The 144,179-nt window shown below is 34.3% G+C and overlaps 6 protein-coding genes and 3 pseudogenes across 6 annotated transcripts in view; 2 read left to right on the top strand and 7 right to left on the bottom strand.

The window, feature by feature from the left end:
* Window positions 1-12,133: 12,133 nt before the first annotated feature.
* Window positions 12,134-13,112, bottom strand: LOC144376752 (olfactory receptor 4C45-like). Its single transcript, XM_078045032.1, has one exon. The coding sequence runs from the start codon at window positions 13,110-13,112 to the stop codon at window positions 12,192-12,194; it is 921 nt and encodes a 306-aa protein (XP_077901158.1). The 3' UTR covers window positions 12,134-12,191.
* Window positions 13,113-27,981: 14,869 nt separating this feature from the next.
* On the bottom strand, window positions 27,982-28,907 carry LOC101954928 (olfactory receptor 4C45). Its single transcript, XM_005330070.4, has one exon. The coding sequence runs from the start codon at window positions 28,900-28,902 to the stop codon at window positions 27,982-27,984; it is 921 nt and encodes a 306-aa protein (XP_005330127.2). The 5' UTR covers window positions 28,903-28,907.
* Window positions 28,908-59,322: 30,415 nt separating this feature from the next.
* Window positions 59,323-60,184, bottom strand: LOC101959689 (olfactory receptor 4P4-like; annotated as a pseudogene).
* Window positions 60,185-74,060: 13,876 nt separating this feature from the next.
* On the top strand, window positions 74,061-74,927 carry LOC101959984 (olfactory receptor 4P4-like; annotated as a pseudogene).
* Window positions 74,928-87,316: 12,389 nt separating this feature from the next.
* On the bottom strand, window positions 87,317-88,246 carry LOC101960266 (olfactory receptor 4P4). The gene has a single exon (XM_005341536.2). The coding sequence runs from the start codon at window positions 88,244-88,246 to the stop codon at window positions 87,317-87,319; it is 930 nt and encodes a 309-aa protein (XP_005341593.1).
* A 35-nt stretch (window positions 88,247-88,281) lies between these two features.
* Window positions 88,282-105,550, bottom strand: LOC101960552 (olfactory receptor 4P4). The gene is made up of 4 exons (XM_005341537.2): window positions 104,652-105,550; window positions 99,767-99,837; window positions 89,918-89,942; window positions 88,282-88,288 (listed from the first exon to the last, which is right to left on the bottom strand). The coding sequence occupies exons 1-4, from the start codon at window positions 105,548-105,550 to the stop codon at window positions 88,282-88,284; spliced, it is 1,002 nt and encodes a 333-aa protein (XP_005341594.2).
* A 9,805-nt stretch (window positions 105,551-115,355) lies between these two features.
* LOC101960848 (olfactory receptor 4P4) lies at window positions 115,356-116,294 on the bottom strand. The gene has a single exon (XM_005341538.1). The coding sequence runs from the start codon at window positions 116,292-116,294 to the stop codon at window positions 115,356-115,358; it is 939 nt and encodes a 312-aa protein (XP_005341595.1).
* A 10,757-nt stretch (window positions 116,295-127,051) lies between these two features.
* Window positions 127,052-127,984, bottom strand: LOC101961126 (olfactory receptor 4P4-like; annotated as a pseudogene).
* A 15,476-nt stretch (window positions 127,985-143,460) lies between these two features.
* Window positions 143,461-144,179, top strand: part of LOC101961418 (olfactory receptor 4C15) — a 936-nt gene continuing 217 nt past the window's right edge. Inside the window, exon 1 of the mRNA XM_005341539.2 lies at window positions 143,461-144,179. This exon is cut by the window's right edge and continues 217 nt beyond it. Coding sequence (XP_005341596.2) covers window positions 143,461-144,179 — 719 coding nt within the window.

Below are 144,179 nucleotides of genomic sequence, written 5' to 3'. Positions count from 1 at the left end.
AATTTAAGGAATGCTTAAAGCTACAGTAAGATACATCTGCCAGTTTTATGTTTTATTTGTGGCTTCATGCTACAATTCAATGACTACGAATACATATCATGAAAACTAAAACATTCTGGAAAAAGCATGTCTTCAGCAAAAAAAAAAAAAAAAAAAAAAAAAAAAAAAAAAAAAAAAAAACCAGTTGATATAATCCGGAATGTCCAAATTAACTTAAAAATTCAGAATTCACTCTCTGTTGATCATCTGTCATGTTTGGATCACAGGACATTTTGCAAACGAAAATCAAGGTTAGGATAAACCATGAAAAATTCTCTCTGGATTTGTTTACAGAACAGACACTTTTAAGCTGAGAAAGCAGAACCACCATAATTTGATGAACAGAGTGTTATTTGGAGTCAGATAAACTATTTTTTTAATTACACTGATTATTAGTAAAAAAATGTGGTGACCAGATCCTGGTCTCAATGCTACTGAAGTTTTTCATATATAAAATGGGAAAATTATCAAGTTATGTAAAGAAATTAAAGAATAACATTACACATTTCAAACTTTAAATCATAAAGTTAAAAATATAGCTTTCCTTATACTTGTTATACTTGATTGGAAAATACTTTTAACCATATTATAAGTATGATTCAAGATAAAAAGTAAATAAAAATTAAAGAATGCATAGCATGATAGCATGATTGTTATTCTCTAAAAATTTGTCCCAAGTTTGAGAGAACATAAGTACTCAAGAGATGAAAATTGACCAACTATATTTAGAAAAAAAGTTTCACTACAGAAATACATACGTTAAACAAAACAAAAAAATTAGACTTGATACAGCTAAAAGTGTTTTACTATTTTAAAAATACAAAGTAATTGACATACATGAACTCAATAAAAAGAAAATAGAGTCATATTACAAAAAAGTCTTATCTTTCAAGAATATTTAAAAGATGACAATGCATAGTTCATAAAAGGTTTTCAATAACTATATAGGCATTTTATGAAACTTAATTTTCCTTAATGCTGTCACAAAAAAGTGAAAAGGTATCATGTAATAAAATGTCAGGTAACCCAAAGATCTGTAAAGAACAGAAAACGGAAGATATCAACATATATCTAATGTGTAGCTAGAAAGAGTATTTAAGCGAAAATGATGGAATAAGTCACAGGAAAAAATAATGCAGTTTGCCACAGAAACATATGGAACATATTGGAAATTGCTTGTAACAATGTGGCAATGGTGATTACTGAAATAGTTTTTTAAAAAATTAAAATAATCTTTCACCATTATAAATAATGTAAAATTAATAAAAATAATTTTAATCAAGGACATCACACAGGTAAATAAATCTTCTACTTCATAAGTCATCAGAGAAATGCAATTTAAAAACAAAGCTATGTTTTTCATTGGCAAACTTATAAATATTGATGAGAGTTATAGCAACTTATGCTGGTGGATGTGTGTTGGTATAAAATATTCTGAAATTTAACTCTAAACAAGAGCTTTAGAACTGCTCATGTCCTTTTATTCAGTACCCCTTATCCTTAGAAATCTACTCTCCATAAATATATGAAAAATTATGCATATAGATTTATTTCACAATATATTTTATGGTAATTAAAAACTAAAAACAAATGTTCTTTCAAATGTTCTCCAAATGTCTACATAAAGAGGAAAATTTAAATGAATTAGAATTTTACAACATCAAGAGGACATTACAGTTATCTGCACAAACTAGTAATGTGGAAACATTCACTTTAATAAGAGTGAAAAACAGAATATACAATAGCTCATATATTATGATCTAAATTGTCAAAAATAATACATATCCACAGAAAAGTATTTCAAAAAAGCATACTATACACAAATAATGCTTATCCTAATTATATGGTAATGGACAATTATGTGTCATTTAAAATATTTTCTCATCTGTGTTTTCTATAAATGGTGTATATTACCATCAGTAAGTGAACTTTCACTTCATTATCAGAGCTAGATCCATGATATTCTGAGTGACTTTTTTTTTTTTGAGTTGACTTGGGTTATTGGTCATTACTCATAAAAATCTGTGACAACAGATACATATATTTAAATCTAACTTACCTGTAACCCCAAGACTCTAGTGTCACCTTGACAAAAAAAAACAAAAAAACATAAGAATAAGAAAGTCACATATTGTATCTAGGTAGGTCTCTGTGTGGGTTTGTGGGTGTTGACTTTGTCACAGGTCATCTGGATTTGCAAAGAACCCTCTGCATGGAGCTAGCATGCACACTGAGCCACACTGGATTCTGCTTTGCAGGTACATCAATTTGTTTCTTAAACCTAGAATTTCTTTTCCTCAGTTATTTGGAAAAATGGCAGAAAACAGAAGCTTCCTAAATAAAGCTGAATGTATGGACTGGGTTTATTTGGTTTCATAGGATTGCAAGATCCTATGAGTATGAGGCAGAAGCTGCCAACATAGAAAATGAATTTTTAAAGTCAGCTTCAAAGCATTAGGCTTCTATGGAAATTGATGTTTTAGAAAACAAACAAAAAAGCAAAAAAAAACAAAAACAAACAAACAAAAAAAACCTTTAACCTTGCTCCAAGCCCTCTCAGCATGCCTTGCCCAGCTGAAGTGACCAGATGAAGTGAAGCATACAAACCAGTTATGGGAGACCTAATATGAGACATTTACAAATCAGTAACACAGGAAAGTTGTCTTGGAGTAGCTGGTCCCTGAAGTCAGGGATTCCAAGCAAGCCTACGCTTATCTTAAAGATAACTGATAATTCCCTTAGATCATGAAACCTTGGATCCAACTGGGTTGGACACTCAGAACTAAATAACATTGGCAATCTGTGGCTGATGTGATCTTCCTGAGTCAGGAATCCTCTGAGTCTGTCCTTATCAACAATTCATGTGTGGATTCTGGGAAATAGTTACTGCTCTTATGCACATGCAGGGCTTAGGGGTGTTCTGACCCTTTAGCTCCTAGAGGATTAGGATGAGCAGCTTCAAGCAGGTTGGCAGTCAAATCAATCTTTCCTGTTTTCTCTCTTGTGGCCATGAGCTCTGTGCCCAAAGTGTGGTGTGGGGAAGAGAGCCAGCTCTGCTGGTTTAGTAGCATCTCTATGACTCTGGTCAGAAAATATTCAAGGAGCCTGAAACCAAAAAGGCACAGACCATTCTGTGACAATGTGGGTGCATCATCCATCCAAGTCTGTGAAACAGCCCTAACAATCCTTGTTTCAGAGTTGTAATGGAGATTAACTAGATAACAAGTGAATACATAGAAGTCAGTGCAAAGCTACCATTCTGTTATTAATATCCTGAGAAGAGACACGTGTAGGCTAGAGCAACTGTTCTTCATTGTCAAAAGTCAGAATTATGCTGAAGATTATGAGCTTTTGTGGCCATTTTATTTTCTAAGTAGTGGACTTGTTTCTTTGGCTGCTTTTAAAAACATTAATGAGTGCCTCTGAATGTTACTGAGAAGGGGTTATTTGTAACATTTTCCTGCATGCATGAAACCTTTTTATTGAATGTCACTTTCCCCATAACCCTCTCTAAATTTCCCCCACACCTGCATACTTCCCTTCCCTAATAGTCTTCGTTCTACTCCTTATTGTCCTGCATAACCGGATTCCACTTATGAAAAGGCTTGTGAAACTTGTCTTCCTAGGTCTGGCTTGATTTGCTTAACATGGTGATGTTCACTTCCATCTTTTTTCCTGCAACTGACATAATTTCATTCACCTTACTGATTCATTAATACTCTATTGTGTATGCCACTTTTTAAATCCATTCATCTGCTGATGGTTACCTAGGCTGATTCCCTACCTTGGCCACTGTGGATAGTGCTGTGATGCACATGGGTGTGCAGCTGTCTCTCTGCTGTCTTGACTTTGACACTCTTAGATAAATACCAGGGAGTGCTATAGCTGGATTTGTATGAAAGATCTATTTTAGTTTTTTTTTTTTGAGAAATCTGCACACAATTTTCCATAAAATGGCTGTGTAAATTTACAATCTCACCAACATGGCATACAATTCTCCTTTCACCCACATTATTGTCAGCATTTTTTTTTCCTTTCTTCCTAAGCCATTGTATTTAGAGTGAGTTGGAATGTCAGTATAGTTTTGATTAGCATCTCCATGAATGCTAAGGATGCTGAACATTTTTTCATGTATTTGTTGGCTCTTTTTGTTTCTTCTTTTGACAAATGTATCTTTAAATCTTTTGCCCATTTATTATTATTTTTTCTTTTGGGGATTGAGTTTTTACTCTTTGTTTTTTATATATTCTGATATTCATCTGTTTTTAAAAGGGTAGCTGGAAAAGATTTTCTCCCATTCTGTAGGCTATCTTCATGCTCATAATGGTTTCCTTTGTTCTGCAGAAACCTTATAAATTGAATGTCATGCCACATATTTATTCTTTGTCTTGTTAAGGAAATTAGTTCCTGAGACATGCTGTTGGAGATTTTACCTTTGTTTGCTTATAGAAGTTTCACTGTTTCCCATCTGATTCATTAGTCTTTGATACACTTGGAGCATAATTTTGTGCACTCAGGAGGTAGGGACCTAGTTTCTTTCTTCTACATGTGGGAAGCATTTTTTTTTTCCAATGCTACTTGTTAAAATGGCCATGTTTTTCATGACATGTGATTTTGTCATTTTTTTTCAAGGTTCACATGGATTTATCTTTGGTCCTCTAGCTTATTAAATTGGTCTTTATATCACGTTTTAAGCCATTACTTTGCTCTTTTTGTTACTATAAATCTGTGATGTAATTAAATATCAGATACTGCTTTTCAAGTTCTATGAAGAATGCTATTGGTATTTTAATGGGGATTGCATTGAACCTATAGATTGTGTTTGGCAATACACTCATTTTGGTGATATTAAGTCTACCTATTCATCTTCTAAGGACTTTATTAGTGTTTTATAATTTTCCTTGTAGAGGTCTTTCACCTCTTTAGATTTATTCCTATGCACTTTTTGGTCTTGAAATTATTTTGAATGGAGTAGTTTTCTCGATTTCTTTCTTGGTAAATTTATTACTGGAGTATAGAAAAGCTATTGATTTATGAATATTCATCTTGTATTCTACTATTTTGCTGAATTCATTTATCAGGTCTTCTGCTGAAGTTTTTAGGTTAGACTTTTAGACACAGTATCATGTCATTAGTGGAGAGAGATGATTTGATTTCTTCTTTTCCTATTTGTATCCTTTTAATTCCCTTCCCTGGCCTGATTGCTCTGTCTGGATTGTCAAGAACTATATTGAATAGGAGTGGTTTGAGTGGGCATCTGTGTTTTGTTTCCGTTTTTAGAACTAATTCTTTCAGTTTTTCTCAGTTCACGATGATGTTGGCTTTGTTTTTTCATATGTGGCCTTCACATTGTTGAGGAAAGCATGTACTCTACTTCTTTTTCAGTGCTCTGAAATGATACCTGCTGAATTTGGGCATTTTTTTTTCAGCATCTATTGAGGTGATCAAGTGATTTTTGTCCTTGATTCTATTAATGAATTATACTTCCTGAATTAAGTATATTCAGCCAAATTTACAACCCTGGGATGAGTCCAACTTGATTGTGGTGTAAAGGATATATAGATGGGTCTTGCTTTTAAATCCAGCCTATGTCTTTTAATTGGAGAGTTGAGACCATTTGTCTTCAGAGTTATTATGGAAAGATGCTTGCTATTTCTAGTCCTTTGGTTGTTTGCCACATATTTAATTTCTTCTTAATTTTCATTTACTTAATTACTCTTCTATAGATTTTCATTCATTTAAGATTTCTGGGGTGTGTTTTTTTGAGTTTTTCTTGGTGTAGGATTTAAGTATTCTCTGAAGTACAGGTATAATGAACATGACATATTTTAATTTGTCATTACCTTGGAAAGGTTTTATGTCTTCTTTGATTCTGAATGATAGCTTTCCTGGAAATAGCAACCTTGGTCGTTAATTATTTTCCTTCAGATGTTGGATTATCTCTTCGGAGTCCTGAGTCCTTCTACCTTTTAGAGTCTCAGTTGAGAAATCTGAAGTAGGTCTTTTTGGTCTGCCTATAAATGATGTGATCTACAATTTTCCTCTTGCAGCTTGTAATATTCTATTCTTATTCTCACTGTCAGGCATTTTGATAATGATTCCAATGTCTTGGGAAGGTTCTTTTTTGATCTTACCTATTCAGGATTCTATATGACTTCTACATATAGATGCCTCTTTGGACCTAATGTTTGAATTTTTCTGCTATTATTTCACTGCATAATTTGTTTCTTAATTCCTTTATCCTGCGTTTCTCGCCCTAATTTATTCTGATGAATTTTAACTTTGTTCTCTTAATGTCCCACATTTCTTGTATGTTCTGTTGAAGCTCTTTTATTCTTTCCCTTACTGCCTGAATATTCCAGCTCAAATAACTGATCTAGAAGTTCTGAGTTTCTCTTTGTACATAATCTAGCTTGTTGGTGACACTCAAGTAAAATTTTTATTTTATAACTTTTGGTTAACATGTCCAAAAGTTCTGATAGTTTTCTTCTCAGAAACTACATCTCTTTAGTAAAATTTTCTTTTACCTCCTATAGTTGTAGTCTTAATTAATTTCATAGTTCACTTCTTAGATCATCTCTCATACCACTAACAATTTCCATAATTGATTTTTAAAAGTCTTTCTTTGAAATTTCATCCTCCTTCATATATATGTGTTCATTTTTTGGATAATTATAACTTTTGGTCACAGACTTGTTTGTCTGTTTTTTTTTTTTTTCGTGTTTTTGGAGGTCTTGGGCTTGTGCATCTGTTGAGATGAATTCCTCTTTGTTGAGGATGTCCATTGGTATGTAGTTATCTCTTTTGTCATAAGTCATGTTGGTATTTCTTAGCTTCAACATGTAGTCTCAGTGTCATCCGAGTGTTAGTTTTAACTGCCAGTGACTCTCACTTTGCCTTTGAAGAACTATTGATTTAATTCACTCCTGTAGGGTCACTGAAACCCATGAGATTTTCTAGATCATTATTTTAGAATATTTCTCTGATTTTTCTGTAAGATTAAATGTCCATGACTACCAGATGTTCTCCGGTAGTCATGGCTACTTGACGCGTCATCATTGTTTTTTTTTTTTTTTTTTTCTCTTCCTTATTATATGTATTAAAGTATTGTTGAAGCTTGAGCAGGGTCAATTTGTGTGTGAAAACAGGTATGCTAGCACTTTGCTGAGATGCAATAGTAATCAATATTCAACATTAGAATAAATGTGTGGTGCTTCTTTTGACATATGTTAGACAGATCAAGGTCCCCAAGAAATCTAACATGTGCTCAAAAGTGGATGGGCAAGGCAAAATTACACTCTTGCTGGACAGGTGTGCCACCAGAACTTGGCTAGCCAGTGTGTGTGAAGTAGGCCTGGTTATATCCCTAATGCAGTGTGGCCCATCAATCTGAGTAGAGGAGCTTGGGATTATAATCTGTGACCATCTAATTTCAACATTGGGGTGGGGAAAAGGAAGGGCTTTAATTTAAATAGTTGCAATTAGATGCTATTAGGCTATATTCTGAAAATGGATTCCTGGACTTTCTGTTTCTCACACATACACACCAGTAACCACTTCAACAAGTGGAATGTTGGGATCATCCTTTTACAACAGCAACTACAATAAAGAGTCACAAACTAGATCACGTATTTGATACATAGTAGATGTTAATTATGCCCTCTGCAGTATCAAGAACCACAACAGCAGCAAGGGAAAGAGCTGTAGTAATATAAACTAAAATACTCTTAAAGACAGTAGAATTTCAGTTCATTAATAGAAAAGAAAAAGGTTGGATGGCAAAAGTTTTCAATATTTAAAAGGTGAACAGATATAAAGCAAAAGAGAGGTGGCTACAAAGATTGAGCAGTAAAACATTACAAAAAGAAAGAACATAACTAAAGAGAGTCAGACCAAAGGAACTTGTCTCCTGAAGGGAGAAGGGAAGAATGAAAGAATAATAGAAAAATAAGAGGTAAAACAAAAGTTCCACCAAACAAAAGACAAGAAAGGCTACCCCTAGAAAATCAAAGCCGGGCAAAGTAATACATGGTTGAGAAAAGAAAAAGAAGGGGAGAAGAGACAATGAGAAAAAGAAAAAAGAATTTGTTTATATTCATGAATCAATCAGGAGAGCTAGAACATGGACAGACAGACAGACAGACAGACAGACAGACAGACACACACACACACACACACACACACACACACACACCCCAGATAGAAAAAGAAGAAAAATACTCTAATTGTAAAAGGGAGGAAATGTCTCCACAGAGGTGATCCCAACTATTGGCAGAAATGCCTGCTCACTGCCTGTGCCCTACTGTCTTCCTTTACCTTTCTTCTGGAGCAGTGTGCTCCTTTGGAAGAGCAAGGGCTGGAGGTTTTTAAGCCTGTCTTCTTTGAGATGCTCACTCAGCTGCAGCTAGAGTGGCCTTCAACTGAAACTATATGTGACAGCCCTCAGATCCCCTTGTCACCAAAGTTAATAACAAAGTTAATACATTAATTAAGTTACTACAGAATGGGATGTAGTGAAAATTATACTTTATCTGTGCAAACTAGGAAGTTTCACTCCAAGGACAGGGCTGATGTTGAAGATCAGACAGCTGGGGATTACTTTTGACCAGTGTTTTGCATTTGTCATGAGGTATTTCTCTAGAGTGAATTCTTGCTCTCACCTTGGTTCCCTGGAACATGAAATCTCTATTGGGTCTCTGCATGGTGGGAGGATTCCTGTGGACTCTGTGTTGAGGGTAACGTGAATAACTGTCCACTGATATTACACACCCCACTGTCCACAACAATGAACTTCCCCTGATCAAATTCTAAGAACAAATGTGCCTGCTTTTCCAGTTTTAAGGTTCTCTGTGGCTAATCCCAAGAGATTAGCCACAAGACATCAAACCCAAAGGGAAAGAGAGCTTCACTTCACTCTCTACCTCTGGCCTGAGTCCAACCTGTGCACAATGCTTTCTGTGCCCACCTCAGAAGAGCACTGAGAGGAGCACTCTAGAAATCTAAGTGCAACAGTTCATCAAAGCTTGTTAAGGACCCCCAGGCTCCCAAAGCAGAAACCCACTGTGGAGCCTTTTCAAAATGGCATCCCACATCAGCTCTCTAGCTGAGAAGCATGGAATACCCGTCATGCACCAGCTGGCTGCAGTGCCTCTAGGTCAAACAATTTCAGAGCACCCCTGTGGCTGTGGGTTCCCCTTGCCAAATGTTCTTAGCAGAATCTGCCTCTTGTTCTGCCTGGGTGGCCCCTCTGCTTTGCAGTGAACTGGAACAGTGAAATTACAGGTTGCATTCTTGGGGTATCCTTTCCTCTCCTATGTTCAAAATGCTTGAATTTCTCTGTCTCTATGATTCTGATATTAAATTTTGGTGCATCTTTCTCTCACCCCGCCCCCCACTGGTAAGCAGTATTTCTGCTACTTGAATACTGAGCTAGTAACAAACAAAAATTGCATACTTCCTTTACACCCCCATCTTCATCTCCACCCTTACTTTTTATTTTTATGTACTATTTTTAAAACCCAACATATTTATACATGGATGTATAACAAAAATAGAAAAATAAACATGAAAATAGATATACTATGCTTTTTATGTGTTCTTTTTAGGTATAAATGACAGTAGGATGCATTTTGACACATACATAAATGAAGTATAACTTCTCATTCTTATGGTTGTACATGATTTAGATTTACATCAGTCATATAATCATATATGCACATAGAGTTATAGTGTCTGATTTATTCTAATATTCTTCCTCCCCCAAAATGAGACTCAGCATTTTCAGCCATTTCTGTGTGAAAGCAATCTACCCATACGTGAGTCAGAACAAGTGAAGGTTAAAGGATTTCAAGAAGACAATTTCAAAGAAAATGGAAGAAGTTTTAAACAAACATAGGAGATTGACCTGTTTATTTTTATCCAGGGAAATCTCTATGAGGTTGAATGAAGTACAAAAGCTTTGAGTCAAACTGATTGAGACTGAAATTCTACCTAAGACAGATTTTAGCTACATAAAATCTAAGCTAATCTAGCTAATTAGATTTTAAGAGTTCTTACCTCAAAAAGGATACTGATGTGAGGTAATGCATGTGTTAATTATCTCAATTAAGCCTTTGCACAATGTATCCATATTTTGAAGACATCATGCTGTACACAATAAATCAACATGATTTAGTTTTCAATTCAGTAAAATAAAATGCTTTAAAAAGAAATTAATTTACTACCTTCAAAACATAATTGAGTTCTTAGATCAGTATTGATACAAATATCTCAAAATGACTCCCACAAGTTCCTTCTTTTGTAACTCAGCAGATATGTCTGGGTGTTTTAATCCCAAAATAGGAAACTGAGGATGGACTCTTCCTTCCTTTCAGGAAAATTGGACACAGCTCCATTAAGCACAAATGTTAGCATGACTGTCTGCTTTTGTGATGTCCATACTCATTACTGAGAGACCTTCAGATACATGTTTAGGTGTTGAGGTTAAGTGAGGCTGGGACAAGAGTCTAGTCCTCCTTGAACCATACCTAGTCATCCATGCTAGTGGAGCCCTTTGACTCCTATCATGAACTTTGACCCCCAGCATCCCTTGTCCCCTGGTGACATCGCTGAAGCTTATTTAGTATTTGAGTGAGTTTTAGTATTTTTCAATGGAGATATAGTTTCAGTGTAAGTAATGTGATTCTCACTATTTAAGAAAAGACATAATTTCCCTTTTACTGATGCAGAATGAGGGAGAAAGTTGAAGCAACTGGCTTACAGTTATAATGGCAATTAACGCTGGTAACACCATGAAAAGAAGCTTCTTTCTCTAAAGCTCTAACTTTAGAACATTTGAAGCATCTGATGGTTTGTGAAGCCTTTAGTATAACATTCCATTCATGATTAGCATTCTTTTCTGCAATCCAGATTTGAGAACATTACCATTCAGTTCCCCCATGACACAAGTCGTTCTTGACAACACTTGTGATTTCCTGTAACAACTGTTTTCAGAGATTTCTTTTTTTATTTTGTCATGTCTAAAACTCAAATTCAGTGTTCAGATATTTTCAGTTTTATCCCTCTAAGATTTATCAGTTTTATTTCTTTGCTCCAACCAATTCTCTCCCCACATTCTTTTATAGATCATTGTATAATAGAAGGAATGGTAGAGATGAAATTGTCAAAATATGTTCTTTTTGAACATGCTCATTTTATGGTTGTGTTAAGCACAAAGTTTTCTATCGCTGTAATAGAACCTCTCAGATTTATGAAGATTAAAACAGTTTTTGATGAGTATACTTTTGAAGATATTTCCTACTGTTCAACAGATTTTTCATGTACTTTTTCTGTTTCTCTTTTTTAAAAAAATTCATTATGTCTGTAGTGAAGAGCATGAAGTTTGTCACAAATATTGCTGTTGGTATATGTCACCCACAATGAGGCTGACAATTTAACTCTGCAAACACTTGCCCATATCTGTTCTTTAATTGCAAAGTTATTGAAAACCACATTTTATGAATGCACAGGTACAAAGATCAATATAACTTAAGTTGGATTCATGAATACCAAATTAAATTATGTATATGTAAGTTTATAACATGTGCATATAAAATGAAACAATATTCAGTCATAAACAATATTATCCTGCAATGCTGGCAACATGGGTGTAACTGAATAGATAATTTAAAGAAAAAAGACAGACAAATACCATGCATATGTGTCACTCATGTGGAATCTAAAACATAAGTTCTCAGAGAAGTTGAGAGCAGAATAATGGTTACTAGAGGTGAGGAAAAATGTGGAGAGAATAATAGAGGAAGGTTGGATAATGAGTAACAAGTTACATAAGAAGAATCAGTTCTGAAGTTCTAGAGCACAAGAGGGGTGAATGTAGTTCACAATTTATTACATATTTTCTGATGAATTAGAAAAGAAGAGTTTAAAGATTCCCACAAGAAAAAAATAATGTTTAAAATGATGGAAATTCTAAGTACCTTGATTTGCTACATGTATTGAACTATCACACTGTACTCCATGAAAATATACAATTACTTGCCAATTAAAATTTTGATGCACACAGGATAATTGACCATCACAATTCTGATGAGTCAGGAGAATAGAGCTTTATAAAATATCACTCAATATTCTTGCCTAGGGCACTGCCCACAGGGTTATTTGTCATCAGCTTTCATCATTCGATCCCAGAGCTTCTTCAGAACCTTTTTCACTTCCTCATTTCTGAAGGTGTAGATCAAAGGGTTTAACATAGGTGTCACTAGGGTACAAAACACAGTCACAGCTTTGTCAGCAGGGAAGGAGGCCACGGGTCTGAGGTACAGGTATGAACAAGGTACAAAGAATAAGATGACAACTGTGACATGAGAGGCACAGGTAGACAGGGCTTTGCGGCGCCCTTCGGAGCTGTGAGACCTCAGGGAGTGCAGGATGACAACATAGGAAGCCACCAGCATGGAGAAGGTGATCAAACACAGTGACCCACTGTTGGCGGCAATCAGAGGCCCCAAAGTGCGGGTGTCTGTGCAGGCCAGCTCCAGGAGAGGGATTAAATCACACATAAAGTGGTCCATGACATTGGGTCCACAGAATGGTAACTGGGCCATAAACAAAATCTGTATCCCTCCATGAATAAACCCCAAGACCCCAGCAGCCCCCACCAGGAAAGCACACACCTGCCGGTTCATGATGGTCATGTAGTGCAAGGGCTTACAGATGGCCACATAGCGGTCATAGGCCATGGCTATTAACAGGATGATCTCAGCTGCAGCAAAAAAGTGTTCAGTAAAGAGCTGAGTCATGCAGCCACTGAAGGATATGGTGTTCTTTTCAGAGATCAAGTCAAAGATCATTTTGGGTGCTATGGAAGAAGAGTAGAAACCATCTATAATGGACAAACAAGACAGGAAGAAGTACATGGGAGAGCCCAGGGCTGGGCTGATGAAGATGGTGACAGAAATGAGCATATTACCTGCCAGTGTGATCAAATAGGCCAGTAGAAGCACAGTAAATAAGAGTTTCTGCAGTTGTGGATTTTGGGTCAGGCCCAGCAAGATGAATTCTGTTACATTGCTCATCTTTCCTGTCAATTTAGCTTGTGTTTGGGCATGTGGTTTGTCTGGGGAAAAAAAAAAAAAAGAAACATGTTGTGTCTGAGGGATGAAAGCTCAAATTCCATGTTAAAGTACTTCATTGCTTTATTGGACCAGTCCTCTGCAATGGATGCAGTTAGTCTTTATTTATCTCACCTCTTTTACAGGCAGTTGTACAGAACAGAAGGAGGTTAGATTTCAAATAGTACAATACATTATAGTTACCACAAGAAAGCAAGGCATTATTATGAATGTTGACTTGTGTTTAATTTCTGAACATTCTTTCTCTAAAAAAAATCTCAAAGATGGCTTTCTTTCATTGCTGGAAGGATTCAAATATCATCAGTAATGATTATTTTGAAGTTACATTTCTTTATCTTCATGGACATCTGTGGATACATGAACATAATATTCTATTAAAATCAACTGTATCCTATACTAAGGTGCAAAAGGTCTCTGAATCTAAACCAGCTGTGTTTTCTGACCTGTTTTGTCTCTGTCATATGAATGCACTTGGAAATAAAATTGTTCTAGATATGAAATTGTTTTTTTTCCTTCTCCTAAATGCCAAGGAATTTTCTTTATTACAGCTCAACAAGAATGATCCATTGTTGTGGCTGTCTCTATGCCACCATTTCATGCTCTGCTTCCCACATCTTTGGATATGAATATAAATGGTACAATGTTTCCCTGAAAGTTCACAGTATTTTACAAATAAATTGTCCTTGCATTGGTATTTTAACAGATACAGTGTTACACTCCAGGTTAGATATATTTCCTCACTCACTTTTTTACAAATGGAATAAAATGACATGAATTTGCTATTGACAAGATATAAATATTAGGATCAGATAAGAAAATACAATTATCATAGCATAAATTCAGTCAGATAAGATGAATTTGTAATTTTCATGGCTAATTGGTAGAAATACTGAATATATACAAATCTTTAAAATAATCCTTATTTTGAATGAACTAGATGTAGGTTTTCAAAATTAAGTCCATGTTGTTACAAAAGAACATAAGATATTTAATTTTTCTTAGCCCTTTTCTACTGCTTTTTCCAATCTCTGCCCCAAACTATTCTAATCACATAATTTTCCAAAAAAAAAAAAAAAGATTTTAGTTTTTCTGGACACAGAAGTCAACCTCAAGACCTCTCAGACTCCATGAAGGTGTGAACAAATGTTTTTGGTTTTCAGCAAAACTGTATCCCTGAGTTGGCTCTTGTGGATGCTAAATACAATTATTATTAATTTTTCTTCATAGATTTAATTCACAAAGTCTAACTTCAAATAGGCAACGTAAAATTTATGAATAGGGGAAAATTTAAGCCCATACAAACAGAGCTCCACAGACTTATTGTAATTGTTTAGACATAAATATCAATCACACTGTCTTAAAAGTGACTCTAGTCATTTTTACCAGAGGCTTTAGCAAAATTACAGATCATGTCTTCAACTTGTGTTTTCAGTGAAAATTTGTGGCCAGCTTCATTTTCAGAGCCAAATAGCAAACTTGTAATTAAATATGTATTCACAAAAACAAATTCAGAGAAAATGAATTGGCTCAATAAAGCTACCTGCTTAAAAATTTGGAGAAAAATGTGTAGCTTCCACTGACCTGGGTCTGGTGATAGTGAAATTCTCTGTCAATGTTTTCTTCTCCTCTGGGAGTTTGCAACGCAGCCTTCCATGGACTCCATTAGCTGAGACTGGAATTATTGTTGCCCTAGAACATTTGTCAATGTCGACATTTTCGTTCATATGGTACCATTGTCAGTCTGGATTTTGTCAGAAAAACAAACCATTTCAGTTAGGAAGCTTTGATAGCTCTAGAACTTAATTCATGCTCATTTTCTTAGTTTCCTATGAAAGTATACATAAATCTTCTATATATAGTTTTTCAGAAAAAAATAATTTCAGGTATTTTGAACTATATTCAATCCAAAGTAAAAAAAAAAAAAAAAGAATACAGCCTAATCATCCAAATCAGGAAAAGTCATTATATTCAACAATAAAACATAAGTGAATCCTTCGATTAGACACTGTTTTCTCAAGTTGACCAAACATTTGCTTCCTAAGAGCCTAGGAGCAATGTGGAGAGGGGATTCCTTGCATCTTAAATCAAGTTCTCCTTTCCTTTCTATTGCCCTAGAAACCCACTCAGCTCAGGAGTGGGATCTCACAAGCAAGTAATTCTCCATCTCATTGGTCATGGCTCTGCTGCTGTCATTGAGTCACAGACCCATCATTATAAGTCTCTCCTCCTGGACTCCAGAGAGATGTTTAAATTGACTTTCACAGATTGCAGGGTTTAGTAAAGCTTTGGCCTCTCAATTACCCAGAGGATCCATAATTGGCTCTGCCAAAATATTTTCCAAGGCAACAACAAAAGTCCTCTGCTTACTCCCACTTGGTGCCCACAAACATAATTAGTGGTTAGTTTTAGAAAGTCACTTAAGGTGGGGGTAAAAGTTTGTCCAGGCTACAGTTTAGGATGAAAATTGAGTAATAAAATTTGGCAAACATCTTTATAGGTTTTTTGGTTTGTTTGTTTTTGTTCTTATAATTGTTACCTTGAAAGCAAGGCCTAGGATATGGGTTGGTTGTACGCTTAGATCAGAGTCCAGAGAATGTATTTTTCTCTGAAACATGAATGATGTCAAATATATGGTTGCTCTGAAGGTTGTATCTGCCAGTGATCAAGACTGTGTCTGAGTGTGCTGGAGACTGTTCATTTTTATTAGTGATTGACTGATGAAATTTAGATGGCAGCATTCCCAGCTACCAAAGATTCATAATTTAATAGTTATGGGGATATCAACTTATTTCAAGGAAATCTCATGGATGACACATTTTTATGGTTACTGGAGTTAGAGAATACTGAATCTTAGACTTAGAGGCTCTGTGTTTCCAACAGTAGCTATTGAGAATGTCACAGTCCCCTGAACACTGTGGATAAAGACACACAGAGCATTCTGGAAATGAAACCACACCACTATCCTATGTCTTGCAGCTTCTGAGGTGATGAAGAATGGCTGTGACCTCACCTGGAAACACCTTCCTTTCCTATTAACCTTTAAACCAAGCTGAGGTATTCCTGAATTCCAAGACAGAAAAGGAAATAAAGGTTGCCAGCACTACTCTCAGTACTCATCAGTTCCTTTCTGTGGGTGCCCCCAATATCACCTACAGACCTTCTCTCACTATTTTTGACTCTAGTATATTTGACTTTAATGGTAAAAGGGATAATAAAGCTATGTGTGGCTGAATGTATAACAAATGTCCATAACCAAGCTACATGGACACACATATGTTGAAAAAATATTAATAATGCAACAAAAGTCCAAGAAAACATATTACAAATTTTAATATACTATCAATTTTAAAGAAACAAAACAATTTTCCTAATGAAAACTTGGTATCTATTGAGAAAACACTCTGAACTGTTCTTTTCAGAAGTTTTAGTTTAAGTTAACCAGGGCTTTACTCTCTATTTTTATGAATATTTGAGATAATTCATATGAATGGAATAATGGGGTATTTGATCCCTTGTATTTTTTTTTTTCATCTTGTATGGTAGATTCAAGATTCATCTATCCAGTTTCATATGACAGGGTGTCATTGTTTTATACGACTTAATAGCATTCCATTGAATGTATATCCCACAATTTATTTATCCATTTATCCATCCATCTATACAAGAATATTAAAAAAATCACCTCTTTAATCATGCTACCATAAGGAACACACTGACAACAAATATTCTTTTTATGTTTTTTATGTCGATTATTTTGTTCTATGGAGGTTTTCTGCCTTGTGCCCTTTTAGAGCACTGCAGAAGGAACTGTGGGATATTTAACTAATGAGCAACAGTCAAAGCCCCTTTTTATTTTTCATTTTGAGTCAGGGTCTCACTAAGTTGTTTGGGGCCAGGCTAAGTTGCTGAGGCTGGCCTTAAACATGTGATCTTCTGCCTCAGCCTCCCCAGTTGCTGGGATCACAGGTGTGCACCACCATGTCTTGCTTGTCTTTAATTTTGAAATAATTTTAGACTTTAAGAAAGTTGCAATCTAATTTCAATTATTTTGAATAAATACTCAGAATTGTGGTTTGTGCATCACATAGTAGTTTAATTTTTAAGCAATTAAAGGATATTTTATTCTGTTTTACATAGCAGCTAACCCATTTCTACCAGTATTGTAGGGACTAATGAGGCAGGTATTGAAGATAGTAGGAAATAGTTTTATTTGGCTGTAGCCAGGTTCAAAGGTACAGCTTTTGCTGTGATCAGTTAATCTCTTGAACCCCAATTTCAGGTAGATTCAGAAATTTATACCCAGCAAGTATGGGAGGGGCTTAGAAGTTCACAGTCTGCAGATGTTCACATAAAAGCGGCTATTTTTTATTATTCTGGGTAAGTTAACCTTTTATGGACAGCATCTGAGAAGGGGGGGAGCTTCTTCTCCCCTTTCTTTCCTCCTCCTGCCAGCTGTTATCAGGGAGCCAATGATAACTCCTCTTGTTTAGAAATGTAGGCATCTCTGTAAGATTCAGCTCAAAGCCAGAGGTCTTGCTGAAGGATTTTTTAAATCACATTTTGCATTTGCAAATACTCTTTTACAAACCACTATACTGGATAAATGTTTGTGGAAAACTAGTAGAGGGGCATTCAACACTTGGAGTGCTGATTTCTTCCAGGCCAGTGGCCAAGTTAAATACAGCAACAGGAAGATACAAAATTTACCTACATTGAACTCTTTCGTAGATGCTCTTTTGCTGACAGTCCTAAAGTCAATTATGGTGAAGGTTTCTGGAGAAGCTTAGTTAAGATTTTCTGTGGAGGAGGAGGTGCCACTATACCAACAGTTTCCACAACTGCTGGGAACAGGCCTGAGGCTGAATCTATGTGGACTGGTCTGGAAGTGGAACAAGCTGAAGGTCTGAAGCTGCTGGGGTCAGCCTGCTGGTGCTGTGGGTTTGGAGAGCAGGCCAGCTGTGCAGTCATTGCTGGGTTTGATTGATGCAGGTATCCATGGCAAAGCCCAGGACTCACTTTCCCCTGTTTCCCCCAGGAAAAGCAGATCTCTTTCCCTGCTGTGCTGCCTAGTATTGGGGGAGAGGGTGATGCAGGTATTGCAAAAGTTTATTAATCATTTCTTCCACATGCCTTTTCTTGTTTCTGTGCTAAGCCAGGAGCTATAAGCTCTCACCTAGTTTCATTAGCTCTTTGAAGAGCTCCTGTATGTTGGATGGTTTTTCAAGTAACATTTATGAGATGAAAAAGGAACTAGAAAGTCTTATTCTTCCATCTTCTGGTTAGAAACTGGATACAATTGTTCATGAAGAAACTTAAGATTAAAATAATGATGTTGTTCTGTTCTCTATTTTCCTGAAAAGTAACAAGCATAATCTTTTGAGATTCAAGGAAAACTTATAGGATATAGATAATAGGAAATTGGTGGAAATTGGAGTATAGGTTGAGGAGAACGTGTAGGAAAAAAGACCTATCTGAGAAAATATACTTTGGAGGCTTTACAGTCCTAGCTCACATTGGAAGTTATAATTTTTCTTGGCACTGCTGTAGTATAAAGTTGTAGAATTTTCTTCAGTATTTCCTTATATTGTAGGTAATGGAAATAGGAAGAAGTTATATAAATTTGTGTTTTAAATGTGTAATTTAGTTACAGTGAACCCAAAAAGTCCCTCTGTGGATTTGGTTTTATAAGGATTGCTATTTACACAGCCTACACTATAGGAAATTGAGATAACTGCAAATATTATGTTAACCTATTCTTTTCTTAATACTGATGAGTCTTTAAAGGATGAAGTTATTTTATGCCTTACTTGGGATTAAATGCAATTTTTTTGTGAAAAGAAAACCAAATCCTAGTGCTTTAACACATACAATGTTATTTCTTCTTCACCCTCTAAAGATTGTAAATTTCTCTAAGGAAGCTGTCCTCCATGATTACTCAGTATAACCCTTTCATCTCAATGTTCATCTTTCAGCCTTGCTGCAGGAGGGGAAAAGAAAGCTGTGGATTAAGAATTGGGTGCTAATTAGTTCTGTCTGTATGGGACATGTGTCAGTCACTTCTGCAAACAACCCTGGGATGACTCCAACTTGATTGTGGTGTAAAGAATGTATAGATGGGTCTTATTTTTTAATCCAGCCCAAGTATTTTAATTGGAGAGTTGAGATCATTTGTATTGAGAGTTATTATGAAGAGATGCTTTCTATTTCTAGTAATTTGATTGTTTTTCATAGATTTAATTTCTTCTTAATTTTCATTTGCTTAATTACTCTTCTATAGGTTTTCATTCATTTAAGATTTCTGGGGTGTGTTTTGAGTTCTTCTTGGTATAGGATTGAAGTATTCTGTGAAGTGCAGGTATAATGAACATGACATATTTTAATTTGTCAATACCGTGGTAAGGTTTTATGTCTTCTTTGATTCTGAATGATAGCGTTCCTGGAAATAGCAACCTTGGCTGGTAATTATTTTTCTTCAGATCTTGGATTATCTCTTCTGAGTCCTTCTAGCTTGTAGAGTCTCAGTTGAGAAGTCTGAAGTGAATTTTTTGGTCTGCCTATAAATGATGTGATCTACAATTTTCCTCTTGCAGCTTGTAATATTCTATTCTTATTCTCACTGACAAGCATTTTGATAATGATTTCAATGTCTTGGGAAGGTTCTGTATAATCTATATATAGAAGTTATATAGAATCCTATTAAGGATTCTGTATAACTTCTATATATGGATGCCTCTTTGAACCAAGTTTGGATTTTTCTGCTATTATTTCACTGAAAAGTTTCTTTATTAATTCCCTTATCTTGCATTTCTGGGCCCTATTTTGTTCTGATGAATTTTAACTTTGATCTCTTAATGTTCCATATTTCTTGTGTGCTCTGTTGAAGCTTTTTTTTTTCTATCCCTTACTGCCTGTGTGTTCCAGCTCAAATACCTGATCTAGAAGTTCTGAGTTTCTCTTTCTACATAATCTAGCTTGTTAGTGACACTTTCAAGTGTTTTTTTTTTATTTTATAACTTTTGTTTAACATGGCCAAGTGTTTTGATGGGTTTTTTTCAGAAACTACATCTCTTTATTAAAATTTTCTTTTACCTCCTATAGTTGCAATCGCAATTAATTTCATACTTCACTTCTTAGATCATCTCTCATAACACTAACAATTTCCATAATTGATTTTTAAAAGTCTTTCTTTGAAATTTCATCCTCCTTCATATCTATGTGTCTTTTTTTGAAAGATTATAACTTTTGGTCACAGACTTGTTTGTCCTTTTTTTTTCATGTTTTCAGAGGTCTTGGGCTTGTGCATCTGTTGAGATGAATTCTTCTCCCTCTTTGATGAGGATGTCCATTGGTTTGTAGTTATTTCTTTTTTGTAATAAGTGATGTTGGTATTTCTTAGCTTCAACATGTAGGCTCAGTGTCATCTGAGTGTTAGTTTCAACTGCCAGTGACTCTCACTTTGTCTTTGAAGAACTACTGATTTAATTCACTCCTGTAGGGTCACTGAAACCCATGAGATTTTCTGGATCATTATTTTAGAATATTTCTCTGATTTTTCTGTAAGATTAGATGTCCATGACTACTAGATGTTCTCCTGTAGTCATGGCTACTTGAGGCTATGTCATTGGATTTTTTTTCTTTTTCTTTTCCTTATTATATGTGTTAATGTATTGTTGAGGCTTGAGCAGGGTTATTTGTATGTGAAGACAGGTGTGCTAGAATTGTGCTGAGATGCAGTAGTAATCAATATTTAACGTTAGAATAAATGTGTGGTGCTTCTTTTGACATATGTTAGACAGATCAAGGTCCCCAAGAAATCTAACATGTGCTCAAAAGTGTGTGGGCAAGGCAAACTTATACTCCTGTTGGACAGGTGTGACACCAGAACTTGGCTAGACAATGTGTGTGAAATCAGCCTGGTTTTATCCCTAATGCAGTGTGGCCCATCAATCTGAGTGGAGGAGGTTGGAATTATAATCTGTGATCAGCTAATTTCAACATTGGGGAAGGGAAAAGGAAGGGCTTAATTTAAATAGCTGCAATTGGAAGCTATTAGGCTATATTCTGAAAATGGACCACTGGAGTTTCTATTCTCACACATACACACCATTAACTACTTCAACAAGTAAATTGCTTGGATCATCATTTAACAACAGCAACTACAATACAAAGCCAAGAAGTAGATCAGGCATTTAATACATAGCAGATGTTAATTATGCTCTCTGCAGTATCAAGAACCACAACAGTATTAAGGGCAAGAGCAGTAATAATATAAACTAAAATGTTATTCAAGAAAGTAGAATTACAGTTCAATAAGAGAAAAGGGAAAGGGGTGGAGGGTAAAAGTTTTAAATATTCAAAAGGTGAACAGATATAAAGCAAGAGAGAGGTAGCTACAAAGAAGGAGCAGTACAACATTGCAAAAAGGAAGAACATAACTAAAGAGAGTCAGACCAAATGAACTTAGCTCCTGAAGGGAGAAGGGAAGAGTGAAAAATAATAGAAAAATAAGAGCTAACACAAAAAGTTCCACCAAACAAATGACCAAGAAATGCTATCCCTAGAACATCAAAGCCAAGCAAAGTAACACATGGTTGAAAAAAGAAAAAGAAGGGGAGAAGTGACAAGAGAAAAAGAAAAAAGAATATGAATCAATCAGGAGAGCTAGAAAACACACAGACACACACACACAGACACACACACACACAGACACACACACACAGACACACACACACAGAGACACACACACACACACACACACACACACACACACACACACACACACCAGAAAGGAAAAGAAGAAAAATAATTGAAAAAGGGAGGAAATGTCTCCACAGAGGTGGTCCCAACTATTGGCAGACATGCCTGCTCACTGCCTGTGCCCTACTGTCTTCCTTTCCCTTTCTTCTGCAGCCCTGTGCTCCTGTGGGAGAGCAAGGGCTGGGGGTTTAACCCTTTCTTCTTTGAGATGCTCACTCAGGTGCAGATGGAGTGGCCTTCAACTGAAACTATATGTGACAGCCCTCAGATCCCCTTGTTACCAAAGTTAATAACAAAGTTAATACGTTAATTAAGTTACTACAGAATGGGATGTAGTGAAAATTATACTTTATCTGTGCAGGCTAGGAAGTTTCACACCAAGGACAGGGCTGATGCTGAAGATCAGACAGCTGGGGATTACTTTTGACCAATGTTTTGCATTTGTCATGAGGTATTTCTCTAGAGTGAATGCTTGCTCTCACCTTGGTTCCCTGGAACATGAAATCTCTATTGGGTCTCTGGATGGTGGGAGGATTCCTGTGGACTCTGTGTTGAGGGCAAAGTGCTTAACTGTCCACTGATATTACACACCCCACTGTCCACAACTATGAACTTCCCCAGATAAAATTCTAAGTGCAAATGTGCCTTATTTCCCAGTTTTAAGATTCTTTGTGGCTAACTCCATGAGATTAGCCACAAGACATCAAACCCAAAGGGAAAGAGAGCTTCACTTCACTCTCTACCTCTGGCCTGAGTCCAACCTATGCACGATGCCTTCTGTGCCCACCTCAGAAGAGCACTGAGAGGAGCACTCTAGATATCTTAGTGCAACACTTCATCAAAGCTTGTTAAGGACCCCCAGGCTCCCAAAGCAAAAACCCACTGTGGAGCCTTTTCAAAATGGCAACCCACATCAGCTCTCTAGCTGAGAAGCGTGGAACACCCATCATGTACCAGCTGGCTGCAGTGCCTCTGGGTCACTCAATTTCAGAACACCCCTGTGGCTATGGGTTCCCAAGGTCAAGTGTTCTCAGCAGAATCTGCCTCTTGTTCTGCCTGGGTGGCCCCTCTGCTTTGCAGTGAACTGGAACAGTGACATTACAGGTTGGATTCTTGGGGAATCCTTTCCTCTCCTATGTTCAAAATGCTTCAATTTCTGTGTCTCTATGATTCTGATATTAAATTTTGGTGCATTTCTCTCTCACCCCCCACACTGGTAAGCAGTATTTCTGATGCTTGAATCCTGAGCTAGGAACAAACAAAAATTGCACACTTCCTCCATATCACCATCTTCTTCTCCACCCTTACTTTTTATTTTTATGTACTATTTTTAAAACACAACATATTTTTTATGGATGTATAATAAAAAGAGAAAATTAAACATAAAAATAGATATGCTATGCTTTTTATGTGTTCTTTTTAGGTATAAATGACAGTAGAATGCATTTTGACACATACATAAATAAAGTATAACCTCTCATTCTTTTGGTTGTACATGATTAGAGTTACAACAGTCATGTAATCATATATAGGCATAGGGTTACAGTGTTTGATTTATTCTAATATCCTTCCTACCCCCAAACATCCTCCCCTCCTTTCAGTCCCCTTTGTCCAATCAAAGTTTCTCTAGTTTTCCCTAGCCCCACCCTTATTTTTAACTAGCATCTACTGAGGGCCATTGCCAAGTAGGAATGACGCATCAAAATTTCCTTGCCAGCGTACCCCATGTTAAATGGACTTGCCTTGGAAATTCGCTGTGACATTGCATGTGTGTTTGAGAAAGGTGACCCTGCTCAAGGACGAGGGTGGATCCAGGTTTAGGGTGTATCCTGTAGGTTTTAGGAAGTATCCCGGTTTAGGATAATTTGGGTTTAGAGCATTCCCGGTTTAGGACAATCTGGATCCTGCTTTAGGATAATTTGGGTTTAGGGTGTTCCTGGTTTAGGACAATCTGGATTTAAGGCAGTTCCAGGTTTAAGGTTATTGCTGCTGGGAATAGGGCATATCCTGCTGCCTGAGTTCCCATTGAGTTCTCATGGAATTGAGAAAGTATTTTGAGACGTGAATTGTGCGCCAGAACTTGGATTTCCCCAGAACGTGTGTAGAGGCTGGTGTGAGTTCGGGAATAAAGAATTGCTGTTTGAATCTACAAAGCTGTGAGTGTCTCGTGATTTTGTGCCCAGCCAAGACTGCGGCAAGCATCCACAAATCAGATAGAGCATTTGGCCTTTGTTTTTTGGGATTTGCTTTTTCACTTAACATGATATTCTCCAACTCCCTTCATGTACCTGCAAATGCCTTATTCTTCCCTAAGGCTGAGTAATATTTCATTATGTATATGTACCACATTTTCTTATTCATTCATCTGTTGAAGGGCATCTAGATTGTTTCCATAACTTGACTATTGTGAATTGAGCTGCTATAAACATTGACGTGGCTGTGTCACTATAGGAGGTTGATTTTAAGTTCTTTGAGTATAAAACTAGGAGTAGGATAGCTGGGTAAAATAGTGGTTCCCCATTCCATGTTTTCTGTGGAATCTCCATACTGCTTCACAGAGTACCAAATTGCCATGCCACCAGCAATTTTTCCCCATATACCTGGCAACATTTTTTGTTGCTTGTATTTCTAGTAATTGCCATTCTGACTGGAATGAGGTGAAATCTTAAGGTAGTTTTGTTTTGCATTACTCTAATTAATAGAAATGTTGAACATCATTTCACATATTTGTTGATTTGATATGCTACACTTCAGAATGATTGCTTATTATTGGTAAGAATATGGTGATTTTACCCCCTGCAAGACAAAGACATTCTGATGATATCCAGCTCCTCTTCCCAGGAATTCCTCATGTACCTACATACTTACGGACTCTGCACTTATTTTTATTTCCCTTCCTATTCCAGGCCAATCCTTCTATTGAAGATTTTGGAATCTTCTTCCCAACACATTGTCTGTAGGGCTACTTTCCTTCTTAATTATTGCTTTTTTTTTATAACTTTGACTTCACCTATAGACTTAACTAAACCTATGCTAGCCTGAGAGATGGAAACTATATTCTTGGATTTTTTTTTTTTTTTTTTTGCTTAGATTACAAACCAACAAAAACTAATATACCTCTCTGATGCTCAGTTTCTTTGTCCAAGTATATGTGTTTTATCTCCTACTTTAGAATACAGTAAAGGATGGTATATAAAAAAATGAATACTAGCTGATTGATTAGAGCCTGGCAAATATTATTTCCTGTCACATGTTGTTGAACAAAAGGGAAAACAGAATAGGCTAAAACTAGTGATAATACTCAGATCTTAAGAGTATGGAAAAAATACCAGTGAATACATCAGGAAAGTTATATTTGACGTTTTGCTCCTACAACACTTTCTTATGTGGCCACTGGCAAGGACCCTAAATATGCCTTTTTTGACCTCTCTGAATTCATGCCCATTAAGTGAAGTTTCTATCTTAATGGACTATATTAGGATGAATTCATACCTATGTCAAGTATGTTTAACAATTTTTCTTTTGCTTTTATTATCAGGGGAAAGTACCACTCTTCAAGCCAAAGGCTACTTCATATACAACTGGAAAGAGCAGAAAAAGTAATTAATTTTAAATGCATTACCTCTAACATGAGAATCAAAACATTCATGGTAAATCACTAGCTGAATCTTTGGAGACTCAGCATTTTCAGTCATTTCTGTGTGAAAGTAATCTACCCATAAGTGAGTCAAAACAAGTGAAGGGTAAAGGATTTCAATAAGACAATTCCAAAAAAAATGGAAGAAGTTTAAAACAAACATAGGAGATTGGCCTGTTTACTTTTATCCAGGGAATTCACCATGAGGTTGAATGAAGTACAAAAGCTTTTTGAGTCAAACTGATTGAGACTGAAATTCTACCTAAGACAGATTTTAGCTACATAAAATCTAAGCTAATCTAGCTAATTAGATTTTAAGTGTTCTTACCTCTAAAAGGATAATCATGTGAGGTAATGTCTGTGTTAATTATCTCAATTAAGCCTTTGCACAATGTATCCATATTTTGAAGGCATCATGCTGTACACAATAAATCAACATGATTTAGTTTTCAATTCAGTAAAATAAAATGCTTTAAAGAGAAATTAATTTACTACTTTCAAAACATAATTGAGTTCTTAGGTCAGTATTGATCCAAAGATCTCAAAATGACTCCCACAAGTTCCCTCTTCTGTAACTAGGTAGATATGTCTGGGTATTTTAATCCCACAATAGGAAGCTGGGGATGGACTCTTCCTGCCTTTCAGACCTGGACTCAGTTCCATTAAGCACAAATGTAAACATGACAATCAGCTTTTGTACTGTCCATACTCATTTCTGAGTGACATTCAGATACATGTTGAGGTGTTGACATGAAGTGAGGCTGAGACAATGTCTAGTCCTCCTTGAACCATACCTAGTCACAGATGCTAGTGGTGTCCTTTGACTTCTGTCAGGAACTTTGGCCCCCAGCATCCCTTGTGCCCTAGTGACATCCCTGAAGCTCATTCAGTGTGTGAGCAAGTTTTAGTATTTTTCAACTGAGACATGGTTCCAGTATAAGTAATGTGATTCTCACTATTTAAGAAAAAGACATAATGTCCCTTTTACTGATACAGAGTGAGAGAGAGGTGAAGGAACTGGTTTAGTTATAATGGCAATTAATTCAAGTAACACCATGAAAAGAAGCTTCTTTCTCTAAAGCTCTAACTTTAGAACTTTTGAAGCCTCTGATTGTTTGTGAATCTTTTAGTTTAACATTGCATTAATGATTAGCATTCTTTTCAGCAATCCAGATTTGAGAACATTACCATTCAGTTCCATGACACAAGTTGCTCTTAACAACACTTGTGATTTCCTGTAACAGCTGTTTTCAGAGATTTCTTATTTTTGTTCATGTCCAAAACTCAAATTCAGTCTTCAGATATTTTCAGTTTTAACCCTCTAAGATTTATCAGTTTTATTTCTTTTGCTCCAGCCAATTCTCTCCCCACATCCTTGTATAGATCATGTATACTAGAAGGAATGGTAGAGATGAAATTGTCAAAATAAGTTCTTTTTGAACGTGCTCCTTTTATGGTTGTGTTAAGCAAAAAGTTTTCTATCACAGTAATAGAATCTTTCAGATTTATGAAGATTAAAAGCAGTTTTTGATGAACATACTTTTGAAGATATTTCCTACTGTTCTACAGATTTTTTATGCACTTTTTCTGTTTCTGTTTTAAAATAAAAATCCATTCTTGCCATAGTAAAGAGCATGAAATTTGTCACAGTTATTGCTATTGGTATGTGTACCACCACAATGAGGCTGACAATTTAACTCTGTGAACACTTGCCCATATCTGTTCTGTAATATCAAAGCTTTTGAAAATCACATTTTATGAATGAATGCACTGGTACAAATATAAATATAACTTAAGTTGAATTAATGAATACCCAATTAAATTATGTATATTTAAGTTTATAACATGTGTATATCAAATGAAACAATGTTCAGGCATAAAAAAAAAATATTATCCTGCAATGGTGGCAACATGGGTGCAACTGAAGAGACAATTTAATGGAAAAACAGACAGACAAATACCATGCATATTTGTCACTCATGTGGAATCTAAAACATATGATCTCATAGAAGTTGAGAGTAGAGTACTGGTTACTAGAGGCGAGGAAGAATGTGGAAAGATAATAGAGGAAGGTTGGATAATGAGTAACAATTTACATAAGAAAAATCAGTTTTAATGTTCTACAGCACAAGAGGGTGGATGTAGTTCACAATTTATTCCATATTTTCTGAAGAATTAGAAGAGTTTAAAGATTCCCACTAGAAAAAAATAATGTTTAAAATGGTGGAAATTCTAAGTACCTTGATTTGCTACATGTATTGAACTATGACACTGTATCCCATGAATATGCACAATTACATGCCAATTAAAATTTTGATGCACACAGGACAATTGACCATCACAATTTTGATGAGTCAGGAGAATAGAGCTTTATAAAATATCACTCAATATTCTTGCCTAGTGCACTACCCACAGGGCTTATTTTTCATCAGCTTTCATCAATTGAAGCCAGAGCTTCTTCAGAACCTTTTTCACTTCCTCATTTCTGAAGGTGTAGATCAAAGGGTTTAACATAGGTGTCACTAGGGTACAAAACACAGTCACAGCTTTGTCAGCAGGGAAGGAGGCCACGGGTCTGAGGTACAGGTATGAACAAGGTACAAAGAATAAGATGACAACTGTGACATGAGAGGCACAGGTAGACAGGGCTTTGCGGCGCCCTTCGGAGCTGTGAGACCTCAGGGAGCGCAGGATGATGACATAGGAAGTCACCAGCATGGAGAAGATGATCAAACACAGTGACCCACTGTTGGCAGCAATCAGGGGCCCCAAAGTGCGGGTGTCTGTGCAGGCCAGCTCCAGGAGAGGAATTAAATCACACATAAAGTGGTCAATGACATTGGGTCCACAGAACGGTAACTGAGCCATAAACAAAATCTGTATCCCTCCATGAATAAACCCCAAGACTCCAGCCGCCCCCACCAGGAAACCACACACCTGCCGGTTCATGATGGTCATGTAGTGCAAGGGCTTACAGATGGCCACATAGCGGTCATAGGCCATGGCCATTAACAGGATGATCTCAGCTGCAGCAAAAAAGTGTTCAGTAAAGAGCTGAGTCATGCAGCCACTGAAGGATATGGTGTTCTTTTCAGAGATCAAGTCAAAGATCATTTTGGGTGCTATGGAAGAAGAGTAGAAACCATCTATAATGGACAAACAGGACAGAAAGAAGTACATGGGAGAGCCCAGGGCTGGGCTGATGAAGATGGTGACAGAAATGAGCATATTACCTGCCAGTGTGATCAAATAGGCCAGTAGAAGCACAGTAAATAAGAGTTTCTGCAGTTGTGGATTTTGGGTCAGGCCCAGCAAGATGAATTCTGTTACATTGCTCATCTTTCCTGTCAAGTTAGCTTGTGTTTGGGCATAGTTTATCTGAAAAACAAACAAACAAAGAAACATGGATGTGTCTGAGGGATGATTGCTCAAATTACATGTTAAAATACTTCATCGTTTTATTGGACCAGTCCTCTGCAATGGATGCAGTTTGTCTTTATTTATCTCACCTCTTTTACAGGCAGTTGTACAGAACAGAAGGAGGTTAGATTTCAAATAGTACAATACGTTATAGGTGCCACAAGAAAGCAAGGCATTATTATGAATGTTGACTTGTGTTTAATTTCTGAACATTTCTTTCTTTCTCTAAAAAATCTCAAAGATGGCTTTCTTTCATTGCTGGGAGGATTCAAATATCATCAATGACGATTATTTTATAATTACATTTCTTTATCTTCATGGACATCTGTGGATACATGAACATAATATTCTATTAAAATCAACTATATCCTATACTAAGGTGCCAAGGGTCTCTGAATCTAAACCAGCTGTGTTTTCTGACCTGTTTTTTCTCTGTCATTTGGACATAAAATTGAGCTAGATATGAAGTGGTTTTTTTCTTCTTCTTCTCCTAAATGCCAAGGAATTTTCTTTACTACAGCTCAACAAGAATGATCCATGGTTGTGACTGTCTCTATGCCACCATTTCATGCTCTGCTTGCCACATCTTTGGATATGAATATAAATGGTACAATGTTTCCCTGAAAGTTCACAGTATTTTACAAATAAATTGTCCTTGCATTGGTATTTTAATAGATACTGTGTTACACTCCAGATTAGATATATTTCCTCACTCACAGTTTACAAATGGAATAAAATGACATGAATTTACTATTGGCAAGATATAAATATCAGGATCAGATAAGAAGATACAATTATCATAGCATAAATTCAGTCAGATAAGATGAATTTGTAATTTTTATGGATAACTGGTAGAAATACTGCATATATACAAAAATTTAAAATAATCCTTATTTTGAATAATCTAGCTGTAGGTTTTCAAAATTAAGTCCATGTTGTTACAAAAGAACCTAAGATATTTAATTTTTTCTTAGCCTTTTTTTACTTCTTTTTCCAATCTCTGCCCTAAACTATTCATAATCACATAATTTTCCAAAAAAAAATTTAGTTTTTCTGGACACAGAATTCAACCTCAAGACCTCTCAGACTCCATGAAAGTGTGAACAAATGTTTTTGGTTTTCAGCAAAACTGTATCCCTGAGTTTTTTCCTTTCTATTCCTGGCTCTTGTGGATGCTAAATACAGTTATTATTAATTTTTCTTAATAGACTTAATTCACAAAATTTAACTTCAAATTGGCAACATGAAAGTTATGAGTAAGGGAAATTTTAAGCCTTTACAAACAGAACTCCACAGACTTATTGCAATTATTTAGACATAAATGTTTATCACACTGTCTTAAAAGTGACTCTAGTCATTTTAATCATCATGCTTTAGCAAATTACAGAACACGTTTTCACCTGATATTTTCAGTGAAAATTTGTGTCCAGTTTCATTTTCAGAGCCAAATAGCAAACTTCTAATCAAATATGTATTCACAAAAACAACTTCAGATAAAATAAGTTGGTTGGATGAAATTACTTGATTAAAAATTTGGAGAAAAACGTTTAGTTTTCACTGACCTGTGTCTGTTGATGGTGGAATTCTCTGTCAATGTTTTCTTCTCCTCTGGGAGTTTGCAATGCAGCCTTCCATGGACTCCATTAGCTGAGACTGGAATTATTGTTGCGCCAGACCATTTTTCAATGTCGACATTTTCATTCATATGGTACCATTGTCAGTCTGGATTTTGTCAGAAAAACAAACCATTTCAGTTAGGAAGTTTTGATAGCTCTAGAACTTAATTCATGCTCATTTTCTTAGTTTCCTATGAAAGTATACATGAATCTTCTATATATAGTTTTTCAGAAAAAAATAATTTCAGGCATTTTGAACTATATTCAACCCAAGGAAAAATAAAAGGAACAGAGCCTAATTATCCATCAGGAAAAGTCATTATATTCAACATTAAAACATAAGTGAATCCTGGGATTAGACACTGTTTTGTCAAGTTGACCAAACATTTGCTTCCTAAGAGCCTAGGAGCAATGTGGAGAGGGGATTCCTTGCATCTTAAATCAAGTTCTCCTTTCCTTTCTATTGCCCTAGAAACCCACTCAGCTCAGTGGTGGGATCTCACAAGCAAGTAATTCTCCATCTCATTGGTCATGGCTCTGCTGCTGTCATTGACTCACAGACCCATCATTATAAGTCTCTCCTCCTGGACTCCAGAGAGATGTTTAAATTGACTTTCACAGATTGCAGGGTTTAGTAAAGCTTTGGCCTCTCAAGTACCCAGAGGATCCATAATTGGCTCTGCCAATATATTTTCCAAGGCAAAAACAAAAGTCCTCTGCTTACTCCCACTTGGTGCCCACAAGCATAATTAGTGGCTAGCTTTAGAAAATCACTTAATGTGGGAGTAAAAGTATGTCCAGGCTACAGTTTAGGATGAAACTTGAGCAATACAATTTTGCAAACTTCTTTATAAGTTTTTTTGTTTGTTTGTTTGTTTTTGTTTTTATAATTATGACCTTGAGAGCATGGCCTAGGGTATGGGTTGGCTTAGATCAGAGACCAGAGAAAATATTTTTCTCTGATACATGAATGGTGTCAAATGTATGGTTGCTCTGAAGGTTGGATCTGCCAGTGATCAAGACTCTGTCTGAGTGTGCTGGAGATTGTGCATTTTTATCAGTGACTGATGAAATTTAGATGGCAGCATTTCCAGCTACCAAAGATTCATAATTTAATAGTTATGGGGATCTCAGTTTATTTCAAGGAAATCTCATTGAAGACACATTTTCATGGTTATTTGAAATAGAGAATACTGAATCTTAGACTTAGAGGCTCTGTGTTTCCAGTAGTAGCTATTGAGAATGTCACAGTCACTTGAACACTGTGGATACAGACACACAGAGAACTCTGGAAAGGAGACCACACCAGTATCTTATCCCTTACAGCTTCTGAGGTGATGAAGAATGATAAAAAAAATATTTAAAATGCAATGAAAATTTAAGAAAACTAAAATTATAGTACAAATTTTAATATATTATTAATTTTATAGAAATAAAACAGTTTCCATAATTAAAACTTGGTATCTGTTGAAGAAACCCTCTGAACTGTTCTTTTCAGAAGTTTTAATTTTGTTCTTTTCAGAAGTTTTAGTTTCAGAATTTTTTTTAGTTTTAGTTAAGTTAATCATGGCTCTATCTGTATTTCTATGAGTTTGAATATTTGAGATACTTTATATGAACGAAAAAATGAGGTATTTGATCCCCTGTAACTTTTTTTTCATCTTATATGTTATATTCAAGATTTACCTGTCCAGTTTCATATGACAGGGCTTCATTGTTTTATAAGACTTAATAACATTCCATTGAATGTATATCCCACAATTTATTTATCCACTCATCTATACAAGAATGTTAAAAATTCCCACCTCTTTAATCATGCTACAATCATAAACACACTGACCACAAATATTTCTTATGTTTTTTTAATGTCGATTCTTTTGTTTTATGGAGGTTTTCTGCCCTGTGCCCTTTTAGGGCACTGCAGAAGGAACTGTGGGATACTTAGCCAATGAGCAACAGTCCCAGCCCTTTTTCACTTTTCATTTTGAATCAGGGTCTCACTAAGTTGCTTGGGGCCAGGCTAAGTTGCTGAGGCTGGTCTTGAACCTCTGATCTTCTGCCTCAGCCTCCCCAGTTGCTGGGATCACAGATGTGCATCACTGTGTCTTGCTTGTCTTTAATTTGAAATCATTTTAGACTTTCAGAAAGTTGCAATCTGATTGTAATTTTTTGTATAAATGCTCAGAATTGAAGTTTGTGCATCAAATAGTAGTTTGATTTTTAAAGCAGTTAAAGGATCTTTTTTTCTGTTTTCCATGGCAGCTGACTCATTTCCACCAGTGTTTTAGGAACAGACGAGGCAAGGCACTGAAGAGAGCAGGAAACAGTTTTATTTGGCAGCAGCCAGGTTCAGAGAGAACAGCTTTTGCTGTAATCAACTAATCCCTTGAACCCCGAGTTCAGGTGGTTTCAGAACTTTATACCCAGCAAGTATGGGGAGGGGCTCAAAAGTTCACATTCTGCAGAAGTTCACACATAAAAGCAGCTTTTCTCTTTCACTGTTCTGGGCAAGTTAACCCTTCAAAGACAACACCTGAGAAGGGGAGAGCATCTTCTCCCATTTCTTTCCTTCCCCTACCAGCACTCTGTTATCAGAGAGCCCAATTGATAACCTTATCTTGGAAATGTAGACATCTCTATGAAGCTCTAACTCAAAGCCAGAGGCCTTGCTAAAGGATCTGTCTTTTTTGTTTTTTTAAATCACATTTTGCATTTGCAAACCCACTTTTACAAACTACCATACTGCATAAATGTTTATGGAAAACTAGTTCAGGGGCATTCAACGCCTGAGTACTGATGTCTTCCAGCCAGTGGCCAAGTAAAATAGAGCAACAGGAAGATATGAAGTTTACCTACATTGAACTCTTTTGTAGATACTCTTTTGATGATAGTCCTAAAGTCAATTATAGTGAAGACTTCTGGAGAAGCTTAGCTAAGATTTTCTGTAGAGGAGGGAGTGCCATTATACCAGCAGTGTCTACAGATGCTGGGAAGAGGCCTGAGGCTGAATCTAAGTTTTTAAAGTGATGTTTATGAGATGTCAAAGGGAGTAGAAAATCTTCTTCTGTCTTCTGGTTAGAAACTAGATACAATTGTTCATGAAGAAACTTATGATGTTGTTCTGTTTTCTACTTTCCTGACAAGTAGCAAGCATAATCTTCTGAGATTCAAGGAAAACTTATGGGATATATATGGAATATATATATATATATACATATATATATATATATATATATATATATATATAGAGAGAGAGAGAGAGAGAGAGAGAGAGAGAGAGAGAGAGGGAATAATATATATTTAACAAAAGATGTTGGATGGCCAAGGGTTTTTTAGGCTTTATTTTTTATAACAATAGAAGTGATGTTGAGAAGATTTTCAAGATTTGTGTCCTGAACTAGGCCTAAATATTTTTCTTCTTTCTTTATAAATCTGGCCTCCTTTTCTTAAAATTATATTTGTGGACAACTGAAATTACTTTCATACTGTTTGTCTGTAATTCTCTACTCAAATTTGAATGTGCTGAGTGTCTTCCTTGATTATTCAGATATCATCATTTTCTTGTGTGTCACCTGTCTTTGTCCTTCTTAGCTAAGGTACAAGTACAACCCAAAGAAGTTTTTAAGAGGTGACATGGTGTGTAGGAAAGCACCTCATGAAATATCTTTTATTTGAGAAATGATGTCCAAAATTTCTTTATGATTATAATTGGAAGAATTTTATACCCCTTCATGACTTTCAACAGAGACAATAGTTTATTCTGGAAAGATCAATATTTTAAGGTAAGTGAAACCACCTGGAATTGTGCAGCACAGCAGTCTTAATTCCTGGGTGAATCCTGCCTCAGTGACTCGTATTCCTCAAAAACAATTCATTTCTGTTTATCCTCCATCTTTCATAGTGATAACCTGGATTTCAGTAGTTATAATTAAAATTATACTTTTTCAACACAATTTTTAAAGTTAGGTCCATTTTTTAAAAAATATTGCAATTACTTTGCCTATTGGTTTATATAGGGTACCCAAATTTTGCTCAAAATTGTCATATTAGGTACATAAATTAATAGAATTTATGTGAAAACATTTTTTATGCTACTTAGCAATGCACTTTCCTTTGGTGACTAATTTGTAAATTTCAGGGTGTTTCTAATAGGAAACACCTTAGTGATCATTTAATCAAATACTCATCTTTCATGTTAAATGTGAGTAGATTTTGTTTTTATATTCCCCATTCATTTGAATCATTCTCCAAGATGATTCTTTGGCCTCAGAGCATCATCATGGAATTTTTCACCTCTGTGTTTCTGAGGGTATAGATTAAAGGTAAATGGAACCACCTAGAGTTTCAACATAGTATAAAACACAGCCACAGCTTTGTCAATGGGAAAGGTGACCATGAGCTGAAAGCACACAAATAGGATACAAAGAAGAGGATGACTACAGCAATGTGGGAGGCACAGGTGGAGAGAGCTTTCCTCTGTTCTTCCTGGCTGCAAGTCTTTAGGGAACAAAGGATGAGAATGTGGGAGATGATAGGAAGAGCAAAAATGAGGAGAGCAGCCCACTGTTGGCAGCCACCAAGAGCCATAGATGTGAGAGTCTTTGCAGGAGAGTTTCAGGAGGGGAAAAGGTCACAGTTGAAATGATCAATGACATTTGGGTCACAAAAGGGCAAACATACCATGAAAAGAGCTTTAATCAGACCATGAAGAAATCCTCCAGCCCAGGCCACAGACACCAGGAGGCCACAAACACGCCTGTTCATTGTGATCATATAATGCAGGGGCTTGCAGATGGCCATGTATCGGTCATAGGCCATCACTGTGAGCAGGATGATCTCATCTCCCCCAAAGAAATGTTCTGCAAAGAGCTGAGTCATGCACCCACTAAAGGAGATAATTTCCTTTGCAGCAAATAAGACAAGGATCATTTAGGTGGTAAATAAATAAATAAAATTAAAAAAAAATAAAAGAAGAAGAAGAAGAAAAGAGACATTTTAAAAATACTTGGTATAATATGACAAGTATGATTATTGATAGAAGAATGCAAATTTGAAAACACAGCATTTTTATTATTCTGGAAATATTTGTTACAAATTTGAGAGAACATAAATTAAATAACCAAAAAATGAAAAAACCACCAACTATATTCACACACACACACACACACACACACACACACACACACACACAAAGTGTTCACTATAGACATAAGTACACTAAGCAAAAAGAAGATTTGATGAATTTAAAAGTCTTTTGGTATTTTTAGAATATAAACTAAAGGTACGGACATACATAAACTCAATAAAAAGTAAGTAGGGGTTAAATTACAAAAGAATCTTACCTTTCAAGAGTATTTAGAAGATTATAATGCATAGTTGATAAAAGGTTTCAATAACTAGATAGGCATTTTCACAATCAGATTTTTCTCAATGCTGCCACCAAAAAGTGGAAAAAAATAGCATATAGTAAAATTTCAGGTAAACCAAAGATCTGTACAGAACAGAAAAAGAAAGAGATCAACATATATCTAATATCTGATTAGAAAGAACATTTAAGTGAAAACAATGGTATAAGTAAGTCACAGGGAAAAAAATGATGCATTTTGCCACAGAAAATTATGGAACACATTGAAAATGCTTATAATAATGAGGCAAGAGTTGTTATAGAAATTGTTTCTTAACAAATTCAAATATTCATTTATCATTGCACAAAGAGTAATCTTCCATTTCATAATTCACAAAACAAATGCAATTTAAAGACAATGAAGTGTTTTTTACAGGCAAATTGGCAAACATTGAAGACAGTTATAGCATTCTATGCTGATGAATGTGGGTTGATATAAAATGTTCTGAAATTTAATTATGTAAAATCAGGGCTTCAAAACTGATCATGTTCAGTGGTCCTTTACTCTTATTCATGCAAATATACTCTATAAAAACATAACAAAGAATATGAATATATATTTCACATCACAATCTATTTTTATGATAGTGAAAATGTAAGAAAACTCAAATGTCTACAGTAAAAAGAAAATTTAAATGGATTTAAATGGATGCTGTAAGATCTTGGAATAATACATATTTAGCTCTAAAAGAAAACGGATGCCAATCAAAAATATTATACCCAGAAAAATTAAGCTTAGAACTGATGATGAAATAAAACCTTCCATGATAAACAAAAGTTAAAAGAATTCACAATTAAGAAGAGTGTATGACAAAATATACTTAAGAAAATATTTCATGAAAAAGATATGAAGAATAAAATTGAAGGCCAGAAATGAGAGGATATACACAGGAAAATGCATCCACCAAAGGAAAAACTATTTCAAATTAAAAACAAGAAACAACTCAAAATGAAAAGGAATAAAAATCATATCTCCATCATAACATTAAATGTAAATGGCCTAAACTCATTCTTCAAAAAACACAGACAGGCAGATTGGATTGAAAAATAGGACCCAGTAATATGCTGTCTACAAGAGTCACCACATAATCAAATACCTTCACAGATATGAGGTAAAAGGATGGGGAAAAAAATCCCTTACATGGATCTCATAAACAAGAAGGTGTTCTAAAGTGGATTTCAAGCCAAAGTTAATCAGAAGGGTCATTTCATACTACTTAAGGGAATTTTATACCAACAAGATATAAAAATTATAAATATTTATGCCACAAACAATGAATAATCTTCATACATCAAACAAACCCTTCTTAATTTCAACAAATTGGTTACAACACAATAATACCTGGTAACTTTAAAACACCTCTCTCACCACAGGATAGATCCTCCAAACAAAAATAAATAAAGAAGTTATAGAACTAAAAAATATAACTAAAAATTGTTAAAAGAATTCACAATTAAGAAGAGTGTATGACAAATTTAGACTTAACAGACATTTTTAGAATATTTCACCCATCAATTACCAAACATTTTCTCCTCAGCAACACATGGGTCCTTTTCTAAAATAAACCATATCTTATTCCACAATGCAATTTTTAGCACATACAGAAAAATAGATATAATCTCTTACATCCCAACAGTTCATAGTGGGGTGGAATTACAAATCAATGATACAATAAAAAATAGAAGCTACTTTAACACCTGGGCTCTAAATAATGCACCACTGAATGACCAATATATAGCCAAGTGTGGTGTTGCACACTATAATCTTAGCAGCTTGGAAGGTTGAGGCAGGAGGATCATGAGTATAAAGCCAGCCTCAGCAACTTAGTGAGGTCCTAAACAACTTAGGGAGACCCTGTCTCCAAATAAAATATAAAAGGGGCTGGGGATATGGCTCAGTGGTTGAGTGCCTCTGGGTTCAATCCCAGTACCATGGGAATGAATAACTGATGGATAGCAAAAGATATCATGAATGAAATGAAAAAAAAATAGTTACAGGTAAATGAGAAAAGTAGCAAAACATATCAAATCTCTGGGACACTATGAAGGCAGTTCTAAGAGGAAAGTTCATTGTACCTAGCATATTCTTTAAAACAATAGAAAGACACCAAATAAATAACCTAAAATTATACCTCAAAGCCATACAAAAAGAATAACAAATCAACACCAAAAGCAGTAGAATATGGAAAATAATTAAAAGCAGAAGTGACATCAATAAAATTCAAACAACCAAATAATAAAACCATTCAAAAAATCAAGTTTGTTCTCTGAGAAAATAAACAAAATTCATAAACCCATAGCCAAGCTAACCAAGAGAAAACTCAAATTACTAAAATCCATGATGAAAAAGTAAATATCACTGCAAACACAAGTGAAATACATATGATAATCAGACACTATTTAGAAAATCTATAGTCCAATAAAATAGAAAATCTTGAAGACATCAACAAATTTCTAGAGACAAGTGACTTACCAAAATTGAATCAGAAGAACATAAAATTTTAAACATAACTATTTCAAGCAAGGGAAATGAAGAAGACATCAAAAGCCTACCAATCAAGCAAAGCCCAGGACCAGATGAATTCTCAGCCAAGTTCTACCATACCTTTAAAGAAGAAATTACACTACTATTCCTCAAATAATTCCATGAAATAGAAAAGAAGGGTATTATTCCAAATTCATTCTATGAAGCTAGTATCACCCTGATACCAAAATCAAAAACACATGAAAGAAAGAAAATTTCAAACCTATATCCCTTATGAACATAGGTGCAAACATTCTTAATAAAATATTGGCTAACTGCATACAAAAACATATTAAAAAGATAGTGTTCCATGATCAAGTTTGGGTCATTACAGGGATGCAAGGATGATTCAACATACAGAAATCAATAAATGTAACATGTTATATCAAGAGACTTAAAAACAAGAATCACATGATTATCTGAATAGATGCAGAAAAAGCACTTGACAAAATACAGTATGTATTCACATTAAAAACACTAGAAAAACTAGGGATAGTAGGAACATTCCTGAACATTGTAAAAGCTATACATATTAGACTGGAGTGGAAAAAAAAAAACTTACTTGAAAGTGTTACCTTAAAAACTGGAATAGGATATGGATTCCCTCTTTCACCACTTCTATTCAATGTATTCCTTGCAACTCTAGCCACAGTGATTAGGCAAAAGAAAGACATTATATGAATATAAATATGAAAAAACTCAAACTGTCCCTATCATTACTTTCTTACCATTTACTATTGTGTTATTGTCTGTTTCACAGTAAAATAAAATCCACAATAACAAAGTGGAAAGCTAGGACTTAGTAGATACTCCACAGCATTTATTGAATATGTAGTTACATGGATGTGTAAGTGAATAAACTCTACATTGTAGTACATACTATACATGTATTTGTGTAAAACCTTGTAATATTACTAACGAAGTTAAAATTGCCCATTAAATTACTACTACAGAGTAAACACACAGCATTCTGAGATGCATTTTGAGTCCTACAAAACAAGTAGGTATGGTAAAATACCATGGGATCTAAGCATGCTAAAAAAATATGAAGCAAGGACAGTTATGGAGATAAAGGATTATTATATTATTTTATATGTATTGTGATTCTTCAAATTGTTTCAACTATAGTTTTCTAGATTTTAATCCAATTATTCTCAGAACTATATTATATAAATCCTTTCTGAAACTTAAAATATAAATAATCATGAAGGGAAGAGTATTGCACATGGAACACTTTAAGTTGCATGCCTTATGAGCTGACATTATATGTGCTTTAGTTTTCTGCACGACTACCATCTTCTTATTCAAGACAACACACACAGCTTATGTTTCTTAATAAGAACATACTGCTGCATATTCTCACAGATTTCCTTCATCAACTGCTCTTTTAGATTGCCTTTGATCCAATATCCATAATCTGATCTCCTATTCCATTAATTATTTCCTGTTTTTAATCTAGCACAAAGCTCAATGAGTCTAAATTCCATAACTAAACACATGCTTAAACTTTTTCAAATGTTTTACAAAATCTGTATTCTTTCTTTAAATTTCTTTTCACATATTCTGAGTGGCCCAAGGTTGAAAGCAAAATCATTTCTGTCAAAGACAAATATATCCTGATATTTATATATTCAGCTGACTCCTATCCTCACATCTGTTCCATGTGCGCAGCTTTGACTCACCTCCTACATTCTGTATCAGTACTTATGGGCTCAAGGCTTCAGGCCAAGGTTCACAGTCTGCCATATAACCTAGAAACCATCACAATATTTAACAGACTGAGGCTCAAGGTGCAGACTAAAAATTCTTTTCTTTTTTTAAGACAGCTTATTTGTTATGTATTTGCCATGTACTCATTGCTGTATTAAGAATTTTAAACCACCAAATTATGATATATCAGCCTTGTCCTCTAAAATATTTCCTCTGAGATTCATCTGAAGAATAATGTATATAATTTCAAAAAATTCAATATATTTCTGAATTCATAGCACTTATTAAAACTTAACTTTTGTGCATTAAAGAAGTTGTTTGTGATAAAGAAAAATAAAATATTTTCTGGCAATGTAGGCCAGTCAATTAGAGTAAATAGAGTAAAAGAAAAGGAAACAAATATTTGTAGCCAGCAGGATTGTGTGGTTAAAATGGCAGCTAGATTTGCACCTGAGTTTGCCTCTTGCAAAAATTATAGGAACACAGTCTTTTCCTTCTAAAGTAAAATAAAGGAAGAATTGAATAAATCCACCTCAATGCAGAAGAATTTGACTGAATCATTTATTAAAACAACTTTTTTTATTGGTTTTATATTTTAATTACATGACTGCAGAATGCATCACAATTCTTGTTACACATATAGAAAAATTTTTTATATCTCTGTATATAAATTATGTTCACACCAATTCATGTCTTCATACATGTACTTTGGATAATGATGTTCATCACATTCCTCCATCATTGCTAACCCCCTGCCCCCTCCCTCCCTCTCCCACCCCTCTGCCCAATTTGAATTCTTCAATTTTTCCCATGCTCCCTCTCCCTACCCAAATAAGAGTCAGTTACCTTATATCAGGGAAAACATTCACCATTATTTTTGGGGGGAATTGTTTAACTTCACTTAGCATTATCTTCTCCAACTGCATCCATTTATCTGCAAATGCCGTGATTTTATTCTCTTTATTGCTGAGTAAATAATCCATTGTATATATATTCCATATTTTTTAATCTATTCATCTACTGAAGGGCATTTAGGTTAGTTCCACAGTTTAGCTATTGTGAATTGTGCTGCTATAAACATTGATGGGGCTGTGTCCCTGTATTATGCTATTATTAAGTCCTTTGGGTATAAATATAGGAGAGAGATATTTGGGTCAAATGGTGGTTCCATTTCAAGTTTTCCAAGGAATCTCCATACTGCTTTCCATATTGGCTGCACCAATTTGCACCAATATTCTTGTTTGTCTTCATAATAGCTGCCATTCTGACTGGTGTGAGATGGTATCTTAGAGTAGTTTTGATTTGCATTTCTCTAATTGCTAGACATGATAAACATTTTTTTCATATATTTGTTTGTTCTGAGAAGTGTCTGTTCATGTCCTTGGCCCATTTATTGATTGGGTTATTTGTTTTGATTTTTTTTTTTTTTTTAGTGTTGAGCTTTTTGAGTTCATTATATACCCTGGAGATTAGTGCTCTATCTGATATGTGAGGGGTAAAAATTTTCTCCCAAGATGTAGTCTCTCTATTCACCTCACAGATTGTTTCCTTTGCTGAGAAGAAACTTTTTAGTTTGAGTCCATCCCATTTATTGATTCTTGGTTTTAATTCTTGTGCTATAGGAGTCTTATTAAAGAAGTTGGGGCCTAATCCCACATGATGGAGATTAGGGCCTACTTTTTCTTCTCTTAGGTGCAGAGTCTCTGGATGTATTCCTAAGTCCTTGATCCATTTTGGGTTGAGTTTTATGCATGGTAAAAGATAGGGGTTGAATTTCATTTCATTGCATATGGATTTCCAGTTTTCCTAGCACCATTTAAGAGGCTATCTTTTCTCCAATGCATGTTTTTGGCACCTTTGTCTAATATAAGATAATTGTAATTTTATGGGTTAGTCTCTGTGTCCTCTATTCTGTACAATTGGTCTACCAGTCTGTTTTGATGTCAATGCCATGCTGTTTTTGTTACTATTGGTCTGTATTATATTTTAAGTTCTGGTATAGTGATGCCACCTGCTTCACTTTTCCTGCTAAGTATTATTTTAGCTACTCTGGGTCTCTTATTCTATACCTAGAAGATCCAAAAAGCCCCACCAGAAAACATCTATAACTAGTGAATGAATTCAGCAAAGTAGCAGGTTATAAAAAACACCCATAAATCAAAAGCATTTCTGTATATCAGTGACAAATCTCTGAGAGGGAAATGAGGAAAACTACCCCATTTACAATAGCCTCAAAAAAAAAAAATCCTTGGGAATCAACTTAAAAGATGTGAAAGATGTATACAGTGAAATCTACAGAACCCTGAAGAAATAAATTAAAGAAGACCTCAGAAGATGGAAAGATCTAACTTGCTCTTTAGGCAGAGTTAATATTATCCAAATGACCATACTTCCAAAAGCACTAAACAGATTTAATGCAATTTCAATCAAAATCCCAATGGCATTTCTCATAGAAATAGAAAAAGCAGTAATTAAAATTTCTTTATAAAGATTAATAGACTCCCTCAGGGGGGAAAAATTCTTTTTCTGCTTAATTTCTTCAAAATAAACTCAGTGATGACAGAATGAAAAAGAAGATGAAAAGCTGAATCCTAGCTCCAAAGGTGCCTTACATATATATTCCACCAACCTTAGGGATTTTGACCCTAGAGAATATAACTAAAGTGCTGCCTCAGAAGTCACAATTAGATGATAAAAAAAAGACCCATGTGATATTTTATTTGAATGTGATCTCTTCCAAAGATTGAGGGATATTTTCATAATGAATTTAATTTTCATGATCTTACTTTAAAACTGTTTAGCAGACGTAACACATTTTGATTTCAATACCTAGTATATTTTAAACTTACAAAAGAAAAAAAATAGATATTGAACAACAATCTAGAGCTAGTTACTCTTAATTTTTTTCCCTTGGACTCTAGCATGTGTTCCTGTATATCTGGATACAAATCTTGCACAAGGAGACGACTGGATAAAGAAATTGTGGTATGCATAAATGACAGAATATTACTCAGCCATAAAGAAAAATGGCTTTATGGCATTTGCTAGTAAATGTATGGATCTGGAGACAATCATGATAAATGAAATAAGCCAATCCCAGAAAACCAAAGGTTCAATGTTTTCTCTGATATGCAACCAACCAATCTTGAAAAACCAAAACAAATTTGTATTTTTGACACTTTCTCATTTCAAACTTACTAAAAAGTTATAATAATTCAAACAATGAGGTGTTCATATAAAAACAGAAACATGATACATAGACTAATGAAACTGAATAAATACCTGAGAAATAATCACACACATATAGTCAATATATAACAGGGAAGGACCATGATCATTTAATGGCAACAGGCTAGTCTTTTTAATGGATAGTGTTTAGGAAGCTGAATAGATTCTGCAAATATATTTTAGACTTGCAACATGTATAAAAATACTTAAAATTGATCAATGAATTAAAAAAGTATAAAATTTACAACTTAGAAAAATGTCCCATGGCATAAGCCTATAATCCCAAAGGCTTGGGAGCCTTAGGCAGGAGGATCAGGAGTTCAAAGCCAGCCTTAGCAAAAGTGAGGCACTAAGCAACTCAGTGAGATGCTATCTCTAAATAAAACAGAAAATAGGGCTGGGGTGGTGGCTCAGTTTTCGAGTGCCCCTGAGTTCAATCCCTAGTACACCCCCCCCCAAGAAAAAACAACTTTATGACTTAGTATGTATTAATGATTTTCTGGAAATGACATAAAAACAATAGAAAAAAAGAAAAAGAAAAATAGAAGGAAGGAAAGAAAAATGGAAGATAACAAATTTGGGGGAAGGATGTGAAGAAAATAGTCCCTGTAATTATTCATGGGAATGTATAATATTGAAGCCTCTAAGGAAATATGTGCGGTGGATTCCCAAATAACTAAATAAGAAACTACCATATGATGAAGTAATTCCACTTCCAATGAATGCCAAATTAATTAAAAACAGATTCTCTAAGAGATATTTGTAACCACTTTTCTTAGCAGCATTATTTACAATAGCCAAAGGTGGAAAAACCCCAAATGTCCATCAACAGATGCCGTATGTTAATATAGATGAACCATGAACATATCAGGCTAACTGAAATAAGACACAGAAGGTAAATATTGTGTGAAGAATAAAATTCATATAGACAAAAATCAGAAAAAAAAGAAATTGAAGAAATATAATACAGATAGAAGAAATAAAATATAAAAATAGAGGAAATTGAAGAAGACCTTAGAAGATGGAAAGACTGCCAATGTTCTTGGATAGGCAGAATTGATACTGTCAAAATGGTGATACTCTGGACATAACTTCCTATGTTCATATATGACTATACCACCAGTGTAACTCCACATCATGTTCAACCACAAGAATCAGATCATAAGAGTAAGTTATATTCCATGTATGTATAATATGTTAAGATACACTTTCCTGTCATGTATGTCTGAGAACAAAAACTGAGAAAAATGGTCACATTATAGAAAGCAATATATGGATTTAATAATGCATTTCCTATCAAAATACCAATGACATTCTTCAAAGAAAGAAAAAAAATTGTAAAATTTATTTGGAAGAAAAAGCAACTTAGATTAGTCAAAGCAATCTTAATTAAGAAGAGTGATACTGGAAACATCACACGACCAGACGTCAAATCACACTATAAAGCTACAGAAACAAAAACAGTACAGTATTGGCACCAAAGCAGACATAAAGACCAATGGAATCAAATAGAAGACAGAGAGACAAACCCACATCGACACAGTCATTTGATAGTCTACAAATGTGTCAGAAACATGTGTTGGAGAAAAGGTAGCCTTTTTAACAAATGATTGTGGGAAACTGGGTATATATAATAAAATTAGATTCCCATCTCTTACGGTGCACAAAAGCCAACACAAAGTGGATCACAGATTAAGAAATTAGACCAGAAACTTTGCAACTGCTGGAAGAAAATGAAGGCTCAACAATCCAACATATTGGCATAGGCAACAATTTCATTAACAAGATCAATTCAGTGTAAGAAATAAAACCAAGAATTAACAAGTAGGACAAAATCAGATTAAAAAGATCTGCACAGCAGAGGAAAGAATGGTGTGCTTGAATATAGAGCTCATAGATGGGAGGTCTTTTCTGCCTGGTCCTCAAGGCATTAATTTTCAGAATATATAAAAAACTCAAGAAAATGTAACATCAAATAAAAAAAAACCCAATTAATAAAAAAAGAGAAATCAAATGACTAACAAGTATTTGAAAAAATGTTCAACATCTCTAACAATTAGGGAAATGAAAATTTTAAAAAAGCTACAAATTTTAAGATGTATAAAATAATAGAAGAAAAATGAGTAGAGAAAAGGAAATTGGAATGAGAAGGAGGAGAAGAAAAAGAGAAGTAATGGGGAGTGAATTAGAGCAAATTATATTACATACATGTGTAAGTTGCATCAAAATAAGCTTTTATGTCACGTAAAACTAAAACAAACTAGTGAAAATGTAAAAAAGAAAGTCAAATTTATACAGACAAAAACTAGAATACGTTTACTGACAAACGAGGGGAGAGAATTGAAGAGTTATTTTTTTCATGGGTACAGATTTCCAGTTTTTGAGGTTGGAAGTGTTCTGGAGATAGGATTGTACAGAAATGTGAATACATTTATTGCTGCTAATTTGTACACTTAAAAGTCTTTAAAGTGGTGAATTTTCATGTTCTGGGATGTTTAAATGAAATAAAAATTAATACAAACAGCTTAGTAATGTGGAAAACACTTTAAATGGATGATTTTTAACAGAGCTCAACTATATGGATGGCTAATGATCACTGAAAAGATGCTCAGAATTAGTGCCCATCATAGAAATTCAAATTAAAATCCTACCAAGGTATCACTACTCGACTGGTAGGTGAGTGATGATACCCCATTAGGATTTTAAATGTGACAAGATATTTTTGAAATTTAAAAATACCAATTTATGATAAGGATAGAAAACAACTGTAGGTCATATGTACCTGATAGGAGGGTAAAGCATTTACACTGTCCTATAATTGTCACAACTCATGGAAGTGAATTCTTAAAAATCTGTACAAAATTTGTACACAAATTTTATTTCAAATTTAAAATATGGAATATGTGTAGTATCCCTCAATTTGAGAATTTTGTAGTGTCAGTGTGAAGGTCGTCCAGTTATTAAAGGCTCCCTGTTACCCAATGTCAATTGAGAACTGAAATCTGTAATAGTGGTACCAAACACCAGTTGTAAGACAATCCTCTGTATGCTCCACATTTGAAAGATAAAACTCACAAAGAAGCAATAGATAATTGATGGATGGATAGATAGGTAGATTATAGCTACAGACATACAGAAATAAAGGAAAGCCAGAAACAAGAATTATATACACAAAATGGTTCATACATACTTATGTAGATATAGCAATTATATATATATATATATTGCATTTTATAATGCAAAACTGCTCTTTATAAGGCAGTGACAGACTTTTAAGCTATGTAATTTAAGCTATGTAATTTTAAACTATGTAATTATATCTGAAGGTAATCGTTTTTCAAAATATTGCAAATTATGAAAACAAATTTAAACAATTGAATAGTTTTTTAGGGAAACATACATAATTATCTTAGAATAAAAACTAGATCGCCAAAGTCTCAGTCCACTATTCTTTCTTGTTTCACATGAAAAAATACGAAACTATTTTTCAATTTTATTGCAGTTGGATCAAATAGGAATCAAATAATATATATTGGTTTTAATTTCTACAAACATTATCAAGTTGACTCCTATTTTTTACCTTATACTCAGTGAACTTTTATGGCAGTTGAGAAAATTTGTTTTCATATATTCCAATGGTAGCACAAAATACATCTACAAAAGAGCAGCAAAGAAAAACTTTTTTTTTAACTTTCAAGTGGTAAAAATAGAATGACCACTAGGTGGCAGAGCAATACCATCATTTAAATCAATAATCAACTTTTTTTTTTTCAAAGTATTGATTTGAAAGGTTTGAAATATTCAGCTGAAACATTATAATACCCCATTTATAATATTTTAAGGACATAGAAAAAGTTCAGAACCAGGCTCATCAAGGCTAGCTTTAGCAACAGAAATAGAGACAACTATCAGAAAAAGTTGTTTTTGTTTTTGTTTGTTTTGTTTTCATTGTTTGATTTTTGTTTTTATATTCCTGGCTCACAAACATAAATCATTTCTTTGAAGTTTAAGGGCATACATACCCTATTTTGACATTATCAACACAGTAGCAAGTAGAAAAACAAACAGCTTTTAATTGTGCATAGACTCTGGCTTTAAAAGTTAGTATGAATATTTGAAATGAATAAGCAAAGTAAGTTTGTGGTAAGTTAAATTTTGAATTTTGTCCTATTTATACATAAACTTTGACTCTGTAAGAGGGAAGCAGTTTAAACTGCTCCTATGGTGAGCTGGGTATCTGCTCTGTCCATTGTACCATTTCTTTCCAGCTCCACTTTCTTATGGACCTGGTTTTCACCTGATAGAAATTGGTACACACCCTGAGGTTCTCTTCCATTTCCATGCAATTTCCCTTTTCTCTCCCTTTCCCTCCCACCTCTCAACGGGGGGGGGGGGGGGGGGGGAATTGGTACACACTACACACCAAGGCTTCCTCTGACCTGGAAAGCTGATTGTTAAACTCTTGCCACCACATCCTTGAATGTACCTATTTAACTTTTATTGTTATACTCAAATAATTCCTTTAGACTTCAATTCAATAGTAAACAGAAACAAATTTTTTAAAATGCCATTTGTTTGTCTGAAAATACTTTGAAGGCTATTAACTCCATCCCTATTTGTTTTACAGGTAAGGGGTCAAATGTCCAAAGATGGTAAAATGACATAATGATACACTTGACATATTTGTTAATTTTAATTTTTGTTTCTTCATTATTTATTTTGACTAGAAGTGACTCATTGGCTCCTGGTCACTTATAGCTTCACCAATTTAAAAAATAAAATTCAGAATTGCATATCAAATAACAACACAATACCTCTCAAGACTTAATTTGAATCTATAATATTTTTATTTAATATATTTAGATGTCTCCAAGGTTGGCTGAAGAAATCATTCATTCAGCAAGTACATTTTGCAAAATTGCAATGTTTCACATTGCCATTGTTAAGGGAAATAGTGAATTAAACCTAGAGTTTATTGACAGTGCATTTCAATTTATTTAATTGACAGGGGGAAAAAAGAAGCAAACTAAATGTGTTCTTTTGCTCTATTTTACTCAAAGAATATTTCCAAAGATCTGGGGCATGGAAACATTTCCCAAAACACTCATCTCTTACTCTGTTAATAACCAGCAGCATTCATGGGATTCTCATGTTCCCAAGACCAAAGCTGTTTCCAAAGACCCTCAAGAAAACCTCTTGTTTTGTTCTAAGGCACTTCCTCTCCTAACTCTCTTCATATGTAAGACAATAGCACATTTCTGTCTAATGTAGCACCATATAGTGTATTGGTTGAGGGCACAGGTTCTGGGTGCAGATTTGATTAGTAACCATGCAGATGATGGGCAATATGATCTTATATAACACAGAGGTGTAATAATGGCACACCATTTTATATTTTGTAGAGGTTTGCATGTGAAGGGTGAAACATTGCCTATAATGAAGCCAGATTTAAAGTTAGGTAGTCGGTGTAGTCAGGTAAATCGGGTCTAATATCAGTGAAATCTAAAATGGAGGCCATGCTGAGAATGATTCCAAGAAATGCAGGTCAACTCATGGAATGTCAATGAAGTCCCAGAAAGGCCCTAGGCCAAAGTCCACCCCAAAGAAATGTTAATGGAACCCAGGAAACAGCCCCCAACAGATTTGAAGATAGCCCACCCCAAGAAGTGATAATGAAGTCCTTCCTGCCCAGATTTCTTGTTTGGCCCACCTGTGTCCCACCCCTCGGGCCTTTCAACCCACATTCCATCACCAAAACTATAAAAAGGGGAGACAACCGCACTTCCATGGATTCCACCTCTTGGGTCCCCTTCTTCCTCCAGGAGAAGTCTTTTCTGCTGTCCTTTAATAAACTTCTAATTTCTACTCTAACCTTGCCTCGGCATGTGCTTTTCTGGTGTTATTCTTCAACATGGGGGAAGAAAGGACTCTGGCCAACAGTGGTAACAATAACATAGAACTTGCTAGATGCACATACTCTATTTTATTGCCTCATGCCTGGCTTTGACATGAAAGATTAGATAATGGTTTTCCTGAGCAAAAACAGGAGCATGCGCATGATGAAAAAATCAAGGAGCACTCTCGTGTTTTCACTAGTTTTCTATAAGAGGTGAAATGAGAATTTTTCTCTTGGAGTGTCAAGCAGGAAATATCATTTGAACTAGAAAGATGCAGCATTTTCTTTTGTTTTTTTCACATGGTGAAAGTGAAATATTTTGCTTGTTAAAAATTGACTGTCACCTGGAGCAAATTCATCTAATATAAGACCGTTTAGGATTGTGAAGGAAGTCAAAGATCTCATAAAACTCATGACATTTAATAAATTGCAAAGAATTTATGATCAGGTGAATACAGGAGGAACAGTCAATAAAATGGGAATTGTTGAGTTTCTAAGATCCATGAAGCATATAAAAAGAAAAACAGCCTACTGTCCTGAGACTCCTGGGTGGGCCCCAAGCAGCACACAATGCAAACAAAAGCATCACAGCCTAAATGGGAAGACGAGACTTCATTCTTGTGTACAATAAGCATTTTGCCTTTTAAGAAGTTTTAAACTTATTAAAAGTAAAATTTCAAAATTAAAACAAACATTTCTACTTTGTTATTATTATTAGAATAAACATTTTGAAGACGGATTATTAAAACAGATGGAGTAAAAGTGGGAAGCCCAATCAATAATAGCAATTTCTATCTTTAAGTTGTTGATTTGTGCACAGGAGCTCATCCCTTTCACCTCATAGGGACATCTTATCAGTTTCCCTGTCTCTGCTGGATCATTGATATCAGCCTAAAAACTGCAGGAATAATGGTTGGAGCCTTTGCAATTTGGGAAAGGTCCTGAGTAGCTCTTCTATTGAAGTTGATCATATCCTACTAACCTTGTGGGGAGTAATTTACAATTCTGTAGACACAGAGGTTGATTTATAGAAAAGAAAAGCAGTGACAGTAAAGTCTGTCCATGGACATGCAAATTATTTCCAGGAAATGCAATTGATCAATCCCCTGTGTGTTTACCAATTGGGTCTGCTGTAGCCATTCTCAAATTTATTTTGAATTTCTTATGAGGCTAAAAATGTGTAATACTTTGTGTTCTTTCTGAGCTAACCATAATATCTTATTGATTTCTACCTTAATTTTTGTCTTAAATAAAATCTTCCATATATTTTATTTGTATAATAGCCTTAATTATGTCTTCTTTTTTTAAAAAATTTACTCTTTTACAAAATAAACTCCTCTGAGACAAAATATCTTTTCCTTCCATATTTTCTCACTTCTGATTCTCCTGTCTGTACTTTTTGTATCTAATGTCTGTCGTTACAATTTTATTTTAAAGGAAAACTTTCTCCTCCATCATTATCTTTTCTAGGTGACTGAAGCTGCTCTCATGAAGATTAATAGTGATGTTCCTCTTGATATTTCCAGGCTTTCACAAAACATTATCCCTCCTTTTACCCTAACACATTTACATTTTCACTTTTCTTTGGGTTCACATCAAACTCTCCTAGATTTCCTGCAAAATATCCAAAAGCCCTCTCTTAATTTCTCTTTTGAGCTCTTGATCAAGTCGGGGCTCGGACCCCCTCCCCGAGCTCAGGGTAACTTTTAAAGTGGAGGGGACCCCAGTGAACTTTGAAGTAGATACAGGAGCAGTATATTCAGCCCTCAAGGCCCCACTGGGCCCTCTATCTAATAAAAGATCCTTAGTTCAAGGGGCTAATGGCAGTAAATATCGGGCTTGGACAACAAAGAGGACAATGGACCTAGGAAGGGGAAAAGTCCAGCCCTCTTTTCTAGTAATCCCAGAATGCCCGGCCCCATTAATGGGCAGGGACCGACTCACCAAGCTCCGGGCTAAAATAACCTTTAACCCTGATGGTCCTCAAGTGGAGTTCCTACACCCTTCAGTAAAGACCCCCATAGTCACTCTGACTATGTCAGTAGAAGATGAACATCAACTCTTCACGGCCCCTGGGACCGATCAAACAGCTAGACTACCCCAGAGGTGGATAAAAGATTATCCTGATGCCTGGGCAGAAACTGCTGGGTTAGGTCTGGCCATAAAACAACCTCCAATAGTAGTAGAATTAAAAGCCTCTGCCTCTCCAATCAGTGTCAAACAATATTCTCTAAGCAAAGAAGCTAGGGATAAGACCCCATATTCAGAAATACCTGGCTCTAGGGGTCCTAAGGCCCTGTCAATCGGCCTGGAATACCCCCCTGTTACCAGTAAGAAAGCCAGGAACTGGGGATTACCGTCCTGTTCAAGACCTGAGAGAGATCAACAACAGAGTGCAGGTCATTCACCCCACGGTGGTGCCTAACCCATATAATTTGCTTAGCACTCTGAATCCAGAGCGGATATGGTACACTGTGCTGGACTTAAAAGATGCTTTCTTCTGCTTGCCCCTGCATAAGGACAGTCAGTTGTTGTTTGCTTTCGAATGGATAGACCTAGAAATAGGAACATCTAGCCAACTAACCTGGACTCGACTCCCACAGGGGTTCAAAAACTCCCCCACTCTCTTTGATGAAGCTCTCCACAGGGACCTCAACGACTTCAGAACTGCACACCCAGAACTCACCTTACTCCAATATGTGGATGATCTGCTGCTGGCAGCCGACACCAAGGAGAACTGTGAGTCTGGGACCCAAGCACTGTTATCCGAGCTTGCTCAGTTCGGATATAGGGCTTCTGCCAAAAAGTCCCAAATTTGTCAACAAGAAGTAATCTTCCTGGGTTATTCTCTTAGGGGCGGCAAATGATGGCTTACTGAGCCCAGAAAATGAACTGTTGTGCAGATACCGCCCCCATCTAATAAGAGACAGCTCAGAGAGTTTCTTGGGACTGCCGGCTTTTGTAGGTTATGGATTCCTGGGTTTGCGTCTTTGGCTGCCCCTTTATACCCATTGATAAAGGGGGATGTCCAATTCCAATGGACCCCTGAACACCAACAGGCTTTTGATAATATCAAAAAGGCATTGCTATCTGCCCCGGCCTTGGCACTCCCAGATGTAGAAAAACCCTTCACTCTCTACATGGAAGAAAAGAAAGGAATAGCGCGGGGAGTGCTCACTCAGACTTTGGGACCTTGGAAAAGGCCGGTAGCATACTTATCAAAGAAACTGGACCCAGTGGCTAGTGGGTGGCCCCATTGCCTAAGGGCCATAGCAGCGGCAGCCCTTCTGATAAAGGATGCTGATGAATTAACGTTGGGACAGAAGCTGACTATTATAGCCCCCCATGCCCTGGAGAGCATCATCTGTCAGCCTCCAGACAGGTGGCTATCGAACTCCAGAATAACCCATTACCAGAGCCTCTTACTTGACAAGGACAGAATAACGCTGGGACCCCCTGTTCCACTCAACCCGGCTACACTACTGCCAGAAGAATCATCAGGACTTGTCGCTCATGATTGTCAACACATACTGGCAGAGGAGACCAGTGTACAACGAGACTTAAAGGATCAGCCACTGCCCCACCCTGAGGTCATATGGTTTACGGATGGGAGCAGCTTCCTCCAAGATGGTAAGCGGCGGGCTGGAGCAGCAGTAGTTAGCAAAACTAATGTTATCTGGTCCTCTGGCCTTCCAGAAGGAACATCAGCTCAAAAAGCAGAGCTAATTGCCCTTACAAAAGCACTGGAGCTAGCATCAGGCAAAAGAGCCACCATATACACTGATAGCCGCTATGCATTCGCCACTGCTCATGTGCACGGGGCTATTTACCAGCAAAGGGGGCTACTAACCTCCGCCGGGAAGGAAATAAAGAACAAAGATGAGATCCTCCACCTTCTCTCGGCAGTAAAAGGCCCTAAAGAACTGGCTATAGTGCACTGTCAGGGGCACCAGAAGGGAAATGACCCCGTGGCAGTTGGAAACAGGCGGGCAGATGAGGAAGCTAAGTTGGCAGCCCTAAACGGAGTGACCCTGTTAACTGTTTCTACACCAGGGGAACAACAACTGGGAAACTTGGCTGCACAGGAACATTCAGGCAACTTATGGCCTGGGGACACAGACACCGGACTCAGGGATCCCACAGAGCCAAGTTTACAATTCCAAAAAGCTCAACTCTACATCAAAGATGTACACCAGCTCACCCATTTAGGCTCGAAGAAGTTACAGGCACTCTTGAAGGACAAAAGAAAGGACTTATCGTTGACTGACTCGCAGAGGAAATAAATAGCTGAGCAGGTGACTAGAGCTTGTCAAGTCTGTCAATTAGTTAATGCATACCCATCCAAGCTTCCAGTAGGAAAGCGTTTGCGAGGGACCAGACCCGGACAGTTCTGGGAAGTGGACTTTACTGAAATCAAGCCAGCAAGGTATGGACTTAACTATCTCCTAGTCTTTGTAGATACGTTTTCAGGATGGGTAGAAGCCTTCCCCACGAAGAAAGAAACAGCTCAGATGGTGGTCAAAAAGATTCTGAAAGACATCTTTCCAAGATTTGGACTGCCTAAGGTAATAGGGTCCGATAACGGACCGGCGTTTGTGGCCCAGGTAAGTCAGGGATTGGCCAGGACCCTGGGGATTAATTGGAAGTTACATTGTGCCTATAGACCCCAGAGTTCAGGACAGGTAGAAAGGATGAATAGAACCATCAAAGAGACCTTAACAAAATTAAGCTTGGAGATCAGCATAAAAGATTGGACTATGCTCCTACCTTATGCACTGTTTCGTGCAAGAAATACCCCCTCTGTCTCTTTGTGCAACCTCACCCCCTATGAAATTCTCTATGGGGCCCCTCCTCCAATCAGGGATCTGACCCCAACCCTGACACTTAACAAGATTCCGATTCCTTTCACACCCCCTTGCTTAACAGACTTAAAGCCCTTGAACACACCCAGCGATACCTGTGGAAACAGTTGGCCACTGCTTATCAGCCCGGAGAAAAGGGAACCCCACACCGATATCAAGTGGGAGACTTCGTCTACGTGAGACGACATCAGGTGTCATCCTTGGAACCCCGCTGGAAAGGACCATACCAGGTGCTGCTTATAACACCTACAGCAGTGAAAGTAGATGGAATTGCTCCCTGGATCCATGCCTCCCATCTCAAGCCTGTGCCCTGTCCAGACTCCGGCTGGAAACTGGAACAGACTGACCACCTATCACTCGAATGGCCCTCCAGCCTATTACTTCTCAATTGGACTTTTAGCATGGACCACTCGATAGACCCGATATTTTTTAAGGAGGACTCCAAACTGCTTGCCCCACACTGTCCCTTTTCAGCCTGAAGAAGCCAGAGAGATCATCTTCGTCCCCCTTCCTCACAGCAGTAAGGAGTTCCCAAATTAGGGGGGGGAATGAAGCCAGATTTAAAGTTAGGTAGTCAGTGTAGTTAGATAAATCGGGGTCTAATGCCAAGTGAAATCTAAAACGGAGGCTATGCTAAAAATGATTCCAGGAGACACAGGACAACTCGTGGTAATCAGAAGGCAATATGCTCCACTGACAGAGATAAAAAAATGAGACTCCCCAACAATTATGATTCATTACTTTTAAGATTAAAAGTAGTCAGAAAAAGGAGTGGGGAATGAAAGGGTAAAGTTTCTAAGCTGGAAGGCTTGAATTAAAATGTAAAAGATTAGGTATTATTGAGTTCCTCTGTTACACCCAGATTCCTGAGATAGTTAAGACAACACCCTACTAGCCATTTAGCCTAGGGCCCTGTGCAGTTTGTCACAGGGCCCGAACCAATCAGTTTGAATGTGTACCCCGCTTAGGAATGACCAATCACCCCCGCCCAACCTGTTCCCGCCAATGAATGTGCCAATCACGTCTCAAAGTTATTGTTCAATTTTCCCGCGCCTCATGATGATTTGTTCTGATGTATGCAAAGCCTCCCACCCTCCCCAAAAAGTGTACTTAAGCTCTGCTTGAACCTCTGCTCGGGGCTCTGGGCTGCTCTCCCTCCTTGAGTGAGCACAGAGTCCCAACGCGCTGGAACGGATCCCTAATAAATTTCCCCCCTGCGATTGCATAAAGTGAGTCTCTTGTGTGGTCTTTCCCCTCCGACGCTTCGCTGCACCCCAACACAACAACAACAAAATCTCATGAAAAATTTAGTAGAGCAAGAATTTAGAAGAGATCTTGATCTTGGACCAATGATTCAAAAAGCTGTTTCAGTGACTGTCTCATTTAAGAAACTATATCATCATTTAAAATGGTCCCTTCATTGCCATCACTCACAGAAGCACAGCATCCTGTTTTTTTTTCTGCTTAATAGATGAGCCAGTCACAAAACCCCTAAAGGCTTCGGTTACCATCTGCACATGCATCACCATTGCTGTTTTAAATCTAATGTACCTAAAAGCCCTCAATGGTCTTTCAAACAAACAACAAAAAAAACCCAGTTATTATTTTATAGTAAATAAGTTACTATTTAAATTGATTTCATCAAGTCTTGCATGTCTTAAAGCAACTGATTTTAAAGTATGAATTTCTATTTAATAGAGGAGAATTGGTTAACTCATTGCTAATACACACATTTTTTACTAAACATATAATAAACAGACTGGAATAGATGTAGAAGAAAAACTGAGTGGTAAACAGAGTAAGCTTACTATTTTTACCTCACAATCTGATAATGTTACTGAAAAATGAGCCATAAACTGAACTGGGTCCACAGCATCAAAATTGAATATAAACACTCATTAACTCACTCACAGAAAGAGCAAGAACTCCATTATATGTCATATTCTGCATATTATGTGTATGCATGTGCAAATGTACACCTTATAAATGTACATATATGTACACTGTAGTGTGTTTGTATATACACTGTGTATTTGTATGAGTGTGAGATACAGGTTTTAAGACTGACTCCTTTTTTTCATCTACTCATTCATTAGAGCCATTGTGATTAGATTATGATCTCACTGCAAAATGGTTCAGAGTACATGTGATGAGTCAGGCACTTTGTCATTGTTAGAAAATGAACTTTTCAACTTAAGCTTAATTTAGGATAGTCCAGCTATGTGAGTTTGGACACAACACATATACCATTTTAAATATATATATTTAAATATATAAATATATATTTAATATTAATATATATTTAAATATAAATATATTTATCACCATAAATTTTGTTGTAATAGATTTCAAAGAACTTACATGTTTTGTCCACAGAAGTTAATCAGGTTGGCCAGTAAGAAATTGTATCTAGCCCTATGACTTTGACATTCAAATCTTTTCTACAATTAATTAGTTAATTAATTTTAATTAGGTTTATATGACAGCAGATTGCATTTTGATTCATTTACACAATTACAGCACAACTTTTCATTTCTCTGGTTGTACAATGTGTAGCATCACACCATATGGACAATCATACATGTACCTAGGGGTAATGATGTTCATCTCATTCCACCATTTTCCTGCCCCCATACTCCCTCCCCACCATTGCCTCCCCTTTTTCCCATCAAAGTTTCTCCATTTTTTCTGTGTCCCCCTCATTATGGATCAGTTTTCTCAGCAAAAGAAACAACCAATGAGGTGAAGACAGAGGCTACCTTTTGGGAGCAAATATTTGCCACACACATGTCAGATAGAACACTAATCTCCAGGGTATATAAAGAACTCAAAAAACTTAACACCAAATAAACAAACAATACAATTAACAAATGGGCTAATGAGCTGAACAGACACTTCTCAGAAGAAGGTACACATTTGATCAACAAGTATATGAAAAAATGTTCAACATCTCTAGCAATTAGAGAAATGCAAATCAAAACTAAGATTTCATCTCATGCAATTCAGAATGGCAGTTATCAAGAAAACAGACAACAAGAAATTTTGGCAAGGATGTGGGGGAAAGGACACGCTCATACCTTGCTGGTGGGACTGCAAATTGGTGCAACCACTCTGGAAAGCAGTATGGAGATTCCTTGGTAAACTTGGAAAGGAATCATCATTTGATCCAGCTATTCCACTCCTCAGTGTATACCCAAAGGACTTAAAATCAGCATACTACAGGGATGCAGACACATGAATGTTCATAGCATCTCAATTCACAATAGCTAAACTGTGGAAGCAACCTCCAATAGATGAATGGATAAATAAACTGTGGTGTATAGACATTCAAATCTTCAAAACGTTGCCACATTACCTGTCCACTGGCAACACAAGAAGAAGTTCTGTTTTAATAGTAACATAGTGAAAGAACTATAGGTATTTGCTTCCCTCCAAAAATCTGGGGCCACCTTTTTATGAGAAGAGAGTAGAAATTTTGGTGATTTTCTCTGCGGGTAACTATGAACTGAGGTAGAAATTTCTTTTCTGAGAGCAAAGCTTGTCTTTTCTATCATTTCCCTTTGGAAGGAAAAGAGGAAAATAGACAGCCTTTGATTGGTTCTGCCCATTTTCCTGGCTTCAATCTCTGCCGCAGTGTGGCTGGGCACAAATCAAGAGCCAATGAAGCAGGAACAAACTTTATTTCTGAACTCCACCAGCACGCCCCACACACGCTCCCCGGGAATTCTCCCAAAGGCCACCCAAGTGGCTCCTCCAGGAACCACCAACCGGAAATCCCTCCTCCGCCACTTCCCCAACCAATGGGAACTCTCCGGGAATACCCAGGAGAACTCCAAAGTAGCAGGCCAAGGCAGACAGCAGGGGTCCAATATACACAGCTTAACGTAACCATTATCATCTCAATGGCTTGCTGGTGTCACCTCTCAACCACTCCAATCTGGCAAAAATGACATGCATCATTCAGACTGGGCTATGACTCTCAGCAATTCTCTAAATATGAAAGTCTGACTGTGGAACCAAAACTTGGATTTCCAAGTACTATTAACAAAGTATAGCCCCAAATACTTTGTTTTAAATGTTTTTTGTTGTTGTTGTTCTTTTTGTTTTTCACAAGTAGTATTTCTTTTCATTGCTAAGCCATTGTGAATTCTATGATAAATGTGTACAAGAACATAGGTGTAATGATTTTGTGGATCCACTATTACACATAAGATGGATGGAATATAATATCTTTAATTTAGACATTATCTTTATAACTACAAAAGGCTTGTTGCTGTATTAGTAAAACTGTGCCAATCACAGGTAGTTTTCACTTCCAATGTTTCCACTGCACCCATTCAATACTTCTATCTCTTTCCAGTCTGACCATTTCATCAATTTGAAGTTTTTATATTTTGATTATACAATGTAAGTATTCATTAGCTGGAGAAAGTACTCCTTTAATGCAAGTTACTGATGGTAGATGCTTAAGCAGGTGATAATATAAAAAAATGGATATGATTTCTAAAATTACCATTTGAAACCATACATATTTCTTAAACCCCTTGTGTCTTTATGCATGTATTGAACAAAACATGGATCAAATTTATTTTTAATTTATTTGACAGATATATTAGAGCAGTTAGACATTATGTTAAAAAATGGAAAATAAATAGATACATAAAATATAAACAGACATAAAATTTCAAAATAACTAGCAATTAGATAATCTTAATTCAATAGTTTTGAGTGTACATGTAATATATAGTTTAATCATTGGCTGTTAATAAGATTGCATGGCTCCTTATGTTCAAAATTAAGTGATAATAAATTATATAAATTGTTGATTTTTGTGAAACCTGATATAAAAAGATTTTCCTTATGATATTTCAATCTCTCAAACACCCACACCATTTATACACAGATATTTTCACCACCCACATACACACACACACACACACACACACACACACATGCAAACATGCACACACTTACACATATTCACCATATTCTCATACACATTCACACACACACAATAAAGGAAGCCATACACATGAACATGTCTATGTATTCCTTGGACAAATACTACATTAAACGAAGTCAAAGAGAAGAACCAATGATTATGTTGCTAAAGCTACTTTGCTCTGGAATGAACAGATTGTGTAAAATAAGGCAATCACTTTATCCTCAGGGAAAGCAGTAGGAGTTCTAAGATAGAAAAAGATTGCAGGCATCAGAAACAAGACTACCACTGAGATATGAGATGCACAGGTAGAGAGGGCTTTGCTTCTTCCTTCAGCTGAGAGATTTCTTAAAGTAAATAATATAATGATGTAAGAGAGAAATAAAATAACAAACATAAGTAATATGATGACTCCTGAGCTGATAACCATGAGGACACCAATCATGTAGGTATCAGTACAGGCAGTTTTGAGCAAAGGAAAAAATATCACAAAAGTAGTGATCGATTTTATTTGGACCACAGAAGGGCAACTGCATTGTCAAGAATAATTGAGGAAAAGAATGGGCAATGCCAGCAGCCCAGGCAGCTAAAATTAGGAAGTTACATTTTGTCCTGTTCATGATAATCATATAGTGGAGAAGTTTGCCAGATGGCAACATAAGGATCAATGGCCATGGCTGTAATAATGAAGATCTCACTGCTGCCAAAGAAGTGCATGGTAAAGACCTGTACCATGCAATAACCATAGGAAATGGTTTGAGTCCCCTTTAGCAGGCCACCAATCAATTTTGATGTAACACTGGAAGTATAGCAGATATCTATAATTGATAACTGGCTAAGGAAATAGTACATGGGCTGGTGAAAATGAGGGATGCATAGAATGGAAATGAGAATCAGAAAGTTTTCTACCAGCAGAGCAACAAAACAGTAAAATAAGCAGGAAGCAAAAACATTTCCACTTTCTTGTCATCAGAAAGTCCCAGAAGAATGAATTCTGAGATGTTTCTCTGGATTTCCATATATTAAGTTGAATGTATGTTTTGCACAAATAAATTTAATATCTGAAAGAAAGAATGAAATCAGAAATTTAAGTGAAAATGAACAACCTGATAACCATACTGACTTAATGCACTAAAAAGTAAATTAAGATGAATAGTATTAAGTAGGCTTGATTTATTAAAAACATGCTCTTTCTTATTTACTATATCTTATTTTACAAACTGAATTTTGTAGGTGCTTATAATGGGTTTGCAGAAATAATGTGCATTTAACTAAAATTTACTTGAAATTATTTAAAAATACATCTTATTTGAAAGTTACAAATGTTAGTGCCATTTTACATAATTAGATGAAATAACAGCTGAATTGTTCTAAGGTAAGAACAATTTTTTAAATGATATGATTTTCCTGTTAACATAAATACAGAAGAGAAATAAAGAACTAAAGTGAGAAGAATTATTATAATTTAAAAAAAAGATTTTATTGCCATGGTGATGGTAAAGAAAACTCTTAAGAGAATAAAAATCATAAAATTTAGAAATAAATGATATTAAGCAATCACTGAACAAGAAGTAAGGACAGTGACAGCTCAGAGAGGTAAACAGGAGGAAGAAAGTAAAATGAACTGACCAACGTGAATCTTGAGCTAATTGTCAAGCTCTCCAAGTCTTGTGTTCCTTATCTGCACCAGGGAGGGAGCATTACATAATCAGAAATACAATGATGGGGCTGGGAATGTGGCTCAGGTGGTAGGTAGCGCGCTCGCCTGGCATGCGTGTGGCCCGGGTTCGATCCTCAGCACCACATACCAACAAAGATGTTGTGTCAGCCAAGAACTAAAAAGTAAATATTAAAAAAAAAAAAATTCTCTCTCTTTCTCTCTCTCCTCTCTCACTCTCTCTTTAAAAAAAAAAAAAAAAAAAAAGAAAGAAATACAATGATGAATCCATGAAGTGTTGTGAAATACTGAGTGTTCTGTGCCAAAGGCCAATGTCTTGGCTTGGCACCAGAATCACGAGGCACTCACAGCTTTGTAGGTTCAAACAGCAATTCTTTATTCCCACTCTCACACCGCCTCCACACAGGTCCAGGGGCAAACGTGTTCTGCCATCTGCCCGCACAATTCACCTACTCCACGAGGCTCTCTCCCAATCCCATTTTAATCTCACGAGAACTCAACGGGAACAAGCAGCAGGAACACCCTAATCCCAGCAATAATCTTCAACTTCCAACTTCCCTAAAACCCATTATCTTAAACTGGCAACGCCTTAAACTCAAGGAGCCGGTTACTTCCTCAAACCTGATCAGCTCTAAACCCGGATCCGCCTTGGTCCTTGAGCAAGGTCACTTTATTAAAGCATGCATGCAATGTCCCATCGAATGTCCTCTAAGCAGCATGGGGTACGCTTGGCAAGGAAATTTCGATGCGTCATTCCTACTTGGTAATGGCCCTCAGCAGTTCTGAAAGGTTGATGACCCATCAATCTTTTCTCCTATATTTTTTCTTCTTTGAGTAGTTCTGCAGCCAATAAGTTGGGATGCACACACAAAATCCAGTGAAGAAAGAAATTAAAAAAAAAAATAGCACAGTGATAGCACAATAAGAATTTAGTCAATGTGCCCAGCTATACTTCAATTTTGAAATTCTATTGTTAAATAATACTAAGTAGACTACCGAGAGTTAGCTTACTTTAGGGTATTTTTTAAAACTATTCATAATACTGTTTATTTCCTTAATTCATTCTCTCTCTCTCTCTCTCTCTCTCTCTCTCTCTCTCTCTCTCTCTCTCTTTTCCTTCTTTCTCTCTTTTTTAGTTGTTTATACCTTTAAATATGTAGCCAAATGATTCCTTTATTTGGGGGAGTATCAAATAAAAGTTCTGAAAGCATAGTTATTTGGCTATGACATTATAGGTACTCTTCTACTTAAAGTAAGTTTCTACCATATATTTAAATATTATTATCATATATGAACGTGACACTTTAAGATTTCCTCAATCAGTTCAGATGAAAGTAGTCTATTTTATGGTAGCACATATATTGAAAAATAGGAAAATTTCAATGTGTAAATGTTCAAGTAGCTCTTCCTTGATATGAATACGGAAGAAAACAGTTAAGCCTGAACATGAAATACCGCAAAATCCGTGGCTATCTTTGAAATGTCAACTCCACTGTTCCTACCTTAAAGTGTGCTTATAAAAGTGCACAATAAGAAAAAGAAGACCAAAACATAGTGTAGTACCAAAAATATCAAATGCTGTAAACACATTAATAATATTTAGAATTAAATCATATGGAAAATATTTTTAAAAATGTATATAATCAATCTAGTGCTTCATTGGTAGAACTCTCCACAAACTCAGCTGCCAAGGTAATTTACCAATCACCAGGTCTGAGTGAGTGCAGGTTAGAATCAGGCTTCATCAAGCACAGTTCCTCCCTTAGATACTCACCTGTCAATTCATCCTCTCTATGAAAATCTGAAATAAAAGGCAGAAAGTTGCAAGGCAGGCATTCAAACAAACTAAAATTGATTCTCTGAGAATAAATTGGAAATCTTAACCAATCAAACATTCTATAAGTTTGCAAGAAAAATATTGTTTACCTATTAGCTAAATCCATCTGCAATGTAACATGTAGAATTTTATCCACTATAATGGATGTGAATTATGAATACCTTGTTAACTTTTTTACACGAGCTCAGACATAAAAAAAAATAATAATATTTTTAAAGTTTTTTCAGCAATTAACACACATATTAAGCTCAAACATGTTCTATTTTATGCTTGTGGCTATGAGGGTTAGTTTAGAAAGAGCAGAATATAAACTTAAGCATCACTGCAAGAATTAATAGGTCTTTGAAGGCCTTAAGATCATTCCCAAAGGCATTTCTAAGCAGGCCTGGGCCAAATACTTCAAAGACTCTGCCCACAGTCATGTCCCCGATGTCTCTGAGTATTTACTTTCTACTCTTGGTTTTGTCTGGTTCACACACTATTTCCCCTAAGACCTTAAAATACTACAGACAGGGCAATTCTGCAGAGTGCTCTCTCCATATTCCTTCAGATTTATGAAGAATTGGAGAGAAATAACGTAGCCTGTAATGGTATGAGGCTAGCTTTAATGAAAACTGAAATGAAGAGAAACAAAGTCAGGCATTCACCTTTCTAATCTGGATAATTATTAAAATCCTAGTTGTGCAAATAGATCAATAAAATAAGTGATTCACAAGATCCTAACTTGTCATAAGACATTTTTCCCTCCTGGGAAATAGCATTGCTGGAATGGATGGCTGTGAAATGAACCACAAAGGAAATGAAAAATATAATGTTAAACATCGTTAATGTATACACTGTGCATAGAAGGAAATAATATATCAATTAAAAAAAGATTTCAAAACAATCAGAAGAGTGCTGCATAATATTTATTCTGTTGATCCTTCAGTTTTCTATATCTATGTAATATTCACAGTGCTTTAACCTCAGCTTTATCTGCACAGAATCCACAGATTTAAAGTTTCCTCATAAATTTAAGACTTGTAAAGTCAAATCATATAGTTTACAACCTGGTCATGATTAAAATACTTAGGAGGCTAGTGAAAAACAATTTATAAGAGGATATTGGGTGATTTGGATTCTATCTCTCATGTCTCAATTTTTCCTGTATGATGATAGAGACACAAAAGTGTGTAGAGTTTGAGTAAATAGCTGGAACATCTAGTACACAATAGAAGGAGGAAAATGGGTATTTCTAAATTTAATACCTGCTGCAAGGCTTTGAAAGTGATGTTATTCTGAGTATTTGAATAATCCTACAAACTCAGTAGACAGTACTAAAATCCAATGTTTTACTGGTGTTCACGTCAACATGTTTCCCAAAGTTTATAAAACTTCACTCAATCTAACTTATTATAAATCCACAGAAGAGATGGACAGTTAACCCATATTTGCACACATACAACAGGACTCACCTCAAGGATGTTTGAAGGTGTTGCATTTATGTCCTCAAAACTGAATGCACACTTAAGTGTATAACTTTTACTGCTGTGAAAAATTTTAGCTTTAATCCAGTGGCACTCGTCACTTTTGTGGTCATACTTTTGGTATGATATATAATATTATTTTCATAATCCAAGATTGCAATTTTCTTTTCTAATATACTATGCATATGTATGTAACTGCATTTTAAATAAAGTTTTACTAAATGTGACATATAACAGAAAATTTTTCTGTTTGTGTTTTTTTTTGTTGTTGTTATTGTTGTCTCTTTGCTTTTATGATTTTAATCTACCACCATTGTTTGAAAGACTTCCTTTTCTCTTCCTGAATTGCCTATAAATTTTTCATCACTAATTAGTTTGAGCTTATATCATCTTTCTAATTTGGTATAGTATGTAACATTATATATATATATATATACACATGTTATATATATATATGTACACATATACACATATATATATACACATATATATATACACATATATATATATGTATATAAAATATTTTCTGAAAGAATTTATCTTTATTTCACTTTCTTTTTAAGTTGTAGATGGATTCAACACCTTTATTTATTTATTTTTATGTGATACTGAGGACTGAACCCAGTACCTCAGTATCACATAAAAATAAATAAATAAACACACATATACACATATATATATATGTATATAAAATATTTTCTGAAAGAATTTATCTTTATTTCACTTTTTTTTTAAGTTGTAGATGGATACAACACCTTTATTTATTTATTTTTATGTGATACTGAGGACTGAACCCAGTACCTCGCCTATGTTAGGCAAGTACTCTACCACTGAGCTACAGCCCCAGCCCATTATTTATTTGTTTTTATGTGGGGTTAATGATTGAACTCTGGGCCTTACTCATGCTAGGAACATGCTTTACTATAAAGCTAAAAATACAGCCAATCTGTTTCATTTTTGTATTTGGATATTTTAAGAAAGCACTCCCATGCTTTGAACATCAAAGATTTACATTCTAACTTGAAATAAGGTAGTATAATTTTTCAAATTTGTTCATCTTTTAAATTCTAAAAGGTAACATAGGTCTTTTGTTTTTCCATATATATGTAAATATTTAAAAAATTACAAAAACTTGTCTCAGTAGAAAAATTTCCTCCATGATATGTAGATATAGAATCATTAATGATAGAATTACACTTTGAGCAGGAACAATGTAATAAATGAGAGAATATATATTACATAACTATCATGGCAGAGCTTACTTGTAGGAAATTTCAAACAGCAGTTAAGCAAATTAGTCTCAAGGTGGAAATGTAAATATTAGACATAATATTATATGTCTCCAAAAAATATCAGCAAGTGTGATTCACAACTAGTTTTAAACTCCATCTTTCCGTGGCCCATGAAAATCTCTAATATGCATGCATCCTCATTATAGTTGACAATCCTATGGCTTATTTCATGTGCTTGTGCAATCAATGGACATCAGCTGAGTTAACACATGCCTATAATACAATAAAATAATGATACTTTTTCAATCAACTCCTTTAAAAAGGAATAGCATTGCTAAAGTTACCCATTTATAACAAAACTTTTAAAATTTGTGTATAGAGTCACATGCTGAGAAATCAATTTTATCAATTAGTTTTATATATGTATTTTGTAGATATTTTTGTGGATATTGGACATTTTGCTACCAACTATAATGTGATGTAAAATGACTCCTAGAAAAATTACCTAGCCAGCTGGTATTGAAGATTATGGGCTAGAGCAGAGATGATTGCTATTTGCTCTGTGTCTCAGGATCAAGTAGCAGGAATACTGCTTTTTTGTGTGGTGGGTGAAAGCAGGATTTCACTAAAACCCATTTTTTGACAGTTGGTTTAATGTACACAAATTTTTGAGTACCTAAGACACACTGACTGTAGGAAAGACTATATTGGAGCCAAGCTGGTGGGGACACCAGAAGCATCAGTGGTGCTGGCACTTGCTAGGTACAGAAGGAGGGCTAACGCAGAGAAGCACAATGGACTGATTTTGTATGGAAAAACTTGAGATTAGAAAACCATTGCCCTTAGCTGATCCAGAGGTTGCACTGTGCACTGGTGCTTGAAAAGTTCCTGTGTTTTCCAAAGAACCATTCAGTGTTGAGGGAAAGCCACTTTGAGGTGGCCATGCTGCAATTGCTGCTTTAGGAGCCAGAAGATCTGAGCATACACAAGTACCTTCCATTCAACCAAGGATATACTTGGCAGAACAGGAGTGAAACAGGCACAGATAATATTTCACCCATGGGGATTGAAGTCAGAAGAGGAACTTTATTCCCTCATTTGAGTCTGTTGGCTCAAAAGACCAGCTGAAGAACATAGTGAATCTCAACAGGTGGGTGTGAATATACTCAGGGGCCAAGACAAGGAAGCCAAGAAAGGCTGTGTTCATGGGCTGCAAAGGGGGCGAAGGATTGGGTTCTCTACCTCATAAGTGGAACACTTGGGAGGCTCCTGAGATTCACATTCCCAGAAGAGATAAGCAAATGCCAGTCCCTTGGGGTATGTAAAGCTCAATGACCCAGAGCAGACACCACCCAACAAAGCCCCTCAGATGGGATTAGACTTAAGTCCCACCTAGAACTCTGCAGCAGACCCATTCTGAGAGTGCATCAATCTGATCTGTGTCAACAGAACTCCAACTGACAGTTCTTCAGATCCCATTCTGATGCTGAGAATTATTTGAACCAGCTTCATTTTTAGGCCACTCAAACTGACACTTTTGTGAGCAACACAGAAAGAGGGAGGGGTTAACAATTCTAGCCATTGTTCTTACTCTGAATACATACCCCAAGAAGAAATGGAATGAAAGACAGTTGGGCATAGATGGTGACCATCTATTCTTATTGACGATTTTGATGATCTCTGTGAAAATGATACCTTCATTTTTTATTACATTCTTCTTTGTTTTTCCTTTTGTTTTTATGTGTGTTTTTGCTGTATCAAATAATTCATGGACATATATACATATACATTTTTTTCTCATTTTTAGCATGTTTTTAATGTAGTATGTTTTCTTGTCTCCACCATTGATGCTGTTGCAATTATTATAGCTGTGGAAGACATAGTTTACACCTGTTGTTTTCTTTAATGCCAGATATAATTCATAGTTACTTACTATTTTTGTGCTTTAATGCCAGATATAGTTCATAATTACTTACTATTTTTGTTGTTGGAAATTGCTGACACTACCATTTCTGTTTTTGTGGATATTCACATTTTAGGTATTATAGTAGGAATCAAGTTTTAGTTTAATGTTATTTATTCTTTGCAATATTTGTTGCTATTGTTTGTTCCCCATATTATTTCATATGCTTAAAACCTGCAGGACACTACAAGTTCACAGGGTAGTGTAAGGAAAGCAAAAGGAGACAGAAACAAGGTACAGAGGCAAAGCAAAAACTGTTCCCCTGAGCTGCTAGCTTTATTTATATAAATAGTACTTTACATCATTGACATTATTAGTACATATTGCTCATTGTATTACTAGGCAGCTTATAGACTTAGCAACATTTTACAGCTTATTTCTCAGTTACATAGTAAATTGAATGTGCAATGTTAGGAGTTTTGTGCAACTCTCAGGAAAGTCCATTGTATAAAGTTACTGTTATATTGACAGGTTCAGGTTCAGTGAAACATTATTGTTTCTAACAAGAGAGTTTCTTTATTCCCAGGAGCTATGTGCCTGAGATCAAGCTGGAGGGTAACAAGACTTTAGCATAGAGCTTCCTCATGCAGGGCATTGCCATAACAGCTAGAAATTGTGCATGCATTAGTTATCTTACTATATCCTAGAAGAAACAGCAGAGCTTCCTAAGCATGGGAAATAGGGTGCCTGTTACCCCCTCTCACACCTCTAGGAGTTTGCTCATCAGAGGAATGCTTCCCTGTATATTTCCAGAGTTGGAAATAGGTAGAAAATGCTGCTGAACTAAATTTGATCAAAAATCATTGCACCTTGAGCCACACACAAAGAAATGAATCTCAGCTATACTTTACTATAAAGAATACAATAGCAAAAGTCCAACTACTGACCAGGCTCCTAGTAGAAGCAATAGGAGTGGAACAATAGGATCCACATATGGACCTCTATTCCTATAGAAAAGAGAGAGAAATTCCACAAATGCTGTGGACACCATGCTTACAAGGGGTCTCAATAAAGTTCATTATAGGACACTTAGCAAGTAAAGGTTGGGTTTTACAAAGGTCTACACACAGGAGTGGAAGATAAATATCTCCTAACAGATGCATAAAACCTAACACATGAATATTGTAAATATGAAAAAAAACAAGCTAAAACAATACATCCTCAAATTCATAATTCATCAGCAAATGACCCCAAAAATACTGAAAGGGATAAAATACCAGACCAGGAATTCAAAAACTTCTAAAAATGATAAAAAATTCCAAGAGAACATAGAGAAGAAACAGAATGAACAAATAATTCAGTAAAGAATATAAATGAGAAATTCAATAAGGAGAGAGAAAAGTTGAAAAAGATTTAAACAGAAATCTTAGCAATAAAAGACTCAATAAATCAAAGAAAATTTTCAGTTGACAGTTTCACTAATTGAATAGATTGTACTAAAGACTAGAATCTCAGGCTAAAATAAAAAGTGACCAGTCTTGAATATTCAGAGAGTGTTTAAACAGAAAACACTTGTAAGCAACCATGATTAAAATATGTAAGAACCTTGGAACAATATGAAGAAACCAAATTTAATAATCCTTGAAATTGGGGAGGACTATGAAATGTGATCTAATGGAATGGATAATATCTTTGGAAAAATAAAAACAGAACATTTCCCAGACCTTTAGAATGAGATGGAATCAAGATAGAGGGGGAACTGAAAACCCCAAATAGACAAGATCAAAAAAGAACCTCTTCATGACACATTATACTTAAAAATGCCTAACAAACAGAGTAAAGGTAGACTTTGAAAATATTCAAAAGGAAAACATAAAGTTTTAGAGGCAAGAAAATTAGAATCACTTTTGATTACTCAGCACAAACTCTGTAAGTCTGGTGGGCTGGAAAAGATGTGTTCCTAGCTATAAAAGAAAATAAGTAAGACTAGTATAAGAAGCAAAGCTATCATTAAAAATGAAAAATAAAATTTAAGCCTTCCAAGATAAGCAGAAAGTATGAAAAAAATTATGATTACTCAATTGGCACCATAGAACTTACTTAAGAAAATATTACACAAATAAGAAATAAAGAACAATTCTCAGAGCTCACAAAAGAACAAATCTCATTTGAAGAGTAGCTAAGCAAATTATAACCCCAACGAAATTAAACACAATAAATACAACAAAATGCCAGGAATAAATAAACATCTCTCTATAATTTAACATTGACTATAAATGACTTCAACTCTCCAATTAAAATACATTGGCTGACAGAAAGGATTAAAAAACAAGACCCGCCTATATGTTGTCTGCCAAAGACTCACCATAAAGGCAAAGATAGCCATAGGCTAAAAGTGAAAAAATGGAACTCGTTATACCATGAAAGTGGAGGCTGAAAAGAAGCAGGAGTATCTACTCTCATATTGACAAAGCAGATTTCACACAAAAATTAGTCGGTATACAAAGAAGATCACTTCATAATGGTAAAGTGAACTATCTAATAATAAGATAAAACAATAATATACCCTAATACAATAATGCTAGGTGGTTTCAACACAATTATCTCACCATTAGATAGGACATTCAGAAATATACTTGGTAGAGACTCCTTGGACCTAAAAATTACTACAAATCAAATGACCTAACGAACATCCATGGACTATTTCATCCAATAACAGCAAAATACACTTTCTTCTCAGTGGCTCATGAAATCTTCTCCAAAATAGACCATATTTTAGGCCACAAAACAACTCTCAGCAAGTATAAAATATTGATATTATATCTTGCGTCTTATTGGATAATATTAGGAAGAAATTAGAAATCAACATGACCAAACCCTAGAGAAACTTCATGAACAGATGGAGACTGAACGATCTCTTTTAAATAATGAATGGGTGGTAGAAGAAATCAAGAAAAAAAATTAAAAAATACTTAGACTCAAATGAGAATAGTGATACAACATAACAGAAATTCTGCTATGAAGGCAGAAGAAAGTTTGTAGCTGACTACCTACATAAGACACTTAGAAATATCCAAAATAAGCAACCTAATGATGAATCTCAAGGCCCTTGATAAAGAACAAAACAATTGCAAAACCAGTAAAAGGAAGAAAATAATTAAGATAAGATCCAAATCAATGAACATGAGAATTAAAAAATAAATACAAAGTCCCTGGAGTTGTGGCTCCATGGTAGAGCACTTGCCTAGTATGTGTGAGACATTAGGTTCGATTCTCAGTGCCACATGTGAATAAATAAATAAAATCACGGTCCATAAATAACTAATAAGAATATTTTTAAAAAGATATACAAATTATCAATGAAATAAAGAGTTGATTCTTTGAAAAGATAAACAAAATTGAAAAGCCCTTAGCCAAACTATCCAAATACATGAATGAATGAATGAATGAATGAATGAATAAATAAATAAATAAATAAATAAATAAATAAATAAATATAAAATTAGAAATGAAAAAGGAGTGATCACGACAGACATCCCATGAATCAGGTAAATAATTAGAGAATATTTTGAAAACTCACACTCCACTAAATTAGAAAACCTCAAGGAATGGATGTATTTGTAGACAAATACAACCTGCCAAAAGTGAATCCAGAGGATGTAGAAAACCTCAATCCAGGACCAGAAGGATTCTCAACTGAATTCTACCTTCTTCTCTCCTTTCCTGGTCTTCCCTTCATTTATCTTTTCATTTTATAAATTGTTACTTAGGACTACATAGAGATAGGATTCTCACATGCACGGAGTATAATTTGGTCCACTTCTTTCCAATGTTTCACCTCTTTACAGTTCTTGCCCCTTCCCCTCAAATTTGATCTCCCTTCCATTTTCATGGTGTTTCCCATCTTTTCTCCCTCTTACTTTGCTCTAACTTCTGCATATGAGAGAGAATGGTCAACCCTGGACCTTTGAGTCTAACTTACATCACTTAGCATGATGCTCCCCAGTTTCACCTACTTAGTGGCAATGCCATGATTCCATTCTTTCTTATAACAGAGTAAAACTCCTTATGTATACATGCCACATTTTCTTATTAATGATCCACTTTAATACTTAACATTTATTTATTGTTTAATTGAAGCACATAAAATAGATAAAACATATTCAAAAATCACTGAAAAAAGAAGTAATACAGTCAGATGTAGAGAGTAAAATTGGTATGGTTACCCAAATGATCCAATATTTTGAAGAGTATCTCATGATGACAGTAGATGTTTTAAAATATGAAAATGAGAAACTATTCTTATAGAATATGACAGTTTTATATTTTTAGCTATCTGTAGAGTAACTGAAAATAGAGAATATAATACTTCCAAGTAATCCCATAGCACCAATTAAAGTTTTGGACTCATGAAACATATAGAGTTTGTGTAAGATTGATTTTAATTAGATGCTAGCACCTTTTAACATCCTCTGCTTTCTAATAAACTGGGGTGAATACATTTATGTGACTGTCACTTTTTACTAATTTTGTGTTTTGTCTTAAATATCAAAAACAATAATCTGCATTATAGAACATATTTACTTAGTTGTGGGGTTTTTTGTTGTTGTTGTTGTTCGATTTATTTTCCAGTTTTGGCCTGAAAACTCACGGTTAGCATAATGGCATTTGCCTGTGTTTTAAAGCACCCTGTTGTGTGCTACTTGACAAAGATTCTATGAGAGGTACAGAGAGTTAAGTCAGACAGAATATTAGCCTAAAGGTCAAGGCAAAGTCCTGAGAAAAAGTGAATTGGTCAAATTCATGCAGCAAAAGACATGTGAAAAACAGACTCTACTGAAATAAAAAAAAAAATTACAGTTAGTTTTTACTAAATGAGAAGATGTAACTTTGGGGAGAAGGTAGAGCAAGAGTAATTATTTTAAACTTTTTGTATTAATTTTAAAAACCTAAAGTGCATTACATAAACGATTCAAATATCTTATTTGAATACAATAAGAGCCCCATCTTGATTATTCAGTATAATAAATACTAAAAGGTAATTTTGTTATAATAAATATTGACAATCATACTCTGGAGGGATTGATTTTTTTCCTCTTTATGGACACAAATGGCAACTTTACTGAAAGGGAAAATTGTTATAGTACTGAAAGTAAAATGTAAATATATTAGTGCTAATAATTTCAGTGTTTTATATACCTGAAGCCCAAATTACTGGTGGGATTGAACAAATGATCAAAAAATTGTTTCCAATTGTTCTTCCTCAGTCCATTGATCACGCTTGAAATTCTACCAATTATAGCTACCAATTTGTCCTAACAATTTTTTATAAACCTAGAGACATTAATACTCTAGAAATGGCTTACTTTGCAACAGTAACAAGGAAGAGTTAAAAATAACCAATTAACATGAGAAAAGCTAGAACAATATACCAAAACCCGTTATGTAGGGACTGAAATGAGCATGCACATTCAGGATGACCCACTAGGAAAAACTGAACAACTTATGTACACCAAGTAAAATAAGTTAATTTATATCTGGGGGGTAAGACATCAGGTAAGACTCTAAAATCCAAACTAAACCTGCTATTATTGTCCTTAAGTACCTTACTAAATGCCAAATATAAGATTATTATTATAGTGTTTTGAAAATGAAAATAATATTTATGCTTTATTATGGCTTTAGGTGCCTGTGAAGCATAGTTCTTTACTTATTAATTAAGTAGATCTGAAAGTTAAACAAATTTGTAAATTAAGCACAAGAGAAGACATGTATATATTCCTTATGATCCCAAATATCCCAAATTGTTAATTTTCTATGTTTAATATTTTAACACAAGATATACAGCAGGGAGTTTCTTACTTAAAATATTTTGTACATATTTTACTTTAAATATTTGCATTCTATTACAATTTTAATTCAATGTTTCATTTGGTGGATATTTTCTCAATAATAAACACAAAAGCAAATCTCTATTCTGATTTTTTTCCCACCAACAGTGTCAATTTTACAAGCTTGTTGGTATATAATATTCAGTTATGTTTTATAATACATGCTCATAAAAGAGTTACATGTTTCATTCTCCATTATTCTACAATGCTAGTCTTCATCTCAGCTTCATAAGTTATTTAGTCATAATTAGAATTTTCAACAAAGTGACAAAAAACAATGCAGGAAAGTCTTAAAAAAATAAGAGTAGAATTTCCATTTTCTTTAACTTTTCAACCATTTCCAGCATACTCTGCTTTCGCCAGCTATCTGAGCTGGTGACCTATGCTGGGTTCACAAAATCTGAATTTCAATAACTTAAGAAAACCATGAAGAAAGCACGCAAACACAAAGAAATACCCTTTCAAAATCTGGGGACAGCTCTGTGACTTTAAGGGTCCATAGAAAGAGAGAGAGGACCACTGGAATTCTTTATTCTTATATAGGGGACACAAAAGAGGAGGTACCCTGGAACATTCTATCCCCAAATGGGCAAAGAGGTAGGATTACAAAGGAACAGGTGAGTGTAATTTAACCTAATAGGGTGATGTCCACTCCTGGAGCCACACCTTCCTTATCTGAGTGATGTAAAGTCCAATGTATTGTGTGGTGCAATAACTGTTCAGTACCCATTTACTCAGGACTTAAATGTGTGCATATAGCTTCTGTCCAGAGTGGCTCCTGAAACTCTGCTTCAGGGCAGACGATGACATGATATATCAACATATTTAAATGTATTTAGGTAATTCATGATTCCTCTTATTACAGGTAGTTACAACTTATTCTGAATCATGGATTATAGGAATAGCAACACAGAATTTATTCTTTTAGGACTTTCTCAGAAAAAGGAAATAGAGATTCTCTGCCTTTTATGATCTTTACTTTGTTACATTGCAATTTTGCCTGGAAACCTGCTAATCATGATCTCCATCACCTGGAGTCCACTTATCAACCAGCCCATGTATTTCTTCCTGAGCTACCTGTCACTCTCAGATCTTTGCTACACCTCCACTGTTACCCCCAAGCTAATCATGGACTCACGATAAACCAAGAAGTCCATTTCCTACACTGGCTGCATGACATAGCTTTTTATCATGCACTTCTTTGGGGGCATGGAGGTCTTCGTTCTCACAGGGATGGCCTATGACCGCTATGTGGCCATCTGCAAGCCCCTGCACTACACTGTCATCATGAGCAGACAGAAATGGGATGTTGTGATTGCTGCCTCCTGTGCTGGGGGATTCCTCCACTCCTTTGGTCAGTTTCTCCTGGCTGTCTGTTTACCTTACTGTGGTCCCAATGAAATAGATCACTACTTCTGTGATATGTATCCTTTGCTGAAACTGGCCTCCACTGACACAAGCAAAACTGGTTTCTTGGTCATCACCAATTCTGGACTGATGGGCATGGTGATTTTTTTTGGTCCTGCTGATATCTTATGCTGTGAGCTTATGTACTTTCAGGTCTTGGCAGAGAATCGCTGCAAAGCCCTCTCTACATGCAGTTCACGTATCACTGTGATTGTCCTATTTCTTTCTCCTTTATTGTTTATTTATGTTCAACCAGCAACTCCGTTACCAGAAGACAAAGTATTTGTCCTGTTTTACATTATTGTTGCCCCCATGCTCAATGTTCTGATTTACACACTAAGAAACTGAATATGAAGAATGCCATTAAAAAACCAAAACCAAAACTATGAGGATGATTCATGGGATATGACAAAAATAGACTAAAAGGGTTCCTTGAATTTCACCAGATGGCTTATTGAAGATGTTACTGCTCCCTTGAAACCTTCAAAATGCATCAACCTTCTCTATCTGTCTTCTATCTAGCAAGAATAGTCGGACCCTATTTGAGAAAAAGTTTATTATTCTCTGGACGTATGCAAAACTCATACCTGCTGTACATTTTTCTAGTTTTTTTTTTTGTGTGTGTACATATTGTCTCTATTCTATTTTATTTCTTGGCTCTGTGATTAATTTTGTTATCTGGAAGCAGAGTAGAACAGGCAGCTTGCAACTCCAATGAATATTGAGAATCCTTATCACCAGGTATTCTGGGTGATTATATTCAATGTAGCCAGTTCCAGCCTCAAAAGTCATTTTAAAGCAACCAAAATTTCTACTATACTCTTTTATTCAGAGAATATTATCAAAAATTTGAGACAGAATAATATTTCCCCAAATACTCATTTTTACTCTGATAATAACCAGAAGCATTCTTGAGATTCTCATGTTCCCCAGATGAAAACTTTTTCCACAGTGCCCAAAGAAAACCTATTGTTTTGTTCTAAGGCACTTCCTATCATGTATAAATCAATTGTATCTTTCTTCCTAATTCATGTAGTATATTGGTTGGGGGCACACATTCTGATTACTAACCATGTACATGGTGGGCAACATTATCTTACATAATGCAGATGTATAATATTGGTACACCATTTACCATGTTATTGAGTGTTGCAAGTGAATGGTTAAAACACTGCCTATAACATAAAACTTGCATGATGCATATAGGTTATTTTATTGCCTCATGCTCTGCTTTGATCAGAAAAGTTACATTTACATGATGGTTTTCCTGAGCAGAAACACAAGCATGTACACATGGGGGTGGGTGGGGAAAAGACTCACATGTTTTCATTAAGTTTTTATTAGAGGTTATATGAGAATTTTTCTCTTGGAGCTGCATGCAGGCAATATCACTTGAACTAAATGGGTGAAGTGTTCAGTTTTGTTTTTGGCATGGAAAATGTAAAATGTTTTGCTTGTGACAATTAAATGTCCCCCTGTAGCAAATTCATCTAATATAAGACATGATTCAGAGAAAAATTGGTTAGGATTATAGAGGAAATCAAAGTTCTCACAAAACTCTAGTGACATGTAAGAAATTTCAAGGAATTTATTTTCAAGCAAAAACAGAAGGAACACTAAATAAAATGGGAATTGTTGAGAGTTTCTAGGATGGATGAAGCATATAAAAATAAAAACAGCATTCTATCCTGAGACTCCTTTTTCCTGAAAGCTAGCTCGGTCCTTGTCCCCTATGCCAATCCAATAATGAGGACATGGTTCTGAGAAAATGGAAAAAGGTTTATTGCTTTGCTAGCAAAGGAGAAACACAGGGACTCCTGTCCTAGAGGTTGTGATGATGTCCTAGAGGTTGTGATTCTGCCTATCAGCAGAAACAGGGGGCTTTTAAAGAGGTGATTCAAAGGCTACATTCATGTGTTTTCTATTGAAATTGTAATTCACTTGTTAATTTGGGAGAAAGCTATTTTTCAGATCTGGTACAATCTCAATGTCTGGATTACTTATTCCTATGGTGAGTGTGTACTAAAGGACAGGTAACTCTGTCGTTTAGGATAAGGAAGAAGGTAATCTTGTGTCCCTGAAATTAGGGAAAGCTAGAGATTAGGGAGAAGCAGGGAAAGAGGAAGAGAAAGAAGCATATCCATTTTAAAAATAAGTTGCAGTGGCAGAGCAACAAAGGCTATATTCAAAGTGGGAAACTGATGTGACTCCATTTTTGAGAAACCAGCCTCTATCTCAGAGCAAAGCCTGTCCAAGGAAGGGACATGACCCTTGTCCTTGGAAAGACCCACAGAGCACTTCTAGGCACACACCCACCCTGATGAGTTGTTTATCTACAAATAACAGGAGAGATCTGCAATGCCAGATGTCCCTGACTCAGTTAGGCTAGGTGAGGACCCATAGCAACCCCCTAGCAACCACCAATCAGCATGAGACAGGAAAAATACCTGGGATGCCAGATGACCCTCTCAGTAGTTTATGGTGATTGATAACATGTTGAGAAACCATGTAGTTCAGCACGTATTCCCCTCATGGCTTAAACCAATCAGTTCAAACAAATCCCCCTCTTGTAGTAACAAATCACTCTTACCCAACTTGTTCTTGCCAGTGAATGTGTTAATCATGTTTTAGAGTCATTTTATGATTTTCCTGCAGTGTGTGATGATTGCTAAGAGATGCTATGATGTATGTGAAGTCCCTGCCTTCCCCAAAGAGTGTATAAAACTGCTGCAAACCCTGGGCTCAGGGCCTTTCATCATCACCAGTTGCTATGTGAGCGGGGAGGACTGAGCTAGCTCTCAATAAACACCTCTTTGCTGCTTACATCAATCTTGGTCTCTGGTGATCTTTTAGGGGTCCCCAACTCAAGCATAACATAAGCATAAAGTGGACACTGTTCTGTACTGAGTAGGCCCTAAGCGGCACAAAGCGAAGACCAGCAGCACAGCCCAAATGGGGAAGACTTCTTTCTAGTGTACAATAAGCATTTTGCCTCTATGTAAGATGTACTTTTATTACAAAAAAATAAAATTTTAAAATTAAAACAAATATTTCTTTCTTATTTTTATTCTTAGAATAAATGTTTTAAAGAGGGATTGTTAAAATGTAGAGAGCAAATGTGGGAAGCCCAATCAATGACAGAAACTTCTATATTTTCTTTTCTTTCTTTATTTATTTTTTTTGATACCAGGGATTGAACTCAGCGGCACTCAGTCATTGAGCCAGGTCCCCACCTCTATTTTGTATTTTATTTGGAGACTGGGTCTCACTAAGTTGTTGAGCACCTCAATTTGCTGAGGCTGGCTTTGAACTCGTGACCCTTCTGCCTCAGCCTCCAGAAATGCTGGGCTTATAGGCCTGAGTCACCATGCCAGGCTAATACATTTCTATCTTTTAGCTATTTATTTGTGCATTGGAGCTCATCTCTTTAACCTCATGGGACTTCTCTTCATCAGTTTCTCTATCTCTGCTGGATCATTGATATTGGTCTAAGATTGCAGGAAAAAGAGGTCTGAGCCCCTACAATTTGGGAAATCTAGAGTAGCTCTTCCATTGAGGTTATTCATATACCACTCAACTTATGGAGAGTAATTCTATAGACACAGTGGTTAATTTATACATAAGAATAGCAGTGACAATCAAGTCTGTCCATAAAAATGCAAATTATTTCCAGGAAATGCAATTGATTGCTACCTTCTGTGAGTTTACCAATTGTGTTAGTCTTTTAGCCATTCTATAATTCATTTTTGCATTTATTATAAGACAAAAAGTGTGTAGTGATTTGTGTTCTTTCTGAGCTAACCATAATATCTTATTGATTTCTATCTTAAATTCTCACATAAAATCTTTCATATATTTTATTTGTATAAGAACCATTATTATGTTCTCTTTTTTAAAAAAGAGAGAAAGAGAGAGAGAGAGAGAGAGAGAGAGAGAGAGAGAGAGAGAGAGAGAATTTTTTAATATTTATTTTTTAGTTTTCACTGGACATAACATCTTTATTTTATTTTATATGGTGCTGAGGATCAAACCCAGCGCTTTGCGCATGCCAGGCGAGCACGTTACCGCTTGTGCCATATCCCCAGCCCATTTATGTCCTCTTTTTAAAATTCACTTTTTTATTTGTTCTAATTAGTTATACATGACAGGAGAATAGATTTTGACATATTGTACATTATTGGAGCACAACTGGTTGTAAATGAAGCAGAGTCAGACTGGTAGTGCCATCATATGTGTATCTAGGGTAATAATGTCTGTCTCATTCCCACCACCACATCTCTTCCCATCCCCTCACTTCCCTCAGTGCAATCCTAAAGTTTCTGCATTCTTCTTGATAAATTTTATTCTGATAGGAGTGAGATGAAATCTTAGAGTAGCTTTGATTTGCATTACTCTAATTGCTAGAGGTGATGAACTTTTTTTTTTTAATAGCTTTGTTGATGGATTGTATTTCTTCTTATGTAAAGTATCTGTTCAGTTTCTTAGCCCATTAATTAATTGGGTTATTTTTTTTTTTTGGTATAAATTTTTTTGAGTTCTGTATATATCCTGTATATTAGTTCACTTTATGAGGTGCACTTAGTAAAGATTTTCTCTCATTCTGTAGCTCTCTATTCACCTCACTGATTGTTTCCTTTGCTGAGAAGAAGCTTTCTACTTTGAACCCATCTCATCAATTGATTCTTGATTTTACTTCTTGTGCTTTAGGAATCTTGTAAGAAAGTCAGTTCCAAAACTGACTGGGTGAAGAGTTGAGCCTAGTTTTTATTTTATTAGACACAGGGTCTCTTTTATAGTGTCTAAGTCTTTACTCCACTTTGAATTGAGTTTTATGCAGGGTGAGAGAGAGGGATTTAATTTCACTTTGATATGTTTGGAATTACAGTTTTTGTAGCACCGTTTTTTGAATAGGCTACCTTTTATCTAATGTGTTTTTTGCAGCCTTTGTCTAGTATGAGATAACTATATTTATGTTGTTGTGTACCTGTGTCTTCTCTTCTGTGACATTGGTCTATATTTCTATTTTGGTTCCAAAGCTACGGTGTTTTGGTTATTATAGCTGTGTAAGTTTAAGTTTTGGTATTGTGATGCCTCCTGCTTCTCTGTTCTTGATAAGGATTGCTTGCTTTTACTATTTTGGATCTCTTAGTTTTTGAAATAAATTTCATAATTGATTTTGAAGAATGAATTGGAAAATCAAATACAAGAGGCATATAGGACACCAAATTTACAAGGTTACAACAGATCTACACCAAAGCACACTATAATAAAAATGCCTATCATACAGAATAAGGATAGAATTTTATATTATTTAGGTCATCCTTTAATTTACAGATTACTTTAATTATGTACATTCTGAACTTCTTCTTTGACATTTCATCAACTGTACTCTCCATTGGTTCTGTTATTGTAGTATCCTGGTTTGTTTGGGGCCCTTTCCTCTCTCTTTTTTTTCATGTTGTCTATGTGTGTTCCTTTCTTGCTGTGTGGATCTGAGTTATTACAGTTTATACCCTATAATTTTGTAGTATCTGTGCATATTATCTGTACCTCACCTTGGTGTTGGGCTTCCAGACCCTGTGGTGTCTCATAATGGATGCTACTGCAAGAATAGGTGGTGGCGGGAATAGTGGAAATAACTGGAGATAGTAGTGAAGGTGTCTCAAATGGATGCAAGCTCTTTCAGAGATGGGGCTGAAAGAGGGCCTTACATTGGCTTTGGGGTGTCTGTTCTGAGATGCAGCTGCTTCTAGGCCCTGTCTGTTGTCATAAGGTGGAGGCTACTGCGTGGAGAAAACTATGGTGATGTCTGCAGAGTCCCAAGATAGAAGTGGGTTAGGCCTGGGCTCCAAGGTTGGGGTTGGGGGACCTGGGCCTACCCTGGGCTTGGCTCCCATGCAGGTAATCATTGGAATTTTAATAGAAATCACATTATATCTGTATAGTGCTTTCAATAGTGTGGCCATTTTCTAGAACTAATAAATGAACTCAGCAAAGTAGCATGTTATAAAATCAACACCCACAAATCAAATGCATTTTTATACATCAGTGATGAATTTTGAGAAAGATAAATTAGGAAAACTACCCCATTCACAATAGATTAAAAAAAAATACTTGAGAATCTATCTAACAAAAGAGGTGAGAGACCTCTACCATGAAAACTACAGAACATTAAAGAAAGAAATTAAAGAATAACTTAGAAATTAAAGAATAACTTAGAAGTTAGAAAAATCTTTCATGTTCTTGCATAGGCAGAATTAATATTGCTAAAATTGACTCTTTTCTACACTTGTCATTTCTCTCTACTTTACCTTCCCTATTTCCTCACTTCTGATTTCTCCTCTTCCGTACTCGCTGTATCTTATTTCTGTCATCACATTTTAGTTTTAGGTGGAAATCTTTCCCTCTATCATTACCTCTCCTAATTGACTAAAGCTGCTCTTATGAAGGTTGTCAGTGACTTTCATGTCGATAATTTTACAGGTTTTCAGAAAATTATCCCTCCTTTTTCCTAATACATTAACATTTTCACTTGGTTTTGGGGTTACACCACACTCTTCTATTTTTCTTGCTAAATATACTAAAATTTTTCTCAATTTCTTATCTGGGCTTTTAGTCATCTCAACAAATTCTCTATAATGGAATATTTAAGAGCACCATTTTCTTTTTTTTTTTTTAATGCATACACTGTCATGATTTGAAGTACTCCCAATGTAAGATGACTCCAGGATTTTTGTTTCTCAACTCAGATCTCTTCTTTCAACACTCATATCTATAACTCCTCAATGAGTTATTGTAATACCTCCTGTCCAGGCTCCCTGCTGAACTTGCCTATACACCTTTTGTTTTAAAATGAACAACTTTTGTAAAATTCAAGGTTTAAGTTCCAGAATGATCCACATTGTTTGGATGCCTCTTGCTCTACACTGACTGGTCCTGCTAATTTCCACCTCCTTCTTTCTAATCACCATCATTTGTCTGCTCAATTTCATAAATGCGTCCTTTGTGCCTTGCCCTGGAAGTTTCTTCTCTTGTTCTTTTCTTCTTATTTGACTAATCAATTTATTTGCTTGGCTTTGTAAGCAAAGTTAACTTTTCAGGGAATTCTTTTCTGGTTAATCTGTATAGAATTTCCACACACATTCACATTGATACTTTCTCTCAATAAACTTATTAGTATCTAATATATGTGTTATATAGTTACCTGATTAGTGATTGTCAATAATTGTAAATAATAAGCTCAAAGAAGGGAGACAATAATTGATTTTTCATCCAGTAGAATAATGGCTGGTATGTAGTAAATCATTGATAAATATTCAGTGAATAAATAAATGGTTTAATAAATATACTGACAAATATTTCTAACATGGAATATTATCTAAAAGAGGGGCATATTCTCACACACACTTAGAAAAATTTCCAGATCCAAATTTTCCTTTAAAAATTCTCTATTCAAAACCAATAGTTTGGAGTTTAACAAAAATAAATTTATTATAGAACATTGAGAAACTATAATAACCAGAAAACTTATTCATAATTTATGCCTAAAGCAACACTTTATGGTTCTGTTATGCAAGAAGGCAAGCCCTCTTTTAGGGTTCATATTTTGTGAAGTATTTTTAGATGTTGCCATCAACTTATCCAGATTTCAACTAAAGTTTTACTACTATTAGCACCGTGAGATTATTAGTACTGGCAATTCACCAGTCTTCTCTAGAGCTAGGCAGCTTTCTGGCGCAGCCATGACCCAATGGAACCTAAATACAGTTTGTCGTAGAATTTTGGGAAACTTTTACTTTTTGACTAGCTTTTTTTTTTCTTTTTTCTTTTCTGTCTTCATTCCTCAAACTTGGATATTAGTTATGGCCCTGAAACCTGGAACAGACATTTTGCTATCATAAGGGAAAAGCCTCATGAAAAACATGGTAGAGCAATAATTCAGCAAAGATCTTGAGCTTGGAACAATGATTCCAACAACTGTTGCAGTGATTATGTCATTAAAAATTATATCATCATTTCATATAGTTCCTTTGTCACCCTCACTCACAGAACACACAAGGTCCTTTTTCTGTTACTTAATAGATGAGCTAGTCACTAAAACCCTAGAGGCTTGAGTGGAGCTTCATTACTATAGTAAATCTATAATGTACATAAAATCTCTCAATAATCTTTAAATAAAAGTTATTACTTTTTAGTAAATAAGACACTTGTAAATTGATTTTATCAAGTCTCTCATGTCTGAAAGCAACTAATTTTGAAATATGGATTTGAGTGTAATAGAGAAAAATTTGTTTACTAAATGCTAGTACACATATTTTTCACTAAACTTATCTAATATACAGATTGAAGAAATGTCAAAGAAAAATTGCATGAAAAACAGAATAAGTTTTACTATTTTTATTTCACAGTCTGATATTATTCCAGCAAAATAAAACATTAACTGAACTGTGTCCATGATATCAAAATCAAATAGAAATAATCATTACCTTCATGCACAGCACAGGATATATATTGTACATATACTCTGTACATTATGTGTGTGTTTGTGCACATTTACATTAAACATGTGTATATATATATATATATATATATATATATATATGGTTTAATAAATATACTGACAAATATTTCTAACATAGAATATTATCTAAAAGAGGGGCATATTCTCATGCACACATTATAGGTACTTAGAAAATTTCCAGATCCAAATTTTCCTTTTCATATATATAATATATACACACATATATTCTGTGTAGTGTGTTTGTATATACACTGTGTATTGTGTATGTGTGTGTAATGCAGGTTTTAAGGCTTTGATTCCTTGTTTCTATCCACTCACTCATAAAAGCAACTGTGACTAGACTATGATCTCACTGAAAATGGTCTAGAGGGCATGTAATGTGTAAGGTGCTTTGTGATTGCTAGGAATTTATCTTTTCAACTCAGAAAATCTATCTGTGATAACACAGCTGTGTGACTTTGGACACAATCCATTTAATGTTCCAAGTATATAATATATGTTATATATTATACATTATATATTTTGCTGTAATAGTTGCTTAATGTTCCAATTATATGATATGTGTTATATATTATACATCATGTTTTTTTGTTGTAATATTGTTGCTTTTGTCATTAGGATTTTGGAGAAATTAGATGTGTTGTCCACAGAAGTTAATCAGGTTGCCAATAGAACTTGTATTTAGGCCTCTGACTTTGATATTCAAATCTTCAAAAACTTTGCCACATTACCTGTCCACTGGCAACAACAGGAAGGGTTCTGTTATTAATAGTAACCTAGTGAAAGAACCACAGGTGTTTGGATCCTTCCTTATCTAGGGCCACCTATTGAAGAGAAGAGAGAAGTACAAAGGTTGATGATTTTCTCTGAAGGTGACTATGAACTGAGGCAGAAATTTCTTTTCTGAGAGCAAAACTGTGTCTTTTTTTTTTTTTTTTTTTTACCATTTTCCTTTGAAAAGAAAAGAAGTTTGAAAACTTTTTGTTGTGCCAATTTTCCTGGCTCCATTCCCTAAATACCAAAATTTGCCACTGGAACTACAACTTGGATTCCCACATAGTCTTAACAAAGTGTGTCGCCAAAAATTTTGTTTTAAATGAATTGTTGTAGTAGTATTGTATTCAGTAGTATATGTATTGTTACAATTAGTATTTCTTTTCATCCCTCAACAATTCCTAATTTTATGATAAATATGTAAAAGAATATAGGTGTAATGATTTCATGGCACCACAATTACATTTAACACATAAGAAGTGTGAAATACAAAATATTTAATTTAAATATTTTTAAAATTTACAACTACAAAAGATTTGTTGCTGTATTAGTAAAACTGTGTCAATCACAGCTAGTTTTCACCTCCAATGTTTCCTTTGGGCTCATTCAATATTCTATCTTCTTACAGTCTGATAATTTCATCAACTCTGAAGTTTATATCTTGCCCACACAATGTAAGTGCTCATTAGCTGGAGAAAGTACTCCTTAAATACAAGTAACTAACGTTAGATGATTCATCATATAATATCAAATAATATCAAATTATAATAGACATGATTTCTAAAATTACAAATTTGAAACCATGATATTTCTTAAAATCTTTTTATCTATACTCACGTCCTGAGCAATACAGATCAATTTATTTTAAATTTATTTGTCAGATATGTTAGAGCTGTCAGATACTATGTTAAAGAATGGAAAATAGATACATAAAATATAAACAGAAACATAAAATTGTTAAATAATTAGCCATTGGATAATCTCAATTCTGTAACTTTAAATGTGCACATAATACAAAATTTAATTAAATGCTCTTAATAAGATTTCATGGTTCCTTATGTTCAAAAGTAAATGATAATAAGGCTGGGGTTCTGGGTCAGTGGTAGAGTTCTTGCCTAGCATGTGTGAGGCACTTGCTTCAATCCATGACACCACATAAAAATAAATAAAATTATTGTTCATCTATAACTTAAAAAAATAAAAATATATTTTTTAAAAGTAAATGATAATAAATTACATGGATTCTTGCTAGAGCTAATTTGTTCTAGAATGAGCAGAATTTTCTTTCTGATATTCCACAAGATTATTTGATTTCAGGGAGAATAAAACATTAATGGATATGTAAGATTCCCATAGGTGAAATATCAGCACAGCAATGCCTGGCACTAAGGAGATCTATTACTCCTCTGGATTTCACACTAGCTCTGTAGCAGGAGTGACTCAATCAAGGGATCGGTATAGATGCAAAGGCAGCCCTTTTTTGGAAAAAGGACAAGTGTCTGGATCAGGAAAGACAACTGGGAATTGAGAACCAAGTCACAGAGCTAAGACAGGTTACGAGATTTACAAGACATGCAAGCAACAGATAATTATAACATTAGTAATTCCTTAATGCAGAAATAAATAAGTAAAAAGTCATTAGTGGAAACTGAGATGTAAATAGATTTCTTTCTCTGATAGGTACATGGAGGTTGAACTTAAATTTTTGACCATTCAGACATCACTATTTAACTATTAATGCATAATTGCTAATGACATAGGCGAAGGCTCTAAATTTGTGAGAATAGCATACACACTCAAAGAGAAACATTTTAATTTTTTTTTCAGGAAAAAAATGCACATGATGTTTTTTTGTGACTGGCTTTCTTAAATATGAACGAACAATTTTTTTCTTTCATAAACAATTAAATCCAAATTGGTAATCATGTAATTCATTTCAATATACTCTTTATCAACTTTTGGATGAAAAATGTGTTTTTGTGACTTTTTAGAACATAAAAAATTATCATATTTAGTTAACTAAAGTGGCAGTTTGTAAAATTTCTTTATAAGACTTACATAATATTTTAACTCCTTTCTTCTTTTCTCTGTTCTTTGTCCTTATGTTACAATGCTTCAAGGATGGTTTTAAACTATTGCAGTGTGTTCTAACAGTCCTACAATCTCAATTATCTTACTATTTCATATATTCATTTAATATAAACCCTTCTCCATAATATCTGCTTATTTTTCTAAAAAACATTGTTTCAATACTACTTAGGATGCAGAAACCACTTTGATGAAATTTTCTTCTGGTTTCTCTAGAAAAATCTCTCAGAAGTCTTTTTATATTTGCAGGATGATTTGCTTAATCTATTGGGGCATAACTTTTTTTAACATAAATGTATTTTTCAGCACCAAATTCAATAGAAGGTACAGAGATTTCCTATATATACTTTACACAGGCAGAGCCCTTTGAAATTGATTTCATTGACTAACAAAATGCATGTAAGTTTCCTCCATCTATTTTAATGCATTTATGACCCATTGCATATTACCATTGAATAATTATCCAGTGCCTGTATATATCAGTGTTTTTGTTTTGGAGGTGGTATGTCCACACAATTAATGAAAGACAAATTTGATTCTTCCAGCTTGGGAGAATTATAAAGTTGGATATTATAAAGATAATTATGCAATTACAAGATAATTTGCATATTGCTTTTTAAAAAATTAATTTGTGTGTTTCTAAGCAATTTTTGTCTTTTAATATTTTTTCTTTCATGGTATCAGGATAGTTCTTTGGATGAGATGCAATGCCTAGCCATTTGTTTATATAATTTAACCATGAATGGGCAGGATAACACATTTTATAATAAAGTTCTTTAGGAGTTATGGAAAATGCTATAACATTTGGGATAATACATGCTAGTCAATAACAGTATTTTTAGCATTCACAATTATTGCCTTCTTCCTTTCGCTAGTTATCCTTACGCTTTCAATGGAAGTTCAGGAAATTGGAACCCATAGATACACTTCATAACATAACCTACTTGGCTGATTTTGTTGTCTCCCAAGTGATTTCTGATTGCGATCATATGATGTGAATGTATATGTCCTATCAGAAACTAAAAGAGAGCATTTCAATCATATCTCAATTTCCCTAGTACTACAAAGTACATGTCATTTTATGTTTCAACAACAATGCCCATATTTTAAATGAAAATTATCATTTTAAACATTTGTATATAATATAACTTATTGCTCAAGAACCACCTAACTTGTTTTAGTTCAATGATTTTTATGAGCAAGTAACTACACCTGTGTCATCTTACTTTACTTGTCTACATCCTAATGATGTCATTCATTGTGTTAAAGACCTTTGACAGAGTTTCTAGCTACTTAATTCACATCTAGTCTTTTTTATTTTATAAGTGAATAGCTGATAATCTTTCAATTAACTCTATGTTTCCTTTGAGAACAGATTATGAAACCAAACTTTTCTCATGGCATTTTTCATCTCAGTATTTCTCAAAGTATATATCAAGGGATTGAACATGGGAGCAATGATTGTGTAAAATAACGCGACCACTTTATCCTCAGGGAAAGCAGTAGGAGGTCTAAGATAGGAAAAGATTGCAGGCCCAAAAAATAATACTACTACTGAGATATGAGATGCACAGGTAGAGAGGGCTTTGCGTCTTCCTTCAGCTGAGTGATTTCTTAAATTGAATAATATGATGGCATAAGACAGAAATAAAATAAGAAATATAACTAATAGGATCACGCCTGAACCAACAATCACAAAGATACCATCCACATAGGTATCAGTACAGGCAATTTTTAACAAAGGAAAAATATCACAAAAGTAATGATCAATTTCATTTGGACCACAGAAGGGCAACTGCATTGTCATGGATAATTGAAGAAAAGCATGGGCAACCCCACCAGCCCAAGCAGCTAAAATTAGGAAGTTGCATTTTGTCCTGTTCATGATAATCATATAGTGGAGAGGTTTGCAGATGGCAACATAGCGATCAATGGCCATGGCTGTAATAATGAAGATCTCACTGCTGCCAAAGAAGTGCATGGTAAAGACCTGTACCATGCAATAACCATAGGAAATGGTTTGAGTCCCCTCTAGCAGGTCACAGATCAATTTGGGTGTAACACTGGAGGTATAGCTGATATCCATAATTGATAACTGGCTAAGGAAATAGTACATGGGTTGGTGGAAAAGAGGGCTGCATAGAATGGAAATGAGAACCACAAAGTTTCCTACCAGCAGGGCAATAAAGCAGAGTAAAAAAAGCACAAAGCAAAATATTTGCACGTTCCTGTCATCAGAAAGTCCCAGAAGAATAAATTCTGAGATGTTTCTCTGGATTTCCATATATTAAGTTGGGTATATGTTTTGCACAAGTAAATTTAATATCTGAAAGAAAGAAAGAAAAAACAGAAATTTAAGTGAAAAATGAACAACCTGATCTCCACACTACAAAATGTACTAAAAATTAAATTAACATGAACAGAATCATAACGTTAAGTAGTGTATATTTATAAACAATTGCTGTTTCTTATTTATTATATGTCATTTTACAGACTTAATTTTGCATGAATTTATTATTGGCTAGCAGAAATAATTATGTATTTTTCTCAGTCTACTTTTAAAATAATGAATCTTATTTTGAAAATTAAAAACATTACAGTCATTCATATAATTAGATAAAATAGAAGCTGAAATCTTCTAAGACAAGAAAAAAAATTTAAATGATATGAATATTTCTCTTAGCATAAATTTAAAAGGGGAAATGGAATATTCAAGTGAGAATAATTATAATAATTAAAACAAATTAATTTTCTTGCCAATGGTCATAGCAAAGAAAGCTCTGAAGAAAATTAAAATAATAAAATAAAGGGTATTAAGCAATCACTGAACAAGAAGTAAGGACAGTGGTAGAAGGGTACATACAAGAAGAAAGTAAAATGAGCTGATTAATGTTATCCTTGAGCTAATTGTCAAGCTCTCCAAGCCTTGTTTTCCTCATGTGTACCACTGAGACAGCATTACATAATCAGAAATACAATGATGGATCCATGAAGTGTTGTCAAATACCTGAGTGTCCTGCAAGGTTGATGACCCATAGCTATTTGTCTCCTATATTCTTTCCTCTTTAAGTGAATAGTTCAGCAGCTAATATGTTGGGATGCACACACATACTCCAGTGAAGAAATAAATTAAAAAATAGCACAGTGTTAGCACAACACAAATTTAATGAATTTGATCAGGTAAACTTCAATATTGATATTCTGTTGGTAAATAATAGTAATATAGACTATTGAGAGATTGATTATTTTAGGATATTTGTTAAAACAAATCATAACACTGTTATAATTTATTTATTCATTCATTCTTTCTTTCTCTCTCCTCTTTAGTATTTACACCTTTAAACATATAGTAAAATTAATCCTTTATTTTTAGGATTATTAAATAATAATTCTGTAAGAATAGTTACTTGGTTATAAACATTATAGTTGATCATATTTAAAGTACAATTTCTATCATATATTTAGATACTGTTATCATATATGCTTATGACATGTTTAAACTCATCTCAATCAGTTTAGATAAAAGTAGTGTATCATAAGGTTACATTTATTTTGAAAAATGAGAACTTTTTTAATGAACTAAAATTCAAGCAGTTCTTCATTGATATATACAGGCAAGAAAACTGGTAAGAACAGAGCAAAAACCATGGCTATCTTAAAAATGTCTTTAACTTCACTGTTTCTAACTGAAATTTTCCTTATAATGAGCACTATAAAAAATTAACATGACCAAATCATTTTGTAGTAACAAAATTATCATATGCTACAAAAGCATTAATAATATTTACAATAAAATTTCATAGAAAATTTTAAAGAGTATGTCACCAACCAAGTACTCGGTTGGTAGAACTCTCCACAAACCCAGTTGCAGGGTTAATTCACCAACCATCAGGTCTGAATGAGCTTAGTTTAGATTCAGGCTTTATCAAGCACAGTTCCTCCCTCAGATACTTACCTGCCATTTGTCCCTTTATGAAAATCTGAAATAAAAGGCAGAAATTTGCAAGCAGGCATTCAAACACATCAATATTGATTATCTGAGAATAGTTTGGAAATCTTAACATGCTAAACATTCTATAGGGTTTGCAAGAGAAATATCTTTTAGTTATTAGCCAAATCCATCTGCAATGTAAAAGATAGAGTGTTATCCACAAGAAAAGCAGATGGGAATTCTGAATATCTAATGAACTTTTTAAAATGAGCTCAATTGGATAAAAAAAAATACGTTGAAATTTCTTCAGAAATCAACACACATATTAAGCCCAAAGAGTCATCTATTTTATGCTCATGGCTCTGAGGGTTAGTTTAGGAAAAGCAGAATATAAACTTACCTGTCAATTCAAGAATTAATACATTTTTTAAAACCCTAAGACTATTCCCATAGGTGTTTCTAAGCAGCCCCTGGACAAATACAAGAGCCCATTGCAATGTCCCTGATGCCTCTGAGTATGTACTTTTTCACTTTTGAGTTTTTCTAGTACCTACACTATTTCCCCTAAGACCTTAGAGTGCTACATTCAGGGCAGTTCAGCAGACTGCCCTCTCTGTGCTCCTCCAGGTTCTGAAGCATTGGAGAGAAATAATAATGTAGCCTGTAATGGTATGAGGCTAGCTTTCAGAAACCAAAGTCAGGGAATCACCTTTTGAATCTGGATAATTATGAAAATCCTAGTGGTGCAAATAGATTAATAAAATCAGTGATTCACAAGTCATTTGTTGCCTGGAAATAGCATTGTGGTAATGAAGGGCTGTGAAATGACCGACAAAGTAGAGGAAAAAAATATTAAACATTGTTTATGTATACACTGTGCATGGAAAGAATAATAGATCAGTAAAAAGATATCAAAACAATCAAAAGAAGGCTACAAAATATTTATTCTGTTGATTATTCGGTTTTCTGTGTCTATTTAATATTCACAGTGCTTTAACCTCATCTTCATTTGCACACAATGATGTGCAGTTATTCTCACCTCCTCTAACATATACAAATCCACAGATTTAAAGTTTTGTCATAGATTTCAGACTTCATAAATTCAAATTATATGGTATTACCTCAGGTTAGGATTAAGCCACTTAGGAATTTACTGAATAACAATCAATTAAGAGATTATTGGGTGGTTTATATTCTTTATTTTATTTTATTTTACACACAAAAAATGTGCATGCTGACATGAATTATATGTTTAATTTTTGAGGATAGATTCAAAGAATCTTCTAGACTTTTAGTAAGTAGCTGAACATCTACTAAAAAATAGAAGGGGGACAATAGGTATTTCTAAGTTTAATATCTGCTACAAGTCTTTGAAAGTGAAGTTATTCTGAGTATTCTACCAATTTAGGAGACAGTATTAAATCCAATGTTTTACTGTTCCTCATGTCAATATATTTTCACATATTTATCAAATTTCACGCAATCTAACCTGTTATCAATCCACAGAAGAGAGCTGGACATTTAACCTATCTCTACATGCATATATTAGGATTCAGCTCAAGGATATGTGCTGGTGCTGCATTCACATCCTCAAAACTGAATTCATCGCTAGCCACATATCTTGTTCTGTTAAAAACAGTTTTAGCTTTAATGCAGTGGCATATGTCTCTTTTATGACTCCTACTTTGTGTATAGTATGTAATATTATTTGCATAATCCAAGATTTCAAGGATCTCCTTTTTCTTTTAAAATAGTAATGTGTATGTAAATCCATAATTAAAATTTTACCAAGTGTGACATATAACAGGAAATTTTTCTATTTGTGCTTTTTGCTATTGTTGTTTTCATTTTGCTTTTATGTTTTTGTTCCAACCACATTTGTTGGAAGGATTTTCTTTTTCTTTTCCTGAATTGCCTATAAACTTTCATCACTAATTAGTTGAGCATATATCACTTTTCTAATTTTGGATTTCTTAGCCTGTTCCATATAAAGGTATATGTGAATGTGTTTGTGTATGCATGCACACACACACACACATGCACACATAGATATATGTTAAAGCACATGTGTGTTTTTTGAAAGAATTTAACCTTTATTTTATTTGTTTGTTTTTATATGGTGCTAAGGATTGAACCCAGGGCCTCACCTATGCTAGGAATATACTTTACCAGTGAACTACAACTGCGGCTCAGTGTGTTCCATTTTTGTATTTGGATATTGTTAGGAAAAGAGTACAATTATTTGAACATAGAAGCTTCACAATATACCTTGAAAAAAGGTAGTATAATTCTCCAAATTTGTTAATCTTTTAAATTCAAGAAAATAACTTAGTTCTTTTGTATTTCAATATAAACCAAAGAATTGGGAAATTTCTAACTGTAACTCATCTCAGTATAAATATTTCATCAATGATATCTAGATATAGAATTATTAAACATAGACTCCCAGTTTGAGCAGGAACAAAATAATAAATCAGAATATGGCTTACATAACTATCATGGCATAGCTCATTTGTAGTAAATCTCAAACAGTAGGAGAGCAAAATAATCTTAAGTGGGGAAAAGTAAATATCTTTAGACATGATAATATGTGGCTACAAAGATATTAGCAAGTGTCCTTCACAGCCAGTTTTAGCCTTCAGTTTTACTTTGCCCCATTCAAGACTTCTAATATTAATCCATCTTAATTATATTGACAATCCTGTGGCTTATGTCATGTGCTTGTGGACTTCAGCTAAGTTAACACATCTCTATACTATAATAAAATGTTGATATTTTTTCAATTACCAATCAACTCCTGTAAAATGGAACAGAATTACTTAAATTATCCTTTACAACAACAAAACTTTCTTAAATATTGTGCATTTAGTCACACACTGAAAAATACATTTTATCAATTAGTGTTATATACATACTTTGCAAATATTTTTGTGGACATTTGACATCATGCTACAAACTATCATGTGATGGAAAGTGACTCCTAGAAAGATCACCTAGCCAGGGGGGGTATTCAATATAGAGGGCTAGAGAAGAGCTGATTTCTGTATCTGTATGGTTCAGGATTCAAGTAGCAGAAATACTGCTTCTCTGTGAGGTGGGTGAAAGAGGGATTTCACTAAAACTCAATATTGGACAATCAGTATGTCTTAGAGACTCTGAAATTTAGTTACATTAAACAAGGAAGAAAGACTACATCAGAGCCAAGCTGGTGGGGGCACCAGCAGCACCAATGGTACTGGCACTGGGTTAGCAAAGGGGAACATAGAGAAACACTATTTTTGTATGGATTTTGTATGGAAAGATTTGAGATGAGCAAAGCAGCCTGCCCTTAGCTGATCTCATGGTACCTGATTTCCAATTATACTACAGAGCTACAGTAACAAAAACTCCATGGTTCTGGCATAAAACAGACACATAGATGAGTGGTACAGAGGTGAAAACACAGAGACAAACATACACAGATAAAGACATCTGATCCTTCACAAAGATGTTGGAAACATACATTGGAGAAAAGACAGCTTATTTAACATACTATGCTAGGACAACTGGTTATTCATATGTAGAATAATGAAACTAGATTTTTATCTCCTGCTGCACAATAACCAATTCAAAATTGATCAAAGATATCAGAATTCAACAAGAATCTGTACAATTCCTAAAAGCAAAGATACGGTCAACACTCGAGCTTTTAGACACAGGCAACAACTTTCTTAATAGGAACCCTAAAGCTCAAGAAGTAATGCCAAGAAATAATTAATGGGACAGCATCAAATTAATAACTTCGGCACAGCAAAAGAAACATTTGTGAATATAAAGATTGAACCCACAGAATGGAAGATAATGTTTGCTAGCTACTCTTCTGATAGAGGATTACTTTCTGTAATGTAGAAAGAACTCAAAAAGCTTTACATTGTGAACGTCTAGTGCGTTCGGGTCCCTGGGTAAGGGTCGCGAAATCACCGGGATACAGGGGATGCAGAGCCAAGGCAGCAATTGCAACTGCATGCTGAGGTTTATTTGCAAGTTCCTTTTATATTCTTCTTCTAACAAAGCAAGCAATTCTTCAGTAACATTTCATCTACATTGCCCAAATATCATGTCTCAGCGGGTACACAGAGCTAAATTCAGATTGTTCCTGTTCATTTGATAAGTACCCTCCCAAAGTTCTTTGTAGACATTATCTAATCCCTGAATGTACTGTTCCCAGGTCCAGTATGCAGGAAGCTTCTTCCTCTAGGCCAAACCATGCAGAAGCTTGTGTCTTGCGATAAGGGGAAAAGAACTTTTTCTCCTCCTCGCTGAGGTTTGCCTTCAGCTGACCTAAATCACAGGCACAGCCCTTGCAAAAAGTCAGGCTGAGGGAGCTAAACTCTGCACACTTAAACCCCAACAAGAAAGAACTCAAAAAGCTTTACATCAAGAAATCACAAAACCCAATTAATAAATGGGTAAATGAACCGAGCAGACACTTCTCAAAAGAAGAAATACAAATGGCCAAAAATATATGTAGAAATGTTCAACATCATTAGCAGTTATGGAAATGCAAATCAAAACTACACTGATATTTCATCTTACCCAGTCAGAATGGCAATCATCAAGAACACAAATAATAATAAATGCTGGAGAAGATGTGAATTAAAAGCAACATTTTTACATAGTTGATAGGACGTTAAATTGTACTAAGATAACTTAATTCTTTTGTATTTCAATATAAATACAATTACTAAAGAAATTAGCATAGATCCTATAAAAAGTCCACTATATGACCCAGCTATACCACTTTTTTGTATACATCCTAAACAATTAAGGTCACCTTACGACAGTGACAAAATTCACAATAGCCAAGCTCTGGAATAGGCCTAGGTGTTCATTAATGGATGGATAAAGAAAAAACTGTATATATACAGGACAGAGTTTTATTCAGCCATGAAGAAAAATAAAATATGGCATTTGCAGGAAAATAGATTGAACTACAGACCATCATGTTAGGTGAAATAGGTCAAATTCAGAAGGTCATATATTTTCTCTCCAAAGATAGAGAAGAAAAAGGGAAAATTAGTTAGGAGTGGATATCATGAAAATCATGGGGAGATAAGAAGAGTAAAGGGACCAGGGACAGAAAGAAAGGGAGGCAGAGGGGAATTTCTGGGGATATGACATTGGTCAAATTATAATGTTATATTGTGTGCATGAACGAAAATGTGAGAACAAATTTCAACCATATGTACAACTATAATTCACAATAAGTATGTGGGGGATAAAAAGAAAAGATCACCTAGGCAATATATACCTAAACTTAGTTTAAGATATTTTATTTGTAGACTTATAATATAGTAACATCATTATTTTGACTAATGAAATTTGGTTGTTACTTAAGAATGTGAAACCAGACAGAACTATGGATAACTAATTCATCCGAGATCATTTTGGAACAGAAGACTTTTCCTCAATATTCCAGCAGTTTTCATGACTCCAGAAGAGAGAAAAAATATATGAAAGACATGAAAAGTCCTAAGAGTTCAAAATGTCACAAAGTAGTTCCTGGCACTAAAAACACGTGGCTACCTGTGTTTCTCCTCTGCATCTTTTTCTACATGCCCAGCAAGAGAAAAAATCTGGGTGACTCTGAGGAGATAATACAGACAAGACAAGGGCCTAGGCAGAGCAAAATTTCTATACAAATGACACCAAGGCACAGAGCAGAGAGTGGATTTCATGACTGACAAGACCTGAGGGTAAAGCACAACCAGGATATTAATGTTTTTAGTGTAAAAAAAATCAATAATTAAAAAGTTATTACAGAAGGCTTAAATTTGGCCGACTTTTATTCCCTCTCTAGAGCTGCATGGAAATACGTTAAACTTTGTGCCTGCCTGGCATTTCTTATTTTATTACAAATCCATGATTGTTAATGATATCAGGGAATTTTATATCTATGCAACATCATACTATGCAGATAAATAAATATGTATCAATGAAGTCACTTGAGTAAGTGCATTTTAACATCTTAATCTGTACAAGGATCATTTCTAGGAAAAATAATGACCTAAAGAAACATAAAGAATAGGTATAGCATACAATTTTCAGTCAAAGAGAAAAACAGTGTATATAAAAAACACTACTGTATGGCATAAAATTATTTGAAATAGAAAAAACAGAGGAATCCTGATATAAGAACATGGGAAAAAACAGATATGCTTTTGGTCTGCTGATGGTCTGCCAAATCTCCCTGTATGAGATGATGAAAGGAATGTGAATTATAAGTAAGAAATGACCCTCTAGCATATAATAAAGGGAGTTTTAGGCAGAGGACCTCACAAAAATAATGTCCTGGGAGTGAGAGATTTTAGAATCTGTTGGAGAATTTATAGGCGTCCAGGATAGCTATGAAAAAGAGTCAAATAAATGCAAACACAGAAAAGAAAAAAATATATGAGTTTATTGTATGCTGCATGCCATGCTAAAATTTTACGTGTTCATCAAAGTGATCTTATTTCTTTACAAAATATAATATTACCTAATTGCATAGATATTTTTCAATGGAGAATTATAAAATTACTGTAAATTGCTAAGACATGCTGAGAAAAATACTGAAAGGATCATTTACCACCCAGGTCTGCCTGAATAACTCAGAACCTTAATGTAATTATTTTCTCCAGTGTAGTGAATTGCAAAATTAGAAAGCCTTGAACTTGAACACATTTTGGATGATTTTTAATCAACAAGTGAGAAAGTTTGATTTTTTTCCCAAGAAAAATAGTTCTATGTAAGTTGTGGAGAGGGAATGATATGATTAGAGATGTGCTTTGATAGAAAATTTCTTCTGTTCATCAAGACCAAATAGTCTCAGTTTGAACTAGGTTAGCCTTCATAAAGTGATGACTGGATTCTGAATAATAGTAACTTGGTTCTTTGGTTTCTCTGTTGCCAGGTTTTCCAAAGCAATTTCCCAAAGAAATCTTATATTCCTCTTGCAATGTCTAAAGTGATAACTCTCCTGGATCCACAGGATCAAAGGAAATAATATTTCAGTATTAACATTAATTGTTAATGTCTCACTTAAGATTATACCTTCTGCATGATAATGTTCAACCCCATATTTATCTGGGTATAGATAAGAGGATTCAACATGTTCTCACTACTTGCAGGTAGAATATGACCATATCTGCAGGGCATGAAGCAGAAAACTAAAATGATTAAGAGTTACAGGCTAAAACAGCTTTGTATTTTCTTATAAAGGATGTTGTGTTAGGTCATAGTTAATAATGAGCAGTAGAGTGCAAACCAATAACCAGGTAGGGTCACAGTTTTTTTTCTAATTGATTTTAATGCTAATAAATATTCAAATACCTTGTAGAAAAATAATAGGTGGATTAACCCTGAGAATACACTGGGAGAAATGAAGAACATCAATTAAGAAATACGTCAAGAAGGAAAGATCAATGGGACTAACACTCCACAAGGTCTGCTGAGGTCTTTGTAGTTACAATTTAGGGCCATAGGTTTCTTAATACATCTCAAAAGGAAAATTTCTTTTGTAGCATAGGCACACTAAGGTGCAGTTTGTCAAGTCATTGGCCCCAGTACTCATATTAACGTAAGATTGACTTGTAGATGAAGCCCCCCAATAGGATGGTCACCATAACAGTTCCAGAGAAGACTAACTAGCATCGAAAACAAAACATGAAGGTGTCTTCATCAGGTGGAACCCAGTTCTTAATACTAATGTGAAATGGCAACAAATTTGGAAGCAGCATTGTTTTCTTTGTTGTTCTTTTCTTAGAGATATCTCCCCCACACCCCTATTCTTTGCTTTAGCCTTCTTTACATTCATTGTACTCTCACCAATATTAAAATTTTCTTCCTTGACTTTTCATATGTGACTTTAATTTTTCTTTTTGGGGGCCACAAGATGAAGATTTCAGCTTCAGCCCCCTGACCCCACCCTGTGACACTTGTCTTATGTAAGAAGTTGATAGGAAATAAAAAATTATAAGCACTACAATATCTGAATGAATAATCACCATGATAGTATCATAGCCAATGTCTTTGTAGATCATTTTCAAAAGAGACACCAAATACATGTGTAGTAACCTATTTGTGTGGTCCTAATGTTACTACAAATAGAAATTGAGAACCATGAACGGTAGAGCAAGACACAACCAAAAAGTCCCTCCACTAATCCTGCCTGACCATCCCCATGCATCCCTTCTAATTCCTGATGACCTTGGAGTGCAGCAGCTGGACAAAGGCCACAGAGTAGTCAAAAGTCACTGACAACTTGTCAGCAAGGGGCAGAAAGAGCTGAGGCATACAGTCGTTATGAGACATTTTGTATTTTCTTGTTGAAGTAGTAACTCCCTGAGTAGCAAGTGGTTCATGATAGAGGTATAGTAAAGGACCACAAGGGAAAGTTGGCAGAGAAGAGAGTATATTGATTGTTCAGTGTACAAGTTGCTAATTTCTGCAAAATGATGAAGCTCTCCATTCAGATTGTCAGGCAAGAAAGCAGGAACAAGAAAACAACAGTAGCTCTATTTGCTTATTTCGCCACAGTTCCATAAAACAAATTCTGTGACTTTTAAAATACATTTCCATGAGGGTGTGACCAGTCCAAGAGTAAATGACATATATTATTAGTTTGAAATGATATAAAAATATTTAATAGCATTTGTTTAATATTCAAGAAACAGATAAATTGAATAAAGATGTCCATGTGAGTGGATTCATTATCTTTTAGATAATTTTTGGATTAAAGACTCCATTATATTTCATATTCTATTCAATGAGAGCATATTTTATTCCTGGAGCTTAATAAATGCTTTGAATAACTTTAAATCTCATAACCATTCAATAGATTCTTTTCTGATGTGTGTGTGTGTGTGTGTGTGTGTGTGTGTGTGTGTGTATATATATATATAGAGAGAGAGAGAGAGAGAGAGAAACATATGTTTTATTACATCCAAAACATAAGATATTATGGACACATCTAAGATTTTAACCTATAGCTGATGTCATATTATACCATCCTAATTGCTATTCCATGTTACCCAGCAACCAAATGAAAATCTTGATGTTTCCATCTCTATTAGAAATGGAGTCTTCCTCCATCTGTATTATGAATTATTATAAAACTTTGAGCAAATCCTTCTCCTTCTTTAAGCTGTGTACATTTTTCTAGAGAGTCTCAATCTCACACACACATTTTATAGTTCCAAACATTTATTATTCAAAATTTTTAAAAACCAGGGTTCCTAATTACAGCAGATTATAAGCCGGAATTATTTAGTAAAAGTTTCAGTGACTTTTTCTCAATATATTTGTTCAGGTTCAGGACATGAAGATGTAGCAAATAGGGAATTGAAGGCAGTGATTGTCGGGCATCTAAACATAGTAACACTAATGCTGAGGGTCATATGAAGAGTAATGAACCACATCAGGCAGCAGGAGAAGCCAAGACAAGAACAGAGGAATCCAAATTGCATAAAAGCCCAGACCTTGTGTGATCTGTTCCATTCTCTTCCTGAGGATCTTCTTACAACATAAGGAAAGGAACTTGGTGTGGGTATAAGTTTGCTCTGGGTTCAACAATGGCTTAGCAAGGTGCTTTTATGTATACATTCAGAGTATCCAAATTTAGTCATCTTCATTTATGTGAAAGAATCTGATGTGGTAAAAGACGAAAAGGAATTAAGAGATAAAAATTCATTAAAACTGTGGAACAAAACTGTAGAAAAACTAGAGGATTAAAACAATAGAAAGGACAATTATTTTACAAATGTTCCCTAACATTGGTGAAGTCTTAAATCTCAATCTTCATCTTAACATATGGACCCAGTCCTGCTGTACTTACTGAACATTAGTGAGGCAAACAGAGATATTCATGCAGAAAAGATGCTTCAAAGCATTGCTCATAGAATCTCTCTAGGATTCCTCTGTACCTCCTACTGAAATACCAACCAGTTTCATCATACTCTTTTTTTCTCTTAATATTTTATGACATACATAGATATGGAATAAGTTTTTTTTATGGGTAAGCATTTTAGGACCCTCCTTTTGTTCACATTACTCAGTTAAAGATGGTCTTCCTAAAGTCTTTATTTGATATTTAAATACCTGGAAAAAGATGATGGTGAGGAATGGTTTGCAAAGCCATTAGAACTAGTTTGAAAGAAAAAAAAGAAATAATATCTTTACATTAATATTGTTGAGAAGTGGGATCTATCACCAGGATCATTAGAATACATGGCAAATATAAAAATTATTCAGTGGCAATTTGATGTGAGCTTTTTGTTTATTTATGAACTACATCATATTTATAATAAATTAAAATATGAAATAAAAACAATGGATTTAACTTTGTTTAAAATGTTTAATCATCATATATTGAACAATACAATTTTCTAAGCACTGTACTACATACTATTCAGATATCAACCCCTTTCATCTTCTCCATGATTTATACATTATTTGTGTTTTTTGATGTTGTTCTTCAAAAAAGGGAACAATAATCTAAGATGCCACATAAACTTACAAGAACACATATATCAAATTTTGTCTGTATAGTGAGGCACTATACTTTTACCACTGTGCTTGGATGTTTTCTCATGAATATAAATGAAAGCTTAAAATTCTAAATTTTACATTCAAGTACCATCCAGATTTCTGGACATTCCGAAATGTCCTCTTTTGATAATAAACTGCAAGAATATTCATAACTGAAAATTTTGAATTTATCAGGATCATATTTTTATAAAAATATTGAAAATATCAATGATTTATTCAAGTTAAAATTACATTAATAATATAAAAGCATTTGCCTAGTAATAAAAATATAACAGTTTCCCATTATACAGGAGGATTATACAGTTTCCCTTTTACAGGCCCAAGACTCCCACTTTATGTCTGAAACCTCAATTAGCACCAAATCCATACATATCATCTTTCCTATAAATACATACACAAATTAAATGTCTTTTACATTTTTAACTAAACCCTTGTCACACATTATGTCTTCGTATATTACAGTTAGAGACAGGGCAACAAAAACAGAACAAATTTACTTTTTCCTTTTCACAATTTCATAGACACTCCATTTGTTCTTACCCTAGATCTGAGTAACCTCAGCTAATGAAGGTTTTCCCTCTTTAAGTTTAGAATTTTCATATGAAGGAATAACTTTACTACTTCTTCTGGCATATCTAAATTGTAGGATCACTACTCTAGCATGCTCTGGCCAGTATTAAATAAAACAGGTATTACTTTGAACACAAGCACTGTGACACTAGGTCAGTTGAGATGACAACCAGGACATCCACTTATAGGCAGAGCACAAAAACAGTATGGATTCCTGGAGGATGGTGTGATTCTGCCAGGGATGGGACAGAGAGGGAGGACATGAAAGTCATCATGCCATTCATTACAGTGTGCAGTTTATATTATGAATCATTTATTTCTGGAATTTTCCTTCCAATATTTCTTCAGTACAATTGACTACGAGCAACAGAAACCACAGAAAAAGGACACTTCCATTCTATTTACTAATAAATCTACATAAAATACTATCCTGAAGGGAATAAGTTAAACAAATTCCTCTTTAAAATAAAAATGGAGACAACATTTCCATTCCTATCACCATTTTTTTCCAACATAATGCAGCCCTCAACCAGAACAAAAGGTCAATAAAAACCTCATATGTAAAAAATATAAATGACAGTATTTGAGGAGGACATGATATTTTGCACATAAAACCTAAATAATTTATAGATATTATTAAAAATAGCAGAATAAGAAAGTGACTCATCATATGATTAATATGCAGAAGTTGATTGATTATTGTAATATTTTATAATGTTTCTAATTTACCTTGATAATTTTCATGTGTGAAGTCTGCTTTTTCATAAATTAATATTTCTTTAGCTTCTTTCTCTTTACTGTAATTATGGTGTAATTTTTCATTACTTTTAATCATGAATCTTCATGTTTCCAACTTGTAACTGATGTATTTAGACCACCGCAACTTAGAATAATTATTCATATATTTATGTTAAAATATGCTATATTGCTAATTTTTATTTGATATATTTGTTCTTGCTACTTGATTTATTTTAATCTGCTTTGTCTGATATTCTTTTTCTGTTAACTATTAACTATATTTTATAATTCTTCTTTTTGAGACTTTTTTTGTAGATTACATAGAATTTACCATATACTTTTATTTTTTATTAGTTGCTCAAAATATTACAATGATCTTGACATATCATACATTTGATTCAAATGGGGTATGAATTCTGATTTTTCCATGTGTACAGAATGCAGGATCACTTTGGTTATACAGCCACATTTATACATACAGCCATACTAGTGTCTGTTGTATTCTGCTGCCCTTCCTATACAATATACTTTTAAATTAAATGATCAAACAATCAGATAATGTGTCTACTTCCCACTTAGTTGAAGAACCTGATAATTGATGATTCACAGGTCTTTTTTCTTTGTCTCTGCATCATGATATTCCATAGAATAAAAGCAACCATTATATGACACTTTTAAATCAATTATAGATTAGGAAAAAAAAAACATAAGTAGTAGATTATTGGGATAACGGCTAGATCTGACCCAGTAGTACTAGACTAGGAACAGAGATTACAGACTGTGTGTCTGTAGTGTGTATTATGTGTCCTTATCTCTGTCTCTCCAATAAACTAGAACTGACCCAGTAGTACTAGACTAGGAACAGAGATTACAGACTGTGTGTCTGTAGTGTGTATTGTGTGTCCTTATCTCTGTCTCTCCAATAAACTCTTCCCTATTACTTGAGAGACTCCCTTGAAATTCTTCCTGTGAGATCAAAAGAATGGGTTGTTGTGAATTCCAGAGGTTGATTTGCCTTTGAGCATCTCCTTCTCTGCATACATGCAGACCATCCCAGAATTAACTATAGAAACTGTTGTGTTACTTTGGTTTAAAAGTTTAATTTTCTCTATGATTAATGATTCCATGTATCTTAAGAACAATGCAGGTGTCTTTTATGAACATGCTTATTTTAACCTTTCAATTTTATATGCTATCAATATTATTATATTAAAAGTTTGAGTTAAAGATAGAAAATATAAAAACCCCAAAGGTTAATTAATCTTGTCATATTAAGACAGTGAATAAGGGGTAAAGCTTAAATGCTTAGTTTTATACTCTGAAAAACTACCCTTCTTTGCCAGTGTTAGTCTGGGTGCCCTTGGAGATAAAGATAGGAAGTATGAGTCCTTCTGACCCCAGTTGTCCCTACTTTGGGTATATTTCTTTGTTTCATTTCTTGTATTAGTTTTTAGAAAGACTTTATTTTTTAAATTTTTTTTTAAAACAAAGTCATATGAGGGGTTTAGTTGAAAACATATTTAAACTAGATTTTATTTTTTTCCCTAATAATAAAATACAAAATTTCATTTTCAAAATATTCCCTTCACATATTTAGACTTTGCCAAATGCCTGTGATGTTTTTACAGAAGACAAATTTAAATTTGATATTTTTCTTATAGTAAGTTGCCAAATAATAATTTTCCCAATTCTTCTCTTCTCTAAGAACTTTATTTAATTACATATCCCTCATTATATATTCCTCCTTTGTTCTGTGTAGAGAAACTCTAAAATAGATTGTAATTTTTATTTTGCATCTATACTCTAAAACTCCTGTAGCTGAATTATCATCCAACTCATACAATTCCCAATCTCTTCTTTCTTATGACAATTACTGAGTTTTCTTAGAGGTCACTTATTTTTGCTACCTATTAGAAATGTAGGTAGACACCTTTTACCAAAAGTTCTTCTGCCTTCTCTAGGAACAATATCTCAGAAGTCTTCTTTTCATGACAAATGACTTGTCATTGCCACATATTGTCATGATGTGTCACCATGGTTTTGAATATTGATTTAAAAACAAACCAATATTATTTGCATGTTTGCTTCACCTCCAAGTTGGTTTTAGTTCACATGTTTTTCATATAAGTAATAAACATATTTGTTTCCCAACTCAATAACTAATCATTTCTAACTGATTTTTTTTTCAATTTTATAATTCAGTTCCTTTGCTGTTTTAAAAAATTTATATCTGACCAATGAGTAATAAATAGTGCCACTAGTAATGAATGATCTGAATTTTCTAATTGATTTAACACTATTTCACAGTTTTGTTTTGTTTTCACTATTTGTGACTCAGGGAATTTGACATCTAAGAACCTCTTTAAATCAGATTCTGTTATAATAACTTCTAGGTTCTCGCTTCATTAAAATGGTGCTTGTGGCCACTGGGAGAACACCTTGTCATAAATTGAAATTTTATGTTTAACTTACAGATTTTAGCTGCACCACTGCATAAAACATATTTACTATGAGATCTGGTAATAAAATCTGAATTTTAAGTTAAAAATTTTCTTTTTTGCTTTTGGTAATTCACTTTTCAGTATGGTGGTATCTCAATTGCTATGGGCCAGATTCATTTTATACGTGCAATCTTACTTACGCCAACTCAGTATTACATAAAATTGACTGAATTCCAACACAATTTTGTACAATAGAATTAGTATTTTAAATATAAATCACTTCAAAATTTCTGAATACTTGTTTTCTAATTAATAAAGTTATAATGATTTCATAATTAATCTGACAGATAGATTTTCATTCTCTAACTTCACATCTAGCTCTGATCTCACATAATCCCTCCTTTTATTTATTTATTTATTTATTTAGCTATCATGATGGACACCAGACTTTTCTCATAGCATATTTCATCTCAGTATTTCTCAAAGTATAGATTAAGGGATTGAACATAGGGGCGATGATAGTGTAAAATAGTGCAAGCACTTTATCTTCAGGAAAAATGGTTGGAGGTCTAAGGTAAGAAAAGATTGCAGGTCCAAAAAATATAACTATCACAGTGATATGGGACCCACATGTCGAGAGGGCTTTACGTCTTCCCTCAGTTGAATGATGTCTTAATGTGAATAATATCACTACATAAGAAACAAATAAAACCATAAATACCACTAATGTGACAACTCCTGAATTGGCAAGCACAAGGACACCAATGATGTAGGTGTCAGTACAGGCAACTTTTAGCAAAGGAAAAATATCACAAAAGTAGTGATCAATTTCATTAGGACCACAGAAGGGCAATAGGATTGCAATAGAAAATTGGGGAAAGGAATGGGCGGCCCCACCAACCCAAGCAGCTAAAACTAAGAAATGGCACTTTGTTCTGTTCATGATAATCATGTAGTGGAGAGGCTTGCAGATGGCTACATAACGATCAAAGGCCATGACTGTAAGGATTAAGACTTCAACCATTCCAAAGAAATGCATGGCAAAGACCTGTAACATGCAGTTGCCATAGGAGATGGTTTTCTTCTTCACTAGTAGGTCACCAATGAATTTAGGAGTCACACAGGAGGTAAAGCAGACATCCATAAAAGACAGCTGGCTAAGGAAATAGTACATTGGTTGGTGATAAAGAGGGCTGCATCTAATGGAGATAAGGATCAGCAGGTTTCCCACCAAAAGAGCAACATAACAGGTTAAGAAGAGGGCAAAGCAAAATATTTGTATGTTTTGATCATAAGAAAGTCCCAACAGAATGAATTCAGAAATATTTCTCTGGTTCTCCATATATTTCAGCTTGGTATAAATCATAAGCACATGAGTTAAATATCTGAAAATAAAAGAAATAAAAATATTATAAGATGGATGGCATAATAAGAGTAATATAAAATTTATAAAAATTAGATTGTTACACATTGAAAAATACTATTAATTATTCCCAATATATAGAATTAAGCTTTTAAAATTATGTCACTTATTTGGAAGTTGATTTGAAAAAGTCTTGTAATGAGAATAATAAAATTTTCAATGTTGCCAAAAATGCCTGGATATTTTGCCAGACATGTAAATTTATTTTGTGCAGACCTGTAATCCCAGAGAATTGAGTGGCTGAGGCAGGAGGATTGCAAGTTCACAGCCAGTCTTAGTAATATAGCAAGGTCACATGCAACTTAATGAGACCTGGTCTCAAAATAAAACACAAAAAAATAAATAGCTGAGGATGTGTCTCAGTGGTTGAGTGCCACTGGATTTAATCAATGGTACCAGGGGAAAAAAAGGATATTTGAAATGTGCCAGGTATGGTGGCACACATCTGTGACCCCAACAGCTCACATGCAGAGGAAAGAGGATCACAAATTCAATGCCAACCTCGATAATTTAGTGAGACAGTCTTAAATTAAATAAAAACAACAACAACAGTAATAATAATAATAATAATAATAATGGCTTGAGGATGTGACTCAGAGCTAGAGTGTCCCTACACTTTTGAATATATGTATCTTATCTACTGGTTTTACTGTTTCTGTCCAATGATTTGGAATGAATTCCTCAATTTTCTGTGAATTTATACACAGAAATGCAGATTTATTTAAAATAAATCAGATTGAATTGTTTAATATGTGTAAAGGGTGATATTTCCTGTCTTGGAAAAAACATTAAAATTTAGGCATTTAAAACTAATATACTGTCTGATATATTAAAAAAGAATAATTGAAAACTGTACACTGAAATACAGAATGTAGTTTGGCTGAAATTGTGAAAAATAATAAGAAAATTCTTGCATTGTTCTACTTACATTTCTAGATCACATTTTTTTAATTGAAATACAATTGGAATTCACTGGGGCATAAAAGTAAAGAAATATAAAACAGAATGACCCAAGCATACGTGGATTGTTCATATTTTATGACTATTCCAGGAATTTCATCAGTTTCATATTCAAGTAGAAAAGAAAGTTTAGTAAAAGATGACTCAGGATCTAACTCTCAGACTACTATAAACATTCAGTGACATTTTTCTTTTTTGTTACATTAAATGAATGGTTAAAGATTCACAATTTTGAATCTTTTGTATGATGTTGAGAACTTATTTATGAGAGAATGCACTTTCAGGAGGTATTTTATCCCAGAATGCAGAATTAATTCACACTCAATGGGAATGCAAACTCCACAGCACATTAACTACCTTAATTGCATCTGATATGGCCACTGTATCTGAGTCCTTCAAGTAACTATTTAGAAACAAAGGATGCTTTTGTAGCAAAGTTATTTAGAAGCCATCATTAGCTAGTGAGTCTAATCTGTCTTTAGGAATATTTTTGATGATGACTAGCTAATCAGTACGGCACCCAAAATGAACAAATTGTGAAAAAATACTTAAATTTAATATTCAATTCTAATTTCTTCAAGGAGAAAAATTTTAATGTGCTCCTATTCTGACTCATAGATTGCTGAAAACTTCTAAATCTATCTTTGTTTTGCTATGTTTATTTTATAAAGCAAAAATAATTAACAGGCTCATAGTATTTGGAAATGAACAGGACTAAGCTAAGTTTCATAAGCATTTCATTGGATGATTTTTTCCCTATCTCAATCAACTAATGCTAAGGCTCTGTTTAAAAGATGTCATAATGTTCATTTGCAGTAGATTTACTTACCTATGATAAATTGCTTTAAAGATAATTGTTAAACAGGTAGGGTAGTGAACTACAAAAACTGAGTGTTTCTCAATATATCCAAATTTGTGTTTTTTCAATAAATAGACTTGATCAAGGGGATAAAAGTAATTTCTGAGGACCAGAAAATAATATTCTATAGATATTGGAGGCAGATAACTGGATGCCCACAGTTTGGAGCTGTATCCTTTCTTTGCGAAAAGATTAATAAGGGTCATCATGTGGCACACAGTGAAAGGAAGTATTGTGAATGCTCATCTCCATAGAAAATGCTATGCTAGGTATCAGATTAGCAAATTACCCACAGGGCTCTCTAAATGTCTATGTGAACAATTCTTGCAGTTACATAAGCATGTTATCCAGCAGTTTTTATTCAATATCAATTTGAAATGAATTTCCTTCCGTTTCAGCAATATGTGCATCACTTCAGTCAGAGATCTTTCATCTATCTACATCATATAGATGTTCAACCCACTATAGCTGTTAAAATCCCATTCTCTATAATGAGGGGACACCACTATTATGGTCGATTACCTCTGTTAGTAGACTTTAACAGGTACATATTATTATAGTCATGAGAAGAGAATTTTTATCACAAAATCATGTGATAAAGTATTTCTTGGCCATATTTTCTAAGTTCTCTCACTAGTAGTAAAAAGAAGAAATATTATGTTTCCACTCCAAAATTTGCTGAAATGGTGGCAACAACATAAAAGAGGCAGAAACATGAGGAATATTATACTAACTGAATGGTGAGTTGTTTTCTTTCAAATTGCTTTTATTTAGCAGTAACTCAGATTTTTGAATATTCAAATGTTTGATATTACATTTGCTTTTTATCTCTTTGAGTGTAGTTATTTGAAATTGACTTAGATGCTCAAATGTGAGTACTCTTGACAATATTTTATCTATGAATAATTAATCAACCAGTATAAACATAGACACTCTTCAAACTGCACTCAATAAATTTATTAAAGGTCTTTCTTTTCTATACATTAACAAATGTTTGTAAGGAACTGGGAAAGTAGAGCTAACTTTTATTTTTCCATATAATTTGTGAACCCTAAGATAATAGCTGACATGAATCATGAAGTCTCATATTTGACAATTGTAAAATTATGAAATTATTACCTAATTCAGAAATATGTTGAGGAATTCAAGAAATAATAAAAACTTTAATGTCATGTAAGTTCGCAACCACAATATTAATTTCCTTTTATTTTTTGTATTTTTCAAGTGATCAGTTATTAAAATTTTAATGTACAAATGAATAATTGGATTCAATTAAGAAACAAAAAATGAACTAGGGTTGTAGGTCAGTGGTAAAGTGCTTGCCTAGCATGTTCAAAACCTTGGGTTCCATCCCCGGTTCAGGAGGAGAGAGAAAGCCAGCAGAACAATAAAGAAAATATCCTTAAATAAATTCAATGAAGGCAATCAGATTTAATACCATTTTTGCATTTCATTAATTAAAAGTATTAAAATTACTCTGAGAGTTTGGTTAACATTGTACACCACTAGCTTGAGATTTTTCATATACTATCAAAATATAATCAAGTGCTTACTTTATACCTTTGGTAGTATTGCATAAAATCACTGCAATCCCTTTTGAATGTGCTCTCAGAACATAAGGAACATTTCATTAGAGTTTCTATCATGAGTTCCAATTTTCTTTCAGTGTTATCACAATGTTGAATTCTGTATAATAACTTACCTTAGCAGAATCAGATTAATGTAGTTCATTTCAGGAAGACAAGTGTCTTAAAAATAAGGAAATCACTCATCACTAGAGATGTTCCAACATTCACTGGGTTGGTCTTTGATAAGAATATGGAAGAAGGTATATAAGCATCAGAATGAGACTTATGAAGTTCATTTGCAGTTTTAAGATTTCATTAAATTGATGTGACTCCTTATTCACAACTGGAATTCTGATTGTGAATTATGTAATATTAAAAATAAAATTTGCAAGAGCATTTTGCATTAATCAAATTCTTATTCAATAATAAAAATTATAGTCTTAAGAATGAAATTTAATGAAATGAATAAATTAACGTATCTCCAAATTCATTTGTATAGATAATCCATATAAAACCAGGTCTAAAGAACAGTCACATCAGTTTTCACTTTCAAAGAACTCCAACCTGAGATACTCAGTTTAACTCTTCTTTGTATGTAAATTTGAAATAAAACTCCCAGATTTACCAACCAGCATTTCACACACACATGTCAAGTTTCTAAAATTATTTTGGAATCTTGACATATTTTAGGAGTTTTATATTGTATAAGGTAATTGGAACTTACTTAATCATTAATTAAGTGTGCAAGAAGTAAATCCTCAATCAAAAAACAAAGTATTTGAAACATTACATCCAAAGAAAGTGATCTTTTAAGTCCTCGGAGTAATTTATTTCATTAGTTTTCTTGAAGAAAATTTGGTTCAGAAGAGCATAACATAAACCTACATGACAAGTATTAATACATCTTTGAAAACTCTAAATCCTCAAAGGCATTTCTAAAAAGGTCTTCAACATGTGAAACTGTCTAACATGAAGTCCCTGGTGCCTCTGAGAATTATCTTGCTATAAAGTCTTTTTTTTTCTTCTTTTTTTTTTAATCCTAATTCCCTGGAGGCACCAAAATGTTCTAGTCAGACAGTGCAGATCAGGAAATATCACTTGCTCTGAGCTCAACTAGCTATTGAAAGAATGAGGAAAATAATACAGCATAGAATAGAATTAAATAAGCTTTTCACAAAAGTTTGAGATGAAGGACAAAGAGAAAAAAGGCATTTATAATCCAAATATGGGTAATTATCAAGGGAAATTTTCATAACTAGTGTAGGTGAATGAAAAAAATTCATGGCCAGTGAGGTCAGGACTACCAGCAGGTTGTCAATAGAACTAACTTTGATGAAATAAATAGTTGGAAAATGGAAGAGAGAGGAAAAGCCAAAAAATAAGCATTTTGTAACCCTTACACATGTGATGGTAGAAATGGTGTAAAATTGAGAACATAATGAAGATATCAGAATAAATAAGCACTCAATGTACAGATATTTTATGCTACATACGTAGCTGAGTCCTTTTGTATTACTATTTATACAAGGCTGTCCATATAGCTCAAGGATTTATTTGCTGCATATGGACTCTCAGTTGCCCCATTAATATTGGTTAAACAGACTCTTTTGTCACCTGAAGTGTGTACAGACCTTTGCTGAGAATTAGTTGAACACAGATGTACCAATCTGTGTTTGGAATTTCTAATCTATTCATTGGTCTACCCACCTGAATTTATGAAAATACCACACTACTTGATTCTTGTAGTTTTATATTATATTTCTAAATTACGTAGTGCAAGTTTTTAAATTTCACTCTATGAAGTTGTGTGAAATAATCCATATTTAGCATTTCAATGTAATTTTAGAATTGTCTTCTAAAATTGAAAAGTGTCTACTCATTTTACATAGGGAATGCTTTGAAATTACTATAAAGAGGAATAGAGTAGATGTCTTAATGTGTAGCCACCATCTCATTGATCCATGTGGAATTTCCCCATACTTATTAAAAATCTCTAATTTTTGTCATGAAGTCCTATAGTCTATGTAACTTTCTTATGCTTGCAGTTATGTTAATTTCTAAGTATTTCATATAATTATAATGTTACTATATATTAAAGTTTTAAAGGTCATTTTCTGATAATTGTTTATAAAATAATATTTTTTTATTGAACTGATATTAAGGTATGTTTAAATCTCAATATAAGCATCCTTTACTACTACTACTATCAATTACAATGAAAAGCCATCCATAATTGAACAGATTAGATAAAACTGTTTTCAAGTACAGATGATATGACAATGTACAGAAATACAAATATGAAAGAACTACCATGAAGCATAAGTACCACAGAAATGCTGAACTTGAAGAATTTATTCAGTTGTGATATCTTATGTATTGCTGTCCACTTTTTGTATAATTTATACTATTTTTCTTTTAAGTTTTGGTAGAATTTGTTAGAGAAGCTAATTGGAGGGGAGAGAGTGGATTTCATTTGTGAAGATGAGAAACAAAAAATTCATGTTCTTTAAGACATAAAAGGATATTAAAAAGTAGATATGTTTAATTTTATTGAGTGTTAGGATTATTATAACATTCAAGGAATTTATCCATTCTATCTTAGTTGTTGAATTTATTGCCCTTCATATTTCATGGGGAATCCTATGTGCCAAAACCATGAAGCATATTGTCATTTTCCTCAAGGTGCAATAAAATAATTCAGGACATGAACCAAATTGTATGTTAAGTTTATGCCCCCAAACTAATAAACTAATATTAATTACTATTGTTAATAGTACAAGAGATTATGTCAGCCTTTCATAACTAATTCATCTTTTATTTTGGATGTTAATTTCAATATAGATATATCATTAAAAGAAAGTCACAGCTTATTTGTACAGGGTTCTGGATCAGTATTCAGATGAAACTTTATATGGTTAAAATTTGCCAAGGTTATACAGCTAGCAAGTAACAGGTTAGATGCACCCATTTAGCCATGGAGGATACATATATTATCAGAGGTGAATGCTGAAACTCACCAAGGAAAGGGCAGAATAATACCGTACATCTCATGCACACCCCAGTATTGAGGGGAATGTCAAACAGGCATAATCTGTACTATTTCAGTTGTTTTCTTTGTTGTTTTCTTGACTCACCATTCTTCTCCAAGGCTTATACATGAGTCTCAGAAGTTTCACCTGCCTCTGAAGTAACTCCATATTTCTACTTAAAAGCATGGAGACTGTTCTTGTGTAACTGGTTTGACAAATAAGTACAATAATTAAGACTTATATTCCCTTCACTCTTGCAGTGAATCTAACTGCCTTTATTATAAAAGAGAAGTTTAAAACACTCAAAATAAATGTTTCTTAAAATTAGAGATTTTTTTTTACTTTCTATTTAAGTTCAATTTGAAACAATAGTAAAATATTTGATAAAATATAGAACAGATTTAAGAATGATGTGACTTACTTCTTCAAGAGAATACATCAGGAAGAATCCATTAATATAAAAATATATTTTTTACAAAAATTCTGATCATAATCATATGTATGTCAATATTTCTCTACTCAGATGATCATAACTTTTATCCATAAATTTTAAATTACTCTCTTTGTTTTGGCAAGCACAACTGTTTTTTTTTTTTTTTTGCAACTACATATTTTCCAAGAACTGAGGCCTATACATTTTTAAGGATTGAACACTGGTAAATATGAAGTTCCTCTCCTTAGAAATCTTCATTGTACAATTTACGGGCTTTGAGCTGTATCTTGCTTCATTGTTAAACACGTGTTTTCTCCTCACACTTTTCTCTCTTCCTTTGTAACTAGTGCAGTCTCTCATCTAGCCTATCATCTATTCTATTTCTGGACATAGGTAAACCTTTCATTCCCAGTTTGCCTCTTTGAGCTTCATTATTCTATACCTTTTTCCATTCTTATTTCCTGTGAAATCTCTATATTTACCTGGAGAGAAACTGGAATTTTGATAATTATATTGATTGTAGACATTCATGTAAATTTTGAATGATAGTTTTATTTATAACACACACATATTTTAATTCTTGAAGCTTTTATCATTATATACTGAATGGGACCTATAGTACAATATTAAATTAAATAGAAATGATAACAGAAGCCTTTGGCTTGTTTTTATTAAGTTGAATACTTTTCACCTCTCAACATTAAAAGTTATATTGTTTCTTCATTTTTATATAACCTATACCAAACATAACAATTTCATCTGCCAAGAATTTATACAGAGTTTTAAAATATCTGAGAGATAATTACATAGATTCTCTCCTTTTATATATGGGAACATACTAACATAAACAATAGATTGCATTCTTTGTAAACAAATATCAGTTATGATGAGATGACTTCATACATTGATAGAATAATTTTTCTAATAAAGTGTTTAGAATTTACTTCAATATTCATGTATGAGATTGAATTTCAAACTCTTATTTGCTTTTGATGATAATATTATACTATAAATGAATTGAATTTCCACCTTTATTTTGTGAATACAATTTTGTGGAATTAGTATAGTCATTTCCCAGAATGCTTAGTAAAGTTTTCCTTTAAAAGTTTCTGGTCAGAGTGTTTTAAAATAAGGAACTGATTAATTTTATTCTAAATGGACAGAGCCATTCTTGTTTTCTTTCAATTATTGGTTCATATTTTTCATATAGATTTTAATTTATATTTTATTTATAATTTCATTGATCTATTTTCAGTGTGATTTCTTATTTCATATTCTTGTACATCTTTAATGTCCACCTTAAATCCTTAACACCACACTTTGTGTATTTGTAACTCTCCTTAATTTTGTATTAATCTGAATATTTTCATTAATTCTACTTGTTTTTTCAAACATAAATTCATTAATTTCTTTCATGATACACATTGTTTCTGAAGAGCACATGAATACAGAATTTTTCACACTTTATAATGTTTAGGGTTATATAGAGTATACTTTGCATAATTTCCTAGAAAAAGTTAGAGTAACCCTTCATAATCACACATGTGAATTTTCTACAACAAAATACGTGAATATTCCCATACAGAGAGATGCATACATTTTGTAAGTAGCATTGGTTTATTTCAATAATTTGTTCCCACCAACATGAATATAATGATTTTCAGACAGTTTTTTTTTCTGAATTTCAAAATGGCCAACAAGAAATTGTACACAAATAAGAAACTGCTAGTTTGTTCATATTTTAAATTGAAAAGTAACATTAGATGTTTCTCTTCCACATGTTCATCATTCATTTGTTCCTCGGTTCTGTACAATCTGTAAATTATCTTCTGCCTTTGTATGCTGAATTTAATTTGATATTTTTAGCTTTGATTTTCCAATGTAGCCACTTAAAATTCTTCTTTAGATGATCCATTACTTTATTCATTTTATTGCACAAGCATAAATCACACTCTGAGTTTTGAAGAATGGAACATTTCCCTGTACTTGCCATCCAGATCATGACAGGGCATATCAGCAGTCACCCAGAGGTTACCTTCCTCCAGGTACCAGAAGTAACCACTATCTTGATTTATGTTAGCATAGATCAGTTGTACCCATTTTTCACTTTATATAAATACAGTTATATGATATCTACTCTTTCTGTCAGTCTCCTATTAATCAGCATATATGTGTAATTTATCATGTGCAGCTATGTTCCTTCATGCAGTGTTCCAGAGTATTTAGTTGTTGATTGTACCAGTTTCCATTCTGTCTGTAGTGCTTCCTAGTTGATCCACGTTCTCTTCCCCCACCACATGGTCTACTTTTCTGATGAGGACATTTCTATCTATGTAGACTTAGTTTACAAACCAATAGGAGAGGAGGAAATTAAGTACTCAAAATAAAAAGTCACATAAAGAGGACTTAAGGCAAGTCTGTGGAAGTAGAGGAAAAGCAACATTAAAAAATATTATATTGCCCAACAAGGAAAGGTTGGAGAAAATGCTGGAAAGACTTAATTATGACTCAATTATTGCATGTACTGTATATAAACTTTTAAAAATTGGTATATATATATATATATATATATATATATGTGTGTGTGTGTACATGGAGAGAGAGAGAGTATATATAAGGGTATAGTGCGGTGTGATAATTTCACACATACATGCAATATATGATGATTGGGGACTTAGCATATCCAATACCTTGAACATTTATTATCAAATCGTCTCTTCTATCTATTTAAAAATCTATAGTAAAAATTGTTAACTGTGATCACTCTACTGTGCCATTTCATACTTATTCCTCCTATTTACATGCAATTGTGCTTTTAGTACATTCTATTTCTCAGATTTTGGTTGAGCTCTAAAGTGAAATTCTAAGATGTCTTTCACAGAAGTAGCTTCCCTTCCACAAACACTGGATGACACCACATTTTCCTTATGGCATTCTTCATCTCCAAGTTTCTCAGCGTGTAGATCAGAGGATTGAACATAGGAGCAATGATGGTGTAGAACAGAGCAAACATTTTGTCTACGGGAAAAGTTACATTTGGTCTGATATAAATGAAAAGGACAGGCACAAAGAACAGAATCACAACTGTCATGTGAGAACTGCAAGTTGAAAGAGCTTTGGAACGGCTTTCTGCAGGGTAAACCCTGATGGTATATAGTATCAAGATATAGGACACCATCAAAATCACAAAAATTACCAAAGCAATCAGTCCTGAATTAATAATTACCAACAGACCAATTCTGTTTGTATCAGTGCAAGCCAATTTTAACAAAGGATACACATCGCAAAAGTAGTGATCTATCTCATTGGGCCCACAGAATGGTAAAAAGATAGTGAGAAGAAACTGACTGGCAGAGTGTGCAAATCCCCCAGCAAAGCACACCAGGATGATTGTGTGGCACCTCTGCCTGCTCATGATGGCAGCATAGTGCAGGGGCTTGCAGATGGCCACATAGCGGTCATATGCCATCCCCGTGAGGATGAAGATCTCCATGCCTCCAAGGAAGTGGATGACGAAGAGCTGTATCATGCAGTTATTATAGGAAATGATCTTCTGTTGAGCCAGTAAGTCAGTCATTAGTTTGGGTGTCACTGTGGTCGTATAGCAAAGATCAGAGAGTGAGAGGTAATAAAGGAAAAAATACATGGGTTGGTTGATGAGCTGAGTGTATGCGATAGAAACCATTATGAGCACATTTCCCATCCAAATAGCAATGTAGCAAAATAAAAATAATACAAAGCAGAGAACCTCAATGTTCCTATTTTGAGAAAGTCCCAGGAGAATAAACACAGTGACATTATTCCTATTGGCCATTGTCCAGTTCCGTAAAAATAAATAACAGCTACCTGAAAAGACATAATTCATAGGTTAATCTCAGAAATTTCAAAAACAGTTTTGATGATAACAGTAACATCAGGAAACTATCAGAAAGAAACTATCAGAATTTCAGAAAGAAGATTCCAAAATTTCAGAAAATTAAAATCATTATTTTTAATTAAAGTATGTTATCTTGTTTTTTTCTTTTTTGGATTATTCTCAGGATGAGTTCAAAAGTCAACCTTTCAAGAACATTATGTTCAATCTTGAAAGGGTGAAATAAACACATTCAATCTAAAAGTTAAAAAGTCACAGGGGGAAGGATGGATGGACATTCAGAGGATTAGGCAAAGAGGAATGAAGGACAGGGAGGAGAAACAGGAATAGGAAAGACAGTAGACTAAATTGGGCATAACTTTCCCATATTTACATTTGAATACATGACATACATCACATACAACCACAAGAATGGAATTCTAATTAGAATAAGTCAAACTCTACATATGTAGAATATGTCAAAATATACTCTATGGTCATTATGTATAAAAAGAAGAAATAAAAGTGCTGTATATGAAAAACATTTAAAGGCTGCTTAAAATGATCCAAAGCACATGTTGGAGAAAACATACAATTTTTAACAAATCATGTAGGAAAACTGGTTATTCATATTTAGAAGAAAGGAATTCTATCTCTCTGACCCTGCATAGAAATTAACTCAAAGTAGATCGAAAACTTAGAAATTAAATCAGGAGCACTGTAACTACAAGAAGAAAATTAGAGTCAACATTTCAACATATTGTCCTAGGAACTGACTTAATTAACAAAATGAAGCTTAAGAAATAAAATCAAGAATTAGTAAGCTGTATGTCATCAAATTAAAATGCCTCTGCAAAGAAATGAAAGCAATGATGAGCATAGAGAGAGAGCCTACAGATTGGGAAGAAAATTTTGCCAGATACTCTTCCCACCTCAGACCAATATCCAGGTACATGAAGAACCAAAACCTTAATCAATCAATAAATAAACCAAGTGACAAATGAGCAAAGGAACTACACAGACATTTCACAAAAGAGGAAATACAAATGGCCAAGAAATATATGAAAAAAAATGTTCAACATTGTTAGTAAATAGAGAAATACAAGTAAATCAAAATTACACTGAGATTTCATCTCACCCCAGTCAGAATGGCAATCATCAAAAATACAAATAATAAAAATTGAAAGTGAGGATGTTGGGAAGACGGTACACTTCTCCATTTTTGTTGGGACTGCAAATTAGTACACTCAATTTTACAAGCACTATGGAGACTGCTTAAAAGACTAGAAATGGAAACATCCTATGACCCAGATGTCTCACTGTTTGTTATGTATCTAACAGAACTAAAAATATCATTCTAAAGTGATGCATGGATACCAATGTTTAGTCCAGCACAGTTCACAAAGACCAAGTTATGGAACCAGCCTAGGTGCTCAATAACAGACAAATAGAAAAAGACAATGTGGTATATGTACACGATGGAGTTTTATTTATTCATAAAGAAGAATTAAATTACTTTATAGTGAAATGTAAAACAAAATTAAAAAACTAATACCATTTCTATTAATACATATGTCTATATAATACAGATATGTAAACATACAGATAAATATACATATGGATTTATGAAAGTTTGAAGATGAATACTCTATTTTAGTAAGAGGATTATACAACTATTCCAAGTGTTTCTATTTTTCCTTTTCCATACATATGATTTTGATAATAAATGTTCATATTTTAACATAATTATGCTTATCTCTGTAGGCAGGTCACTGACATATTTATCCACATAATTACACAATAATTAAAATTGAAGCAGAGAAACAAAAGGCAGTTTCACCTGGATGGTTTTGCTCTTGTCACAGGACACGGTTTTCTGAAAATCAAAGGTTTTCTCAGTTTTTGAAAGAAGAATCTGAATTTCTGTTTTCTGTTTCAAGTACCTTATGCCTCCTGTCAAACCTTGTGATGAATCTTGACACTGTGTATTTCAGAGAGCAGGGTTTTGGAAGTTTATGGGAAAAGGTTTATGTGACAACAGGTAGTTGTTACCTATAGATTGTTATTTAATATCCTAAAGCATGATTTGAGGTACAAAGCACTGTATTACTCTGCATTAAATTTTTCTCACTTATAAAATGAGAAAACAGATTGGGCATAGTCATGAAATGGTTAAGAAATCTCTAGTAAATCAATAAATGCCTAACGTTTCTAAACCAGAGATTTTTAAAAATTTTTTATTCTAATTTGTTATATAGGACAGCAGAATGCATTACAATTCATATGACACATACAGAGCACAGTTTTTCATATCTCTGGTTGTATACAAAGTATACTCACACCATTCGTGTAGTCATACATGTACTTAGGGTAATGATGTCCATTTCATTCCACTATCTTTTTTATCTCCTTCTCCCCACCTTCCCCTCCCTCCCATTTGCTCTATCTAGAGTTTGTCTAATTTTCCCATGCTCCCCCTCCCAACCTCACAGTGAATCAGCCTCCATATATCAGAGAAAACATTCACAATTTGGTTCTTGGGGACTGATTAATTTCACTTACTATTATATTCTCCAACTCCATCCATTTACCTGCAAATGCCATGATTTTACTCCTAAACCAGAGATTTTTAATGTCTGAATTTATTTAAATGCCTGTGTTACCATATCAGTACTCTTAAAAGTTGTCAGTAGCACAATCCAATGAATTTAACTTCAAGGAAATTCAAGAGTCATATTATAGAAGCAGGAAGGAAGCTTTGAGATTTTCCAGTCAAATCCTCTGCCTATCAAGAGAAGGGTTTCTAAACAAACACCCTTGCTAACCACATGTTTAACCCTCCAGTTGTCTTGGTTCTCCAGGCCAAGGGTAAGGCTTTACTGTGCTTCTTTGCAGCTCTCCATTTTCATTTCATTTTCTCTCTCACACTGGTCACTATGTGTATGATGCCACTGACTTACCTTCTTAAGTCTGGAGTAGAAGAGGGTGGCAGGTTTCTATACCTGAGTCAGCTCAGCTGACAATTTTAAATGTGAGTTCATATTTTTGTTTTTTCTTCCACACTCCAAAATATGACACATAACATCTCTCCATATAGTGTTATGTTTCAAATTTAAAAAATAGATGAAGAACTTTGTAAAGAAGAAAACAAAACACTACAGCCACAAACATAGCATTATGTTTAGCTCTGTTTGATCAATATCCAGAAGTAATATCACTTTAGAAATATTAAAAAAAATTAATGAAGGCACTTCTGATAATGTATATGCAGACTTCCAAGGGATCATTAAACAAATCAGAACTGGAAAGTGGAATTTTATGAGTCCAGAACTTGAGTTTATACCTAACAGGTGAAGAGCCAAAGTAATATGAAATTTAATATGAAAATCCTTGCTGTTTTCAGAATTATTTTATTCTGGTGTACAAATCCAAAGCTTTTGACTATTTAAGCCATTCTAATATTGATATATAAATGTCAAAATGGGATGAAAAACTAAGCCAATTTCTCCAAGAATAGAAAAATACCGTCAATATACAAAAACTACAAAACAACACTGTTCCTCTCTCCTACAGACAGAAGCCATTTGAAAAGGGTGAGCTGTATCATGTACCTGGTTAAAGAGCACTGAGTCTCCTGTTTCCAGTCTCCCACACAATCTATAAAATATAAAGAGTGAAATGAAACTACTTGGGTTTACACTGTAAACCATGCTATGGGTAAATGCATGGTCTCAGTAAGCTATTTAACTACACTACCCATGTATTGGTCTACTAATTCTTATATTATCTTATGATTTGAGCATTCCCATGGGGTAACATTCTTCTAAACTCTTCATAGACATTAATTTTTAAATCTTCACAATGCCTCTAAGAATACTTGTAGACCCATTTTATAAAATAGTGTATTGTGTAATAATGAGATGGGAGGGAAAGGGAGAGAAAAGGGAAATTGCATGGAAATGAAGGGAGACCCTCATTGCTATACAAAATTACATATAAGAGGTTGTGAGGGGAATGGGAAAATAAACAAGGAGAGAAATGAATTACAGTAGATGGGGTAGAGAGAGAAGATGTGAGGGAAGGGGAGGGGGGATAGTAGGGGATAGGAAAGGTAGCAGAATACAACAATTACTAATAGGGCATTATCTAAAATTGTGGCTGTGTAATCGATGTGATTCTGCAGTCTGCATTTGGGGTAAAATTGGGAGTTCATTGGTTGTTCACAACATTACAAAGCTCTTGACATATCATACTTCGAACAATAGTTTCAAGTGAGTTATGAACTCCCATTTTTACCCCAAATTAAAAAAAAAAAGGAATACTAGCCAAAAGTACCACTAGAGAGTTTGTTTTTAATAAAACTAAAATTTTCTTAAATGTTTTTAAATAAAAAAATTAATGGTAAAAAAAAATAAATAAAATAAAATTGGGAGTTCATAATCCACTTCAGTCTAATGTATGAAATATGATATGTCAAGAGCTTTGTAATGTTGTGAACAACCAATAAAAAAATAATGTTAAATAAGTAATGTAAAAAATAAATACACTTCACCTGGCAATGTGAGTAAAATTTTGTGCAACTAGCACTTCTCTTGTAAAAATTCCATGTAATCACAAAACAATTAATTGTATTGTTATTTAAACAAAGGTTACAGTGACTCAAGCATTTCTGTTTTTATAATTTAAACTAAAATAAAACAGATGCTTAATTTACAAGATCTTAAGTCCCTCCAGGCAGAGAAACTGTCTTACCTACTGCCTAGAATTCTGAGTATCCTTGAACAGACTTACTTTTGCATTTTAGCCACCTCTCTTGAATCTCTGTGATTTTGGTCATGTATTTTTTTTATTTTTTCACATCATAGCATTACTGATGTGTACAGTGCAAAGGAGAACATCTACTTCAGCTACTTGGGAACAATTAACTTCCAGTTGTTAAATACATGAAAAGAGTCATCTAGTCCATCATGCAGGCTCAAAAAAATATTTTACTCAATCTTTTTGTTTCTAGGTCTTGTCAAATAGAGGCTAACATTCATTAAAACACCAACCATTAAATGATTGTTGAGTGAGTAAAGATACAAATTCAAAGATTTAAGACAATACATAGATAAGTCATTCAATAATGTAATTAGTATCATAACAATCATTGCATGTAATGAGGACAGGCAACAAAGTAACAGAGATAAGTTAAACACATTCCCAAGTTTTGAGACATTTCCATTTGTTTTTTTTATAGTGATCTGCATGGATCTCTGGTTAATTCTTTGTGGAGTAGAGATACTGACATTGGTAGTGTCTGTTGCAAGTATCTCACTTGTCAATCACTTTTTCCTTAATCATACTTTTCTGCCTACCAAGAGTTCTAATGATTTTTTTGTATTTGAAATTTGCCACTCTAGTAAGTATCCCTCTTATGTCTACCTTTGTACCCCTCTACAAAACTCTTTGAATTTATTATCCACGTAATCTCAAAACAAGTTAGTTTATCAAATTCAGACAGGATGTCTGGACTTGATTTAACTGACATTCAATCTGAATTTAACAAATTGGAGTCAAAATAAATATCCACACAGACAGGATAAAGCCAGGGGAGAAATAACTCACCACACATGTTCCATTGCTTCAATAATTATGAATTCATTCCTATATTCTTCCTTTCACAGTTTTCTCTTTTCTCTTTGAAATTGACAATTTTCCTACTGTCCAGATGATTTTATTTCAGTTTCTGGGTTTACACTTCACTTTGCAAAGGCCAAGATATTTATAGAAAAAAAAATGAGAGAATGAATCATTTTAGAGATAACTGACATTTGTTTGTAGACCTGCTGCAGTTAAACTAGGATATGGACAATAAATAGTATGAAAAGCCAGTTGACTTTGCCAATGATTTAGGAATCTCTGTTGTTAACCTCCTCCAGGACCCCAGTGACTGAATTCCCTTGCATATTACACAACAAGTTCACTGATGAAAACAAATTCCATGTTTTTTTTTTTTTAAGAATCTATTTATTCTGTAATCTCTATAAATTGACTGATCAGAGTGCAGTATATCTCCACCTCTTAGGGTAGGCAATGTGCTTTGTCTTTCTTTAAAAAGTGCATTTATTGTATTCTTTGAGGAAATTTTAAAAATGCATTTAGTTTGCTTATAGAAAATGGAATTCAGAAAAAATTAAAAATGGTAAAACTTAGTATTGTTTTATATGGAAATAATGTAGAAATCTTTCTTCAAAGAACTAGAAAAAAAGTTACAAATAATTTGATTTGTTTCCACATGACTTCTGTTTTGTTTCTCTTTTTCTTCTTGAACATCTGTGTCTAAAGTTAGAGCTGATTTCCCTTGTGCTATGTGTGCAGAACAAGGCACAGAAAATGCATGCTGAGCACTGACTCTGCCCCAGGTACCAAGGGTTCTCAAGCTCATCTTCCAAGGTACCTGATGAGACAGAGTCTTGTTTCCCCATTTTCCCAGCAGAAATCCCTGTAACATAAAACACATACTGTTTTTTCAGGTGTCAGGGAAGAAGAGTTTATCACCAACAGTCAGGAAAACAGTTAGTTCTGGGGAAAAAAAGAGGTGAGGCCAGGAGAGGATATAACATACCTTTGGAGATGATGGCAGGCATCTCTGTCTTGATTTTTAAGATTAGAGGGATACTGTCTTTGTAATTCTTCTCCATCTCTTCCTCTTCCTCTCCTTCTTCTTCTTTTTCAAGTTTTTTTATGTAATAAATTTAATAATTTGATAAATTGAAAAAAATGCAAGAGACCCTAAGATATTCCAGGTACCAAAGCTTCCAAAGGAGTAATGGCCAATTGGCCTCCAAAGATTTAACTTGAAAGCAATTCTAGATGTTTTAGGAAACATCCTACACTCTGAAGGAAACCTGTTTTGACTTTATTATACTTTAAATGACTGTTCTAATCTGAGTAGTGCTTCCACAGCTATTTCTCTTCTTAACACAGAAGACATTCTCTCCCGGCATCCCCTCTGCTCTCCTTGTACTCCTAACTTTACAGATGAACTTTCCGTAGTCTTTGCTCTTAGACTCCTGTACCTGGAGTTATACAGACCAACTTTCTCACCCAGAAGAACATTTGCATTGGTGGATTCTTTCCTCCAAAGAGAAAATAACAAAATATGTCTATGTTCTTCAATCTTACAAAAAATAAAATTTTTGTGTACATTTTGTGTATATTATTTATCTCTGTAAATAAAATTATCACTAAGGTGGATCTTTACACCTTGATTAAACAAGATTGGAGATATATATATATATATAGATAGATAGATAGATAGATGGATAGATAGATATAGTTATACACACACACACACACACATATTCAAGGAAATTTAAATAAAATATTATACCCATAACTCTTGAAAGAATGAGAAAAAAATACTTGCTATTTTATTTCCAATGATAATTACATACAGCAATTAAGAATATTTTAGCATACAGATAATCATTACAGTTTATATATTTGAGTACTGCATGTATTTGTAACTTCATATAATGAATGTCTCTTTTTTAACTTAAATTAATTAATTTCAGTATTTCCCTTGTTTCTTTATTAGTGTATAAATATTTCATCCAATAAAACCATAGTCTTTAGTGTCCTATACAAAAATTTTATAAAATTCAATGAACATTTATGAATGGCATATCTATCTATCTATATCTATCTATCTATCTATCTATCTATCTATCTATCTATCTATATATATATGAGATATATGATTGTAAAATGAGCAATTGATTTATTTACATAATCAATGTGGATATTAAAGGCTCTTATATTTGTTTCACTGAAGAAGTTTTACAGGGTATAGTTGAATTTTGGTCATCAATGATAACTTAAGTCAGTTTTGACCCAAATATGAAAATGAGTAAAAATTAACTCATCAAACACTGCATGAATAACAATTTTGAGAGTAGAAGACCTTGCACTTTATAAAGAATGTGGCAAAAAGTCTGGCTGGGTATGCATATAATGTATTTTGAATTAGTCAAAAATAAAAGGACCTGGGAAACTCTAAAGGTTAATTAAAACTATTGCAGTTTAGCTTCCTGATTTATATTTCTTGATTTGAATAGATTTGGAGAATATGCTATGAACTACATTTCACTAAATGATATGATTTTCTCTGGGGGTTCATGTTTAAAGGAGATGATAAAGAAAACTAAAATGTCACTAAATATCACATCAAAAAAATACAGACCTATTTTTATAACTTTTGTTGTAAAATGTCTAAATCCTACAGGAATAAAATTTCTCTTAACAATTACTCAATTTTCTTTCATATGAAATATCAACTTATCATTTCCTATGAAGGTAATACAAGTTTTCTTCTCAGCTTTCGGGCATAAATGAAGCATAAGATTCACAGAAGTCTACTGATTTGGATAGTGAGAAAGTGACAAAAAGACATTCTTATCAGAGTTTAATGACTGAATCATTGCTCTCTTTTATTTTCACCAGTGCTTTGAGATGTGGCCTTTGATTATGGATAAAAATTCACCATTCATTTGTCTTTTGTCTGAGCCCCTAAGATTTTATAGTGATTTGTCATTTTTGATGGTTTGAAGCTGCCTTTAGGATAGAAATATAGAGAATTTTTGATCAAAAAGAACATGTAGATAGAATATGTTATGAAGTTAAATGAATATGAAGGTGTGATTTTTTAAATTTATAAAAGTGAATAGAACTAAGAATAATACTTAGTACTGTCCTGAAACCTGTAGGCATTGTCTTATTGTCTTCCATTGTTTGATATTAGAGAATGACTTATTCAGGACTATATTAAATTTTTATTGGTAACTTGTGAAAAATGTAATTTATACAATCATTTTCCAACATAAATTGGTACAGGTTGTATTATATATTATATTTCTTCCATTTCCTCTCCATTTATATTGTATTAAAATTGAAATGATAGTTTGAAATTTTGCTGCATTTAAAGGTTAAAATCACCATTATATTTTTAAAATAAATTGTTTGTTAATATTTTGGTGTTATTTTCCTTCTATTTCAAAAGGACATATTTTCTCTTTGGTAATATAAAAAAACTTTAAAAAAATTTTTTTCTCTGCTTCCATTGGGAAATTTTTCTTTAAAATCTACTCTTCCCAGTATTCACACTTCACATGTTTCCATCAATGGGCATATTGCTATATTTTTGTCATCATATATACCTGTGTTATTGTTATTGGTTTTCTAAAAGGAAAAGGAAAGATGGGGCTGGAGTTGGGGCTCAGTGGTAGAGCACTTCTCTGACACATCCGAGGCACTGGGTTCAATCCTCAGCACCTTGCACCATATAAAAATAATGAAAATAAAAGTATTACATCCATCTACAACCAAAAACAAATAAATAGAAAAGAAAATATACCAACAAAAAGAATTATAGTTCATGAAAATTTGGTTGCTATCATTTCTCTTTTTCTCTCCACAATGGTGATTAAATTCATATCTCTTGTTTATGTATTGGGACACATTGACATGAAGTCTTCCCCAAATGAATACTCTTGGAGTCACTTGATTAAACAGCTCTGCCGTGAAAAAATAATATCTATTAACTATTCATCTTGCCCTTCTACATTCAAGTACATTTTATTTTTAAACAACATAAAGGAAAAATCACTTTCCATCAGTCCACTTTTTTTTTTTTTTAAGTTAGTGCATCTCCATTATACAGAATGATGGGTTTCACTGTGGCATGTTAACAGGTATGTACAACACAATTAGTTGAATTTCATGCCTCAGTATTGGCCCTGTCATCCCCTCCTTCTTCCCCTAATCCTCTCCTTCTACCTTACTTAACCATCTACATTGGTGCCCTATCTGCCAGCCCCCAATTTCCCCTCAAGCCTCCACCTATGAAGGAATATATAATAATTTTCTCCTGAGTCTGGATTATATTTTTCAAAATTGTGGTCTCCAGTTCAATCCAATTTCCTGACAATTACACAATTTTTATCTTCTTTAAGGCTCAGTAAAACTTTATTGTATTTATATACCATATTTTTGTCATGTATTCATCAATTGATGTACACTCAGACTGATTCCACAGGTTGCCTATTAAAAACTGTTATGTGATAAACATGTGTATGCATGTATCCCTAAAGTATGTAAAATTTAACTCTTAAAACACTACCCTTGCCTATGACATTTGGTTATAGTGGGGGTTCTGTAGCATAAGAGGAAGGTATGACCACCATTTTTAAATTTTCATTTTATATAAAATTTTCTGTATAAACTTCGCCATTATATAACTGAATTTAAAATGTCATCATACAAGATTTCTTTGGAATAATATTAGAAAAAATCTTAGTAATAAAAAGTATTATATCTGAAAAACATTTTTAATCTACTCAATTTCTAAGGAAAGATCAAATAGATTTGTGGTCTCCTGAATAAATTATAGATTAAATAATTATTAAAATTGTAAATTCGCATCAGAGTTGACTATGACAAAGTCACAAATTTGCCCTTTCATTAAACAGGAATATCATATGTATGTACACACATATCCTACTTCATCTCAGACTCTTTAGTGCAATTGTCATTGTACTGCTAATTCTTTGGTTCCTGATCCTTCTACCTTTATGAAAAAATGATTTGCCTTCAATACTTTGAAAACAATAGTGCTCCTTGGAGGCAAGTAAATGTTTTCAGCTGCATACAGTTGTAGGGGCATTAAATATTACAAGTCAATAATGTTTTTCTTCTAAAAATACTTTTTGACACCAAACTTTTCTCATAGCCTTTTTCATCTCTGTGTTCGGCAAGGTGTAGATGAGGGGGTTGAACATGGGAGCAATAATGGTGTAAAACAGAGCAAAGATTTTGTCCTCAGGGAAAGTGTTAGGAGGTCTAAGGTAGGCAAATATGGAAGGTCCAAAGAATAAGATGACCACAGTGATATGAAACCACAAGTAGAGAGGGCTTTGCGCCTCCCCTCTGCTGAGTGGTTTCTCAATGTGAATAAAATGACCACATAAGGCCCAAACAACAGAATGAATGTTACCAAGGCAACCAGTCCTGAATTGGCAACCATAAAGACACCAGTGAGGTAGGTATCAGTACAGGCAATTTTCAACAAAGGAAAAATGTCACAATAGTAGTGGTCAATTGTGTTGGGACCACAGAAGGGCAACTGGACAATCATACAGAACTTGGAAAAGGAGTGGACAGCTCCACCAGCCCAGGCAGCCAAGATCAGGACACTGCACCTGGTTCTGCTCATGATTATCATGTAGGGCAGAGGTTTGCAGATGGCAACATAGTGATCAAAGGCCATGGCTGTCAGGATTAGTACTTCAATCAATCCAAAGAAGCGCATCATCACGACCTGCCACATGCAGTAGCCATAGGAGATGGTGTTTCTTCCCACTAGCTGGTCACCAATCAGTTTGGATGTCACAAAGGAGGTATAGCAGATGTCCATAGAAGATAAGTGACTGAGGAAATAGTACTGGGTTGGTGAAATGAGAACTGCAGCCAACAGAGGTGAGGATCAGAAGGTTTCCCACGAAGATGGAAAGATAACAAAATAAGAAGAACACTAGGCAAAAAATTGGTATGTTATGGTCAGAAGAAAGGTCCATGAGAATGAGTTCTGATACGTTCCTCTGACTTTCCATATTTTGCATGCTCTGTGCAAAATCTGAGTATCTGTGGAAAAGTAATTTAGAGAAAATCATTTTCAATTGGATCCTAATTCTATAAACCTTATTGAGTACTGGAAACCAGTCTAACACTTTGCAAAAGCAAATTAATAAATATATTAATTATATTTCTTCTTGTGATTTATAACTTATTTCTCTAACAATTTCTTTTTAAAATTTTCCAATGTTCTGTCATTTCTAATACTAAGAATATATTTTATTAATTTTTGAAATGTAAGATTTAAAATTTTCATTTACCTAAAAGATGTTCTACTGCTATTATTTATGACATATAAAAGCAGGAAAATAATTTATACATTGCAAAACACTGCTTTATAATTTACCCATGTTATTTATTCATGACTGTGTTTTCACTGCAGGCAATGCTGTCTTTCCCTAGCAAGAAATAGGACAACTCTCTGTCTTGTCTGCAAACTTATGGTCAAGGAATACATTTTTATTGATTTTAAAAATTGCCTAAATATTCAGCTGTGTGATTAGAGAAATACTAGATTGTGGGCACTGCATATTAAACATAAGATAACAGTTTTGCTGACTATAAAACAACAACAAATATAAAAGTATGTAAAAATAGAAAAAAGTAAACACGGTTTTTTGTTAAAGACTGACATTTATAAAAATCATAAGAATATTTATCTTATTTAAATATAAGTGTAAAGTGGGATATCTTAAAGCAAATTCAAGAATCACTAATATCAATGTTACAAATAAACAAAAAAATTAATTTAAATTCACAGATAATTTGATTTCTGTACAATGCATTGTTCTGTTGGAATGAATTGTGAACACATAGAATCAATAACTGATGTTACACAATGTAGAGATAAGTTATGTTCAGGGAGTTCTCAGCTATTATGTGTTCCCTGGATTATTCATGGACTCATATATTTTATTCTCTGTAGGATCAGGGTTCAAATCGCAATGGCAACAGATGATTCAAGTACAGATGGCATGTGCTTCTGCCATCTCTTGTCACTGGGGAAGAATTAGATGGCTTCCAGATGGACTTTCTACATTACTCCTAAATTAAATGTGGCATCTGTATCTGATCCTACAGATAACATTTTTTTTAATATCACAGAATGTTTTAATGCAACATATGGAATAATAAGATCAGGCATTTTTGAAATCATGTAGCCTTATTATTGGGATATTTAATACTATCCCAATTGGTAAGAATTGTAGCTCTGAACCACATTGCATAACAAACTGTAAAAATTTCATTTTTGCCTGAATATTTGGCTACATTAATAGGGGAGAGACACACCATGGCCATATTCTTTGAATATCTGTAATAATTCATATTTTCCCTCTTTGAAATGAAGACAAGTTATCCTTGCAGTTGTGTACACATTATAGTACCTCAAAATCATTTAATAACATTTGTTTATCTAAATGTTTTGTCACAAAAATTGAAAATGATGTTACTACTGAAAATAACATATTACATTCCTTTGTATAAGTATACATAAAAGAGAAGTGATCTTGAAAATAAATTTTAAATCACAAGTTTAGCTCTTAGAATAAATTTAGCATTAAAACACCCATCATATTTAACTATATTACTTTCTGTATAGAGGAACTAATTAATAAAAGCAGTGAATTCCCAGATCAAAGATTTAATACATTTTTAAATAAGAAAAAAATGGATCTCCTAATTTGTGTTTAGTTTCCTTCCATAAGGGGTCCTATCTGATATACAGCAGTGAGGGAAACTACCAAACACTAGTACCACGAAATCACTGACAGATACACCACTGGAGTTATAATGATAAATGTGTGGTACAAATTACTTTGCTTTGAAAATATTATGCAGCACCAGGCTTTCAATTTGACAAGCATAAACACCAATGTTCCAACCTGCATACTTATGGAACTGAGCTACCACCACTCCTGAAAAAGCAGGGAGAAGAGTAACAGGAACAATTTCACATGAAAGGCTATATATTCAGGGAAAGATATGACATTATAACATTACAAAAACAAACTTTTCAGGCATTAAAGATGCAAACAAAGAGGAATACCTCATTACTGAAAGTGTGCATGTTATACAATCAATAAAGTAAATATTAGTAATTATAAAGTACAATAAAATAAAAGACAAACCATTTTTTATTAAAGTTGCTATACATTGATAAGTTTGTGATGTATGCAGAATATTGGTCACCTAGATACCGTTAATATCTATGTATTTGCCATTATATAGAATAACATGAACTGAAATATGGCACCTATTTTTTTTCATCAGTGTTAGATATTTAGATTTTATAAAGAATGTGGCATCAAAGCAAAGCAGGGTTTCCAGATAAGGAGATGATAGTCAGTCACCCACTATGGATTTATACAATATGCAAATATTTTCCCCAACAATTGTATATGTATTTCACTTTTGGTTACCATTTAAAATGTCATTTAGAAAGCATAAATAGGATTATTTTGAATTTTTCCATTCTTCAAAAAAGCTGTTCTCAATTTCAAAAGGTACTAGCTATTAAGGAAAGATTAAGAGATCCACCCACACTAGCCTGTGGAGGACCCAGGCTCACAGTAGGCCCAGGTCCACTCCTTCACCAGTTGAACAGACACCTGCCAGAGCCCAGTCTCTAGCACAAGACTGCCTCTTCTATCCAACAGATTACTGTGGGAGCCCAGGCCCAGATCTGCACACACCATCCTGGGTGAAACAGTATGCCTGGGTCCATTCTCTCTACTAATGGAGCAGACATCCACCAGAGCCCAGCCCCCTGCACAGGACTACCTCTTCCAACCAGCAGACTACCACAGGAACCCAGCCCAGTTCAGATCCATAGATACCAGCCTGCATAAGACCCAGGCTCTCAGTAGGCCTGGGTCCACCCCTTTACCTTTACCTGCAGGGAAGGTACCCACTAGAGCCTAGCCTTTGGCACAGGAATGCTTCTTCTCACTAGCAGAAAAGACTTTCATGGAAGCCCAGGCCCAGCCCAGATCTGCCCACACCAGCTTGTGCAGGACCCAGGTCCATAGTAGGTGTGAGTACACCCCCCCCCACTCCCATCTACCTGGTAGCCAAAGCATAACCCACTTCTATCTTGGGGCACTGCAGTCATCTCCATAGCCTTCCCCACACAGTAGCCCCTAACTTTTTGATAGTAGACAGGTCCTACAAGCAGTTGTATGTCAGAGCAGGCATCCCAAAGATAGTTTGAAGCAGACCCTTTCAGCCCCATCTCTGTAAGTCATTGCTTCCATCTTGGGCACCTTAACTATTATCTCAAGTTACCTCAGCTATTGCCACCACCACCTTTAGTTGCAGTAGCATACATTGAGGAACACCAGCAGGGTCTGCAAGCCCAACATCAAGGTGAGGTATAGATAATCTGCATGGGTACTACAAGAACATAGAAAACAAACTTTAATATCTCATATCCACATTGAAAGAAAGGAAGACACAGAGGCAACATGAAAAAACAAGGGAGGAAAGTGCCCCAAACAAAGCAGAACACTATAATAACAGAACCCTTGGACAGCGAAGTTGATGAAATGTCAGAGAAGGAGTTCAGAAGGTTTTTAATTAAAATGATGTGTGAATTAAAGAATCATCTAAATGAGCAATACAGGTAGCAAATAATTACTTCAAGAGACAGATGGAGACTCTAAAAAAAAAAAAACAGTCAGAAATACCTGAAATGAAGGATACAATAAATCAAATTAAAGACTTAACAGAAAGCATAATCAACAGAGTAGATCACTTGGAAGAAAAAACATCATATAATGAAGACAAAAATGTACAATCTGGAAAATGAAGTTGATCACACAGTAAGATAGTAAGAAACAATGAACAGAACATCCAAGAATTATGGGACATCATCAAAAGACCAAAGCTAAGAGTTATTGGGATAGAGGAAGACACAGAGTTTCAAACCAAAGGAATGCACAATCTCTTCAATGATATAATATCAGAAAATTTCCCAAGCATGAAGAATGAATTAGAAAAGCAAGTACAAGAGGCTTACAGGACATCAGATTACAAAATTACAACAGCTCTACACCAAGGCAAATTATAATGAAAATAACTAGCAGACAGAATAAGGATAGAATCTTAAAAGGTGCAAGAGTGAGGAATCAGATCACATATAGGGGGAGACCAAATATCTCAATAGATTTTTCAACCCAGATCCTCCAGGGCAGGAGATTTTGGAGCAACATATTGGTAAGCTCTGAAAGAAAATGGATGCCAACCAAGAATCTTATATCCAGCAAAACTAAGCTTTAGATTTGAGGATGAAATAAAAACCTTTCATGATAAACAAAAGTTAAAATAATTTACAACTAGAAAGCTTGCTCTACAGAACATCCTCAGCAAAATATTCCAAGAATACAAAATGGAAAACAACGATGAATATCAGCAGAGGGAGGTATTACACTAAAGGAAAATCTAATCAGAGGAGAAAACAAGTCATGTTAAATACCAAAAATAAACAAAAATGGCTGGGAACACAAATCATCTCTCAATAATAACCCTGAAAGTTAATGGCCTAAACTCACCAATCAAAAGAAATAGACTAGCAGACTGGATAAAAAAACCCAATATGCTGCCTCCAAGAGACTCATCTCATAGAAAAAGATATCCACAGACTGCAGGTGAAGGGTTGGGGAAACTCATACCAGTCATATGGACTGCAGAAGCAAGCAGGGGTTTCTATTCTCATATCAAATAAAGTAGACTTTAAACTAAAGTCAATCAAAAAGGATAAAGAAGGACAGTAAGTACTGCACAAGGGAACCATACACCAACAAGACTTAACAATTATAAATATATATGCCCCAAACAATGATGCAGCTATGTTCATCAAACAAACTCTTCTCAAATTCAAGAGTCAAATAGAATACAACACAATAATTTTGGATGTCTTTAGGACACCTCTTTCATCACTATATTGATCTTCCAAACAGAAGCTGAATAAAATATCTATAGTACTCAATATTATAATCAATAACTTAGATTTAACTGACATATATAAAATATTCTATCCTTCAATGAGAGAATATACTTTCTTCTCAGCAGCACATAGATTCTTCTCTAAAATTGAGCATATCATATGCCGCAAAGCAATTCTTAGAAAATATAAAAAAGTAGAGATACTACCCTGCATTCTATCAGATCATAATGGAGTAAAATTAGAAATCAATTATAAAATAAGAAATAAAATTCACGCCAATACCTGGAGACTAAATAATATGCTACTGAATGAATAATGGATTGAATAAGACATCAAGGAGGAGATTAAAAAAATTTTAGAGGTGAATAAGAGCCCAGATACAACATAATGAAATCTCTGGAAAACTACGAAAGCAGTTCTAAGAGGAAAGTTCATTGCATGGAGTTCATAACTTAAAAGAAAAAAAAAGTCAACAAATAAATGACTTAATACTACATCTCAAAGCCCTAGAAAAAGAAGAACAAATCAACACCAAAGCAGAAGGAGACATAAAATAATTAAAATCAGAGCTGAAATCAATGGAATTGAAACAAAAGAAACAATTGAAAAAATTGACAGAACAAAAAGTTGATTCTTTGAAAAAAAATGAATAAAATTGATAGAACTTTAACCATTCTAACAAAAAGAAAAAGAGAGAAAACTCAAATTACTAACATACATGATGAAAATGGAAATGTCACAAAAACACTACAGAAATACAGAAAATAATTAGAAATAATTTTGAAAACTTGTACTTCAATAAAATAGAAAATATCAAAGGCATCAACAAATTTCTAGAGTCATATAATTTGCCCAAATTGAATCAAGATGGTATACACAATTTAAAGAGATGAATTTTTTTATTAGTTGCTCAAGACAATACAATGATCTTGAAATATCATACATTTGATTCAAATAGGGTATGAATTCTCATTTTTCCACGTGTACAAATTGCAGGATCACATTGGTTATACATCCATGTGTATACATACAACAATCCTAGTATTAGTTGTATTCTGCTGCCCTCCCTATCCCCCTCTACCCTCCCCTCTCCTCCCCTCCCATCACTATTCTCTACCCATTCTACTGTGACACACACACTCTCTCTCTCTCTCTCTCTCTCTCTCTCTCTCTCTCTCTCTCTTTCTTCCCTTCCCCCTCACACCATCATATATGTATTTTATGCACCCATGAGTGTCTCCTTCTGTCTTCTGTGCATTTCCCCTTCTCCCTCCCTTTCCCTCCCTCCTCTTTTCCTTGTTTCTTGGTAATTTTCTTCTCGTGCTCTTCCTTCCTACTCTATTTTGAGTCACCTCCCTTATATCAGTGAAGACATTGGACATTTGTTTTTTTAGGAATTGTCTAACTTTGCTTGGCATAATCTACTTTAGTGCCATCCATTTCCCTGAAAATGTCATGATTTTGTTATTTTTTAATGCTGAGTAATATTCCATTGTGTACAAATGCCACATTTTTAAAATCCATTCATCTGTTGAAGGGCATCTGGGTTGGTTCCACAGTCTAGTATTGTGAATTTTGCTGCTATTAACATTGATGTAGCTGTGTCCCTGTAGCATGCTCTTTTTAGGTCTTTTGGGTATAGTCCGAGAAGGGGAATAGCTGGGTCAAATGGTGGTTCCATTCTCAGCTTTCCAAGAAATCTCCATACTTCCCTCCAAGTTGGCTGCACCAGTTTGCAGTCCCACCAGCAATGTACAAGTGTACCTTTTTCCCCACATCCTTGCCAGCACTTGTTATTGTTTGACTTCATAATGGCTGCCAATCTTACTGGAGTGAGATGGTATCTTAGAGTGGTTTTAATTTGCATTTCTCTGATAGATAGAGATGGTGAGCATTTTTTTGTGTACTTGTTGATTGATTGTATATACTCCTCTGTGAAGTGTCTGTTGAGATCTTTGGCCCATTTGTTGATTGGGTTATTTGTTTTTTTGTTGTTTAACTTTTTGAGTTCTTCGTATACTCTAGAGATTAGTGCTCTATCTGAAGTGAGAGGGGTAAAAATTTGTTCCTGGGATATAGGCTCCCTATTTACCTCACTTATTATTTCTCTTGCTGAGAAAAAAAACTTTTTAGTTTGAATATGTCCCATTTGTTGATTCTTGATTTTAACTCTTGTGCTATAGGTGTCCTATGAAGGAATTTGGATCCGGACCCCAGGAGATGGAGATAAGGGCCAACTTTTTCTTCTATTAGATACAGAGTCTCTGATTTGATTCCTAGCTCCTTGATCCATTTTGAGTTAACTTTTGTGCATGGTGAGAGAAAGGGATTCAATTTCATTTTGTTGCATATGGATTTCCAGGTCAAAGAGATCAATTTCAAGTGATGAAAGAGCAGATGCTATCAAAAGTCTACCAACCAAGAAAAGTCCAGGAGCAGTCAGATAGACAGCAGAGTTCTATAAGACCTTTAAAGAGGAAATAATACCAATACTCTCCAATTTATTTCATGAAATAGAAAAAGAGGCAGCACTTCCAAACTCATCCTATGAGGCCAATATCAATCTGATTTCAAAACCAGGCAAGAACACTTCATAAAAGAGAAAACTGCAGACCAATATCTCTAATGAACATAGATGCAGAAATTGTCAATAAAATTCTGGCAAATAAAATACAAAAACATATGAAAAAGATCATGCACCATGATCAAGTGGGATTCATCCCTAAGATGCAAGGACGGTTCAACATATGGGAATCAATAAATGTAACTCATCATATCAATAGACTTAAAGATAAGAATCTTATTATCATCTCAATAGCCATAGAAAAAGCATTTGACAAAATAGAGCACCCCTTTATGTTCAAAACACTAGAAAAACTAAGGAGAACAGGAACATATCTCAACATCATAAAGCTATCTATGCTAAGCTCCAGACCAACATCTAAATGGGGAAAAATTGAAGGCATTCTCTCTAAAAACTGGAACAAGACAGGTATCCCCCTTTTCTCCACTTCTATGTAACATAGTTATTGAAAGACTGGCCAGAGCAATTAGACAAACGAAAGAAATTAAGGGGTACTTATAGGAAAAGAAGAACTTACATTGGCACTATTTGCTGACAATATGATTCTCTACCTAAAAACCCAAGAAGCTCCACCAGAAAACTCTAGAACTAGCAAATTAATTCAGCAAGTAGCAGGATATAAAATCAAGACCCATAATCAAAGGCATTTCTGTATATCACTGCCAAATCATCTCAAAGGGAAATGAGGAAAACTACCCCATTTACAATAGCATCAAAAAGAATAAAATTCTTAGGAATCAATTTAATGAAAGAAGTGAAAGATCTATATAATCAAAATTACAGAGCCCTAAAGAAAGAATTCAAAGAAGACCTTAGAAGATGGAAAGATCTACCTTGCTCTTAGATAGGCAGAATTAATATTATCAAAATGACCATACTTCCAAAATGACCATATTTCACTATAGAGATTTAATGCAATTCTGATAAAAATCCCAATGACATTCCTCATAGAAATAGAAAAAGCAGTCATGAGATTCATCTGCAAAAACAAGAGACTCAGAATAGTTACAGCAATCCTTAGCAGGAAGAGTGAAACTGGTGTCATCACTATACCAGACTTTCAACTATACTACAGAGCAATAGTAACAAAAATAGCATAGTATTCGCACCAAAACAGACTGCTAGAACAATGGTACAAAATAGAGGAAACAGATATTAACCCAGAAAATTACAATGATCTTATATTAGACAAAGACATCAAAAACATGCACTGAAGATAGTTTCTTCAATGAATGGTGCTATGAAAACTGGAAATCCATATGCAACAAAATGAAATTAAATGCTTATCTCTCACCATGCACAAAACTCAACTCAAAATGGATCAATAAAACCAGAGACCCTGCGTCTAATAGAAGAAAAATAGGCCCTAATCTCCATAATGCGGGATTAGGCCCCAACTTCCTTAATAAGACTACTTTGGCACAAGAATTAAAATCAAGAATTAATAAATGGGATGGAATCAAACTAAAAAAGTTTCTTCTCAGCAAAAAAAACAATCTGTGAGGTGAATAGAGAGCCTACATCTCGGGAGCAAATCTTTATACCTCACACATCAGATAGAACACTAATCTCTAGAGTATATAAAGAACTCAAAAAGCTAAACACCAAAAAAGACAAATAACCCAATCAATAAGTGGGCCAAGGACCTGAGCAGACACTTCACAGAAGATGCTATACAATAAAAAATGTATGAAAAAATGTAATTACAGAAATGCAAATCAAAACTATTCTAATATTTCATCTCACTTCAGTCAGAATGACAGCTCTTATGAAGATGGACAACAATAAGTGCTGGCAAGAATGTGGGTGAAAAAGTACACTCATACACTGCTGATGGGACTTCAAATTGGTGCAGCCAATATGGAAAGCAAAATGAAGATTTCTTGGAAAATTGGGAATGGAACCAGCATTTGACCCAGCTATCCCTCTCCTTAGCCTATACCCAAAGGACTTAGAAACAGCATAGTACAGGGACACAGCCACATCAATGTATATAGCAGCACAATTCACAGTAGCTCAACTGTGGAGCCAACCTAGATTCCCTTAGTAGATGAACAGATTAAAAAATGTGACATATATACAAAATGATATGTTTTTCAGCAATAAAAGACAATAAAATCTTGGCATTTTCAAGTAAATGGTTACAATTAGAGATGATAATGCCTAGTGAAGTTAGCCAATCCCAAAACCAAAGGCCAAATGTTTTCTCTGATATGAGGAGGGTGGTTCATAGTGGGATAGGGAGAGGGAGCATGGGAGGAATAGATGAACTCTAGATAAGGTAGAGGAGAGGATGGAGAAAGGAGGAGGCATGGGGTTAGAAATGATGGTGTAATGTGATGAAAATTATTATCAAATTTACATTTATGAAGACACCAATCAGTGTGAATATACTTTGTATACAACCAGAGATATGAAAAATTGTGCTCTATATGTGTAATAAGAATTGCAATACATTCTGCTGTCATATGTAAATAAAACATAATTTAAAAAGGAAATATTAATCTACCTAAAGTCAACAATTATTGTAATACAGAGAACATAAATACCCCACATTCATAAAACAACAGATCATAGATATTAAAATCTGTAACTAAACATTTAACTTGAAGTATAACTTATGCAAATTGACCTAAGGTAGGTGTACAGAACATTACATACAAAACAGGAGAATATATATTCTATCAAGTGCACAAAGGTATATTTTCCAGGATAAATTCAATGTTAGACCATATTACAAGTTTAAACAAACTCAAGAAAGTTAAATAATATCATGCATCTTTTCTGATGATAATGGTCAATGATAACAAAGAATTCAAAAAATTTACAAATAAGTAAAAATTAAAAGGCCCTTAAATAACTAATGGACCAATAAACAAATTAAAAACCAAGTTAAAAGATGTCACTCAGATTTGGAAGCATATTTCAGTGTTAGAGCTTGTGCATAGCATGTGCAAGGACCTAGATTTAATCCCTAGATTCCCACAAAAAACTATTTTCATACAAACAGAAATGGAGATGCAACAAATCAAAACAGATGAAATGCAGTAAAATCAGTTTCAAGAGGAAAGACTATAGCAATAAAAACGTAATCAGAACAGGGGGGAAAATAATACTGCTTTCCAGGAATGCAGTGATTATGGTCCGACTCCTTCAAGGGAACATGCTGTCAGATGGCTGGTAACTCTGTACTTACACCATAAAAGTGCAAGGAAATAAATCAAGCATACTCTGATCCTCAGATTGGGATTTGTCCTTATTATCAAGAACATATCCTTGAGAGGGTCTTTGGAAGTCAGTGTTCATGGGAAGTCAAATAAATGATATGGTATCATGAGCACTAATATAAAATAGCTGTAAGTAGATGGAATTGGAAACTGCAGAGGCATTTATTTCAACATACACAGGTCCTCAATACAGCCAAGTGGCCCTTAAAGCCTTGGAATCAACATAATATTCTAATTGAGCAAACAGACCTGTCACACCTTATTTTTTGATAAAATGAGAAGAGAAAAAATAAGTTCCTTTTAAAAAAGTGTTGTTTTTTAAAAAAAATTTTGAAATAATGGGATATCAGAATTGGGGGCTGAAAGGAAATCTTATATTTTGATTTAATTTCTAACTATTTGAAAATTAACACAGAAAATATGTCATTCTTAATAAGCACTCGTTGTTAAAAAGTTGTTAAATGTACCATATACCCCTAGATATAATGTTCTATTTCTAAACATGAAGGAAAGTACAAATATCTTCAAACCCAGAATCAATATTTAAAAAAAAAAAAAAGAGGAAGAAGAACAAACTGAAAACTTGCCAACAAATAAAGTACTCTAATTGCTCAGGCACTTAAGCATTTTGCAAACAAATTCTATGGAAAATTGTATTGCCACATGAATGGCAAGTATACAAACCCTGGGGAAAAGCAATTCTACTGATACATGACCTCTCACCAAAACCTCTTTAAAATCAGCTGGAAATCTAAGAGGACACTTTGTTGTTTCTCTTTTCCATTAGACCATGTTGAAGGCTGCACTTGAGAGGTGGTGGAAACATTCACCATCTGGACTGCAAGAGATGCTCTTCCTCTCTCTTTTAGATGCAGAAGGAAGAGTTGCATGTAAACAGCGCATTTTGGCCTCCACCAAATAGACTTTTCCATAGACAATAGGAGGTTATTATCACTATAATTTTAAAGGAATTGATAAATGGTGAGATTTATAATTCAAATATTTGTATTTTGAGAAAATGGTTTTAAATTGTCACATAAGATTTAAAAGTGCTGGTGTTGTAGTTGGGCTAGTGTGTTTAATGCCATGCATGGATCTATCAATGACAGGTGAGTATACCTGGCTAGTTTCAAAACCTTTCTAATTTCCAGACTCCTCATCTTTAAGAGGATTAAAAATACTACTAAGCTCTAAATATATAGAAACAAATAAAATACCGGTGGAGCCTATAAGACACCAGTTGATTATATAATAAGTGCTCAATAGACAGCAGCTATGATAACAGTGAATCACTTTTTATTTAGGAGCACGGGATTACTCCAAATCTCATGAAACTAGAATTATGTCCAGCTTTGCATTTTCAAGATAAATCTACATAGTTTAGAAATACAACTAATTCATGCTATTGTCTTAGTTCTCCAGTAACATTTTACTTACACTATAAAAAAGGTCTCATTTACCATACATCTCCTAACACTTTTTTTCCTGATGTTTTACATTAAAATGTAGGATATTCTGAAGATGTATAAAACAGACTGGTGTTGGAGCATGGGAAATTTAAGCCCATTTACAGTTTTGGAGGGAATCTAAAGTACTATTTCTAAAACCACACACTAACGAATATACCTGGAAGGACATTGTAGGTAAGGAAAAGTGACTCATGCCACAGAATAGTCTTCTGATTTTAAATGTGTCCATTTAATTTTCCCTATGAACATTTGATGTCAAACAGTGTTATGTGCCTGCCTCAGAATTGTTTTAAAAGTCTTGAAGAGCTGAACTACTGTGTTGCTCATTATGGTGAGCTTTTCTTTTAAAATGTGCTAAAGCATAAAGATAACAGCAAAGAAGTCTCAAACTGCCACCCGGAAGGGCAAAGGTGCAAAGAAAAAAAGTACTTACTGTTTTTAATTTCCCAAAATAGTAAGAGCATGAAAGTTGAAACAATTAGGGAAATCAGCAGAGTCAGATAGACAGGACAGAAAGACCGAAATCTGAAGAAAGCCCCAAAGTCAGGGAGAGGAGAGTTTTAGCTACATAATTAAGACATACATAATATACTGTTGCAGATAAAACACAATTTCCAGTTAAAACTACTGTGAATTTAAGAAGCACATCAGGGAGGGTAATAAATAATCGAGTATTTCTCAAAACCTTTATTTGTAATAGCAATATTTATCTTACAAATATATGCAAATTTAACTTACATGTACAAACAAATGCATTTAAAATTAACCATTCAAAATATGATAATAAGAACTACTGATAATGACAACTGATTTAATGTTTCAGCTCACTTTGTGAGTATATAGACATTCCTTTAAAATAATGCTGAAGTCAATATTTCGCATCTTGATTTTGATCTTTAATGTGCAAAGCATGCTCAAAATAATGTCTCTTTGCCTCTCATGAGTCAGGGAGTTTGAGCAAGGGCTATTGTCACTACTTTATGGGACAGGGGGCTGAGACATAATTGTTAAATGATAAAGGATAATTAAATATAGAAGTTTTTATGGCAAATCCTGAACATTTTTCTTCTTTCTAAATAACTTTTTGTATTGAAGTAAATTTAGATAATAAAAAAAGTAGCCAAGATAGTATAAAGAATTCTTGAACATTCCTCAGTACCAATACTATCATCTTGCATTACAATGAGCAATTTGTCAAAACTATGTCTTAACAAAACACACTTGTATTCAGTATTTATTTTTCACTACTGGCTTTTCTGTTTCAGGTTTCAATACAGAATAACATATAATATTTAGAACAATTATCCATTAAGTGATATAGAACCCTAAATTTTGTCATCATAAACCAAAAGGACACTTTGCTTTTCATCGTCAAAGGTTTTTAACAATTTGGAAGTTCTTTGTCTGAACAAAGAAAAGCTTGGTTTGCTAATAATTAATGAATATTTTAATGCTAAAATAGTCTTAAAATTTGCTAGTTAAAGAAGTTGTAAGCATAAAATTGATTATTCATTTAATATAGGGATTTGGTCTTTTGTAACTCAATCAATTTTTTTTTCTTACAACAAAGCTGCATGAAATAGCAGTGTGAGAATATATAGGGTATGAGGGCCATAAAAAATGATTTAAGGCATTATTAAGGACATTTAAAATGTAGTGAATATATTTCTGTGTCTCTTAATGCATTATTGTTTTCCTGTCCATGTCCTAAGTCTCATAGAATCTCACCACAAACTTATTATACCCATTATAAGTGAAACCTGAGGCTTTGAGAATTTTACGAATTTTGAAGTAAATGTTTAATGCCAAACAAGTAAAAAGACTTGAATTTGAGTTCAAATTTGCAAGAATCTGGTGCTGATATTTTTATTTATTTCATTTTATTCTGTTTCCTGCTTCAGCTCTGGGCTAAGCAGACCACTACTATATGTTGATTTTAACTTTAAATAAATGCCTGCTGTCTGGTCCAATGATCTTGTAGGTTTGGTTGACATTCCTGTTCTTTTGGTGACAATTTTTAACTGAATATGGAGTGTATAGTACAGGAAACATTTACAGATGTCTAAATCATTGGGTAATAATGAAAATAGTTGTTTTAAAGTACAATAAAGTATAAATTCTAACATACTCAGTTGTATATTTTTAAATCTCATTGACATTTTAGTGACATTTCTGGTAACTGTCATTCATAAAAATCCACTCATTTTTAAAACACTAACTCTATAATTCTTTCATTCACCTATTTAACAGGTATATGCTTATGCATACATGTACACATATATACACACAGGCTATTGGACATATTATTAGACATATCAGTTACATGTGCAGGTGAGAACACAGTCACCCTTCAAGACTGTGTGTAAAATTGAAAATTAAATCAAAGTCAGCAATCATTATCCAGGTGAAACATGGATTCAACTTCTGATTCCACATCATATTTTTCTTCCTTCATCAAGATGCCTCTTTCACACATGAACAAAGGAATGAGAGGTGTTAACTTTTAGAGGGTATATGGAGCCTCTAGAAAGGTCACCCCTACTTTGAGTTCCTTGCTATAAATAAAAAATCCCCACCTCTTTCCATGTTGATTCTATACAAGAGCTTGCATGGGACATGGAGGTTATGTGTTAAAATCCCACATGTAGCAACATTGTTGACTTGAACTTAAAGTCTTTAAGAATGAACCTTTCATGAATGACATAATATAATAAGACCCAGCACAGATAACTTCCAGCAGTGAGTTCAGAACAATTGCTTTTCTTGCATTATTTTATTTACTCATCCAGATGGCACTGATATTTTTTATTTTTATAAACATTTCAAAATGATGAGTAATAAAAAAAAAACCCACATAGTCTGTACTTTTATATGTGCTAAGTGTAGAGTTAAGTTCCTTTGCATAGGTATTTCTCTTTTATAAAAATGAGTTAATTCACTTAAAGGTCCAATTCAGTACATAGGCTTAAAGAAATATTTGAAGAGTAGCCATGGTTTCCGATGGCATCTTAACTGCCTGCTATTTCTTCTCTTGTATCTAAGGCAGTCTGCTGATGAGGGATGGCATCAACTAACCCCAGCTCCTGTTCCATTCTATGCAGGAACGCTTCTCAGTAATTCACTTCAGGAAGCCACCACTGCTTAATCAAAGCTGGCATTTGAGATTAGAAACTACTTCTCATCTATACGGCAACTGTCACCCATATTGACAACCTTTTCCTTCAAAGTTATGCCAAACCAAAGTATTGTAACTGAGTTTGTGCTCCTGGGGCTTTCACAGAATCCAAATGTTCAGAAAATAATATTCACAGTATTTTTGTTTATTTATATCGCAACTGTTGGGGGCAACATGCTGATTGTAGTGACCATCCTATGCAGCCCTGCACTGCTGGGCTCCCCCATGTACTTCTTCTTGGCATTCCTGTCCTTCCTCGATGCCTGCTTCTCCTCAGTTATTGCCCCCAAAACAATTGCAGACTCCCTCCAGAAGAGGAAAACCATCTCCTTTGAAGGCTGCTTGCTGCAGATCTTTGCTGAGCACTTCCTTGCTGGGGCAGAGGTGATTGTCCTCATATCCATGGCCTATGACCGCTATGTGGCCATTTGCAAGCCCTTGCACTACTCTGCCATCATGAACTGGAGGCTCTGTGGCATTCTGGTGGGGGTGGCATGGACAGGGGGCTTCTTGCATTCCATCATACAGATTCTCTTTACTTTCCAGCTGCCCTTCTGTGGCCCCAATATCATCGATCACATCATGTGTGACTTGTACCCATTACTGAAGCTGGCCTGCACTGACACTCACATCTTTCGCCTTTTGGTGATTGCCAACAGTGGGTCTATCTGTATTATCATATTTTCCATGCTTCTTGTCTCCTATGGTGTCATCTTTTACTCTCTGAGGAACATTAGTTCTGAAGGGCGTCAGAAAGCTCTGTCCACCTGTGG

The sequence above is a fragment of the Ictidomys tridecemlineatus genome, chromosome 4, assembly GCF_052094955.1.
Source record: "Ictidomys tridecemlineatus isolate mIctTri1 chromosome 4, mIctTri1.hap1, whole genome shotgun sequence".
Lineage (NCBI taxonomy): Eukaryota > Metazoa > Chordata > Mammalia > Rodentia > Sciuridae > Ictidomys > Ictidomys tridecemlineatus.
Note: the sequence above shows the minus strand (reverse complement) of the source record. Positions and strands in the feature narration are given on the sequence as shown.

What these genes read in the sequence shown, in the direction of transcription:
- LOC101960266 (XM_005341536.2), bottom strand. Translation starts at nt 88,246, where the DNA reads ATGGAAATCCAGAGAAACATCTCAGAATTTATTCTTCTGGGACTTTCT.
- LOC101954928 (XM_005330070.4), bottom strand. Translation starts at nt 28,902, where the DNA reads ATGAGCAATGTAACAGAATTCATCTTGCTGGGCCTGACCCAAAATCCA.
- LOC101960552 (XM_005341537.2), bottom strand. Translation starts at nt 105,550, where the DNA reads ATGGAGAACCAGAGAAATATTTCTGAATTCATTCTGTTGGGACTTTCT. An exon ending in TATGCTATGAGAAAAGTCTG is followed by an intron (nt 99,838 to 104,651) that starts GTGTCCATCATG and finishes GTATTTCAGTAG; the next exon opens with GAGGTACAGAGGAATCCTAG. An exon ending in TTTTCTGCATGAATATCTCT is followed by an intron (nt 89,943 to 99,766) that starts GTTTGCCTCACT and finishes CTTTTATTTCAG; the next exon opens with ATTTTCATAAAGGGACAAAT.
- LOC144376752 (XM_078045032.1), bottom strand. Translation starts at nt 13,112, where the DNA reads ATGAGCAATGTAACAGAATTCATCTTGCTGGGCCTGACCCAAAATCCA.
- LOC101960848 (XM_005341538.1), bottom strand. Translation starts at nt 116,294, where the DNA reads ATGGCCAATAGGAATAATGTCACTGTGTTTATTCTCCTGGGACTTTCT.